A 118,337-nucleotide genomic window follows, 5' to 3' on the forward strand; every position below is an offset into this window, starting at 1 on the left:
GTGACAAAGTTTGTGGTGATTAATACAGGTGAGGGTTCGAAACCGGGCTACCAGACACAACAGAGGTAATCAAAGCTGGAGTCAAAGTCACAGGCAAGAGTTTGTAAACCGGCAAGCAGTCAAATCGGGCAGAGGTACAAAACAAATTCCAAAAGGCAACAAACAAAAGTCCAATCCAAACCCGAAAACAGCCGTTCTAACACAGATAGAAGGGAAATCCAGAAGAGGTGGTCAGGTTAAACGAAACTGGTCAATACACAGGTAAGTCAGATGGAAAAACCGCTGGAATGAATAAACGAAGCAGACAGAAGTGGGTTTAAATAGGCAGATTACAAGGTGTTATGACTAACAGGTGGGTAACATAGAATCAGGAAACAATGAACCGGTGAAACGAATAATGACAGAAAACAACTACGGTAAGCAAAGTGGATTACAGAAGGCAAAAACGCAGGGAGCCGTCACGGAAATGAAAGCGCATGATTGTAAATCTTGATTTGTGCTTTTATTATTCCATTAATTCATATGTTATTTTGATTTAGAGTGGTAAAAGCCAACTGAATGTTATAATCATTCATATAATATAGGCGCATTAGTTAGGCACATCACTTTATGTTTCTCCACCAGGACAATCAGCTGAAAAATCAAATCATCACAACATTTTCTCATCATTTCTCGGTCATTTCTTTAAATTGCCTGAAATTAATTTAATTAGTCCTTATAAGGTATTTTAGGGGTTCGGAGTTTACATGTTCTCTCTGTGTGCGTGTGGGTTTCCTTCGGGTACTCCGGTTTCCTCCCACAGTCCAAAGACATGCAGGTTAGGCTGATTGGAGAGACTAAATTGCCCGTAGGTATGAGTGTGTGAGGGAATGGTGTGTGTGCCCTGTGATGCACTGGCGACCTGTCCAGGGTGTATTCCTGCCTTTCGGCCAATGTATGCTGGGATAGGCTCCAGCCCCCCTGCAACCCTGTTCAGAATAAGCAGGTTAAGATAATGGAAGGATGGATGGTATTCATCAACATACACATGTCTACTCCTGTTTGATAAATCCGGTGGAATTTGTTAGTTTGTTCATACATTTGCACATGGAGTCACGAAAATATTGATAAATGATGAATTCATGAATTAGCTTGTTTTGCAAATAATTCCATCCAGACATATTTATGGAACCAAATATCCCACCTGGTTATGAAACTACGACTGTTTTCTGACTAACTTTGAAGTTTATTTTATAATCCGTTCAGCCATTTTCGGGAAAACAATATTTTTGCCAGGACTATACCAAAGCGAAGGCTGTCTTTACATTACATTACATTACTTGGCATTTAGCAGACGCTCTTATCCAGAGCGACGTACAACAAAGTGCAAAGTCTTAGAACTACTTCTTATTGCTATTGCATTGGTAGGTCATTTCAGTAGCAATCTAATGTAAAACATGGTAAGCTTGTTGTATCCTACCCTTTCCAACAAGGTATAATGTGTCATATTGAGGCGACAGTTTAGGAATATTGCTACATTCACATAGCAGAATGAATATACAGACTTGAGTAATTATAGGATTTGGAGTTGCTATAGATAAGTCTGTAATTGTACTGGTTTACCTAATTTTGAAATAATGTTACATATTAAATATGATGCCGGTTGGTTATAAAGCATTATGGTGAGTAATCATTTTTGTAAAGCTGTTTTAACACTTTGGGCATGCTTTATAAAAATATACACTCATAAATGTGCATTGTACTGTACCTTGATTGAATACAGCTGTTTCTGTTTAAAAATATATTCCAATATGGACCGGAAGTAAAATGTTCATCTTCTGTTTGTAATTGTCTCAATATAAATATAATATTTGACAGTGAAGCCCTATTGAAGTCTGCATAAGGCAATTAGGAGTGAGAGTATTTACAGATACAGTATATTGGAAATTTGATATTAGGCTATCCCAAGAAGCATTTAAATCTGTACCGCAGCAACTGATTTGATGTTTTGTTGAATATTAAGATTCATTGAAGGTAGTATATCAAAGTTATTTTAAAAAGAAAACTAATTTAGATTTTAGAACTGGTTCTATAATTTTGTGTCACATATTGGCAATGTTGGTTTTAATCAAGGCTGTGATTATGATTTTCACTTGCTCAATGATACTGATCAATACAAAAGCACAAAAAGACTCCATAGTAGTAATTTAACTCTTCACAACTGCAATTGTACTTTATTTAATTTTTGGATAATACATTTTTTATTTTTTTTAGGATGGCTTTTCAATGTATAGTCAACAACATAACTGGATATAATAGTCTACCCCATTTGACAGGTGCAGGGAATGCAGAAAAGTGATTATGTGTCCAATATAAAGCCAAAAGAGAAAGTTGAGAAGACCTTGCTTTGAAGTCGTTTCGACAATAACATTTCAACCCCATTTCTGTCACGATTCTGGCTGCCTGCTTCAGCTATTTTCCGGGGAATTACCTCTTGGAGTCGCTAGAGGGCCATTTTGGTAATCAGTTTCACTTTGGCCATCAGTGGCACTCAGGTAATAAGTACCCTCGTGCTGACGGTTGACTCCAATTGTCTTCCGGGTGTGGTCTGTTGGTTGTTGTTTACGTTCCTTGTTTCCTTGACTCGGGGCTTTGACTCATGGCTTTCAGTTTCATCTGTGCACATATGTGACGCAACGCCATGAATAGCGTATCTTTGCGTAGCTCTCTTTTTTCTTTTTTTAATTTGATGTGAGACCAGAAGATCAGAGCTACCAAATTAGGTATCATTTGTCTGGATTACATTACATTACATTACATTACATTACATTATTGGCATTTGGCAGACGCTCTTATCCAGAGCGACGTACAACAAAGTGCATACCCATAACCAGGGATAAGTTAGCTGAAAGACCCTACAGGGAAGTATAATTTCAACTGCTAACTGTACAACAAAGATAAGGACGAGGGCCAATTTCTTTTTCTTTTCTTTTTTTCTTTTTTTGAACAAAGAAACAAACAGAGCAAAAGTGACCAAAGTTAACTATCCAAACACTGCTTACCTAGCCAACTAAAAATACCGATACACAAAGCAAGTCACAGAGACAACAATTAAGGTTCACAGTGTTGGGAGACAGACAAATTTGTGTATTGGACCACTTCACATATACATGGTAATGACCCCTATCAGTTTCAAGGTTCCCCCTCTGGGGATTTTCCATTGGACTCCAGGGGGGAGCGGGGCAAGGCCTCGCAACCATTAAGGATTTGAATGGCCCAATCCGAGGTGCTCGGGATAGGCGCAATGCCTTACCACCAATCAGAGGTTACACTTGGATTTGTAGACATATTTGAATATATGCAAATGTAATCCTTTAAAACATCCCAAACACCATTGCTCTTTGGAACATTTTCCTGATTGTAATAAACTTTCCTGTTTTCTAATGACGAACATCGGATCTGCTTCTTCCTGTGACAACGGTCATCTTACTGGTTCCTGCTAAAACTTTGTTTTACTAACAACAGGGAGGTAGGGAGGGATGGGGAGAGGTACTGCTTGAAGAGGTGTGTCTTCAGCTTGCGCTTGAAGGTGGGGAGAGATTCTACAGTTCTGACCTCAACGGGGAGTTCGTTCCACCACCGTGGAGCCAGAACAGAGGTGGAGGTTCGGAGAGGGGGGGGTGCCAAGCGGCCTGTGGAGGCTGAACAAAGAGGTCTGGCAGGGGTGTAGGGTCTGATGATTTTTTTGTAGATAAGCTGGGGAAGACCCCTTAACTGCTTGGAAGGCTAGCACCAATGTTTTGAATTTGATGCGAGCCATGACAGGCAGCCAATGGAGGGAAGTAAGCAGGGGGGTGACGTGTGAGTATTTGGGAAGGTTGAAGACCAGACGAGCTGCTGCATTCTGCATAAGTTGGAGGGGTCTGATGGCGGACGCTGGGAGGCCAGCCAAGAGGGAATTGCAGTAGTCCAGGCGGGACAGAACCATTGCTTGGACCAGGAGCTGGGTCGAGTAGGGGGTGAGAAAGGGGTGGATTCTCCGTATGTTGTAGTCAACTCATTTGGAGATATGGCTTATTAAAGTAGGTAGACACACTTCTGTGTGTCTGACAAATAATCAGCCTTTGTCACGGTTTCTGTAACCTAGGTGTAAAAACTGGCCCATCGGTCACTGCTTTGGAGGGTCTGGAGAGACTGGGGCCAGGCCATAGGTCTGGGGGTGTGATAATGTAGACATGAGCTTTAGATGGGAGGCGTAACACTTGAAAGGCAGCGTTTTTAAATAATAATCATAAGCTTTATTTATATTGCACCTTTATATAGCACATTTCATGCATAAAATATAGCTCAGTGCTTTAAATTCAGCACTGTGATCACAACTTTCTGGTTTCTGCACACATAACGACCTATAACAAAGATCATGAAATTGTAGGCAATGCTACATTCTCATTTCTAAAGTGTTGAGTTTTTGTTATAGACTAATTAAGGGACAGAAGCGGAATTTGTGGGGGTGCTGTGGGTTATTTGTCTAACATATGCATTTTAGCAATAGTGCATTGTTCGCTTGTTGTCCATGAATGACTGTAGGCCTATAGCAGCTCAATGTAGTTTGATTTACTGTTGCCTGCAGTAAACTGTAAAATTTGAAATCATCCCAACCCATTTTAAAGTAAAAGAAGCGCTCTACCTAGCTAGCATATTAATTCACATTGGTTGGTTCTGTAGCTTATCGGTGAGAATGATTCGCTAGGTTTTAGCCCGTTTTGAATAAACGGCAGTGGCCTAGATTTTCTGACAAAATTAACTCCGTATGAAACAGTTTTTGGGCTAGGTGAAGGAGGAGCCACTTTTTTCCCTAAAAATTGGGACAATTTGAAAGTCCAATCACGGCTGGAAAACTCATAGCCTGAAAAAGGGAGTGAAAATGAAGAAAACTTCAAATAAGATATTTTTTATCCGTTTAAATACCGAAATGGAACATTATGTTTTGGGTCAATTTTGGGATGGAAATTTGGCTAGATCTGGCAACCCTGGGAGCCCCTCTTCATATATATATATTTATTTTTTTCTTAATATTTTCTCATTGTGATACGTAACGAATGATAGACTAGTATTTGAAGATTCTAATTCTGTGCTTATCTCATTTTTGACCAATATCGAATCTGACCAGTTTAAGTATTCTGTAAAATTCCAAACTGCGCGATGTTACCCCCTTTATTGTGCGGCGTCACAAATATCAGGTGTGCTACTGCCGATACTCACTTACCTGTCATGGGAGCTGAACATGCAGCAACCAATAACTATCTGGGGGAAGTGAGGACAGTCTGTCACACCTTCAAATTTTCTTTGTGTACATATGTCAGGCATATGACAGATGGAAGACTACATTCTTCTTGGAATTGAGAGCTATTCCGGAACTTCCTTTAGTTTATGCCAAGCGTGAATCGTTATTCCACTCTACCATTACCATACTTTCGGACGGTACTGTTGGATTTCCATGTTGTGGGCAGTGGCCATAGACTGTAGAAGACATATGGACCCAAGTGCCTGTTATGTGACCCACTGACTATCCATGGGCTTCTGAAAAGCGTTTTGAAACCACAGAACTCATGTTTATGGGGGCCACCATGTCGCACAATTTGGTGCCACATTAGGGAAGCCAAGTGCGGCTCCTCCACTAAGTGCGTAATATACTGTAAAGTGATTAATCTGTGCCTGATTCATCCACAAAGTATTGCTAACTTTCCTAATAACACAATAACAATCAGCACATGGGGAGAAATCAAAATGTATTTTTAACTTGCGTGATATACTTTACCATTGTTATTCGTTCAAGGTCACAATTTATAACTTCATATACACTCAGCGAGCACCTTATTAGGTATTTATTAGACTTACCTTTTAGACTTCTACTGCTGTAGCCTATCCACTTAGAGTTATGATGTGTTGTGTGTTCAGAGATGCTCTTCTGCATACCACTGTTGTAATGTGTGGTTATTTGTGTTACTGTCACCTTCCTGTCAGCTTTGACCAGTCTCGCCATGTCTCTGATGTCTGTTTTTGCACCATTCTTTGCAAACTCTAGAGACTAGTGTGTGTGTGTGTGTGTGTGTGTGAAAATCCTAGGAGATCAGTAGTTTCTGAGATACTCCAGCCACCCTGTCTGCCACCAACAGCCATTCCACGGTCAAAGTCACTTTTTTCCCCCATTCTGATAGTTGATGTGAACATTTGCTGAAGCTCCTGACCCATATCTACATGATTGTATGCATTGCACTGCTGCCACACAATGGCTGATTACATAGTTGCATGAATAAGTAGGTGTAATAAAGTAAAAATGTTCCTAATAAAGTGGACATCATTCAAACCTAAAAACTTTGTCTTTATCTGTCAGAGAGGGCACACTATTCAAATAATTTCTGTTTCATTTCTTTAAGTTCAAGTTCCAGGAAGGTGTGAGAGATTTGTAGAATGCCAGGTGTGAGACGGGTGCGTGGGGGTTGGACCCAAAATGCACGACTCAGAAACAATAGTTAGATAAAGTCCCGTCAGGGCTTTATTCGGGACGAATCCCAGGAGCGTAGTCAAAACAAGCAAAGTCCATACACGTAGATCCAGCCAAACAAACAATAAACAAACAAAAAGCACGGTGCTGAGGGAAGAGGCAAACTCGTAGTCGGTAGACGTGCAGGGAGGTCCGGTAGCAGGTGAGCTGTCAGCGGGGCAGAAGTACAGGCGGACTGCAGGCAGGGTCGTAGTCGAGGGCGATGCGGAAGTCGAAACCATAAAACAATCAGCGAGGCAAAGGTACAGAAACGGTAGGCGAGGACGTGGTCAAAAAACAAACGATGGTCAACGAAACAGAAATCAATAAACAATGGTCGGTAGGCAGGCTTGGATCTTAACGAGTAATCAATGACAGTAATGCTCAAGAGTTGCTTTGACGTACAAGAGGCAGACAATTTCGCGAAGAACAGAAGTGCGACTGGGCTATAAATGCAGGTGTAGACAGGTGTAGACAGGTGTAGACAATTAGTTAGAGATCAGCAAGGGAATGGAAAACAGGTGCGATGGATGACAAGTTTAACGAGGTAATTAGTAATCGTAATAAACCTATCCTGCCCTAGCATTAGAAAATTAGTAAATGACATGCACGAGAAACGTAAGGTAACATGAACACATGATTAGTTTGTTAGTTCTACCCAATCCTGATCTAGCGTTAGTAGTTTTAGTAAATAGACAAATAGAAACAATTAGGGTGTGAATGACAGAAAGAGAGAGAGAGAAAGGCGGAATGCAAGGTTTGCGGAAAGACATGTAAAAGTGTATGTTTAAACAGTGACCGGTCTGCGTAACAATAAACATAAATCCAAACATAACACTAAACGAACTAAGACGATAACCACTCAACATAACAAGGTAAAATAATCGTAAGGAAACATAACTAGACATGACAAGAAAATAAATCAAGAAACAAACTAAACAACATGACGAACCTAGACTAACATAATACATGATAAGACAATACATGACTAAGACAAAATGAATAAACATAAAACATGGCAAGACAGACCTGAAACGTGACAAGGTGTTTTCCATAAACATGTCATCCATGAACAATTTTTGTCTCCTTTTTGTGAATCAAAATCTATTTTTAACCGCACTCCCGCATTATCTACCATTGTTATTGGTTCAAGATCTACATTTTATACTTCACATACATTATTTAAACATACCCATTTTACATAATTTATTAAAATATTTCAAAATCCATGAGTAAATATTATGTGCATCTGAATAAATGTTTTGACTTCAATTTAACTAGTCTTAACTTACTTTGCATTCATAATAACAGTGAGCAGCATTAGTCATTGGACAGTGACACAAGTTTTATTATTTTGACTCTGTACACTGCACTTTGAGTTTGAAAGGATACAATGACAATGAGGTTGCAGACTGTCAGTTTTAATTTGAGGGTATTTTCATCCATTTTGGATTAACTGTTTAGAAATTATAGAAGCTCTCGTTCATAGTTCCTCCCCCTATTCGGGCATAAAAAAATATTGGACAGTTTAACATGCAGTATGTTCGGGTCATTGTGTTGTTGCATGATGAAGTGCCGTCCAATAAGTTTGGAGGCATTTGGTTTTATCTGCATAGATACAATTTTCTGTAGACTTCAGAAGTCATTGTTCTATTTCTGTCTGCAGTCACATCATTAATGAAGACAATGAGAACAATAGATGAGTGTTAGAGGAGAGTGGAAGAGAAAAACAGATGAAGGAATGTTCAGATCATTGGAGTTTTGTTACAGAGAGGTTGGAGGGTAAGGTCAAAAGAAAAAAGGAGGGAGAGAAAGATGGACTAGGTGGAGTTGAGATTGAAGTCACCCAGAAGGATCACTACATATTTGCAGTTTTTGTGTGAATATTTTCTTTATAATACACTTGTCTTCCTTACGAGCTTAAGGCTCTTTTTGTCAAATCTAAATTTAAAATAACCCAGCACGTCTTTCAGGACACACAACACATCACACTTCCCTTTGCTCATCCCACATTGTATTAGAAGTAACACATTCCCATGCAGTAAGCAGGCAATGGTATAATGACTCAGCAAGGCTGCAATACAAACATGAAAAGCATTTAGAGAAGGCACAGGGTTCATTCTGTTCTTTTCTTTTAAATTGAGAGATTCAGTTTCGTGTCCTATGGTCTAAAGGCTGGAGTTTGCATTTAGGTTGGGTGTATAGTAAATCACTGGAATGCAATCTGGTTATCCTGGTAGTGGTTCTCAAAACTTATCTCAGCTTGCCCAGTGGCTTCTCAACAAGTCTCAACATGTTGTACACTAACAAAGTGAAAGATAAACAGCCAATCAGCAACAACAATATCAACAAAAAAAGAAAATAACACACTAAATTAAGGGTGGTTGGACCAGTAAAACCAGACATGGCAGGCCACAGGAGAGTGAAAAAACCTTATGATATAGAAAGTATAAATTGTACCGCTTAACAAAGAGGAAGCGACCAAATAGGTGTGTGGACATTTGGTCCGTTTAGTTTTATCAACTGCAGGAGGAGTTGCGTCCATAATAAGAATAAGAGTAATAAGTACCTGCAATAATAGAAATAAATAGAAATATACTGTCAATTATTTTAATAATAATGAAAAAGACAAGTTGAAAGATAAAACAAAAGCTAAGAATTTAACTGATTTTCAGACATGTATTGTTGTAAAAACATTCATTAAATGAATTAGGCATAACAACACTGAACAATACATTCAGTGTGTTGTGCTTTTCCTCTGATACTGACACATCAGTAGCCTATAGGCCTAAGCTTTAGTTATGTAAACATCCCAACTATGGTTAGTTGATTTGTTGACATTGATTCTCTGACCATCCACGTTGGTTCATTCTTCTAACTTATACAAATGCTCTAAAGTATCACAAACGATGTAGCCTGTCCAGATGTCCATGGTGCCGTGTGTTTGTGTGCGTGCGTGTGTGTGCATGTGTGCGTAGGTTACATGTGCTTGCGTGTGCGTGCCTGCGTCTTAAGATGAGGAAGGGCCCACAAAAAACTTGCACCGGGGCCCATCCTAACTAGCTGCTGCCACTGGCTTTCGGCCACCTGGGTGCTGTTAAGATCACTGTCAAGCTCTGCTCCCTGCACTCTGGCTAGAGTGGCCCAGGACGTGGGGGACTGCCCAATTCCGTAACGTCCACCCCGCATGACGTCTAGCTCGGTTCAGCCAATCCCGTAATGGCGGGAGAAATAAACTCACCCCGTATAAGAGCAAAGATGTTCTTGGGATTCTACCCTTCTTCCCATTTCTTCGACGCACCCCCTTGGGCCATTTTCTTCACCTCTTCTGCTCCGATACTCGGACAGAGGCTGAATTCTACCCGTCGCATTACCAGCCCTACGGACACACCTAGTTTCCTCGCGGTAACTTAGTGGCCTATAGCGAGTGGAAACTGGTGTATGTGGAACGCTATATCAGTTTACCCCTGCAAAGCTCACCAACGAACAACAGCAACAAACGTTTCCTCCCAGAAAAAGGACCAGCCAACATCTTTTCAGCAATCGAACGGACCTCTCCAGGACAGCATTCAGTGCACCATCGTGGCTCCTACAAGGACTGCATGTCTTTTTGATCCAGAAATGCATTTGGACTCAGTAAGACAACAAACATTCAGGCATAGCCAGTGTTTAGTTTAGTCTTAGCTGATATGGTAAATCTGTGTATCTATATTTGCTGTCTTATTGTTTGAATGTATTTTGTTAGCTATATACATATACGTGAATTGATTTGCTGTCTTTTGCGCATATATAAACTATGCAAATGGTCTCTTCTCACAGCTAACAGTAACACTAACAACGCCCACTTTTACCTTTCCTTTGTTCAAGGGACACACACATTCCTACCCTACTAACTTCCCTTAGTTCAACCCGATATCTGTTATGTGTTTGTACGTTTGTTTAATAAATATATTTTATTAAACCCGGTGTCTGTTTTGGCGTCACATAGACATGAGAGCTGAGTTAAAGCAGTCTTTCAAAGAACTTCCAACCTTCAGGTTATCGGTATGTTTAATCATTGATATTGGTTATTTTAATTATTATACTACATTTGTGGTTTCTGATAACAGTAATTAGGAGACTGATTACTTTTTGCAGTTATACTGCTACACTATATTAATTGGCGCCCCGGTTTCGTAGAGGGTAAAATCCCTATGTTATTTGGCGGCCCGTGCGAGGACCTCTCCAGGTCCCCTTGGCTGGAGTGACTTTGAGTGTGAAGCCGTGCAGGCAGAAAACATGTAGAAACAACAGAAACAACAGTTCAGCAGTCTCTTTGGAAACTTGGGGAGAGCAATGAAGTGGGCAAATTTTCCAAATGATCCACAATGGAGAGGATAATGGTAAAGCCTTTGGAGGCAGGTGACGAATGTCCAGTGCCACATGAGACCAGGGGCGATGGCGAGAGGCAGTAACCACCCCTGTGGACGCTGGCTGCTGGATTTCCCCCGGGCACACTCAGCTGGAGCATTAACCAATCCGAACGGCATCGCAACACCCTAGGGGTGTTGAAGGCCGTATTCCACTCATCCCCTTCTCGGATACGGACCAGGCTGTTCTGGAGTGAGGAGAAGGCGGAGTCGATGATTGGGATGGGGTAGCGGTTTTTCATGGTAATGTCGTTGAGGCCCTGTTAGTTAATACAGGATCAGAGGGACTTATCCTTCTTCTCTACGAACAAGAACCTGGCCCTGGCTGGTGAAGAAGAGGGTCAGATGAGGCCAGCGGCTAATGACTCACTAATGGCTTTGTTTTCAGGTACACACTATGAGAACCGATGACCCCTGGTGGGTGTGGTGGTGGTGCGGAGGAAGAGAGCAGGCTCGGGACTTGCAGAACACTTGATGGAGGTTGTGGTAGAGTGACGGCACGTTGCACAGATCAGCGGGCGTCCCCTCGGCGGGTAGATCCCGAATGGACAGACCGGACGCGGAGTGAAGGCAGTGCAGATCCCAGCTAGTAATCGACCCTTTGATCCAGTCAATTTGCGGGTTACGCTGCATGGGCCGACTGAACACCCCGGGAATACAAGGTGACATTGAAGCACAGCTCCCGAGACCAGGATCATCACAGGAGTGGTGACATGGTTGACTTCCGCCAGGGGTGCGCCATTGAAGGCTATGGCCAGCAGGGATGTGGGAATCTTGAGTCGGCTGACCAAGGTAGGGCACATGAAGTTGGCGTCAGTGCCCGAGTCGATAAGAATGCGCACAGGTTTTGATTCCCCTTCCAGGAAATTACTGCGTGCAGGATGGAGTGAGAGTTTGAAGGGGTACAGTTCAAGGAGGCGCCTGTCAGAACCCCCTTGCTTACTGACGGGCGCTCTCTTTTACAGGACAACAGGCTACGGTATGTCCAGGACCGCCACAGTACACACAGCTGTGCCCATAGGGGGAGGCTTAAATAAGACTCCATGTCCATGTCAAACTCCATGTCCATCCACTAGTCCAAAACTGTTGTAAAAAATATTTGTCTTCTTTTTTTTCTTCTGGCTGTTTAATTTTGTGGCAGCAAAATCTCATAAACAGCACAGCCCTGGAACTAGTCCTTGTACGTTAGAGATGTATGTTTACTCAAGTTGTGCAACATCTTATTTGTTTTGTGACCTTGACCTACTTTTCCAAGATCACTCTACCAGACAAAGACACATTTCTGATGATAACTCGAGAAGTACATATCAGATCAGGACAAACAAAGTTGAAGCTTGACTTAGGGAACATATTTCCGAAATGACAACAAAAAAAAGAGAAAAAGAGGTGTGAAAAAAATTGCATTTGTTTGGCCTACAATTGTCTATACTGTATATCATTGTTCATTGTTTTGTGACCTTAACCCACTCATGGTCTGCAATATAAAATGGACTTATATTGAAATTGGAATTGCAGTGCATTGGGAAGAAAAACAAACCAAGGCAGTGGAAGGGCAGGTGGCGGGACTTGTTTCCTGATCACTCAGCGATCAGAATTTCTAGTTTCATGTAATTTTTTTCATTCACTTTTTAACATTTTCGCCAATTAGGTGTCATTATCTGTATTTATGTTTATTTTATTTAGAGTGGCAAAATTATTTTTGGCCAATTGGATATTACAATTATTTATATCATAGAAAAAAGGATTGGACATTAAAATGGGTGATGTTTCATCCTCATTAATTAAAGCTTAAGTGGAGTTCAATATAAATTCCATAAACCACGTATAGGGCATGGCATAGCCTACTATGCTTACGAAACAACGAACTATAACGGTGAATTCAAGTTACACCATGGTAGTAACATCATGGTAGGCTACAGAAGTGGCATGACATGTGGAGTTTAGTTTTTTGTCTCGCGTTTAATGTCTGAGGTTGACGTGAACTGATTCGTTCATTCTAATATGACGTGAACGCAGCATTAGGCTCCGTTGCTACGGTTTTACATGACATTTACAGCTTTATTAGAAGAAGCATGGCCACATGATCACTTTGTTTGAGGCTTGTGACACCTCCCTCTGGCTCTCTGCAAGGACAGGGAAAACGTAGCTATATTGCTGTCACCCACCGATGGGATTCCAGATAACGAGGTATAATGCATTCCTCCAGCTCAATGTATATTCCCTCAGTGAAGCCTGGCAGCAGCTTGTCGAAATTGTAAAGTAATCGCGATGGGTTTAGCAAACTAGCTAGTTCAGTAACATAAGTACAGATACATTTCATAAAAATACATTAAAGAAAAGTTGCTAGCGAAGTAATGATATGTAGGCCTACACATAATCTATGGTTGGCGGAGCTGAAACGGCTGCCTTGCAGACATCAGTGTGGGAAGGAAAGTGCCAAATGTGAAACCAGCTAGGCTATATTGCCAGGCTTTGGTCTTCCACAGCTCTGATAATTAACTGCTTACACTACGGGAATAAAATAGATCGATCAGCCAACCACCTGCTTAAATTATTAAAAATGCTTTAAACTGTATACATTTACCTATAAACACTTAATATTTAATTAGGCTATATGATATACGTACTTATATAAGCAGATAATCCTAAGTGAATTGCATTCAAATGTTTAATTTTTAAATGAAAATGGAAGTCTAGTAAGCTTACTCGGAGGAGGGTGGGGGGCATTGTTTAAATATATTGGTACGTACTGGTGTTCACGATGACGTCTATCTTAACAGATGCTCCGGGACCTGTATAATTTTTCATATTTAACAAGAAGGCCATATTTAAATCATACATCAGTTTCACCCTTCTGCCCTCCGTTGGAATTACATGGTACTGCATTTGGTGAAATTTATGTCGGAATAGATCTCATGCATTTTTTTATATGCCGTAATTCAATACGTCTTCATTTTTTGAAAATATTGAATTATGTAGGTCCTGGAGCACTACGTTAAGATAGACGTGTTCGTGAACACCAAGATATTTAAATAACAAAAAATGCACTATTGAGTGTTTATAGACAAACTTGAGCAGTTTAAATCATTTCTGGAAAAAAAAAAGAAGGTTTAAGCAGGTGGTTTTAATGTTATGGCTGATCGGTGTATATTTTTGGCTTGTTGTACTTCCATCAACAGAACTTCAATCTCCGCTTCAGAGAAGCTTTTTTTCTTTTTTCGCCTATCTCTTTAAAAAGCCGAAATTGCGTTTGTGGTGTTTAGGGGAGTCAATTTATGCTAATGACAAATTTTGTGCACGCGCCTCTGATTTACGATTACTTGGTATTTCTCAGGCGGCACGGGTGGTGCAGTGGGTAGCACTGCCGCCTCACAGCAAGGAGGTCCTGGGTTCGAATCCCCGTTGGCCGGGGCCTCTCTGTGCGGAGTTTGCATGTTCTCCCCGTGTCTGTGTGGGTTTCCTCCGGGTACTCCGGTTTCCTCCCACAGTCCAAAGACATGCATGTTAGGCTGATTGGAGAGACTAAATTGCCCATAGGTATGAGTGTGTGAGTGAATGGTGTGTGTGCCCTGCGATGGACTGGCGACCTGTCCAGGGTGTATTCCTGCCTTTCGCCCAATGTATGCTGGGATAGGCTCCAGCCCCCCTGCGACCCTGTTCAGGATAAGCGGGTTCAGATAATGGATGGATGGATGGATGGATGGTATTTCTCAACATGCACACGTGGATACGAAAAAAAGCTGTGTCTACGCCTCTTTCATGAAAAAGAAATGTGCAAATGTATGTGTGTGCAAATGCATGCGCCTCGTTTTGCGCACGATTTCCGAAAATATTGATGTAAATGAATTCAATAGAGTCTTTCTTGAATTAGCATTTGCTAGTTTTATTCACTCAACGGCACTCAATTTAACATCCGTCACCTCCCGGACTAGCCTACCATAGTTCTTCTAGTATGTGCGTAGGCGCATTCGAATATGACAATTGATAAACGAGGCCCAATGTGGCTGACATAATCTTTCTAATCATGAAGCACCAAAAGCAAGCAAAATTAACTGCTTCTGAGATTGCAATTATGGCTGGAACAAAAACCATCATACAGGACGAACCACTGTTCTAGGGTGTGGAGCTAATAGGCAGCCTTTCTAAATGAATCTTGCTGATGCTTTTTAGTTCATATACTTGAAATAAATACTTTGTTGGTTTCGCGTTCTATTTCTGAGGCAGAGAAATGGGGTGTGTCCCAATACCACAAAAATATATCATCTTTTCCTTCACTCATCTCATCGCCAATAATTCCGGGTAGGAGGAGTTGAGTGGAGGAAAATAGGATACATTTGTTCGGGTATTGGGATACAACTATGGTGTCGATTGCATCATTTCCAGAATGTGGCTTAAAATTAAGACCTAATTGCCTTTTACAACACACTATCTGAGCATGCTTTATGCTGTATAGCCTCTGATCTTTTAAAATGATTATATGCCCGTGTGTCCTACAGCTACTTTGCGAGCGTTAAAATGTATATTAAAACGTATTTAGGAGTTGAAAAATATGCTATTTGTAACGCCATCAGCATCATTGTTGGAATTGTGATAAGTAGTCGATTTCAAGTAACATCTTAACATAGTTCGCTGCTAGTTAGCCTACTTTTGTTAATATAGGCGACATAAACTATGTATGCGTAACATGGCTGGAATTCAAATAAACGGAGCCGCTGTAAAATGTGGTGTGGCATCCTCGGTGCAGCATACATACCAGACCTGTCCTGGGTACGGAGTAAAATGGGGGTAAGCAGTGCAATGTCAGGGCCGGGGAAGATATTGGTGTTGTACACTCTTTCTCGAGTTCCACTTACTATGGAACATCCATCCATCCATCCATCCATTATCTGAACCCGCTTATCCCGATCAGGGTCGCAGGGGGGCTGGAGCCTATCCCAGCATACATTGGGCGAAAGGCAGGAATACACCCTGGACAGGTCGCCAGTCCATCACAGGGCACACACACCATTCACTCACACACTCATACCTATGGGCAATTTAGACTCTCCAATCAGCCTAACCTGCATGTCTTTGGACTGTGGGAGGAAACCGGAGCAGATAAAACAAAAATGGTTTGACTTTAAACTGGAAGAAAATAACATTATAGGAGAGACATTGTCTGGAATTACCCAGGAGGGCAATAGCGACGTGTTTTCACTGTCCTGTGCCAGTCCCCAATAAGCCGATCACGGAAAGCACCTGAAAATGGTCTGGAATTGGACAGGAATGGCGAGTGGATCTTATGAGTTCTGGCTCCAGTGTGTTGCACACACTCAGAAGGAGTTTTCTAGGCAGTCGGAACTACTTTTATATACGGTCTATGGTCGGAACTGACTTGTGAGCCTCACCAAAGAAATTGTCTAAGAATATGCGCTCTCTCCGAAGTAAGTCATTCGCGAAATCTTCTAATAAAGCAGTAAATGCAATGCAAAGAGAGGTCAGCCATAGCAACAAAGGTATATGACTTGTACGCCATATTTATAGTAAACTTTGTTTATGTCATTGATGGAATCTATATTCCAATTAAGCATTAGCTAATGAATCAGGATTAACCGAATTAAACCTTTAATGTTGAATCCAGTTGCGTTTTTTATATGATATGAATAATTATAATGAATAATTATGGCTTATTAAAATATGAATTAATTGAATATCTAATAACAGCACAAAACAAGCTTTACAACACTGCTTTCATTTATTTATTAGCTAGTATGCATCAAAACATTGTTTTCAAAACCAGATTGGTGAAATTACCACACATTCTTTTTTTTGATGTTTCAGGCCACACTAGGGCACATATGCTCAAAGCTACACACATTTCCCTTGACAGCATATTTGTCATGATGCTTTCAGTGGTGAGGCATATGACTTAATGTCAGTTGTCTTACAATGTGAGCAGCAGGTCACGTGCTTCATTTACATGGTTACTGTTGCACAGTGTCAAACCTAAAGCGTGGGCTTTGGACATTGTGCTGTATGAGCTCATCAATTGACAATACGCATAGCCCAGCTTTAGTCCCTATGATACACTGAGTGTCTTGTCAATTGATGACAACTCATACTGCACATACAGCTTACTAAAAACAGAAGACATGCTGCAATAGAGATCTTTTGAGTTGGTATTAGCAATATTGATGGTCAATCATGCTTTGGGCCATGTACAAAGCAACCTCCCAAATGCATCAGCTGAAGCTATATTATATTTTCCCCTTTCATGTCTGGGGGCCTCAGTCCTGGAATGGCTTGATTTGGCTTCAATTGATAATTTGTTGGTTGTAAGGTATTTATAAAATGTATTGACTTTTTATTGTCTGTGATTAAAATGATCTGCTGGTTGTACCCACAGACTGCTTAAGACAGCAGATGACTGTTTCCTTGTTACAGTGTGCCTTCAAATATCCTCCCAGAGACTCCCGAGGACTCTTCAAAGGTCTGGATAATGGGAATGTATGGGGGGGGGGGGGGGGGGGGGGACATTGATCTGAGCCCAAGGGTAGTGAATAAACAAAGAAATTAACAAAACAAAGCAAACTGGAGTGGCCACAAGAACAAAGGAGATCTAGAAACATGGGAGACCATGAGAGGCAGGCAAGCATCCAACACAAATTTAACGGGACAAGTGCACTTTTTACTTCATTTTTATTAAGTGTGCCAATAATGCTGGAGCCAATATTGTTTATGTTCCTTGTATATATTACAGAGTGCATGCTGAGTGAAGGAAAAGCTGCCTGCATGCCATGTTGGAATGGTTGTATTTGTACTATTTGTATAGTTTTTATTAGCAGATCATTAGCAATGTCATTTCATATCAACGCAGATCATCGTATGACATTTTCAAATGCCTGTAGCCCCATATTGTATTACATCTCTTCATTTTAGATGCTTTTCATTGTGAAAACAATATTTTGGAAGACAAAATGAAAGTTAACCATTCACATATGCACATATACAAAAACAGATTCAATGCATCAATGGTTTAACAATAATTCTGATGAAGCTACTATTATGGCATGCATTTAGAATCCATCATACTGTCCATTATGCTGGGGTCTCTGGCTGACTGCTTTCAAAATTATGATGAAGAGTCCATTGGGGGTAAGTTTAAACACACCATTGTACAATATAAAAGGCAGCAACAATTTGATTTTGTGGGATGAAAGCTTTGAAAGAGGATTTGTTGGTGACCTTTTGGCAATGTCATTTTAATGTATTGCAGGTATTCAATCACTATGTGAACATACATCTGCATAGTTCAGTTGTCACAGCGGAATATTATACATTAGCAGCAGTAGCAGGTTATGACTTCAACAGTTTTGACTAATCTGGGAGCTGCTGTAATGGCCATCATGTTTACTTGACACTGATGTGATCCAAACTGTCACAAAAGCTTTGCGCGGCTTGACAATTTGCCAGTATATACTAAGTAAGTCTAGATTACATTTATTGAAAAATCATAAAAGAAAGAAAGCAGTTATGAATATGAAGATGACAACTATTAAAATTAATCTTGAATCCAAATATCTTTTTGTGTCTTATTTTGGGTTTAGTGTATTTTGTTTATTCAGATATTCTGACCTGAAATGCAATGATTGAATTATGCTGACTGTATTGCTTACAATATAAATGGTAACAAATAAGTGGTAAAAAGTCTGACGCCACATGAAATGGTTGAGTTTCTTGGTCCATTAGTTCTTGTTTTTAACAGTCATAGCTAATTCTGTCACATCTGTGCCCTTAGTTTTGTCCCCTAGTTTTTTTCCCTTTTGTCTGTGTGTCTGCTTCTCTCCATGTTTCTCTCTGTATTTTTAAGTTTCTAAGTTCCCTAGGTTTTGTCTTTCGTATCCAATTTTGCTTTCCATAGTTATGTTTCTGTTCAACATCAGTTTCACCTGTCCTCTATTTAGTGTCTCTGTCTCTGTATTTCCTTCCTGTCATTACCCCGGTTCTAGCCTATATTTTCCAACCCCTTATCTCTATCTGTTTTTCTGTGCATTTTTTGGATTTCCTGATTTGATCTTTGCTTTGCTTTGGACTCACTGTGTTTTTGGATCTCGTATTTGTACTTTCGCTTGATTGGTCCGTCTTGTTTTTCTGATTATGCTCTGCTTACCCTGTAGGTACCTGTCTGCCTGGATAACGATCATTGCCTGTCTCTTGATTATGTTTTTGGATCTACCCCCTGTTATTAAAGCATGCCTTTTTCACGTTATCCCTGAGTCTGCGCATGGTTCTTCTGTCCCGCACCATGACAAATTCTGTTATTGGAGAAGCTGACCAGTCCTCTCTCCCTTACTTGGAGGGAGGAGGCTGCGGAGAGGATGGTCTGCCTTGTGCATGTCCTTGATCACTGTAACAATAGCCTGCTCTCTCTGTGACTGTAGATCAGGGTGCTGCAATAAGATGCCCATCAACTGGTGATTGTTTTCACAGCCCTTTCCTGAACCCTGTCCATGGAGGCTTGTTGTTTCTTTGAACAGCCCACAAACAGTATGGGCCTGTACTCCAGACATGTTGAGGGAACATTTGAGAAAGTATTGGACCTCCTGGTGGAAGAAAATCTCAAGAGTTGTTTCCCAATATCTTTGCAGACTGGATATTCAACATATACACTGAGAGGTTGATGTCACATTTCTCCCCAGACATCAGAGACTACTTTCAACATCCAGGTATAATCAGTGAAGTAAAGATTTTTAAATCTTTAAAACCTTGAAGCTGTTTGGAAAAATGAAGATGCCATAACCTTGACAAGAAGAACAATAAAGAATTTTGTTAAATGTTTTTGAGATATTTGTATATTTTTCAGTGATATCTGAAATCCATAACATTTTACTTTATAACATTGCAGAATATGTCGCTTGCTGGGCAAGAATAATGCTGCATGGCTTTGAAGAGTGTTCAGATCGCCTTGGAGACAGGCCAACTCGTTCATTTGGTAATTTTTTCAGTGACTTTTGCGCCTCACCAAATCAATGAACAATATTGTATTAATGTCACTGAGAGCACATGATTAGCAATAAGTGAAATGTTGTGGGATACTGCCCTCTAAAAACTTGACTTGTCCCCACAGGTACTGCTTACAAACATTACCATGAGGGTACGTATGCTTTGGTCTTTAAATATTAGTGGTGTAGCAGAGCTGCTTATACACACCAGGGGGCGCAAGTGAAACAAATGCGTCAGTGTTAGTTAGTCCCACCCATGTATTAACTGAGTCACATCTCAGTAAATCTTACAAAGAACAGACAAATAAATAAATAGATAAATAAATCTTCTGTCATGGCAGATTTCTCTCTCTCAAGCTGTGTACCATTGTTTTCTGATTTTAGAGTACACCGTTTGCATCCTGGGAGTCAGCATAAGTGCCACTATGATCTGTTAAGCTCTATTCACAAAGAAACTGCCGGTGCACATTTCCCCAGACTTTACCATCGTTTTGATTTTATATTATTTTTAACAATGCCTTTAAATGACCGACAGTTTCACTTCACACCTGCTTTTATACCACATTACCTTGTCACTTTTGCATTCTCTTTCTTTTCATGTAACCAGCCACACTATTTGGGCGAAATTGTGATAATTCCAAGTTCATTGTGCAAATGTTATATTGGTTATATTGAGTTGATTCCTAATTGTACATAGAGAAAATAAACATCCATTGGGAAGACAATATGATTTTGGCTCGGACTTGTGTGCTTGTTAATATGAATCATGGCCATCATAGACGTAACCTCCTGGCTGGTGTGTAGTATTTCATGCATTCAGTAAAAGTAACACACTTTTCATATTTAATTTCAATTACATGTTGAAGGGATAATGTACTAGTTCTTTTGAAATTAATTACAATTTCAGAATGGATCAGACTTATTAGACTTATCACTATCCTCTTTTCAAGTGTGCTGGGTGCAACCACCCTTTAATTTAACTTGTACATTTATTTGACAAGGTCAATGCATGTTAATAAGTGAGACAGGGGGGCTGATTTTGATCTGTTTACCTTGGGCTGCATGTCTTTTGATTGTGGGAGGAAATGAGAGTGCCCAGAGGAAACCCATGGGAATATGCAAGCTCCACGTAGAGGATCCAGGCCAGCTGGGACAAAACCATTGTGGCCCCGTACTGCTCCACACACGGTGGGCTGTAATTTTGAGACTGCAGTAGTTATTAAAAGTAGCATTTTGTGTTGAATGTGGATAAAAACCCTTGTAATATTTTGTAATATTATGTTTCATTGAACTACTTAAACAGTTCTTGTGTAATTTGTTTATTGCAAACAGCTGAGAAATTGTATATTTTGCCAATAAACCTAATGTGCAATGGGGGTTGAATAATTTTGATTGCAACTGTATATGCAGCCTTTTTATGTTTTATTAAGGGTGCCAATAATTCTGGAGCCCACTGTACATACACTCAGTGAGCAATCTATTTGGTAGACCTGTACACTAGCTTGTTAATTTAATCAGCCAATCATGTGGCAGCAACTAAATGCTTACATGGTCAAGAAGTTCAGCTGTTGTTCAGACCAAATTTTATAATGGGGAAGAAATATAATCTAAGTGAGTTTGACCATGATATGATTGTTGGTGCCAGACAGGGTGGTTTGAGTATCTCAGAAATTGCTGATCTCCTGTGATTTTCACACACAATAGTCTCTAGGGTTTGCAGAGAATGGTGAAAAAAAACACCGAACAGCAACACTACACATAGACCAACACTGAACACTGGATACATATACTAGAAGCAATTAATTAATAATCTCACAGCTATAAACAATAAACTAAACTAAGCACACGAAGTATAAAGCACAAGCACAGAACAGAAACACAAGACAAAATCTGGCGGCGTCTGGCAGTTAAATTTAATTTGGCTAAAAGACACCACTTGACAGCTATTTTTTTAAAAGACACTAAATAAGTACTTTCGGGCCCTGGTTGACTACACCGCCCTCCAGGTAACCATCTGGGAACAGGTGGGACAGAAGCTGCAAGAAGAGCTTGCGAGAGCTTTCCTTTGCAGCAGTCAGTCGCCTATGCTCAGCAGCTCCTGGATTCCTGCTGGAACCCGGGGGCAACCCAATACCCGTTTCCCTAAAGGCCACCCCTGTCCTACCCGGCCCTTTGGCCCCACCGTTAACTCCCCAGGTTTCAGGTCAGCTGAGTACGGCAGAGACATCAGGGCAGGGTTGCATTCATTGTGTAAGTGTGAAGGGGGATACAATCTAGGTGTTGTTGAATTTGGGTTGCTACTGTACCCTTGTACACCAACACCTGGTTCTACCAGAGGCTATTGATAGACTCATGGTGGTGGGCATCCGGTGTGTGCATGGGGATGTTCATTATTATCCAACTGCATGGATTGAATGTTCAATTGTGGGGGAAAAAGCATAGCATAGTGGCTAGTGCCAGCACCCATCTTCTGCTGATTCTGGGACATGATTGGCCACGGTTTAGGGAAATGGCAAGGGTGACGCTGGCGGAAGGGGGGTGTGTTTGTCATTTTTCTGGATTAAGGGCCAGAAGCTGCGGGCCCTCCCCTACTCTCTGGAGCATTCTTGGTGAGTTGAATGATCAAGACTGATGGGAGGGTACTCGGCGAGCAGAGGGCAGTGTCATACCCCTATGGTATAAGTCCTGGTATAGCTCCTATCGTCACCATCCTAATTACTCTGCAAGTGGCAAGGACCTTTTACACAATGGATAGGGGATGTAGACTATGAGGTGGAAAGTTCCAATCTGAACAAAACTCATCCAGTCCCTCTTGGCAGCCATCTGGCTCCAGAGCAGCAGGCAGAGGTAGCCCGGTTGCAGCAAGTCCAAAAAACAAGTGAGATCATTCTTGGGGCTAGACCAACAGACCTCACTCGAAAGGAAACCTCAGATCCAGTCCAGTGGACAGAGCAGTGCCAGGTGGTGTTTCTGAAGATTAAAGAGTGCTTATATGGTGGTCTTCTCTTGATCAGCCCTGACTTCTCCAAACCTTTTCTCCTGCAGTCCGATGCCTTGGTTAAAGGACTGGGGGCGGTTTTGTCCCAGGAGGTGACCGTTGATGTGCCTTCATATCAGTGGTTACTGTTGGTTTGAATTTTTGGTGAAGAAAGCCCCCCATCACCCCTGGTGATAATGATACTTGCACTTTACCTGATGACCTAGGCCATTTTGAGGTGATAGAAACTGACCACATCACACACACCACTATAGGCAGGTGAATAAATAGGTTTGAATTGATCACTATGGTCCTGCCATTCAAAGTGAACTGCCTTCTCTTAAAAGATCAACACAAAAAAATAATGCAATGACAAGTAGGCAGATTCCGACATTTCACTATCCATCACCTATGCCTATTCAACAGATAAACAAAATAATATTTTAATCGGTTTTGTTATATTTTTATACATAACAGCTGCTCCATCATATGTTTGCCCAGGTTTCTACCTGTAGTCGTAACTAGTCATCTCAAGATCCACAAAATTAGAAACCGAAGCTGCATCCCTGCCTGATGACATATTGTAGAACCCAATGAAACATTCTGAAATTATTCCAACATCTGAAATTGCATCAATCAACCTCCTGAGAATTACACGCGTTTTCACCTCCATTTCATTATACTTTACCAATTGGATACTAGCACCTTCATCAATTAAATGCTCAATTTGCACATTTTCCAACATGCTCAATTGCATGGTTGCACTTACACATGAATGTAGTCTTAACAGACCTGTCAAAACTACATAAATGATCAAACCCATCTCCTGCAGCAACGCATTTAAATAACACACATGACCAGCAATACATGCAGATCATTTGCAAGTTAGCTACCTGTCCACTTTTTTCATACCATGATGATTTGAAACGCTGACTTCTCAAAGCCACTTGTTGAATCAAGTTCATTTTTGGCCTGGGTCTGCCCTCATTCGCAACCTTTCCTCATAGCTCATGGATGTAAAATACATGATATGCAGAAGATAAGTCTAATAAATCCCTAATAAAGTGTACATCTTGTGGAGATCAACCATAGACAGTCTTGGTGCTTGCTGATTCTGCAGTACTGTTATGTAGCTCTCATACTACAGCCTGGATTACATAATGATGCATTAAAGAAATACAAATGAAAGTAATCAATCTTCATTCAGCTGAAATGTGAGCATTTACAAATTACTAGTTATTTTACTACACATGGGAAGGAGTGCTTTTACTCTGGCAAAGTGGAAATAAAACAGTGCATAAAACATATTAATAAGGAAACCTTACAGAGGCACAAGGCATTCATCTTAAAATAATAATGATAAATAACTAAGCAGGTTGGAATCATACATTAAAGAATAAAACATGGGCAATTTTCTCTGAAAAGCACAGGTTATTAACCACAGCTTGCAGGACTGTATCGATAATATGGGGTTGTACTGTAAATACAATACAGTATTCCAAAATGGCTTACAAACTTTGGCACTGAATCATTTCCCATTTTCCTTCCCGCCAGTGAACAATCCCTCCCCATGTTAAACATGATTGGTTAAACTACTCCCGCCATTTTAAATGATTGGTGGAATTACTTCCTTCTTTTATGCATGTCTCCTTTTTAGTCCCCTTTTTATCTGTATGTGAGAGTATCTGTATGTGCAGTTGGTGGAGTTCTCTTTTGTATATCTTCATAATTTCCTCAGTGTTAGGATCTACTATTATACAGAGTATTCTGCATCTTTGATGCATTTAAGATGTTGATATTGTTGCCACAATAGAACTAGCAGATTGGATCAGATGTAGATTTTCCTACATTTCATCAAGTGCAAGTTCCAACAAGTGGCTTGTGCAGGCAGCAGTCGGATAAGGTCCACAGTTGAGCAGGATTATAAAGTTTGTTGTTTGCTTTTATGGATCAGAATGTGTGCATGTGTTTGTCTGATAAGTATTTTGGTTGTATTTTGCTATGAACAGCGTTTTTGCACATTTCTTTTTATAGCCGAGCACTGCTTCCCCTTTCGACAAAGTGCAGGAAAATGGAAGTTCCGCCAGAAATCTGTGAGGTAAACACATTTAAATTGATAATCTCAGTTATTTTTATAAATGTGGCTTGGCAGTTCAATGGAGTTTGGTCAGTTGCAAAGTGATTTTTAAGTACTGCAAAGGGAATAAATCATGCGTTATACATATATATGTATCACCATAACAATGAACTTGATTGCATAACTGCGGGCAATATGCTCTGCTGAAAAATGTTAGCTACCATAGATTAGCAATGAAAACATCTTTGAAGTCATATTTTCATTTTGTCATCTATACATCTACGGTACGGTGTGTGCAAACATGTGGCTAAGTGTGGGACTGGCTACAGTAAACTCTTCCCTTTATGAACTTTTAACTTTACAGCTTGGTCAACACTGAGTGCTTTATAAGAACAGAATGGATTGTCAGTGTTAGTAATATAATATAGGAAAGGCAGATGAATTGCACAGTGAAAATATATATTTTTATATGAATATACAGTTTATGAATATATAGTAATGTGTTCACACAAAATATTGAGATAAAATCAAAATGCTGAAGTGTGTATTCATTATGCACAATACCAATAAAAACAAAAACTGAAATAGCTTAAAAATATGGCTTTATACACTAAGTTTTATGATATTTCTAATTTCTTGTAGAAACCATCAACTTTGAGGCATCCAGCGACAAAACAGACAAGGATTACGCAATACTTAAAGGTGACTCATGTTCACATGCTCTTTCCAATTACTGAGCCATGTTTAAAACAAACATATTCAGAATTGTCTTGATGTTTATTTTGTTTGTCACAGTTTTACACTGTTTTCTATTGCAGAAAGTGAAATCTCGGAGAATAAAAGTGAATAAATTGGTAAAATTCTTCCTTCAAATTCCTTGTAATTGTAGAAGAAGGCCTAGTGGTAGTAACTGCAATAATAATAATAATAATAATAATAATAATAATAATAATAATAGCATGAGTATTGTTATTATGTACAGTGGTTTCAGAAAGTATTCAGACCCCTTCACTTTTTCCTTAATGTAAATTTATTAAAAATCAAAAACTGAAACTCTCATTTACATAAGTATTCAGACCCTTTGGTGTACCTCTCCAAATTGTGGTCAGGTGTTCGCTTTAATTATCCTTGCGATGTGTCTAGAACTTCATTGGAGTCCATTTGTGGTATTGATTGATTCAACATAATTTTGAAAGGCACACACCTGTGTATATAACGTCCCACCATTCACATTGCATGTCAGAGCTGTGATGTCCAAGGAACTGTCTCTTGATAAAATTGTGGTGAGGCAATCGGGGCAAGGGTATTAAACCATTTCTAAAGTTTTGAGTGTTCCCAGAGGCCTCAATAATTGTGAAATGGAAGAAGTTTGGAACCACCAGGACTCTTTGGCCGTGAAGCCAAACCGGGTAACTGGGCAAGAAGGGCCTCGGTCAGGGAGCTGACTAATCACCCAACATTCACTCAAACAGAGGAAATCCTCTGCAGAGATGGGAGAACCTGCCAGAATGATGACCATCTCAGCAGCACTCCATCAATCAAGGGCTTTATGGTAGAGTGGCTAGACGGATGTCACTCTTGAGCCCTCTGGAGTCTGTGAGCATGAGGAAAAAGATTCTCGTGTCTGATGACACAAAAATGTAACTCCTGCTAACTGCTTATTACCTGGTTAATACCATCCCTATGGTGAAGCATGGCGGTGGCAGCATCATGCTATGAGGGTGCTTTTCAGTGGCAGGGACAGGGAGACTGGTCAGAATTGAGGGAAGGATGAATGCTACCAAATACAGAGAGGTCCTTTAAGAAAACCTGCTCCAGAGAGCGTGACCTCAGACTGGGGCTATGGTTCACCTTTCAGCACGACAATGACCTGAAGGATCTGCCTGGAAGAATGGGATAAACTGGTGTGCAAAGCTTGTAGAGACTTTCCCAAGAAGACTCAAAGCTATAATTGCAAGTACTGAATCAAGTACTGAATTAAGGATCTGAAAACTTATATAAATGAGAGATTCCAGTAAATGTTTAATACATTTACAAAATTTTCTAAAAACATCTTTTTACTTTGTCATGGGTTATTGAATATAGATTAGTGGGCACAAATGGCAATTTTATCAATTTAAAATGAAATCTACAACACAATAAAGTGTGCAAAAAGTGAAGTGGGCCTGAATACTTTCTGAAGCCACATATTGTTATCAGGAAACTAAGGACCAATATTGTATTCCTCTTACGTATGTTTCTTTTGTCACAGAAACAGAATACTTGGAGACCTTCAAAATGTCAAGGTGGAAGAATGGTAAAGTGGTAAAATTCTTATTCTTTTAAATATGCATTTTTGAAATGTAACAAACTTATAAAGGTTCAAGGAAATCTCTCTTCTTGTGAAAATTTAAAAACTCTGAAGCGAAGGGAAAGGGAAAAAACTATAACTTAAGCATCTTGCCATTTACTTACAGTATTATATTATTAGGTGATAACTTGGAGTATAGTATAACACTGATTAGCATGGCCCTGTGGATTACAGGGGATGTACTGGTACAAAGAATATCTCCCCTTTCCCACTATTAGAGCTAATTAGAGCACAAGCTATTTGGACTAATGGACTATTTGCCCTTGACATTTAGTTTTTCAGAACTTGGTGGTACTACAAGTGGATTAAACCTTGATTTGCCAATTTTACCCAGAATAACATTCTGGAGTCAACACTATAAACTAATGGCCTTGATTTCAATTAATTGATAGAAATAAAGGCACTAAATATATTAAAAATACAGTTAAACAGTATATAGAACATAGAATATGTTATAGAATAGTATAGTATATAGTATATAGAATAGTGTAGTTACTATAGACCTACCGTTGTTCCTCAAACTATAAAAGGAATTGTTTGACATCACTTGCATTGGTGTCTTGATTGCATAGCAGAAATCTAAAAGGTCACACACAAGCACCAGAACTGGGACCCTGATTAAATTAATCTTGCTGAGTCAGGTACATGGATGATGATTCCTTTATACATACAATCTGTTTCATTACAATGCAAGAGGTGTGCACTCAAGGCCCTAGTAGATTTAGATCGAAATAGCCTCTTGAGGGCTTGAGGATAAACATTGGCACACAGGGATTGTTTTCAATGGAATCAAGAGAGTCAGGCATAATATTTTTTCAACAGTCAGTGCGTTTGCTAGCAGAGTTGTGAGAAGCTAGAAATATCTATCTTGAAAAGTGAAATAGCAGAAACAAAGCTCAAGCCATATTCCTTTTAATAAGCACAAAAGTAATTTTGTACACCGAGCCAGGAGTGCAGTGCATACAATATGTCATTGCAATATATGCATTTAAATTTCTTTCAAATTAAATAAAGCCAGTGAATACAAATAATAAGATCATGGGTTAACAGGAAAAGGAAGAATGTGGAATTAGGAAGACAAATAGAAAGATAAATTAAAGATGCACAAAAAATGAAGGTACTTTTCCTCTGTTTTTTCAGTCTACCGAGATGAAGGAAGTAATGACGCCGATTATTCAAACGCCCTCTGTCAACGTGAAGGAAGCAACTACAGGACCACAGGTGAGGAGCATGACACCTGATCTAATTCATGGGAAGGTGACAAAAGACAATGAGCAGTTTTAATCAAATCTCTCCTTAAATAAAAAAAATTAAGATCTGATCCTTTCTTCTAGGTTCACAATGTGATGAAGATACAAAATGGAAAGGACTTCCAGAACTTTGGGAAAATCACACATGCAATAGAAATGACAAAAATGAAAACTTTGTTGAAACTGGGTGAATCAGTTTGTAAGGTGTGCGTTAACGGTAGAGTCTGTGGCATAGGGTTCCTTCTATTTCAGCGATTCATTCTAACAAATGCTCATGTTGTCTTGCATATCTTAAATGACAACATGCAACAGCTTTCACAGCTTTTTACAGTCACTTTTGATGAGCTGCCTGACAGGAAAATTCCTGTTGAGGTAACTGCATATCGATATGGTCATGACAGTTCATACCGTCCACTGAACTATGCTTTACTGCAGCTGGTGGGCTCAGAGGAAAACGTGCCTCCAAACCTTCTGCCACCAGCACTTCTTAGCAAGTGCAGCCATTCTCCACAGGAGGGTAAAATCTTTATCATCGGTCATGCAGAGGGGGATGAGAAAAAAATGTGTATTACTTTCATCACTGAATTTGAAAAGCGACCCATGGCTTTTTGCAGGTATTTTTCAGAGAACCGTGGACACCTTGCAGAAATAATGGAGTCTTTGTGGAAGGAAAAATGGGACTTTGAATTAATGGACAATCCCCATGTAATGACTTATGATGCAAGTTTTTTGCACGGGACTTCTGGCTCTCCGGTATTCCAGGACAGCTGTCAGCTAGTTTCTTTGCACACTGGTGGATACAGCTATACAAAGGATGGTAAAAGTTACAGCATCATGGAACATGCCTTTCCCATTATGGCTATAGTACAGGATATTCTGTATAAATTATTACACAACAAGGTTATGCAAAATCAGCATAAACTTGATTATTTGGCAGGGTTCAGCAGAGAAGCTTTGAGAGGGACACAGGACATGATATGTATGATGGCAGAGTTTATAACTGAGGTTGTATTGAAGCTTGGAGAGGACCAGCTCTACCCATCAGCTCTGCAGGTGCTTCTGAATGCAACGAAGGGGACCACACAACGTGTTAAAACACAGTTGCGTAAAGCACTGGGAGTTGCAATAAATACAAAGCCATCATTTAAGGACATTTCTCAGGAGGGCATGTTAACAATGGCAAATACAGGAGAAGAAAACTCAGGCATGAAAACTCTTTGCCGTTTCCTGTTTGAAGAAGAGAGAAGGGCATTGAAAGACATCCATTTAAATGTACTGGGAGAGGATAAACAGCAAATGAAAAACAGGGGGAAGGCAAAAGGCAGACCAGGAAGAGAGGGAAATATGCAGAGCAAGGCATTGATGAGATTCTGAAATTGACAGTAGATTTAAAGAGCGCTTGTATTATGTTTTGAACTCATAACACCACATTCGTATAAAAGGAATCCTATTGCTCCTGTCATTTCCAACTAACTTAAGACTGAATTCTGTGTGAAGCACATAGAAACACTGAATATGCCTTTCTCTCTGTGTGTTAGTATACCTGAATAAATGATGCAGTTATATCATTTGAATCAATCTGACCACTCAAAATGTGATTGATCAGGTGTTTATGATTGGCTGGTTTATTACTGAGGTTTTTATGAGATATACACGATAGTTCTGCATGGGCTTCTGTGTATCTGTGTGGGAAGATAGACTTGAAGATATCTTGGCTAAACGGTATTCCCCCAAGAATCATTAGTCAGTTGGTGCCAACAACATATTTTGTTTATCTAAACTGCCCAGGGAGCTGAAGTCCATTGCTTACAGTAGTTGAACCAGATGATATCTCTGAAGAAAGTACAGGGCCAGTGCCCCCTTGATGTTATTTTGTTTTACTGTGTTATGTTTTTCCTTTTTTGTTCTGGAAGGGTCATTTCAGTGTATAATATTTTAATTTAAAATGGGGGAAGTCTGCCCTTTAATCTTGTATTTGTTGTTTAATTTCAAATCCAGTGTGCTGAAGTGCAGAACCAAAATAACAAAAGTTGCATTAGTGTTACCTGTATATGAGGTAGAGGGGTAATGTAATATTTTGTTTGATATAAGCCACATGTTGTAAGATAATTTAAAAAGGTGGCTTTCCCTTTGATCAGTGATATGAGGGCAATGTTGGATCTGTCTATATAGACACTTCATTCATGGTTGACTGAATCTAGAAAAATGTAAAAATGACTGTACTATTAATTTGTATTGTTTCACAGCAGACAATGTCAAGTCATAAATGTGTCATGTTGGGGACAATAATATGTGCAATTTCTGTTTTGGGTTAACTTTTTGCACCATTGCTTTTCCTTTATTTATTTGACAGACATTTTACGTTAAAATGTACGGGAAACCTTTATACTTTTAATTCAATCCATTTACTTTCATGTTTCAATGTTTTTATTTTAGTAATCACATTTTTTCTGACATCCACAGTTATCCAAAATTATCGGCACCCCTAACAGTCAAACATTACAGCAGGTTAATGATTAACTAATGAGTACAAGACTGATTTTGTTTCAGCCATTTTTTAATGCAGGATTTAAAACTTTTAAAAGTACTGCTGATAGTCTCTGATACTAGTCGGCAATTCCACAACACGGCTGCTTTAACTGAAAAAGCTGTCCTGCTGAACTTTGTGACCCGGCGTTTGATGTAACAGTCCCCTGCTGCTGGGGATCTTGTTGTCATTGTGGGAGTTTTACAATGTGCTACAAATTGTTTAAAGGAGTAACATGGTGGTTGGTCACACTTTATAGGTCTTTATATGCAATTTGCATATTGAATATCCTATTTTCAACCGGTTAGGAATGTTGTAGTGCATCACCCAAGGATAACCCTCCCCTATAACTTGTGACCCACAAGCTTGCGCTGCTGGTCGACAGGAAAGTGAAGGGTAAATGATAGGCATTTATATAGCTGTACAATTGATGCTTCTCTTTCACACTCACACACCAATGGTGATTGGCTGCCATGCAAGCCACCAACCAGATCGTCGGGAGCATTTGGGGGTTAGGTGTCTTGCTCAGGGACACTTCGACACACCCAGTGCAGGGGATCGAACTGGCAACCCTCCAACTGCCAGGCGACTGCTCTTACCGCCTGAGCCAATGTCGCCCCATTCATAACTAATTGACAGTCTCACGTCATAGCTAATTGATAGTTTTCATTGCCATGCCCAGACAGTTTGGGTGAACCTTTATAGTGGGAAATGTAGGATGACATGTTTTTGAATGCATCTAAAAGACTGAATAATAAAAAAACTTGTACACATTTGTTTAATTGTCAAGTGGCAAGTGTCCCATTCAACCACTATTTTACTCCTTGAAGTGGTGGTGGGGCAAGGCCATGAGAAATTGCATACAGCAAACAGATGTTAGCCTTGAAAAGGAAATGTTCAAATGTCAAAAGACATATTAATAATATTACAATGGTGGTGGAAGTTTTTATTTTATTGTATCCAGTATTCATCAATGTCTGTTTATAAAATAGATGAAGCTAGCCTGAGACAAAGTTGTAAGATACGACAGTATCATAAAGTGTATAATCTGTATACTGTATAATCTTGCTGCATCAGTAAAAATAAATAAACTTAACTAAGCTAAATTGCGTTAATGGCCCCTGACATGAGCAGCCCCAGTTATGATGGACAGATTGACCCATTTTAAACTATTAGTAAAAAGAGGATGGACACTTTTGGAGATATATTTCATAGCCAGTACTAAACCAGTGTAAATGCGATTCTTTTATTTGGAGTTCTACTCTGTATTTGTTTTTTGCCTATGTGATGTCTTTGAATAAAAATTTAAATTTTTTTGTAATGCCAGTTAAAAATCTTTCAATGTTCATGACCTATCAACATTACCAGAGTCTGGATATCTTATTTTCAGGTGGATCTCTATAGGAATTGGGAGGTGGGACTAAATTCAGCCCCATAACAACAACTAACATGGGTTATCAGTTCAGTCTTTATTGACCCTGCCAAGTTCTTTCTATCCTCTTGAAATTTGGAAGTGAGGTTGGAGACTGTCAATTAAGTGTGTGCTGCAACATCCGTTATTTTAAAGATTATATAGTAGGCGACATCTCAACTTTTGCAAGAAGCTTTTTGTTGCTAATTTAATCCACAACCAGATTTGAAACACCAGCAGTTGAGTCAGCAGTACTTTTCAATTGAAAGTCTCAAAATATTTGTGTGTGAGTGTGAAAGAGAGGCATCAATTGTACAGCTATATAAATGCCTATCATTTACCCTCCACTTTCCTGTCGGCCAGCAGCGCAAGCTTGTGGGTCACAAGTTATAGGGGAGGGTTATCCTTGGGGGATGCACTACAACATTCCTAACCGGTTGAAAATAGGATATTCAATATGCAAATTGCATATAAAGACCTATAAAGTGTGACCAACCACCAGGTTACTCCTTTAAACAATTTGTAGCACATTGTAAAACTCCCACAATGATGTGAACATAGTATTTGTGGGATCGTTTTACTTCTTTCTGGCACAGTAATAACCGTATGGTTGCATGATATGATATGACTTCCAAGGACAGGAAACAATCATAATATGATTAAAAGCAATTTGTAAGGGCAGCATATTAAGTCGGAGTGCTTTGCTCTCCGGAAAAAAATTACTTATATGGCATGCACCAAATCTTTCTGCATGTTCATAGTAGTATTTAATTTATTATGCTAAATACGGTTGCTTTTCCAGTCTGCAATGTCCGACTGCTTCCAAACTGGAGTGTTTCCCCATTAAGCTCCAAATCCAGCAAAACCCTGGGTTATGTCCTATGAACTTGAACTGACCACTGGCTGGTTATGGTGTCTCATCTCCCTGGGTTTCTGTTGTCTGGCTTATGACAGTTAACCAGCTTGTTCCTTTTCATTTTGATCAAAGCACCGCTGAGGAATCACATAGCTATATCCTTTTGCACATCACTTGTCAGAGAGCCAGCATTAGGTATTTATGTAAAAGTGTAATTAGTACTTGTGCAAGTGTTTCCATTTCATGCTATCAAATTCTGTAGTGATGGGCAGATTGTGCAGCAATTTAAGTGTCTTCCTCATTGTGCCAGAAAAGATGAACAGTGACATCTGGTGGTTTGCAGAGATTCTAGCAGTCATTAACTCGAGACAGCGAGGAAAGCATACAGCGCTTTGTTTCATTGTTTCAATCCAGTAAGTGAATAATAAAAGTATACATGTGTTTAATTGTTCTTCTGAAAATCAGGTTTACTTACAAAATTGCTGTAATGTTCACCGATGAGCCAAAACATTATGACCACCTGCCTAATATGCATGGACTCTGAAGACAAGACCTCTGAAGATGCCCCGTGGTATCTGGCACCAAGATGTTAGCAGCTGATCCTTTAAGTCCTGTAATTTGCACGGTGGAGGTGCCATGGATCGGTCGATCCAGGACATCCCACAGATGATCGATTGGATTGAGATCTGGGGAATTTGGAGGCTGGGGCAACACTCTTCATGTTCCTCAAACCATGCCCAAACAATTCGTGCTGTGTGGCAGGGTGCATTATCCTACTGCTATCTGGGAAAACCATGCCATGAAGGGATGTACCTGGTCCGCAACAATGTTTAGGTAGGCAGCACGTGTCAAATTGAAATCCACATGCATGCACGCTTTCCCGATAGAACATTTCCCAGAGCATCACACTCCCTGTACCATCTTCTTCCCACAGTGCATCCTGGTGCCATCTCTTCCTTAAGTAAATGGTGAACATGTGCCCGGCCGTCCCTATAATGTAAAAGAAAATGGGACTCATCGAACCAGGTGACCATTGGGGCAAGGTCCAGTTCTGACACTCGTATGCCCATTGTAGGCGCTTTCGACAGTGGGTTAGCATGGGCACTCTGACCGGTCTGTGGGTATGCAGCACCATATGCAGCAGGGTGCAATGCACTGGGGTCATCATTAGAAATTTCTGCAGCATGTGCCACAGTAGGCCTTCTGTCAGTTCGGACCAGATGACATAGCCTTTGTTGCCCTCGCGCAAGATGAGCCTTGGGCCCCCAAACATCCTGTCGCCGGTTTGTGTGTAGGTACCGCTGCGGACCGGGATCACCCTAAAAGCCTTGCCGTTTCGGGCGTCTAGCCATAATGATTTGGCCCTTGTTAAAGTTTCTCAGGTCTTTATACCTGCCCATTTCTCCCTCATCCAACACTTTGACTACGAGTGCCTGTTTGCTTACCATCTAATATATCCCAGACCTTGACATGTGCCTTTGTTATGAGATAATCAGTGTTATTAGCTTCATCTGTGATTGGTCATAATGTTTGTCTCATCGGTGTACATATTATGTGCATTAATATTCTCCAAATAGCTGGTGAAAATATGTTACAATGTCGGCAAGCAGTATTAGCGGTATAAGTGATTGATACTGTAGACTACATATAAATATTTACACAGCCTACTGCCTATAGTGGTTTTTAACCATGATTTTGATTTACATGGTATTTCATGTGAGGGGAGCAATAGAAAACATTTTTATTTTATTGTGAACTAAAGTGACAAAAGAGTATTTAATTATTTGTGCTCCTCAAACTTGCATACTCCATTTTCTCTCAGTTGTTCATCAAACGCATGAGTGGGTCACATTGCCTTTTATAGCTTGTCAGTTACGGGATAGCGCCAAAACTTTCGAAACAGCCAACCCCCTTCTGATGTTTCAGTAACGTTAGAAGCTCTGGACATCATCAATCACGCGGTAATGTGTAGTTTATACAAGCTTCGGTTTCCTTTCTGTTTTGTGAATGCTTTTTCATTACATCATGAAACAGCTGTATGACAGTATAGGCCAATTAAAAATCTTAATCTTCATCAAGAGCAGGTCCACACATGCAGGTAGAGGAAGAACAACACTTGAGTTTAAGCATAAGGCTGGGGAGTTGAGTTGAGTTGAGGGGGGTTTATATATTGCAGGGCAGAACAGGGTGGGCCTGCATACTGGGGCCTCGTCTGGCCCTCACGAGCTGGGTCCCTGAAAGGGGCCGTCTTGCATTGCATTGCCTCCACCCAAAACACAAACGCACTCCTCTGGATAACCACCACTGTGGGTGCAAATGCAGCAGTTCTCTGAATGCTGTCAGGCCCTCTCAGTCGTAGCATACCACTCAACCTTGTACTGCTCACAATATATTATTCAAACTGGAGTGGCTCTTTGTACAGTGAGCACCTCCACCAGCCTCAGCAGCTATGTGGATAAAGTACAGGACTCTTCCTAAAGAAACCTCGATTTCATTTTTGTGTTAACGCAGATCCTGTTCCTGACATTTTACATCATGCTTCTTAGCATGACTTATGAATGTCTTCCAACACTGGTTTGCTGTGTTGTCGGCAGCAATATTTGTCTTTGGCTTGTTTTTCAAATGTCCAAATTCAGCACATTTACATTGGCATAGTAGTAGGCATATTACAATTGCCAAGTGCAACTGCAAGCACTTTCCTTTAATATACACCAAATATTTGGAAATCTGTGAAATGTCTGAAGCAGAATCAGCCTACACATTTTACATTTTACATTTTAGTCATTTGGCAGACGCTTTTAATCCAAAGCGACTTACAAGTGCATAGGTTCTACCATAAGTCAGAGCATCACATCCAGAAACTAGCAAAATACACAGGAAATGCTGTTCTAAACATAGTTGTCATCAAAAAAATTTTTTATTTTTTTTGGGGGGTGGGGTTAGACAAGGATAGGGATATCAGAAAGGAGGGGCAGGGGAAATCAGGAGGGAGGACTAAGGTAGAGTTTGAAAAGGTGGGTTTTGAGTCTGCGTCGAAATAGGGGGAGGGATTCTGCTGTTCTGACAGTGGTAGGCAGGTCATTCCACCACTGAGGAACCAGAACGGAAAACAGGCGTGAACGTGCAGCTTGACCGCCAGGTGCACGTAAAGAGGGAACCGTAAGGCGACCAGAGCTGGCAGACCGGAGTGGTCTAGCTGGGGAGTAGGGAGTGATCAGGGATTGTATGTAAGGTGGGGCAGTCCCCTTAGCAGCCTGAAATGCCAACACTAGGGCCTTGAAACGGATGTGTGCGGCAATAGGAAGCCAGTGGAGGCCAATGAGAAGCGGGGTGACATGAGCCGACCTGGGCTGACTGGTGATCAGGCGGGCTGCAGCATTCTGGACCAGCTGGAGGGGCTTGATGGCACACGCTGGGAGACCGGCTAGGAGGGAGTTGCAGTAATCCAGGCGGGAAATGACGAGCGCCTGGACTAGGAGCTGGGTGGCTTTCTCAGTCAGGAGATGACGGATACGGCGTATATTATACAGAAAGAACCTGCAGGTTCTGGCAGTGGAGGATACTTGTGGAGCCAGGGTGAGGCAGTTATCAAGAGTCACCCCAAGATTCTTCGCCGTACGGGAGGAGGAAACTACAAAGTCCTCAACAGTCAATGAGAGGTCGATTGACGGAGAGGACTTAGCAGGGATGTAGAGAAGCTCAGTTTTGGCAAGGTTGAGCTTCAGGTGATGGGAAGTCATCCACGCAGAGATATCAGCCAAGCAGGCAGAGATCCGTGTGGTGATTTGGGTGTCGGGGGGGAAGGAAATGAAGAGTTGGGTGTCATCAGCGTAGGAGTGATAAGAAAAGCCGTGGGAAGAGATAACAGAACCAAGAGACATGGTGTATAGCGAGAAGAGGAGAGGCCCAAGAACCGAGCCCTGCGGGACTCCAGTTCGTAGGGGTTGAGGGTCGGAGACTGCGCCCCTCCAAGTCACCTGGTTTACACTTTAAAACTTGGCCTGTTTTCAGTTTTTGGCATTTTCTGCTATTTTAGTGAGAGGCAGGAGACTCCGGCCTGTAGATCACCCACAGTAATACCACAGAAAGAAACATGCAGTAGAGTAGTGCTGTCACGATTGTACAGTGATCGAGATTAATTAAGCCAACCGCAATCAATTTTCATTAATCGTTTGACTCATTAATCGAGTGCCTCGCATAAATAAATTTAAGTGACTTTGTGTATTAATGAACTGCCTTCCACACCATTTTACCATGCTCTGTATAATCTACAAGTGTTTTGGCTTCATTTGAAATATATACCTTATGTGCAGTAAGAGAGCAGAGAAATTAAAGAGATTGTTTCAGTGTGTGCATGCTCCATGAAGTTGGAGGTGATTTGTTGCTTTTGCAATGAAACAATAGCAGTAAAAAGTGCTAACACCACGACCCTGAGGAACCACTACCCTATTCACCAACAGCAGTCACTTCATGTCCATTCTGGCAATTTTGCCTTGCAGAAACCTATGTGCATATTCCTTTGATGTCAGGTTGGTTCAAAGAAATGTACTGATGGTCCAAAACATACAAGCTCATCTGTGAAGTACGGTGAAGGCTTGGACTTGCATGGCTGCTTCTGGAGTGGGCTCACTAATCTTTATTGATGATGTAACTCATGATGGTAGCAGCAGGATGAATTCAGAAGTCTACAAAAACATTGTCAGCCAACATAGACAACTTAGAAATTTGTCCAAACTAATTGGGAGGAACTTCATCATGAAGCAAGACAATGACCCAAAACACACTGCCAACACAACAAAGGACTTCATTAGGGTGAGAAAGTGGAAGGTGGCCAAGTCAATCACCAGACCTTAATACAATTGAGCATGCATTTGACCTCATGAAGATGAGATCAAAGGGAAAAAATGAACAACTGAAAGAGGCAGTAAAAGCCTGGAAAAGTATTGGGTGATCTACAGTTATTGCCAGCAAGGAATATGCAACAAAATTAAGCAGTATTTACTTTCATTGACTTAAATAATCTCTGTTCCAATACTTCTGCTCACCTAAAAATCGGGTGGTGCTATGGTCTAAGTAGTTTAACACATCTAGGTGTAAATACCAGGAAATAAAAGCTGAAATTCTGAACTCTTGTCTCTTGTTCATCTTTTTATCTCAACCCAAAATGTATTGAGTGTATAGCAAAAACAAAGGAATTGACCTTGCTGTTCCAATACTTTTTGAAGGGACTGTATGTATAGCATTGTAGAAAATATAACTTCATAACATTGATTAAAACATTTTCAAAAACAAGAATCCCTTTACCTGTAAGCACAATTATTTCCACAATTTTATTATAAAAGTATAAATCAAACCTTATCAAAAACAGCTTGTCTGAATATGTACAGAGAACAATATACTGGCAAAACGTTGAAAACGCCCACCAGAGACAGCAAATTCAGTTTCACTTAAAACATAAGCAAAGTTAAGCATCATTTGTTGCAGACAAATTTGACTATTTTAAATGTTTCAGAAAAATGCCTAATTAAAATTTTCTGCTTTTGTACTTAGTAGAAGTATTAGAAGTAGTAAGCAATTGCCAAATACTGGCAGCTAGATGCCAGACATATACTGGGTATTTTTGGAAAGCTCAAATGTACCTGTAGGCCCATTCCAATGCTGCAATATCCTCTGTGACTAAGACATACATCCTCCAGTAATATAGACTTGAATATAACCAGTCAGAAAATGATTGACTTCCACACTGTAATCCTTATACAAACTTATGCTAGCATCAGTCTCAGGAAGACCACTGGTGCTAGATTTAAAAGAGCTGTGGAGCCATGAGAACTAGAATACCTTGAAAACAAAAAAAAAACTTCCCTCCTGAGGTGATGCTGTCAGCAATATTGATGGCTGGTGCTAGCATGACTTTTACTCGACCAGTAGTGCATCACTACACGACAAGTGCTGTAGCCGGTCGTGCCATTTGGGAGCCTGAGGTGGATGTGTTTTCTATTAATGACAGGAATGCCCTTTGCTGTATGTCCGTAACTCATTTCAAGTTCAAATGTAATGACAAAATATGCAATGGTGCACCATCTAGCATTTTTTGCTCAACACATTTGTAATATCCCATTTAATATATCTGAAAGACATAATCTAATTAACTCCCACATCTTTATATCTTGGCCTAAAAATGACTATCTGGCTATACGATTAGCAAATAATGGATCAGAACCATTATGTGTTTTTCAATGTGAGAAAAAGGGGCATATGCACTTCAGACCAAATTAGTCTCTGGCATACAACACTTGCACTGTTTGACAGCCTACTTTTAATGCATCAGTGTGCATTTTTGCAGTGCAGAGAATAGCAGTCCATGTACCATGTACTTATTAGTTTTTCCAGACGTTTTTCAGTAGGCACTTGGCAGACAATCATTCAATATAATAATTCAGTTAATATAATACATGCAATCTTTAAGATAATTCAAGTCTTTAACAGCTATAATATAGCCATTGTAATAATGAATACATTATTCAATAGATTTTAAAAAAAGAATACGTTTTTCACAGATATAGCTTTAAAAGTAATATCACAGACAAAATGTGTACAATAAACACCAAAATCCTATGATGTAAATAAAGCAAAGCAGTGGTATTGTGATATTGGATTATTTTTTCCAGGGCTTATAAAACTGAAAAGATGGGTAAATCTTCTGCCACTGATCTAAAATTCTCAAGAGCTTCTTAGAACACCGCATGCGATCTCATTAAAACACACAAAGTTCCTCTTTCTTGACGTGAACACACAATTCAATTAATAAGACAAACTTGTGCTATACAGTACTGTGCAAATGTTTTAGGCAGGTGTGAAAAAATTCTGTAAAATAAGAATGCTTTCAAAAAAAGAAATGTTAATAGTTTCTTTTTATCAATTAACAAAATGCATGAACAGAAGAAGTGAATGAACAGAAGAAAAATCTAAATCAAATCAATATTTGGTGTGACCACCCTTTGCCTTCAAAACAGCATCAATTCTTCTAGGTATACTTGCACACAGTCTTTGAAGGAACTTGGCAGGTAGGTTGTTCCAAACATCTTGGAGAACTAGCCACAGCTCTTGTGGATTTAGGCAGCCTCAAATGCTTCTGTCTCTTCATGTAATCCTAGACAGACTCAATGATGTTGAGATCAGGACTCTGTGGGGGCCATACCATCACTTCCAGGACTCCTTGTTCTTCTTCACGCTGAAGATACTTCTTAATGACATTGGCTGTATGTTTGGGGTCGTTGCCCTGCTGCAGAATAAATTTGGGGCCAGTCAGATGCCTCCCTGATGGTATTGCATGATGGACAAGTATCTGCTTGTACTTCTCAGCATTGAGAAGACCATTAAATCTGACAAAATCCCCAACTCCATTTGCAGAAATGCAGCCCCAAACTTGCAAGAAACCTCCACCATACCAATATTTTGACTCATCAGTCCAGAGAACCTGCTGCCATTTTTCCTGTGTTTTAGTACATAGTTGAGTCACTTGGCCTTGTTTCCACGTCAGAGGTATGGCTTTTTGGCCACAATTCATCCATGAGGACCACTTCTGACCAGACTTCTCTGCATAGTAGATGGATGTACCTGGGTCCCACTGGTTTCTACCAACTCTGAGCTGATGGCACTGCTGGACATCTTCCGATTGTGAAGGGAAGTAAGCATGATGTGTCTTTCATCTGCTGCACTAAGTTTCCTTGGCTGACCACTGCGTCTTCAATGTTTCCTGTTTCTTTGTGCTTCTTCAACAGAGCTTGGACAGCACATCTGGAAACCCCTGTCTGCCTTGAAATTTCTGCCTGGGAGAGACCTTGTTGATGCAGTATAACTACCATGTGTCTTGTTGGTGTGCTCAGTCTTGCCATGGTGTATGACTTCTGACATTAAACTGTCTTCAGCGACCTCACCTTGGAAGGAGTTTGGCTGTTCCTCACCCAGTTTTAACCCTCCTACACAGCTGTTTCTGTTTCAGTTAATGATTGTGTTTCAACCTACATATTAAATAGATGATCATTAGCTCCTGTTTGGTATAATTGGTTAATCACACACCTGACTATATGCCTGCAGAATCCCTGACTTTGTGCTGGTTTGAAGGCAAAGGGTGGTCACACCAAATATTGATTTGATTTAGATTTTTCTTCTGTTCGTTCACTTCTTCTGTTCATGCATTTTGTTCATTGATAAAAATAAACTATTAACATTTCATTTTTTTTGAAAGGATTCTTATTTTACAGCATTTTTTTCACACCTGCCTAAAACCTTTGCACAGTACTGTATATTTTTACAATATATTCAATTTCTTGAAGGAAATTGTTGTGATGCAGGAAAAATATTAGCTTCTTAAAATAAAACCTGAGATGTTTTCCTGTTTCACATAATTCCAAGTTGATGTACATGTACTTCTCAAAGCAAAGGGCCATCTTACCTGGATTGAATACATAGAAATAAAGTTTGTGCGCTTTCAGGGAAGAGACATGAAAAGACGATCCTGTGATCATGTGCTTCTGTAAAATTATACAATTCTTAGTGCCAGCTGCTAGCTCCAGATATGGGGAAGGTTTCCCATGGAAAGGAGGATTATGTGCACCCACAATGTGTCTTTCCCAGGACAAATGGGTGTTATACCTCCCCTTGTATCAACAAACTGCACCCCACTCAACCTGTGTTGGGGGTGAACAAATGTCCCCCAAACCACTGAGATTGTCACAACTGCTGTCTCCCCCCACCTTTAAGTTTAATTAAGTCCTTCACAGTCATCAGCTGAAAGAGGGATGGGCCTGAGGTAGAGAGATAAAGAGAGAGAGAATTAGAGTACATCAGTTGCTGTTATTGCTCTCACTCTACGAAAAATGAAAAAGCAGTATTCTTTCACATTAGTCACATTTCTCTCGAAAAAGAGAGTTGAGAGTTATAATTGACACTGTTAACTGACTGCAAAGGACAAGCGACACATCAAGTCACAAATGAGTAAGGGTATTATGTCCCATCTCAACACCCAATAAAAACATTTGAGACATGCACTAAAATATGGAGGTGATATGACATGATCAATAAAATCAAATCACAGTTGATACTGCTGAACTTTTTCAAGGAAACATGTTACTTATCAAAATGCATAATCATATGAAAGAAGAGTTTTGTTCTGAAGATTTCTTTTAAAACTGCCCTTTCACAACAGCAGGAACTGTACTGGTGTCTCAAGCATTAAAAGGGCAGTTCACCCAGAAATGAAAGTATGTTTCCATTTACCCAGTCCTATCTATCCATCCATATAGTTTCACTGAGATGTGACAAATCTTCTAGATTTGATTACTTTTAGATGCATTTCACTTGATGTAATGGACCTCTATGGACCTGGTAATGAATCCACTGAAAATGTACATCCGTAAAACTCAATAGCAATGTCTCTTTCCAAATATAATGCCACAGTTACTCGCAAGTGCATAAATTAACTTTTTTATTGGGAACTATTTCTTCTACTGTGGGAATTCTGAAACTCTGTCCAGCAGAAGTTTCTACCTAAGCACTCCAGTACTTTCGGTTAAATTGTCATTTCATGTCGATTGCTTCAATGAATCAAAACTCCTGATGAGCTGATGCAGGCTGGAGAAGGGACTGACCAGAACAGAACTATAACTGAGCAGCTTGAAGCCTAGTGGCTAAGGTACATGACTGGGATCCAAAAGGTTGGTGGTTCAAGCCCCAGTGTAGCCTCAATAAGATCCACACAGCTTTTGGGCCCTTAGCCTCACATTACTCCAGGGAGAATTGTGCTCTGCTTTGTCTAATCAACTGTAAGTTGCTTTTGGATAAAAACTAAATAACAAATTATTTATTTTCACATCCATGAATTGACCATTACGTCAGTTTCTCATTTGAGGAAGTGCTGCCTTGTCGATTTCCCGTCCGTAGCTTGGAGTCAGTCAAGCCCATCCAGGGGAAACCCCTGTGCCCTCTCAGTATAACAACAAAACCACTGTGGTGGATTGCGACCGTGACCACAGACATGACCGCAGCCAGCCTTTTGGTCACTCCCTTGCGGATTTGAGGGGATGCCCCAAAACATGGGCTTGCGATTGAACACTAATGCCATCTGTAGGGGCCATCTGAGGCTAATGGGTTGTGGACTGCAGGTTTCTAGAAAAATACCTGGGATGTGACATCACAGTGAACTTAGCCTTTGGAGTAAAAAAACAAAACAAAACAAAAAGATTCTTGTTTTTCCATGAAAAGAATACCTCCATTCACTTCAAGCAAAACAATAAAACAGTCTTCCTATTGTAGCCCCACGGTTTGCTTGAGAACTCCAGAGGGGCCCAGTGCATTCTGGTGTTTGTGTCTGCTTCAGCTCTATCGCTAAACCAGACCATATACTGAGAGCTGGCCCTGTCACCTTGCTTGGACAGGGCCCCTCCATGTAGACACAAAAGTGATGGCACTCGGTTTGCTCACCAATTGTTGACAATTGTTGACAATCTGTTATTACGTAGAAATATCCAGAATAAATAACTTGGTAACATCTCAACTCAAAATGATTGAGAATGGATGCTGCCATGCAATGCCGGTCATTTCAGTTTTGTATAAAGTGCTCTGGGATGTCTGCAAGAAGAGCTCATTGTACTTTAATGCCTTTACCTTGAGGGTTTGTTGTGGTGATGCTGTTTTCACACTGCCACTGTTCCCCATTCTGCATCTCATAAGCCTCAGGGTGAGAAGAATACAAAATGTCAACATCAAGGAAATCAGCATTAAAATACTAAAATGGAGGAACAAATTCCTGCGACCATAAGACAGGAGAAGACTTAGGCAGCCCCAATGGAGCAAGATTCAATAATGCACATAAACTTATGTCAGAAAGGAAATGCTAATGAAGTAAACATGTTTTGAACATTTCACGTCATTGACATGCAGGTCACACATGCAAATAAGGGACAGGGTTTTTTTGTTTTGTTACTGGTGAACGGGCCTGAAACTTTAGTCAGAGTGCCAAATGACTAGAACTTTCTAGGTGGAGCAGGGAGCAGTGTCAAGGGGTACTCACCATGTTTAATTGGGCGACCCCTGTGTGGACTCCTTCATCTTCACTGTTACGCTCAAGCTTACAGCAGTTCCTCTGGGAGGCTACAGACAGATAGTAGAACAGTGGAGGGCAGAGAGAGTAAAGAAAAAGAGAAGAGAAAAGAGAAGGACAGTATATAGATGGCAAGTACACAAAGAAAATGGGAGAAAGGAGGAAAGAGTGTTTCTCATCACAAAGCAGGTGTGATTCATAAAGTGTGATTCATCATTAGTCACTTCAGCTTGTTTCATCAATGGGGGCTAGTCATTCAATAGGGATTTTCCCACTAGAAACTGGCCAATCAGAGCAGTTGATTGTACCAAAAGAGTGAACTCCTTTCATCTGAAACTGACTTTCATTTCAAAAACACTTACTGGCTTCAATTTCTGTGAATAACCTGATATCTGCTATGTATAAAAGGGGAATTCTGCCCAAAGCAAAATTAATCTTAAAAACAAGTGAGTGGGATGTATTCCATATGATAGATGTAACACTAATCCATGATACATGGTCTGCTTACTGTATGCATTTTGGAGTGTATTATGTGATCCTGATGGCCTCTCACGAGACAACATATTTATTTGTATTTATTAACTGATTCTGAAAGTAGAAGTTAACTGCACCTGTTCACTACAACAATCGCATTGGCTAACTCCCTCTGACAGTACAAGTGCTAAAAAGGGAGACAGGCATAGACATTTATCCTGTGTATAATGCCACTTTTTTTTTTTTTTTTTCAGTGCTCATTCACATATTATCACAAAATATGCCTGCAAGAAATATAATTATTTCCACGTAGGCACAGCCGCGTAGTTTTGGGCGTGCATGGATCGACGAGAGACAGCTGTGAAGACCCTTGGGCAGGGGCGTGTTTGCTGATGTGACATAATTTTGACCATGTGGACCCTCTCGACCCTCGCAGATGCGTCAAGCATGAATCAAGCTTAACCCTTCTTTTGGAGCCCCCGCCTTTCCTCAAGGCCACAGCTCCGCCTGTCGTGTCAGCACACAGTGATGGCCATCGCATCACTGCCCACCACAGTGTCCTCGCCACCGGAGAAACTGCCTCAGGAGATGAGGCATATGCCACTTCAAAGCACCAGGTGAGGCCAGCTCTACAGCTCTACACTCAAAAAAAATATACGGCAGGGATCAGCAACTCACGGTCCTCGAGGGCCAAGAACTGCTGCTTTTCCACTCTCCCTTTACCTGGTCATGTGTGAAGACTAGGAATCTGTGCAATCAGTAGCACGCCCAGGAGACAAGCTGGATTTGGATTCAATGGCCATAGTTTATGATCCCTGCACTACAGAGTGGCAGTGTGGCATAATTGTTAAGGAACTATGCCTGAATTGATTCCAGCTGTGTAAGTGGATATAGCACTTAAATGTGGGCCTGTGTACGTTACTCTGGATAAGAGTCTGCTACAATAGCAATACCTGCTTTGGGCCTGATTTTCAGTTCAATGACATTGTCTGGAAATACTAACATGCTAAGGTTCCCTATCATCGGCTTTTTATGTTGTCCTGTCCAGTTATGATCTTGTTATGCGCTGCTATGATTTGCATCATCCAGTTCATGCACTTATTATTGTTCTTTGCTTCAGCCTCCTGATACTTTTCACTGAGAGCTCTGACATTATGACAGCAGCCTCTGTATGTAGTAAAGATAAATACAAAACAAACAGACTGTACACATTAAATACAACTTTTCAAGTTTATACATTTCTACCCACCTACTCACTTCTTAGACCACAGGAAGTAGTTTCAAATACAGAGCAATTATCACTGTACCCAATCATATCTGTATGTGGCTTTATGCAAATTCTCTGAGATATTCTCTGAAGAGTGTAGAATAAAAATGAAACTGTCATGAGACAGTGCTTTCACTTACCATGCTTCATGCCAACGACAGCTCCAACCCCACCTCCATTGGTGCCATGGGAAAAATAGTCATTTCCATAATTGTTGTAAGTGGAAAAGTTCTGGTAGAAGGATGAACCTGCAAGACAAACATCATAGTTGTAGAAATACAGCATACTAAGCCAATATTTATTCCCTTAACCACTTAAGTGTCAACCCTTTCTTAACACAAGCTTGAGAGAAATTAGAGTCCTCCAAAGGAAGTCCTCTATTTAGACGTAGACATGGTAAAATATATTTTTTGTTGTAAAAATGTTTTTACGGAATCGAAACAATCTCATTGTGCGTTTTGAAAATGCCACGGTTTTCTTATGCAGGCAAGAAAATGCTGTGCTGTTTTATGCGAGCCTAACAAACTATTCACCCTTGGAAACATAATGATATTAGTCAAAATGCTTCTCAGTTGTTACTTCAATACCATACCACTAGCCAGTTCTAGGCTGAGCTCAATTTATACTGTATTTTTTGCTCATGGATGGGGATCACGCCTTTACTGTGCAACTGGATTACCGATACTGGTCAGAGAAGCTTGTATGTGGACTCATCGTGTTCCAGAGAGCCTATACAAAACATAGATCATAGCATTCCTATGTACAAGTACTTTTGTAGAAGTATGCAATGGTGAAACGGACAACAATTATTATTCTGAATGAAGCAGGGCAATCTCAGGACCACGCCTACAGGTTAAGTCGGCACACACCTGGACTACGTTGTGAATTAGTCCAAGCTTTTAAAATGTGTGCTATTTCCGCAGTAGGCGTCTGAGACTGGGGAACCACGTATGAGAGGGCTGTGTACAATAGAGCTGGAAAGCGACAAAGTGAACAGTTTGGTTTAATTTCGTATGCCTTTATTATTTTTTATCGTATGCCTTTATTATTATCTCTCCCTTCCCCGTAACTGACTGAATAATGCCAGTGCAATCCAGACTTTCCATATCTCCCTATATCCAGCTTGTCTATCCTCTCAGGGGTGTCACGGCGTGTGATATTCCTCCAGAGAAATTCGAAGTAAACAATGGACATTCTATCGATGTTTCAGTAAGGTACTACTGTCGCTAAAGTAATGGCATCTTAAAATAGGTTATAGGGATAGAACCGTGAGTTTTGACACTTTATACAGTATATCCTGTTGCCATAGTGATTGAAAATTGCAGAAAATTGAGACTTAAGGGGTTAAATGTATTTGAGACTAATGTCAAAAATGTTTGATCTAACATACTAAACACTAACCAACCAGGTTTGTATGTGCAATTTACCTATTGTGTGCCCTTCATATGAATGGAATTACAGGCATAGTATTCACAAAAGATTTGAAAAAACTGTATCTTTACAGTCTACCATAGTTTTTTGGTAATGCTGGTGATTGATGAGTGGTAATGACACTGGGGACTGATGTTTAAGTCTGAACCCCAAACACACCTCCTCCAGTACCAGGACCTCCTCCTGCTGCAGGACCAGCCCCGCCTCCTCTGTACATGCCCCCGCCTCCTCCTGTTGTAGGGAGGCCAATGTCCTGAAAGTTGGGCAGGGTCTTCTGCCTCTTCCTCTGTACCTCCTCTTTGTCTGAAGAAGAACAGGTGAGCAGTGTCAGTGATGTTAGGGCAGACAGAATTTGGTGGGGTTAGTAGTTAAGGGGAAGGGACGATTAGGGGTGGAGGTAGGATCACAGAGCATGCAAGCAAGTTGTGACCTTAAAATTATATGGTTCTATCTGCAGAGTAGTTTTGAGATATTGAGCTTCAAAGCTTTCACATCCTAACACAGCAAAACTCAAATAAAGTTCTTCATAGATCAAAATGACAAATACTATACCCTAAAAGTACTTGGAATCTACAATGTCAAAATCCTATCAAATATATTTATTTACCAACTCATTTTTGTCAAAAATATCAGTTAGAATCGAATAATTCTAAGGTCTCAAAGTACGAGTTATTGTTAGGGTAAAGGGAGCGTTGAAGGGTGAGGCTCACCAATAACCTGTGGGTGATAGGTGAAGGGTTTTGGTTCACTGGTCTCATTGTCTGACTTTCTCTTGAGTTGCACAAACACAGAGGTGGGCTTCTGAAGTTGGAGATCTTGATATTTGGGGGTCTTGAAAACGATGGCAAACTGCGTGGAACAAAGATACAACTTAATTGCAGGGCAGAGCAAGCCATTTCAAAGCATGTATAACTGTCTAATCTATACAGCCTCATTGAAGTTGCAGCATTTAGTGAATAAGTCTTCCTAGAAACAGAAAATACAGGATAGCCATATCCAGAAATTCATCAGGGTGTGAGAATAATAATGCATGTACATGAAGAAATACATTTTCTTTACACAAACTTGTTAATTCCATTCATATGACTGCACTTTGGCTCTAATGATGTATTGATTGCAAGAATAACATAGTTTGGTATGGATGCGTTTTGCATTAGCAGGTTGCACCATAATGGCAAAATAATGTTGCTACGATGTTGAAATATTGCCGACCTGCCGGTGGACATCTGTCGGGGAGAAGTCACCAAATGCCTCCCACGTCAGCCCAGACTCGTCTTCTTTGTAGAAACGCACCTTTATGTCATCTATTGGGGATGAGGACACAACACCAATGGGAACAACCTCTATGAGTGCTCAAGTCCACATAGTCCACATTCAATCAGTGGAGTCAATTGAACATTCAACTCAACTTGCAGTCTAACAAGCTCCTCGCGTTGCCGTTCCATTCACTTTTCAAGAGCGGTTTTAATGACAGAGGCATGGCTGCCAGTGGTGCTGTGCAGGTTATAGGGTGTTGTATCTATAATCTCGAAACACCCTAGGGACACCTTAGGACAGCAGTCCTGGAGGGCTGCAGTGTCTGCTGGCTTTTTGTGATTTCCTTTCAATCAGCAGTGTGCACTCAGTTAGACTCTTTAGCCAATCAATGTCTTAAATTCACTACTTAAATGTACAATATATAAGATTTTTGTGTAAAAACATTGTTACAAGACCATTGTAAATCCCTTCCTATAATTGAAAAAGGCGCACTGTGTTTATAGTCCTTAAATTTGGGTTTCAAAATATACAGTTGATGGCCCGACACCAAAACATTGGATAGTAACTGTACAATAATTCAAGCTCATTGGTTGAAAATTGGTTCTAATTGCCACAGCCAACTACAGGAAAAATAATCAAAAGCATTTATCCCTCTGTAAGATACTTATAAGATTATATTTTTTAAAATACTTAGTTTGCAAATATGTAATTTAATTTGCAGGAAAGATACCTGCTACTATCTATTGAGCTAGCTAACTGCCAGCATGACACCTCCTTACTATCTTGGATAGTAAAGCCGGAGGGATCATTTCATTGCTCATCATTATTTTCCAATCATATTCTTACATATGCTGCACATTATGATTTGCGAGGGTGATGATATTTAAAAGATCACATTAATCATAAATAAGATTAGACTGCTGTAGGGGCTCCAGAAGACAACATGTGACTGTAAGTTAGCTATTTAGCCAGGTCAAACACCTGTCATTTCCCTCCTCAGTGATTCTGTAGGGGAATTCCCTCCAAACAAAAACTTCCCTCGCTGAGTCAGCTGGGACAAATTTGTCATTGTTTTGGATTCAGACTTTTCTGCACTCAATTGATGTTGCCCGGTGCAATTGAGCCACTAGGACCAGAAGGTTTTCATTTTTGACTATTTCATAGGTTCCAATACAGCAGACAAGCTCAGTAAAGCCTAGAAAAGTATTTGAATGTATTTGAACCAGGTCTGCTATGAGTACACTTCACTCTGTCGCTAGTCCAAGCAGTCAATGAACACACAACTGTTGCACAACAGTTGCCCTCTGACAGATTTGTGTTTATGTTTGTACACCTAGCTGTGTGTGCATGTGTGTACACAAACAGTACAGTATGTGTCTGCATGTGTCTGTTCATATGTGTCTTTCTGCAAATATGTACATGTGTGGGCATAGTTGTGTGTGGTGAGAACACAATTTCCTAGCAATATTGGTGGAAAAATGTTGGCAAATGTTTTCGTCAGCAAGCTCAGATTCTTGCAGTCTTTTTAACAACCCACTTGTTAGTCTTGTTCCTTGCTCACCAAGTAGGAGAACCAGTGGCTTCTCCAAGCAGCCTCCATCCTTGATCTAACAGCTGCATTTCACAAGCTGAGCTTCTAAGGCCAAGGCATCATGAATTCTCCTACCTTTCTGGACCTTGTCACAGAGGAGGTAGACCTCCTCACCCCCCGTGACACACCCTGCAGTCCGGTCCATCCTCACAATCTTCAGGTTGGAAGCGTTGGGGGCCTCTGTAGTAGATCGGAAGAGAGGGGAAGGGGAAGCATTAATTTGCCCCTTGCTGTTCAAAACACTGCGTATGTATTCATCACTCACATTAACGCTGGTTAGCAAACCAGTAGCAGAAGAATCTCAACCTCCTGTAACTATTTATCAATCAATCTTAGCAGTATCAATACAGTGAGATGGTCCACTTGGGCAATAATAAGAGTCTATATGTATGTATTCAGGGTCTCCTTGTTTTTGTTTACCATGGATAATTAGCATTAGCACATTTGGGGTGATGTACAGATTTGCTGGTATGAGAGTGGTGTTAGTCACATCTGACACTGTTCCTCTTTTAAATCAGGCAAATGAACTAGTGTTGCACTGGATAAGAGCCTGTGCTAGAGCCCAGTTTCACTCTTGTGTGGGACTTCTGGGGTGAGGAAATTACACACGGAGGCGTTTCTCTGACTCGAGGCAGGGAACCGAAACCGGGGACAGGAACCTACGCGATGTTTGCTTTCCTGCCTCTTACACACAGCCAGCCGCCTGCTGTATTGTCTTCAATAATTACAGCTTCGGAACAGCAGAGATAACTAGTATTATGGCAGTTATGTTAACTGGCCTCTTTTCGTCTATTTCATAATGCAGTCCGTAAGTATTTGGACAGTGGTACAATTTCTGTTCTTTTGGCTCTGTAGTCCAGCACATTGGATTTGAAATGAAACAATAAATGGCCCCCCATTTTAGAGGGTCAAAAGTAATTGGACAATTGGATTTTCAGCTGCTTCTGAATAGTCGGATGTATTCAATCGCTTCCTTAGTGCAGGTATAAGAAATCTTCAGTATCTAGTCAATTCTAGGCTTTTGATTGCACTGGAGTCTATCATGGGCGTTTGTCAACATGAGGCCCAGAGTTGTGCTTATGAACACAGTCTAGGAAACCATTATGAGAAATAAGAAAAAAACAGGCATCTTTTAACCATTAAATTAAATGGTAAATGTCTGCATTTATATAGCGCCTTTATCCAAAGCGCTGTACAATTCATGCTTCTTATTCACCCGTCGGAGGGTTTGCCGGTTCGATCCCGCGCTGGGTGTGTTGAAGTGTCCCTGAGCAAGACACCTAACCCCCAATTGCTCCTGACGAGCTGGTTGGTGTCTTGCATGGCAGCCAATCGCCGTTGGTGTGTGAGTGTGTGTATGAATGGGTGAATGAGAAGCATCGATTGTACAGCACTTTGCTTTGGATTGAGCGTGCAGATTTTGAACTGGGAACAGTGCCGTCATAGATTACTCGTAGATGTGAGGCTATGCATTTTGGAGGGTATATGTGGGGTTTGGAAATGGGATAAAATTCAGGCGTGTTCCATGCTCACTGCTGTCATAGATGGGGTCAGAGATGACGGGGTCCAGCCGTCGGGTGAAGGCCCCATTACTGTCGGGTAGGAAGGCGGTGAACATGAGGTGAACCAAACTGAGGTCCATCACCTTAGAGTAGGTCAGAGCCGCACAGGCAATCATATCCCTCTGGTGGTCTGTGAAACACACAAAGTAATAAATATATTGTACCCCACTCATTTGAATGTACATGCATGCCAGACCTGGGTCTAATACGTAATAGTTTTGGATTCAAAAACTTCTCAACGCTATACTGAGCTTCTCTGGTGTACTGGAACCTATGAAATACACTCAAGAGAGTGCTAACCCCACCTTCTGCATCAGGCAAGATCAGTCGAGCACAGGAAAGTATTTGAAAACAATTACGCATTTGACCCAGGCATAAAGAAATGCATACAGTATGTATGCGCATAAACACACACGCGCACACACCTGTGATTTCTCTGGGGAAGCCTGTATCTCCGTGCAGCACGTCAATGTCTGGGTGGATGGCCACACCCTGGTTGTAGCCCATGCGAACGGCCTCGACCATTCGCTCCTCCAGAGTTTTGCTCACGTTCTTCCTCGTTACATGGAGGATTCCCAAATTTGGGAAACTGGAGTGATTTCACACAGCAGCAGTCAGTTTGTGGCACACTGCAGCCAGCACATAGCCAAATTTTAAACCGAAAATAAATGCGTATGATTGTGTATGATACTGAAACGACCAGACCTGGGGGTCAAATACGTAATTGTCCCGGATTCAAATTATTTTCTGTGCTCAGTTGATCTTGCCTGGTGTAATGGAACCAAAAACGAGGACCAGAAGGTGGGGTTTGCACTTTTTGATAGCATTTCATAGATTCCAATACACCAGACAAGCTCAGTAAAGCATAGAAAAGTTTCTGAATCCAAAACGATTAGGTATTTGACCCAGGTTTAGAAATCAGATGAATCTAGCCCACCCCCATTCTGCGAGGTGCTCACCTGATGCTGGTGTCTTTGGCCTGTAGGTCGGTGATGCAGATGCCTTTCTCGCACTGCTTACCCACAAGGCTGTGCGCGTGGAGATGAACGTCCTTTGTGGAGGTGACCAGCTGTACCACAATGCGTGCCGGGCCCTGGTAGTTACAAACCTGGCACAGAGTAGGATGCCATTAAAACATCCTCCTGCTGCCATTACATCACTCAAATACACTTGACATCTACCAACATTCTGTATATTGGTAACAGCCAAAATATGGAAGTGAGCTTCACTAAATTAAATCTATGCCATCTTAAATCTCTAAATAACTAATTTAGACAATGTGTACTCATTTCATTTCTGAGACTTAAAAGTTTCTCAGAAAGTAAAACGTTTGTGTTGACCAGCAGGCCACAAGAGTGTCAACGCCATTAAAGAACTGAATGAACTGAGGTTTTAAATTACTTCCCTTGTTTTCAAGGTTTTTAATTTTTAATGTAAATTAGCATTTTCTTTCATGCATTTTTGGGCTGTGATGATCTGTTGCATCCAATGAGGCCAGTGTATACCAGGTGATGATCCACGGAAAATGCGCAGTTTAAGGAGCCACAAAAAAGGCTTTTAAGTGAAAGTATGATTATACCCCACAGAAGTCTTTATCATGGCACAATTTTTCCCTCGATGACCAAGATTTTGTCAAAAGAAACTTTAAAGTGCCCCACTTATGCACTGCCATTCACAGTTTTACAGTTTGTTTTCCCTCCAGTTCAATATGCCCTGGTATTTGATACTGCTTTAAATGGTTTTTCGTTTACTGTTTAAGCAGCTGTTCTTCACAAATCAGTTAATTGGTTCATCGTTCACATCAATGGTTCTACATGTAGGTGTGCTCTCATTCATTACTTTTTGAATTTGTCATGGGAATGAGCATCTCTTAAATTGAGATGAAAGAAAGGACTTAAAAAATGAACATACAGACCCCCAGGAAAACTAGCTGATTGCCATTGTTTACAAAACCACATTAGACATCCCAAACATCTCTACCTGTTCACCAATTTAGATTAGATTGACTGCAGAAATGTTGTGCAGTGGTGATTATGAGCTACCATTTTCTTCTGGACTGTATCTGAATGTAGGTTTCGGTTTGGTCTGGTGGTTTCTGGTTTCAGTTCAGTTTCAAGTTGAGCAGAAATTCAGGAGAAAATCATTTGTGGGTGGGAAGTTCTTATACAAACATGCTACACTCTCTGAGCTTACCAAGTATGTCTCCACACTGCTGAAAAACAAAAGTAGAATGTGCAAGTGAAATCTAATGAATGTAAATAAAACTGGAACAGCATCAAAATGCATCCATTTGCTTCACTTATCATGGCTTGATAAGTATGCCTTTTCCTTAATGTCAGCTGACTGTGAAGACATTTAAGAATGCATTTTTGCCACATTGTCTGGTTATGCTCAGGCCCTCCATCCTTATAACTGTTTGACAGTGATACGCCACCAAAAACTGGAATCATACTGGTGACTCATTCCTGTAGCAGTGAGGTAGGCTGACATTAATTTTTGCTTTCGTAGTTAAACTCACATGGTTTAAGATGATACTTTCGCTTGGACAAAATGAATCATTGTTTGCTTCGGCATCAAAAAAGAGACAAAAACGTTAGTTACTGTACCTAATAAGTATTTCTTTCTACCGGCTGAATGCAAGTAAAATAAATCATAAACCGAATGTCCAATGTTTTGATGGAAAAGTCAATTTACAATAAGCAGAGCAAATGCAAACTCTGCTGTGTTCATGGTTTATCTGAAAAACAGCCTCAAGAAACAACTGCCTCAAAAGCTCCAAAAATGATCACTGGGCCACTGCCACAATGTACTGTCCTGAAATAAAACAACAATATGCAATGAATATGGCTAAATTCATGTTTATAGTATTATCATTTTACACATTCTGTCAATTACTGCATGCACTGTATTAAATGCACACATAATGAATGTAAAGAATACGTTTTATTTCATGTTTCAACATTTGTGTTTGGGTGTGTTGTGCATATGCATACTGAAAGGGCTGTGGCATCTCTGAGCAGATGTCTGAGGACTCTTTGGTCCTCTTCAGAGGAAAGCACATATCAGATTCGCAGAAACTGTGACTAACACTGTATACCTATAAGGTCAACAATGTTTATTAGGTTTGGGACATACAGAAAAAGAAAACAGCAGCACTACAATCTACACAGTGGAATATCGGAAATCCCCAGATTTACCAAAGTAAAAAAGAGCTGGTTGATTTCTCGTAGTGCGAATTTGAGCGAACGTGAGTCACCTGCTCGACAGACACATTGTGGTATCCATCTATTGGCTTGCATTCGATACCCTCTATGTTCCTAGCTGACAAGCAGCATTCTAATTGGTAACTGTAATATTGTGAAAGCTGTACTTTCGCATCGATAAAACCTCAAGCCACTGTTGTGAGAAGGTTAAACAGAAGGTTATTATGGCCCGATTGCAAAACTAACACTGTATTATGGGTGAGTAGGCCTACTGTACTATAATTTGTATGTCTATACTATAATTGACTTGTGATATGGCGCCTTTTAAAAACAATGTTTTTTTTTGAAAGATTTTGCTAATTTTCTAAGAATTTCCCACTTTACCAATTTGACATGGTTCAAAAAACCTTAGGTTTGCTTAGGGCCTCTTAAAATGCAAACACCTAACAGAATATTTCACTGTAATTCTTTGAATATTATAATGAGAATAAGAATGTACTATGGTTTTTAATGTGAATAGAAAACAAGGTCAACTTGGTTACAGGCAAGGGTTGACACCCTGCATCAAACCTGAAAAGTGTCTTCCACATGTCTGCATGAGAGAGGGAGGGCCTTTGCCACTTCCTGTTTGCTGAGTCGGTGGCACAGCATTGGAAAATGGGGGTTGCTTTAGTAGAAGCTTCAAGGAAGCCAGCACCTTTAACAGCCTTTCAAAGCTGACTCCAGATATAAGGACTCAAACTCCCAAGGATGTCAGAATCAAGATGGTTCATTTCCACCAAGAAGGAGAAGGGTACAAAAATACCTCTCAACATTTAAAACTACCTATTTCTACCGTCAGAAACATAAATAGAAAATGGAAGATAAATGGAACATTTGAAGTCAAGGCAAGGTCTGGAAGACCATGAAAGATTTCAGATAGAATGATTATCAGACACAGGTCTACCTGTTCACAGGACAACAATACAACGTATTTTTAACAACAGCGACCATGCCAGAAAGAATGACATGAACACAAAATTAAGCTTCTGAAGCCTTTTGGAACAATGTACTTTGGACTGACTCTACAACACCTTGCCAATTGTTAAGCATAGAGGTGGATCCATTATGCTTTGGGGCTGTGTGTCAGCTGGGGGCAAAGGAAATACTGTGCAAGTGGATGGAAGAATGGACTCCACCAAATATCAAGAATTCTAGAGACTAATGTCGAAAGGCCAGTCCAGACATTGAAGTTGAAGAGAGGTTGGGTATTCCAGCAAGACAATGATCCAGAGCGTACCTCGATATCAACCATGAAGTACCTCCAAGAAAGACAAATGAAGGTTTTGGAATGGTCACCACAGTCCCAGGACTGTTTAACTTTGTACCATTTAGAAGGCAGGTTCGCTTCTGTTCATTTAGATATTAATTGTAAAAAGCTTTTTGACCAGGGGTGCCCAAGCTTTTGCACACCACTTTATGGTATCTTGCCTCAAAAGACGTTTTCTGTTCATGTTACTACTTTTCTTGGACTGTTGGCAGTTTGAGCTTGCTTTCAGTATATGAGCACTGTGACTGAGGCTGATAGCACTACCCTCTTGTTTGCACCCCATCTGGCTGACCCACCTTCACTTGAGGGTAGGATTTCCTGTTCTTTTCGCTGGATGCCCCTGGAAGCCCACCATGGGATGGGCCCTCGCAGCCATAGCGAAACCGGAACCCCCTCTGGAAGAAACCACAGTCTTAATTATACTGCACGTTATTACATCACCATTCAATCTATTTATCAACTGCAAGTAATATAGCACACAAATAGGAGGTGCAGTGTTTCTGGGCAGATGGCTCCACCCAAACAGTGGGGTTGAACATAGTTGCAGGAATATGATAGCGTTTAGTGTTTGCATGGCAGCCTAGGGAAGTTAGAGAATAGGTACCTGTTTGGGCTGTTCTGTTATTTGGAGGTAAGGCCCATCAGCTGTAATCAAGAAATAAATGATGAATACTATGTTGCCAACAGGAAAAGACCAGCTAGTACTTACAATAATGTTAGATAAATTGGCATTAACTAATGTAGCTGTTGAAGGTACAATAGGTAAGATTTTTGTGTTAAAAAATTGTTACAAGACCATTCCTTCGTATCATGGAAAAAGGCTCACTGACATGTTGACTCACCCTCTGCCTGTGTTTATAGTCCTTAAATTAGTGAAATACAGTTGACAGCCCGACACTCTGTACCAAAACATTGTATAACTGTACAATAAATCAAGCTCATTGGTTGAAAATTGGTTCTATTGGCCACAGCCAATGGCGTTTCAATGTCAGCGCATTTACAGAGAAAGGGGAGGGATAAACAGTGTTGTGATTTGAAGGTGTTGCTGCTATTCCTCTCTTGACCGAAATGTCCGAAATTACCTATTGTACCTTTAACTAACTGAGAAGTTCATACAGCTTTGTTGGTACAGAATTATTTCATCTTAATAACGTTAGTTCATGCCAATTTATATTTTCATAGAAAACAGTTCATTCATTTGATAATTGTTAACTAATTACACGTTTACCCTGTAGTTTGTTATGTAAAATATTCATGGAACTAATACACTAGTTAGTTCGGAAATACCCTAACTAATGACTTAATTTCATTCTTATGATGTAACTGCACGTCATTCATTCATTATAAAGAACTACTGTACATTAGTTAATGCCAATTCATGTAAGCTCAATGTCTACTTCAAACTGATACAGTGCAGTCCGTAAGTATTTCTACAGTGGCAAATGTTGTTTTTGCTCTGTACTCTAGCAAACAGTTGTAGAAAAAATATCACTATGTGGTTAGTGATAAAGTGCAGGCTTTCAAATTTAATCAGAGGGTTTTTACATTCGTATTGTATATTGTACAATTCATAGGAATTACAGCCCTTTTTATACATACTATACATACTTATACATACTAAGCAAGAACATTACATTAATGGCATTTGGCAGACGCTCTTATCCAGAGCGACATACAACAAAGTGCAAAAGGCATACCCATAACATTTACCCATAAGAGCATACTGATGAGCTCAGCAATGTCCAAGGTAGACCACAGAAGACAAGTGTATGGCCAAGTCAATCACCTGACCTCAATCCAATTGAGCATGAATTTCACTCGCTGAAGACCAGACTGAAGGTAAAAAGTCCTGAAACAAGCAGAAGCTGAAGAGGGCTGCATTACAAGCCTGGCAGAGCATCACCAGGGAAAATACCCAGCATCTGGTGATGTCAATGGGTTGTAGACTTCAGCCAGTCATTGTTTGCAAAGGATTTGCAATTAAATATTGAATATGATGACTTTATTTCACTTTGTGTTAATTAGTGGTCTCCTGAAATTGGGGGTACTATGTGTATAAAAGGGCTGTAATTCCTACACGGTCCACCCAGTATGGATGAGAAAACCCTCAAATTAAAGCTGAAAGTCTGCACTTTAACCACATAATGATAATAATGCTTTATTTCAACTGCTTGTTTGCTGAAGTACAGAGCAAAAACTAAAATTGTGTCACTGTCCAAATACAGACTGCACTGCACAGCTATTAGAGTGTTCACTGTTGACATTCATTTTTCATTATCTGTGCCTCAGAGGAATGTATCTTACTGAGGACATAAACCTCCTGCAGTGGCAATCAAATTAACTCTGGGTTTAAAGTAATCTGTACCCCATCAGGGTAAAACCACTGTCATACTCATCCAGCCACTGTCATATTCATATGCCAATCACTGACTGAGCTTTGTATGATGTCAAGTAATAATCATAATCTTAAATACATACAAAAACTAGAAGGAGCTCCATGGATGGTTGTAACAGTAGAATTTACAGTATGTTTAACATTGCTTGTCTGCAGATGACTGGACTTCAGAAAGAAATTCCCTGTCTGACAGCAGTGGAAGTTCCTACAGCCTGAACCCTTCTATGGCAAAGTTAAAGGTGAAAGGCGATAGATTAGGTCATGACTGTGGAAGTCCCTGAAAGACCATTTAATACAATTAATACAAAGTACTGTGCACAAAATTGTTGTCTGTTGATTAGAGACATATTGCTGTAAGCTCTTGGCTGCTTGCAAAAACGGCTTGCAAAGTTCCCAGTGGAAAACCTTATTCTGAACAATCATCAAAGAGCTTTTAAAAAAAAATTAACTAATAGAACCGAGTAGCTAGAAAGTTAATCTTTTTGTATGAATGACAGCAACTGAGAGTCAGTAAGCATGTAATCTAGCTAGTTAACCAGTTTCTCTGATCAATGGTGTGATTCTTAGTTTATGAAGAAACCGTGTAGATAGGTGATTCAATAGACACAATATTTATTGTGTAAAAGTTCTTAACATTGGCATGGTTCCTTTAATAATCCTTCTACATTTTCAACTTACTTAAAAAACCTTTAACTTGGAGGTGTCCACCTACTTGTGGCTAAAGACCCTCCCATTTAGAGGTCTCTGGTCTGCATGAATATATATATACTTGCCTAGATTGGCCAGGTGTGCAAAGAAAAACCCACATATCACTGCAAAGGTTTAGCACTGGTCCACTATGCAGTTTCTCACACAAAAATTATATGAATGGTAGAGTTGTCAGAAGGAAACCATTCCTGAAGTATGCAGCACAACACTTTGGAACAGAGACTCTTTGGAGCAACGTTCCGTGGACTGATGAAACAAAAATGTAACTATGTGGCTACAACCATGAAAGATAAATTTAGATAAAAATGGGAAGCATTTAACAAAAAGAACCGACCAACCGTTAAGCATGGGGGCAGATCTATTATGGTTTGGGGTTGTGTGGCAGCCAGTGGCACAGGAAATTGACCAGGTGGAAGAAAGAATGGTATAGAAAGAACTATATATCAACTAAATATAAGCAAATCAGAGAAAGGAATGTTGTCCCAGAATCAGAGAAGAAATTGAAGGTGAGATGCTGTTTTGGGCTGTGAGAGGGAAGGGAAGTAAGAATGGCAAAGAGAAAGAAGGCCTGCAACCCTGCAACCCACCCCCCATCTCGCCCATCTGCGTCCTCTCCCCACATCCTGTGACATCACCTTTGCTTTTTTAGAGCAACTTTTTATTTCTTTTACCAATGTGAAACAGCCTAAAATGATGCAGTTAAAGGGTGGGATTCACTAAATAAAATGAAAATGAAAATGTACACAACATCTGACACACTGTGTCATGTAGTAGAAGTTAACTCTTAAATGATATCACAGAAATAAAAACCAACATGATTTTAACGAAAAAGCACATTGTCCAACCCTTTGGGAATGCAGGAGATAATATGCTAGGTACTACTGATACTGAATCCTAACTAGTTATACTACGTTATTTGCTATTGAACAGCAACTTGATAAGTTGGGTCAAGCCATATACAAGGACCTCAACTAAAAGGACAAGAAATAACACACGGCCTCAATTTAAGACCCCGTCTAGCTCAAAAACAACCATTATTGTTTGTTATTTCATATGTCCTACAAACTGATTCCATGATAAAATGAAAGTATCTGGGAGGAGGAGAAATATTTTAGTAATAGAGAACCTGTCAGGTAAAGCAAATTTTAAATTAAAGAATTTGTGAGGAGGGAAAAGCTGAAAAATGTAATAACAGAGAACCTGTTAATTTTCAAATGCCAAAATATGTTAATACCGAAGCATATAAATATATAATTTAACCATCTCACATGGGGTTAGACTTCTTTAACTACATTTGGATGGATAATTATCTGGTTGAGCCAGCAGTTAGTAGAACCATTTTTAATTTTTAAACTCTACAGCTAAAGATTAGTCTCTAAAAATTAAAAATTAAAATTAAAAATTAAAAACTAAGTTTCTTAGAGTTATAAAGCAGTTAACACAAACACAAAAATCATAATCAGTATACAGTATAGAAGTTTCAAAGTAAGAGGGACCAATTGTGATGTACTGTTTAGTTGACAGGCCTGGTCCTGATTCATGCATTTACAGAAACATGACAGGAGCTCTTTAAGATTGCTCTTGTCAGTTGTTCAGAGACTGCTGCAAGAGGTGCTTACCTATCTTCAGTGAACTGTTTGTATGAGGCACAGGGGAGAAATTCAGATTGTCCATTCCCATCCACTGAAGTGAGTCCATGTCAAGATACTGTAGGATAAATGGACAGGAAGAAAAAGAAGAGTCATATACGGTCAAGCACAAAGTAGCCAGTCTGCCTTGGTTTACTACATTGACATCTTGCCTTCAATTACATTCTGTTTCGGGTGTTCAGCCAAATCCTTCTCCAATCGCACACTTGAGCATAGCTCTACTTTATGTGTTGCATAACCCAGTTTTGACCAAACACTGCATGGGGTAATTGGCATAAAATAAGTCATTATTGGTTCCTAAACAAGTGTGACTATGACTACAGAATACAAATTTGGCTGAAACTGTGTGAGAGTGATTCTGGGGAAGACCTGGGTGAAATACGTAATTGTTTCTGGATTCAAATACTTTTCTATGCTTTACTGACTGTCTGGTTTATTGAAACCTATGAAATGTTCTCAAAAAAGTGCAAACCCAAGCTTCTGGTCCTCATGGTTGGCTCAACTGCACCAGGCAAGATCAATCGAGCACAAAAAAGTTTTTGAATCCAAAACAATTACGCATTTGACTCATTCATTGTCTGTGAATCAAAACAGTGTACCACTGAAGAAGAGATTTATCAGAGGAGTGTAAAAAAAATAGCACTATCACAGTTTGGAGTTGCTCTAAAATAATGTAAGTATGAGGAGCAGCTCCCATTCTGTTCCTACTAATTCCAAAATACTGGATTTATGTTTTCACCGGGATCTCCAATTCACTTTGTGTCATATGAATACTTCAAGTGCATTACTTCACAACACTCACAACAGTATAGTTATAAAGTAGAAAATACTTGTATAATTCATTATTTGTAATTTTTGTAAGCACAATGTTTCCTCAAAGTTCATGAGCTTGTCTCCCTTGCAACAACTTTTCAGAAATGAAACCTATTGTTTCGCACTGATAAAACCCTTACATTGGTTAAAGTAACAGCCCATCCACATGCACAATCTTCCCAAAATATATGTGCTGTCAACAGCAAATGTTACAGAACTTGCACAGACATAATTGGTACTTACTTGTGCTTGGGCAGGAAGGTATGGATCCTGCTCATTCATAGTGTCTGTATCAAAAGGTAAAGACCAGTCATCTCACAAAGTCAATTTCCTTGACATTACACATAATTCACACGCTGCAAAGGTTCAGGTTTGTGTTCATACAACTAAAGAACTGCTGAAGCAGGTCAGTATAAGACCCTTCTTTAAGGGTTCATCGATCGTGGCTGTAAGTGGGCTTCCATGTTATGTCCTGGAAATGCAGTAAAAGCCCAAGTCTCTAACTTGCACTTTCGTGCAATTACGCCGTCAACTCTGTCCAAAGTTATGGTCGGTCTGCTGTTAGTACTAGGCCTGCATGTACCTTAGTCTAGCAACATATTTCTGTCAACAACAATAAGTAGTCACCTGGAAAATGTAAATACGTTGATTAGATGTAAACTATTGACGCTTCCATAGTTTCGAATAGCTCAATTGTGAGGAGACCGGCTCTGGCACTGAAATGCGCGCACCATTTGTTGGAAATAGCAGGAAGCGTGGCTAATGTCAAGGCACGTTGTACAATGTGAATGGTTGACTGACTGGACGAATAAAAAGGTGTCTTTTCAAAGCTAAAAGTAACTGACACACAATGTCTTACACCAACGCCACCCAATTCTGATGGTGATAAACTGAAGTCACTTTCACACGAAGGCAATATGCGCTGTCCAAGTCACTTACTTAAAGTTAAGAGAACTTTATCAATTTGTTTTAAAATATTACTGACAGAAATATGTTTATCTTACTTTTTCCGAATCCAACAGCATCCAGGTTTGCGTTCAAAGGAATGGCACGATACCTGACGGAAGGAAAGACCTGAAAATGATTGCACCATGTGTACCCAAACAACTCTCACAAAATTTCTGTTTGTTCGCTTCTCACTTACCTATCGCTGTAGCTAAAATGACGATAGGACTTCCTTACGGGAAATTCCCCGTGACGTAAATTGCAGCCTATTTTGTGTTTGCCGTCCTCTGGCGGCTATTAGTGAAACAGCGTTGCCTTTCGTCGTTTCCTGGATAGGCTACAGTGGATATCATCATTTCGCACTTTGAGCAGAAAATTAATTAATAGATGGGTAATGTAAATTAACTGGGGACAGTAGCTATTCAGCCATCAACGTGATTGTCAAAACCGCTATCATAATTATTGTTAACACGTAATTATCGCCCATTAGCAGGCTTGGTCCTCAAATTCTGTATCATTATCCATTGCATAATTTTGTTTAAACCTCGAGAAGGAAATCTACGATTGATTACAGCATTATGAATGTTGAGTTTACATTTACCTATTCTAATAATAAAATACATGTGTATTCTTAATTTGCTCTCATAACTTGGTCCTTACATTACATTACATTAAGAATTAAAGATATTCTTTAAAATATAATTTGCTGCCAACAAATGCAGTTATATTGTAAGCTACTGAACTACAGGTTTTCACAGGATAAGGCTTAGCCTCAAGCATCACTTCTTGCAAGCTACTTTAAACTTGAAATAGTTAAGCCCTGTTATTAAACTGAGATCAATTGGCAATTACCTCTTTTCAGATCATAAGCCATACTTCTGTACAAAATAAACTATATTTTAATGGCAACTGAGCAATTTGTTTGGTTATTTTGAACAACACAATATGGGGAGTTTTAGATGGAAATCTCTGGTCAATGTCCAGACTTGATTAAGCAGAAGACCAAAGGGACACAAAGTGAGGACCAGTGCTTGAGTACCAGTTGTACAAGAACTGGTAGAAGTATAGCTGCATTGTCTCCAAAAGGCCATATCCATCCATCATTATCCACCCTGCTTCATGCTGGGTGCTGGAGCCTCTCAGCACGGTTTGGTCTGGACATAATGTAATACATGGGTATGCTGTAGACCAGGGGTGCCCAAACATGTTCCACAGAGAGCCGAGAATATGCAGTTCATATTTTTACATTTACCATTTTAAGGGTTAATAAACGGCAATAACTCAGGTAACCACTGGAATTTGCAAGTTTCAGGGGGAATGTCAACCCCTGGATATGACTGTCAGTCATTTGTTACTTTTGCACAGGAAAAAATGTTGGAACAGCCACTTGGCTGAGGGAAAGGGCCAAACATAATTAAAAAAATATTGTAAAGCCAAATGTGACAAAAACAGGTATTTTGGGGAGACTACACACTTCCTTAAGTGCAATGCAGAAAGTTTGATATCCATGTAATGTAGGAGGCTTGGCTGACAATGACAAATAGCAATTTTGAAAATATTTATATCTTCGTCTTGATTTTTTGAGGAGATACGAGTGTGCCGCCATTGCGTTATGGAAGTGACACGTCTGAAATGCATTATTTGACGATCTACTTCCCTATCAAATTTTATGACAACACATTTGTTGTCAACTGAAATGGTTCTCAATGTCAGTTTTCGCATTGAGAAACCATCTGAAATGGTTTTGATGGTCGCCAAATAGCATTGATTTCAATGGTAAGGAGACTAATACAAGAAACTACGTTTATTTTTTCATGCTCAGGTTGACATTACAGTGGAATTGCCCATATGCATGGCAGTGTCCCACTCCTTGCGGTACTTCTACATGGCAACTATGTATTCCAGACATTCTCTTACCACTGATGGCATCTCGAGGGATTCCCAAGCAGGAGTTGGAAAGGAAGGCAGTGAACCTTAAATACTGACAGAAGCACAGACTTAAAAAAACCCTTTCAAACTAATTACATTATTGTTGAGATGCAACACCTTACATTTCAGAATGAAGTGCTTACCAGAAGCCAGCTCACACAAAACACCTACAATGTGTGAAAGGTTATGTTTGCCTTAGGAATTAAACACATTTGTCCATGCTCTTCATATTGTCACAGACTTCTAGCACTTTGAAGTGTAAAAATGTCAAGTGGCACAACTCTCCTTAGGTGAATTCAAACAAATTAGCTGTCATGAAAAAGGTAGACATCCTTACCTCTGGCCTGGGTAGAGGGCTACAAAACAGACAGCATGTAGCCATTTGTTCATTTCTTGAAACTGCATTTATTTTTCATTGAATCAAAGTCAGTCAGCAAAACCAGTAAGGAAACACCATTTGGGACTGATGATAAATCACGTGACAGGACCTGATCAAATACAGACCCCTGGGAAAGACCCCATATCTAGGCTGAATGTTTTGTTAATGTCATTAATATATGTTCGGTTTCAAAACCAGGGCATGCTGTAGAAATAAATCCATGTCATTCCAGGGTGTTACCTGTGAATGCACAGTAACATCTAATTTTAAAACCTTAAATTTAGTATAAATGTTGTCTATACAAATTCTGAGGTCATCTGGACATGGTTAGCAATAACTGGAAGCTAAATCTGTTCACACAAAGAAATTAATTTGGTGAAACGATTAACTCAAGATTAGAGTTGCACCTATTCATAAGTCGTTTAGTTACTGTTTTAATATCATTATTAATATGTGTGTACATAAGTGGTATACATTTAAGTTATGAATGCATAGGCAACACTTAAATGAACACACAATTTTTAATTCCAGGTAATTAGCTGAACAAATAGCGCCACTGATTGGCCAGACTGTCTTCACACCTGGGTAGAAGATTAGCAGTTCTCAGCCCTCAAGGATAACATGGCAGTAGATCATGGCACAGTAAATTCAGCTGCATAGCCTACACTGCTGGCAACAACTGATAAACCTTTGACCTTTGGAGCCACAAACAATTACTGAACAGAAAATAATGTTAAAAAGAAGAGCCAACACAATACTAAAAAGTCCCACATATATTTAATTTTGTTGCTGGACACATAAGTTTGTAATATCTATATATATATATATATATATATATATATATATATATATATATATATATATATATATATAAATATATAGTTATATACTTTAACATTTATGTTACACAAAATGTACACTTAAAAGCATTTGTAAAACATTACAGTCAGTGCAAATGTCTTTACATTTCAAATTAAAAACAGCTGGTCTCTTCAAAAATATACATATTTGTTAAAACAGGGAACTCGTAACATGGTTAGACACACTAGCACGGACTAGAAAATAATGGTCATAAACCTTTTATTAAACAAAATCAACAGAAGTCAGAGGCACATTAGCTCACGTCAGTCGAGAGACCTTGAACTTTGACAAAAGATACTCACTGCACCAACGGAACAAACAGAGCACACATCATTAAGAACAGGTAAATACCACAACATTATAGAAGCACTTTAAGAGGCACTACATGGAATTCAAGCCCACAGACGACACAAAGAACAGCACTCGCCGGAAGTTTTTGCTAAGTGCGACAGGCATGGTGGACAGGAAGCGGCACAAGTATTGGCGACGTTAAACATGAAACCGTACCCATACATTGTGCTTCTGTAGCTTACGCCCCCGTCGGAGTATAAGACTTCTTGCGTTTGAGCCATAGTAGGGCAATGCAGGTAAGCGGCTGGAAAGTGCACATTGAAAAGCAAAAATAAATAGTTTACAGAGCATTCTCAAAATGTTGCCGTCATGTTGTGAAAAAACGTTAATGTAAGTGTGTCACTGGAAATAGGGAATGGGATGGCAACCGGCTAGAACTGTTGGAAAACACAACTTAATATCAGGACCGCGACCCCCCTCCCAAAAAACAAAACAAAAAAAAAACCAGCTCACCTAGCTTTACCCAATCCTTTTGAGACATTTTGTTTTTCCCCATTGGACTGACTAAATGTATAACCCTGAGTCATTTTTGTCACTGCGAATCACTTTGGCCAAACCCCCAGTTTCCTTGGTCTATTGAGGATACATTTTTGAAGCCTACAAGGAGCAGTGAAGAGTTTTGATGGAGTTGAATAACCAAAGTGAAGATTTGGTAACACAGGGCACGGAGGCATAGGACTATTCAAAAAGCAACATCAATCAATCAAAGCTTAGTCTCTTGGCACTAAAACAAGGTCAACCATATAGACCAGAGTACTCTACTTAGAGTGCTCTACTACACCAAGCACAAATTAACAGTTCAGTTTCAATTGATGCATATAACCCTCACTAAATGTTACTTTAAAGTTGTCTGGGGTCTTGACAGCTCATGCATCACCTACAGTACAACAAAGAATCATATATTAAATTCTCTAGGGCCGAGTATGTCAGTCCTATCTCTGTGTCTGAAAATAACATTCGACTTCAAGCACAGCAAAAACACATTCTTACATTTATGAATATCTTGTCCAAATAATAATAATAATATTTTAGCTTATGAGTGTTAAGGAACATTTTTAAGTAACCAGAGAACATGAGAATGACTATATTCATATTTTTGCATAAACATATTTCCTCTTCAAACAAGGATAAAAAAATCTTTTGTTGAACCAAAATAAAACAGATTTTTTTTTTCTCCAAAGGAAATGTTGAAGAAATCTATTTTCAGTGAGAACACCTAAAGAAACTGACGATTTGAAAATGTATTGAAGGACAAACAGACAAAACATTCTTTTGTTATTTCATAACACTTGCATGGCCAAATCTGCATGTTGTTTCACCTATGGCAGGTATGGCCACTCCTGAGAGCCACAAGGCCTGGGGCTTTTGTGGTTAACCCCTAGTCCTATTCATTTTATGGTTCCAAAAGTGTTGATTTTGGGGTGAAAACAAAACCTAGCTGCCATTTGGCTCTCAAAGCTCAAAGCTAGAGGTGCCTAGCTTCAAGTCTTAAAATACTAGGAAGCCCCTATGCTCAACCTTGAAGTCTTCAGATAAACATGGAAATTCCAGGGGGAACCGGATGACTCACATGTGGTCCATCATTTATAAGACACTTACAGGATTCACAATACACACAGCACTTAACACACTGGCACCAGACAATAGAACAAATTCATATCACGTTACTGTACAAAGGCAACATGCTCTTCTGGCTACTTTGACGCATGAAGAGGACTGTTCAAAAACAGGCGAAATCGGCACAGCTTTTACTTTTTAGACTCAACTGGAAGCCTGATTATCACAAAAGTAGTGAGATTCTATAATCTTAAGAGTCCCACCTTCTACAGCATGTAATATGGTCCGCACATCCCAAAATACATTTCATGAGAACATTTCAGCATTTTTTCCCCAAAAGCAAGAAAATCTGCCCCAAATATTTCATCCTGAGCAAAATTTTCTCTTCAGTCAGAACCATCCACAAACAAGACATGGAAATGTTCACATACTCTAGCTTTTCATTTATATATTTTCAGAAGGGTCCACCAAGGCCCACGAATATGCACATTGAAATACTGAAGTGTATGCTAAATTTGACCCCGTTTATATATATTTATGTTATTATTGACAACCCTGCTTAACAGCAAGCTTTCGACACAATAACAGCAATTGGCAGGTGCAATGAAAACTTTTTATACCTCTACGGGATCTCATCAGCAGACTGGCAGGGAAAGCAGAACTCTGCTCAAAAGTTCAGTACAGAATTGCAGAAATAAGCAGCTGGATGAACACCAAAAAGGAGAACAATAAAACGCCTGCACGCCTATTGTCAGTAAATGTGCCCTTGATTTGTCTAGTTTTGATTTCAGAATTGCTTCCTAGGTACTCAAGAGATACCAGGTAACCTATATAAGTAATGGATGTGTTTGTTGCCCCTTCAGCAGAAGGTGCTAGAAGAGAGAATTTGACATGAGGCATTGTTTCATGAACTTTTCAGAGAAACTGAACTGTCAACTGTCACTTCTGTCCAAACTCTGAACATGAGAATTTATCATTTCACCCACTTTCAGAACAGTAGTATGAAATTCTGAGGGCTGGTCATAATCGCTATGCTTAGCAGTAGCCATTTTTCCAATGGTGATGTGTTCATTGTAGAAATTATTATTGACTTGCACAAAATTTTAGAGACCCGCTTGCAGCATTAGGAAACAGCTCATCATACAATTTAGTTCATACATTGCTAAGTAGGTAAAAAAGTGGTAAGATTTGCTGTATTGTATCAAGCAATTCAAAAAATAAATACATTAAGACAATTGGAACTAAATTAATAAAGATTCATAATAATTTTAAATGAAAAGAGAAAATAGGTGAATATGAAGTGATTTATATTTCCAGAATTGTCTTGGCCCTATTCAATTTGAAAATGAGCTCGTAGCATATGTTGGATCGATATCCGCGAGCGCTTTTGTTTATTTATTTATTTATTTTCAGAAAACATTTTGCCCTTTCACATTTAAGAAGCTCTAAAAACCCATAAAGTTTATTGTCAGAATTTGGCGAACAAAACGGCTTTTTTACGCACTGAAATGCACAAAGCGTAATAATTGAAGCAAAGAGAAGCTTAACGTCTGGCCAGCATGTGATTGCAAATGTATTCTTACCTGCATTTATAGACCAGAGTGCAATGGCAAATGGAAGTTCAAGTAATGTGGAGCTTTTTATATATATATATATATATATATATATATATATATATATATATATATATATATATATATATATATATAAATAAAACAAAAAAACAATAACAATCGTTCAGGTCCTACCTAGCGCTTTCGATTCAACTGAGGCCTAAGTGCTGATTGGCCGGTAAAGGGACATATGGAAATGTGGGGTGGCAGCACCCGCCCCCTCGTGTCTGTTGCTCCAAGAACAACCTCTGCTGCCAGTGACAGAGGTCACCCCATTCGGAGGCGTTTCCGAGGCAGACTCCGCTTCTGTGAGGTCTGAGGAGGGCTGCACAGAGCCCCCACCTGCACCCCCGTGAGAGGGGTCCGAGTCAGTGGCCCCCGTTGCTAGGCGGGGGGGTCTCGCTCCTCGTCTCCTTCAAGCTTCCGGACTGTTTCTTCTGCTTGGTCTTTGACTTCCTCAGCATGCGCACCTGTTCACAGTTTAGTTTGCAGTTAATTTTAAAAAAAATTAACCCTGAACGAAAAATTCTAAAGCCCTCATAATAAAAATTATGCGCTTTATTGTAGTGAAAAATGATCCCTGATCCCTGACACTTTCCTGGCCTCTGTGTTCGACTTTCGCGTCTAACCTTTGGTCCAGCGGCAGAGATGATAATTTGCCCGGGCGCCTGGATCCAGGGTTCCCCGTCTACCTGCACGGGGATGGGCTTCATCACCGTGATGCGGATGTAGTTCCCCTGTGCCACACGAATCCCAGAGCGCAGCCCGCTCTGCACCTGACCCTGAGAGATATACGCAGACACACACATACACACACACACACACACACACACACACACACACACACACACAGACAGACACACGCACACAGACAGAGACACACACACAGACAGACACACAGAGACACACATGAGAGACACACACAAGAGACACGAATGATCACTCCTTTTACAGCAAAGTTGGGCAACAAGGGCTGCATCCGTTTCTGGTTTTCATGCCATCTTCTGGCCTTCATTACTGAATTAGCTCTAATGTTTTACTCCATCTAATATTTTAGCTACATTTCTTGAGAAGTGCATGAATGACAGTCAAAGACTGTTCTTGTGCGCCTTACTGTGATCTAATCAATGAGTCGTGGTCTATAGAGTCAATTACCCAGAATCGGAATCGCCCATTCCCGTTTTAAAGTATGGGTGAGAAATTATGGTCCTGGAGGTAGCCGGCTTTGACCACTAGGGGGTGTTGTGGGCATTCGCAATGGAGAGCGAGATGCAGGGAATGGGGGAACGGGAGGGATGAGGAGCGGATGGTTTTCACTCACCATGTGCACCACCCCGGTCACCCCCACCACCTCCAGCATGCCATCATCGATGCGGGGCTTCCCGAAGCGTGAGTCACTGTCTGAGCCCCACAGGTCCGCCCCAGAGCCCCAGCTGCACGGAGGAAACTGATCAACGGGGCCCTGCTGCGGTTTCACAACCAGAAACCTCTGTCCACAAACGCGAACAAACACGCACCCCTACACGTGTGAATGCACGCGTGCACATGCTCACAGACAGTGGGGTCCGTAAGTATTTGGACAGTGGTTCGGTTTTCTGTTCTTTTGGCTCTGTACTCCAGCACATTGGATCTGAAATGAAACACTGGATAAGATGGTAAAAGTGCAGACTGTCACCTTTACTTTGAGGGTACTAACATCCATATTGGGTGATCTGTGCAGGAATTACATCCCCTTATATACATAGTCCCTCCATTTTAGGGGACCAAAGGTAATTGGACGGTTGACTTCTCAGCTTCTTCTGAATAGTCAGGTGTACTCATTGTATTGGAGTGATTGCAGGAGCAAAGTGTGGAGGCAAAGAAAGAAAAAAAAAAGAAGAAAAAAAGAACTAAGAATCAAAGCACACCTTTCTTATGTGTGAAAGATGGTGGTGGGGGTATTATAGTTTGGGCATGTATGGGTGCCACAGGTGTTGGCTCACTTGCCTTCACTGATAATTTTACTGCTGATAGCAGCAGCGGAATTCATTCTGAAGTGTACCAAAGGATCTTATCTGCTCACATTCAATCAAATGCCTCCAAATTCACTGGATAGCCTTTCATCCCACAGCAAGGCATTGATCCCAAACACACACCAGTGCACTCTTCTTCATGATATTAATCAGTTTGTTTCAGTAAGCCTATTGTTTGTCCTACATCTCTGTATGTCTTGGCAAATCTTACACGGATCACCTGTTACGGATGTAAATACTAGAAAATTAAATCTTTAACCCAATATTTATTGTTTAATTTCAATATATGCTGGAGTACGGAGCCAAAAGAGCAGAAATTGTTCCACTCTCCAAATAATGTGTGAGTTGTGCGTGTGTTTGAATTTGCGAATAACCTGGGTATGTTGCATAAAAAAATGAAGCTTTTGATGCTGGGTAGCGCCACTTCCTATTTGTTCTCCTGCAGCTACAGGTTTCATGAAGGTTGTGGGTATGCTGTGTGTGTGTGTATTTTGTCTGTGCATTTGGGTTTGCTAATAACCTGGGGATGTTGAGGAAGATGAGGCCTTCAATGTTGGGTAGCTCGACTTCCTGTTTGTCCACCTGCAGTTTCAGGTCTTTATGAAGATTGCGGGTGTGGCTCAGCTTCTGCAGGCCCACCTTCACGTACACGCCTTTGTTATGAAACCTGCGAGGGACCCATTAAAATGTAACACTGCACCAAGACACTGGTGCACAGTACAAAAACCTACATCCTCATGCCATTTTAACAGAGCTACTGCCAAGTCTCTCAATCGTGTACAAAGAAGGTTCTCAAGCACAGGAAGTATGTCGTGTACATTGGAGGAAGTGGAACAGTATCACTCAGAACACTTTTCAGCATGTTCAAGAAATTCAGTGTGGTTGCTGTGTTCCGTTATGTCATTGGTTTGTGGCATGTGACTGGCCCTTTTTTTATGTTTGTGATACCTGCTGTTGAACTTGCCGGGCTCCTCTTCGCGGGCGTGGTGGAAGTCCAGGCTGAGCTCGGCGTCGATACCCAGGCCACAGTAGTTGCTCATCTGAACAATCTGTTGGGGAGGGAGAGAGGAAGTGCATGCAAGACTGCCCAATCACGATAACCTGGGATCCAACCAACAACATCTTGCCAATAGGGCCCAACCTTCAATTGCGGCAGCTTCCTTTATTACAGTACAGTACAGTACTTACAGTATTCACAGCTAATAGCAGGAGATTACATTACATTAAATGATTATTCCATTTGGGGGAAAGGCAGGTCACAAGAAACAATGAAACGTGAAACAGAATAGACAAAACGGGGGATGAAGACAAAAAAATTACAAGACAGGACAAGGCACTTTGTAATTAACTCTAACTGTAATACTGGTTGGGTCAGGGATCAGCAACTCATGGTCCTCAAAGGTGGACAGCTGCTGGTTTTCCATCCTCCCTTTACCTGGGAGTCAGGTGTGAAGACAGTGTGGCCAATCAGTAGCACTTATTACCCAGGAGTAAAGAAAACCAGGGCTGGATTTGGATTTGAGGGTCACAGTTGCTGATCCCTGGGTTAAGTGGTTGAGATCATGGTAAAGTGGGCAGGGAGTGGAAAGGCATATAGAGAGGCTCTCAAGGCATTGCAGAAAGGAAGGTGTCATCGAACGACTGAATGTTCTCAGAGTTCCTGTAACTTTTTCTAGGGTTGAGTGTTCTGTAAATCCTTTCAGTCCAAAGCCCAATATGAAGTGGCAGCAGCCAACTCGAAAGGGGTTTTGCCTTTTGTTGAAAAAATTTAGTCGATTAGATTTAATTTAATAGAGCTTACAACAATAGTACAGCAGTCATTTTGATTGGTTGAAAAGGTATACGGCTATATGGCACCCTGCGCTTGAGTGCCACATCGCACTCTCAGGACTGAAAGGGTTTATGTATGTTCTCGATGCTCAGGCGGCTGGCTGGGGGTTACCTTGGGGGGCTCCAGGATTCCGTTCTCCTTGCCGTCCTCCAGCACCTCTTGGGCGTCCAGCAGGATGGTCCAGCGGTCCATCAGCACCTCCTCCGCCTCGTCCACCGACAGCAGGACATTGAAGGGGTCCTCCCCGCTGTACCCCGCACCCCATCGCAGCACTCGAGCCAGGTCATTGCCTGAGAACGGGGAGGGGGTGGGGTGTGAATTCTGTTCCTTATCGTTTCCGTTGCCCATTGACGTGGCGGTCGCGTGAAGCGAGTTACCTGTACTCGACTGTAATCATCCTCACCTGTGCCCAGCGGCACGATGCCGATGGCGGGCTCGGCACACGAAAGCTTGTGCCGCACCTCCTCCAGGACCCCCAGCACCCAGCCCACAGTCCCGTCGCCACCGCACACCAGGATCCGGAAGTGCGGAACGTCTCGGAAAGTGTGCAGTCTGGGGAGGGAGGGAGGAGCAGGAGACCACAGAAGAATTAGAGAAACAGATCAAAGCAAATGAGGAAAGAGGGAGCAGAGCTGGGCCAAATATGTAATCGTCTTGGAATCAAATGCTTTTACGTGCAGGACTGATCTTGCCTAGAGCAATTGAGCCAACCAAGAGGAGCAGAAGGCAGGGTTTACACTTTTTGAGAGTGTTCTGTAGGCTCCAATACACCAGACAAGGTCAGTGAAGCGTAGAAAAGAATGACGTATTTGACCCAGGTCTGATACGGAGGCAGAGTCAGAGAAAACGACAGCACTGCTGAGAAACAAGGATTAGTCAATATCTCTGATCTGTTACAGTAATATTAGTCAATATCTTCCTCAAGACTGCAACACACACAGCTCTAAATGCCAAAGTTCACAAATCCCTCAAACTTTTACTTAGCTGAGATGAAACAACCTGAGATGAAACAATCTTTTTTTTCACAAAGAATGCCAGAGCAGGATTTACTGCATTATGAAACTGAAAAACTCTGTTCAGCCATAGTTGTCGACTCAAGAAACATTAACAAGTAGTTTCCCGTTTGAACTAGCTAATGTTTGGTCTAATTTGCGGCCTGACCAGAAATTAAGCAAATCTGAAGGGAACGGCGTCGCACTGAACCAGACCTTGGACAAATATGTAATCATTCTGGATTCAAATACTTTTCTGTGCTTGGCTAATTTTGCCTGGTGCAATTGAGTCAACCAAGTGGACCACAAGACAGCGGTTTGCACTTCTTGAGAGTATTAGGTTCCAATACACCAGGCAAGCTCGGTAAAGGTAGAAAAGGAATTTAATCCAAAACCATTCTGAAACTGCTCTGAATGCTTGCAACAGGGCCTTGTATACAAACTGGATTTAGGGAAGCTATCAGGGTCCAGCTCTTACCCCGCTAAAGGTCCCCCGCTGGTCAGCTCAAACACTTGATGTGGGTTCAGAAGCTTCCGGAAGCTGTAGAGGATCTCGCGGCCCTTCAGGCCACCGCTCTTAGGGTTGACATAGACCAGGAGCGGACTGCAGCCCCTAGGGAGTTTCTCGTGCTGAAAGGAGAGGATGCGGAGATAGAGAAGGTGCCTTTACTTCCATTCATTCCAAAAAATTATCACCAAAAGCCCAAACCATGAGACTACTGCTACTAGCAAATTAACTAACATTCTGAACCTGGAGACAAAATAATTAATTTATTAAAATGGGTGAATTCTTTTGGAAAATGTACCCAATGACAGATTTAAAACAGTTAATCTGAAGGTGCCAGTTGTAGTGGTTACTTTTGACCTCGTTGAAGACGAGAAGAAGACCTGTTGAGTGCTGCGTTTTTACCATGATCTCAGGGATGACCAGTGAGTACAGAGCCTTCCCGTCGATTGCTGTGTCTTTGGCCAGCATGTAGACCCGTTCAGCCTCGGAGAAACACGAGATTTCCAACACCACCACACCTGAGAAAGAATAGTGAGGGAAGAGCATGCAATTGTGAACATATGCACGTACACACACAGCGTCGGTAATCACTGTGTCTCCTCAAGGTAAACCAGTTGTTAACCCATCTGGGTCTCAGCAAATGATTAATCATTAGTTCAGGGCTACCCAACACTGTGCCTGGAGAGGTACCGACCTGAAAGTTATATATTGTATCATATATTGTTGTGCGGACAATTTTCATTGTGTTCGTGCTGAGTGGACTCACCTTGCCCAGCGTAAATGTGAGTGATAGTGACCAGGTGACCTGCATCAAAGTAGAAGAGAGAGCGGTAAAACAAGAGAAGCAATCCGTTGAGTTCACCTTGATCAAAATCAGTGCGTATATAGTTTACAACTGAGGTGACTGGCCGAATGTTTTAACCCAAAGGTGAATCGTACATAAGCAAACACTAAGCAAAATTACAATACAATTCAGCAGTTGTAATTCAGTGATGCCAACGAGACCTTGTGAAAGGAAGAGACTCACTCTTGATGGCCAGGTGTTCCTGAAGGAGGTCTGCGTACTCCTCCCTGCCGAGCTGCGTGGGAAACCCCCCCACCATCAGGGAGACCTGAACCACACTGTTCCTGCGCTCCACCACGTACAGCCGTGTCTGGTTCATCTGCCGCAGGGACGTCTGCGCAGCGTGTGACAAAAGCAGGCACACACACACACACACACACACACACAAATAAGCACAAACGCGTGTATTGTATGTGCAGACCAGAACAAAAGCAAAGAAACACACACGTGGATGCAGAAACGCAGACACCCAAATATGCACACGCAAAGATACAGACACAAATACAAATAGAAAGATACCCAAGCGCACGCACATGACAGAGAGAGACACAAACGCACACAGAGACACACACAGACACACAGGACACAGAGTTCATTGCCATTTGCTTCCCATTCCTGAACTGTAACATTGGGTCTGTTCATTCAGAGCAGGTTCCTCACACCTTTCTGATCTCCTGCAGCTTGTCCAACACGAGCTCCTGGCCTGACAGCACCTGCCGCAGGACTGAAGGGAGATCAGGAAGAGTGTTAGAAATGACATACACCAACCAATGAAGTACACCAACACAGCTCACAGCCCTGTTACAGTAATGGTCTTCAATGCTGATACAGTAATGCTCTTTAGCCCTGTTACAGTAATGGTCTTCAACCCTGATACAGTAATGCTCTTTAGCCCTGTTACAGTAATGGTCTTCAACCCTGATACAGTAATGCCCTTTAGCCCTGATACAGTAATACTCCTCAGTGCTGATACAGTAATGCTCTTTAGCCCTGTTACAGTAATACTGTTCAATGATGATACAGTAATGCTCTTTAGCCCTGTTACAGTAATACTCCTCAGTGCTGATACAGTAATGCTCTTTAGTCCTGTTACAGTAGGGCCAAATTCTTGAGAAGGACCAAGTCTCACCTTGTTTACTACTCATGGACACCTCCACCAGATTGTATCCCACAGGGTTTTCATCCTGATGACACACACGCACACATTAGAGACACTGTTAGTCAGGTTGATAGTAGACAATTTATACGGCTGAATTTCACACCAATACCAGAGTCATCCAGTACCTGCTTGCCCAGCTGTTTCAAGACTTCCTGGACCACAGAGTCTGCCGTGCTGTTCCTGGAGACGGAGATGGAGATGTATGCCACGCCCACTCTGTCGACAACGGATGGCATGAATTAAAGGACAGCACGACAGTGGAGTTTAGAATTTAATTTCTTCAGCCTAGAACATTACTCCCATTTTGGCTTCTATACCCATTTTGGACTCTTCCAGTGCACAACAGATTTTTATTGTCATTTAGCTGCCTTCTGTCACTAGTGGGCGGGATCAAGCTTTTAAATCGGCCATTGCTGACAAGCAATTCTAGTTGCATGTTTAAATCATTCAAAATGAAGATGCCTGCTCATACTGTCTAACCGAATGGAGGATAGTTCCAACCATGATAACGCTGGTTGCAGCGTTACTGCAATTCTTGGAGTACAAACCTGGGTAAAATATGTCATTGTTTTGGATTCAGACGGCGGGGACAGTATTTTGTAGGTTCCAATACACCAGACAAGCTCAGTAAAGCGTGGAAAAGTATTTGAATCCAAAACAATGTATTTGACCCAGGTCTGTTGGGGGGGGGTCGAAGCCCCCGGGTGCAATCGCCAGTCAAACTGCGGAGCCACAGCGAGCAGCTGTTGGCCCTCGTTTTGAAGGAAGCGAGCAGTGGCGACCATCCTCCAGGAGTGAAAGACAATACCGCCCCGAGTGGACGGACCTGCAGTGGAGAACTGGCCTTCCGAATAAAAAGTAGCGTGAAGCGGGCGCCATACACAGGCCATTAATAATAAATAACTGGCTTCATTAGCCTGAGCTAGGCCTCGCGCAGGCTTGCTTTGCCTCAAAATGGATTCCGGAGTCTGGCGCTGGCACCAAAGAAGCTTTTGCTTCGGTGCATAATGTTGTATACAGAGCAGACATCTGTATATTACACTCCACACCCTGCTACCGCATGCAGATAAAAGCCTTCGGCTAAACAATGCGAGAGGGCAACTGCAATAAAGTGCAGCAGGAAATGCGATTTGGACTGCTGGGCACCGCCACAAGTGGGCTAATCGAATAATGTGGTTTCCACTCGCAAATCAGATCTGACTTCTCCACATGCTTTTCCAGGAAACTGTGACCGTTCAGAGGACCGCTCCCGTTGTGGAAGCCGTGAATGCTGACCACAGTACACTACGGTCATTAAAAAAAGTGTGCTCCAAGGCTGCTTATTCAATGAGTGAATGGGTAAGCGCTGTCGTTCGAACCTGGGGACAGGGTAAACCCGGTAATGCACAACCTGCCTACACGATGAAGCCAGTACGATGACATGATAAACGCTAGAGATATGCTAACCATTCCGAATTTGGTTAAGCCCTGACAGCGTTTATAGATATACCTCCTGGAAAATGAAAGATCATATTTTAATAATAATAATAATAAACGTAGATTGTTTATTATTTCATGCCCTTCGAGAGGGTTGAAAGTGACGAAATTCAAGCCACATTAGTTGAAGCTGAATTGAGCTGTGAGCATTCACAGTGCAGGAGGGCCTCCTTCAGTGCTAATGTATACCTACAGGCTTAGCCGAAACAACAGATAATTGAGGGAGAGAGGGAGGGAAGGTGGATAAGAGAGAAAGACTTTTATACAATTATTTTGCTGAGCCAAAACTTGTGTGCAGGTGAATAAATGGACTATAAAGGTAGCAAAGCTGTTTCAGGCAGGGACTCACAACTCACTTAGATGCCACACCAACCTGTATGTTCTCCAACTGATCTGAATTTTAAGCTGTATATTGTATTTAATTGGTACATGCCCTAACTGACATTCACGAAAACTGTTCGTTCCTTCATCAGTGCTACAAAGACTGCCTTCTGGCTACAACTGCACACTGCCACCACCATATTGTTCTCATCTTGGAACCATAAGGTATAAGCTCTACAGGGCACTCAAATCGAAAGCACAAGGCAAAATATACAACTGAATGGAGTTCAGAATTAATGTTAATGTATTAATGTAATTAGGTTCTATGGAGAAAGACTGACCATCGTTTGTCGACCCAAAGGTCAAACCAAGATAACCATTTGTTCCCTTCAGGGAGTTTTTCCTCACCACCATTTCAGGCTTCCCCCCCTCCTTTCTTTTACTCCGCAAAGCTTCTTTGTGACAGTCTTCTGTGAAAAGCACTATACAAATAAAACCAAATTTAAATGAACTATCCATGGGTTGTATTTATTTTCAGAAATTGCCTGTTCCATCCTTTTCACATGTTGAGGAAAAGGTGGTTTACATGTGGTTTGGGTTCCTGACTGGAATTCCATACAGTAATGAACGAAGTTGGGTCATTCCATCAGACATGAATAGGGGTGCATAGCGCTTGCTCCGATTCCCTCCCCGTAGCACTCACTTGAGCCAGCCCGGATAGATCTTGACAACCTCCGAATCACTCGGTTTTGCTCTCAGGATCCAGGCTTCCGGAGCACTATCCCTGAACACGGACTTGTTGTCGGGTTTGTTGTCAGGGGCGCCGTTGCGGTTGATGATGTCATCGCTGAGCAGGGCCTGTTGGCCGTACACCTGGAGCTCATAGTCCTGTGGCTCGTCTGGGATATAGAATGCCCTCAGTGCGGCTTCCTGTAGAAACGGGCGCACACAGTCACAAACACATGCAAAACATTACATTAAATGTTATTTGGCAGACTCTTTTATCCAAAGCGACTAAGTTGGTTAGACTAATAGGAGACAATCACCCCTGGAGCAAGGTGGGATTAAGGGCCTTACTCAAGGGCCCAACAGCTGTGCGGATCTTATCGTGGCAACCCCGGGAATCGAATGTGTGTGGGAATGTGCACTTTGTTGCACATCGCTCTGGATAGGGAGGAGGGAGGATTCTCACCACAACTTCCTCATTCTTAGTAATACGGGGAATGGAGACCTGCCGGAACTGGTTGCGTCTGACCGCATCGTCCCCGTCAAACACCTTGAGAGTCTGTTTGCCTGCATACAAATGGAGAAAAGAACACATTAGCATTTTTACCATTTTCTGGGAGTGGCACGGCTCTGCTAAAGCAAAGACGCCGACAGCCAAGTTTCTTCCAGTCTGGCAACCATGCCATCTGTCCTTGTACCTACCTGAGTCTGGTGACGACGAAGGCTGGTTCTCTTTTGAAGCAGCTGGAGGTGGAGTGTCGACGTCGTCTGAATGATCTGGTCCGAGAAATAAATCAGGTGAGAAAAAGGTGCAAACTTTTCTGAAGAACTGTCATCATTTTCTATCTGCATAGGGCCTGGGCTACTGATAGAGTAAGGAAGTGGACCCAAAGCAAACTGCTACCATCTGGAATCAATAAAAGTTGCTAGGATGGGCAATTCTGAAACTCCACAGAGGAAAACCCTGGGAAAGTGTCCGTCTGGTTGTACCAAGACCTATCAATCTGGTGAAATTCATTCAAAACAGCATAGCTTTGCCTACGAGAAAGGTTAATGTGGAGTAAACACAAGTAAGGACAAAACTGAGATACAAGTAAAAATGTGAACAGGTGAAAATGGCTCCAATAATAGTCCCAGTTTAAAGGAATACACAAACGTTCTGGGGAAAAAAAGACTTAGATCTCAGTTCAATTTCATTTTCATGTATTCACTGGGTCTGTTTCCATGTTAGCATAACCTGTTTGCTTACCATAAAGACTTGAAGCCTATAGGAGTCAGTAGCCTACTTCCTTCAAAGTGAATGAACACACCTTACAGCAATTCCGAAGCGGTCTTATTTACACAAGGTATCATGTGTATTTGAAAAACAAAAAAATTGTTTCAAATACAAGTGCAAATAAGACAGCTTCGGAGCACTCCATTGCCACTCTACTTTAACTCCATTGCCGACTCAGATGCTTCTTCTGCTGGGGATGCTTCCTGAAGACAGCACTAAGAAAGACCACGCCTGTGGACCACGCCAGGAATCCTGGCCAAGGATCTAACGCAGTAATGCTTGTGAGGGATGGGGATGAGGGCAAAGGGAGCTTTACCAAGCTCGGTCTGGGAGCTCTCGGAGATGCGGAAGCAGTGCAGTTTGCTGAAGTTGCGGGAAGAGAGGCGAACGCAGCCCGGGGAAAGGATCATTTTCCTCAGGCGCCCCAGCCCGCAGTCCGGGGGCACGATGACGAAACACGAGGCGTGCGTCTGCAAATAAGCACGGCTCAGTGTAAATGTAAAAGCAACAAAGTAGTCCACAAACACAGTGGAACAACAAGATCAATAACAGTACGGGCACAGCAACAGGTGTCAAGAAAAACAAGGACAGCACTAAGGCTCCAGAGCAGGGGTGTCAAACTCCAGTCCAGGAGGGCCACAGTGTGTACAGGTATTTATGGTTTTCCCTTCCATCAGCAGCCAATTAAGGCCTTGAATAATGTGTGCCAATCAGAATAATTGAATAATTAGCCAATCAAATACTTAAATTAATCACTTGTATGGAAACACACCGAAAAGCAGAAGACATTAGACCCTCCAGGACACAGCAGTAAGACTCAGAACAGTTGGGCCCAATCGCGTGCCTTGGAGGTCCGAGACGGGTTTTCCTTCCAACCTATCCCTTTACCTGTTGAGTTCTCCAATTAGTTTGATCCTCTCAAGTTGAAGATGTCTTAATTCATTAAATCAGCCAGTCTAGTGATTGGTTTGACTGAAAACATAGTCTTTGCGTGCCATGTCACGTGTTTGATCACCGCATGCTATGACAAGGGCACAGCGGCTTATAACAGTTTATTACAACAAAAACATGGCAATAACAACCTATACCAAGAACACAGTAACTAGACGTGGAAATAAGGTCTACAACATCAAGGACATCCATAACCTTATGACAACAAAGACATGGAAATATGTCTATAGCGACAAGGGCAGAGGAATGAGAGTGTATTAAAAGGACATACTGTTGTAATGAGCATTTCTCACAAAGGCACAGAAAAAAAAGTCTATTACCCTGTTCCTGAAATCACAGTCAGAGGGTGTTCTCACACCCTATCAGGTGTGAGTTTGGCCAATCAGCAGCACTATTTGTTCAATTAATTACTTGGGAGAAGGGAAAACCAGGACTGGTTCTGGGTTTGAGGATCCCTGGTCTATAAGAAGGGCACAGGAATATTGGCAATAAGAGTCGATAACCACAAGGTCATAGGAATGAGAGTCTATAAAAGAAAGGGATGAGAGTGTATAAACAGGGCATAGTAATGAGTGTCTTCTACAGGAGCAAAAAGACACTATAAACACAAAGACAATAAGAGTCCAACAGAGGCACAGGAGTATAACAGCCCAGCGACTACGGGACTGCAACATCCGTGGACATTTTCAAAATAAATCTTGACACACCTAAGGGGCGTCTTAGCGTGAAATTTTTTCATGGGGTTAGACCTGGCTCAGGTGCCTTGGAAAGGAAAGGTTGAACCAGTCTCTGGGGTTGGACCTTGTTATTTTCGACAATGAGAGTCGGACCACTTATAATCTTAATCATTTTGTTTTGTTTTTATTTTTATTCTGTTTTATTTAGTTTATTTCTGTTTATTTTATTTTATCTGCATGTACAGCACATTGTGTTGCAGGCGTGTATAAAATGTGCTATGGAATAATGTTTGGCTTGCTTGCTTGCATGTACACCTGCAGCAGTGAAAACACGGAGCCGCTTCAGTTGGTGCTGACATCGAGCTAAAAGAAAACTGGTGACTGTGTGGAAAATATGAAGCCATGGCTACAGAACAGCGTGTACTGCCACAAATGGGACCATGGAGAGCAATCGCTGTCCACACAGTGGAAAGTGGAATTATCAAGCTACATGACCAGACACAAACAGACTCAAATATGTTTCTATGCTTTACTGAGCTTGGCTGGTGTACCTATGAAATACTCTTAAAAAGTGGAAGCCCACCTTCTGGTCCTCTTGCTAGGCTCAATTACACCAGGCAAGATGAAATTGAGCAGGTATTTGTTACCAAGTATGAGGACAACGCTTTGTTAGTTAGCTAGTTATTTAGCAAGCATTCAAAATTAATTATGGAGCAATGGCTTCAGCACTCATTGATATGCCCAGTGGGGTAAGTATCTGTACAAAGCAAATCTATCAAGTTATCCCCCCTCCTCACTGATGCCCCGCAGCTCTTCGGCGCCCCCTGGTTGCGTACCGTGATGCCGCACCACTCACACCTCATCCCCGACAGGACCTCGGAGGATCCGCAGGTGCGTCTACACATCTCGCAGCGTGCTCCCGATGACATATTTCCCTCCCTCCAGTGATGGTGGTATGTGTCCTGAGAATGAAAAGGAAAAAAAAAAGGGGGGGGTCATAGGTCACTAAGTACAATGCACTCGGCACACACACCAGTGATTTTACATGTCTCTAATGTCCAGAAAGTGCCTAAAATAGTCGAGACGCAGCACGAAATGGTTCATGCACGCTCGCGTTGAGACCACAGCAGTGCTGGAAGTTGACCCAACATCAACAATATGGTCACCACAGCACAATGCACACAAAGCCATGCTGGTTTAGCATATATGCTGCGTGGTAGCAGCAGCCATTAGATACACCAAAGTATGGGCAGATTAAGAGCATGCCTCTGTGATTGTGATTGGACCGCATGTCCTAACATGACCTGAGAGGTCCTGTTCCTGTCAGACTGAAACAAAACTGGCAACTGTATGGTTCCGACTATGCCTTGGACCAATCGTTGAAAGGTTTAATGCAAGGCTTTACACGGCAACGTTTTTGGGGAACACGGTCAATCAGTAGGACAGGCTTAAATACATTGGCACTGCTCGAAAGAGGTAGAAACACCCCTGATAAGCATGTCCATCAATGCTTACAATATTTGGCTGGGTGAGGTGCAGAGGGCTACAGAAACAGAAAACATTGGCAAAAAGAAAACATTTATCTGTGGGTAGGGCAGTTCCACTCACGTAGTCCTGGTTACCATCCTGGTGGCAGAATCGGCAGTCGCTGCAGCTGAAGGGCGCGCAGTCAGCATGGACATGCAGCTCGCAAACTGAAACACGCACATCGCATTACATCAACAAGCTGCTCTTCTGCAGAGCCGCTAGCAGAGCAAAGAAAGGCTAAAATTAGATTAGGTTTGACTTCTCCTATTCAGCTTATTATACACGTTTGACAAGTCAAAATATATACCCATATACATGCAGTCGATAAGTATTTGGACAGTGGTATAATTTCTGTTCGTTTGGCTCTCACTGCGGCACATTGGATTTGAAATTAGGTTAAATTGCAGTGTAGGAATTCCACCTCTTTTATAGTCTCCCCATTTTAGGGAACCAAAAGTAATCGGGACAGTTCTCAGCAGTTTCTGATTAGTCAGGTGTATTCAATCGCTTCCTTAATACAGATGAGAAAGCTTTCAGTATCTAGTCTTGATTGTAAGCTATTGATTATCTGAGTCTGTTATAGATATTTGCCAACATGAGGATGAGAATTGTGCCAATAACAGTCAAGGATGCCATTATGAGGTTGAGAAAAAAGGAAAAAACAGTCAGAGACATATGCCAAACAATAGGCTTTTACCAAAATAAAAGAAGACTTCACAAACAGATCTACAGAGACAACACTGCAAGACACAAACCACTAGTTAGCTGAAGAACAGGATGGCCAGGTTGCACTTTGCCAAAAAGAGTACCTAAAAGAGCCAACAAAGTTCTGGAAAAAAGTCTTGTGGACAGATGAAACCAAGATTGAGATCATCATAAGATTGATGAGTGATGGCAAGAGAAAAGAGTGGAGGCAAAAAGAAACTGCCCAAGAACTAAATAACCCATCTGTGAAACATGGTAGTGGGGATGTTATAGTTTGAGCGTGTATGGCCACAGGTGCTGGATCACTAGCCATTGATAAAGTAACTGGTACTGGCAGCAGCAGAATTAATTCTGAAGTGTACAGAAGCATCTTATCTGCTTTTAATCAAAATGTCTCTAAACTCATTGGATGGTGATTCATCCCACAGCAAAAAATGATCCCAAACATACACCAGTGCTCCATTTCTTCTTAATGATGAAATAGAGTGGTTTGAAACTTAACAGTTTGTTTTGGTAAGCCTCTTGTTTGGCTTATGTCTCTGAAAGTTTTTTTATTTCTCATAATGGCTTCCTTGATTTTCATTGACGCAACTCTGGTCCTCATGTTGACAAACACCAATAACTGATTCAAAAGACAATCAAAACCCTAGAATCAAGACTAGATACTGAAACACTACCTGCACTAAGTTTGTGATTGAATAAACCCAACCAATCAGAAACAGCAGAGAAGCAAAATGTCCAATTACTTTTGGTTCCCATAAAATGGGGGGACTATATATAAAAAACAATGTAATCGCAGAACACATGATATGGATATAATTGCAGACCAGTCAGAAACCAAACAGTCAATAAGGAAGGCTTCAAGATGTGTCACTACAGGGATATTTATTCACTAACAAAATAGTGTCTCTAAAACAAGCATGAAGCTGATGCCTACGGATGGCTGGGCCTGCTGTTTGTGTGCATCTTAGGATTTGCTGGTAGTGATTTGTGTAAACAATTCCACAAGCAGATGCTAAATCGGCAGAACATAACTGGAGAGCTGTGAGACGGTTGCATTGTTTGCTGAGCTTGAATATCCAAACGACGGAAGCTAATTGGTACACTAAAATAAGTACAGGAACACATAAGGTTGAAAGTTGCATTTCGGGCAGGAGTGGGAGGGGCCAGGCGGAAGGGGCAGGACCTCACCTTCACAGCGCAGAGCGGGGCTTCCCTCCAGGTGCTTGCGACACACGCAGCAGAACCTCTTTTTCTGGCCTGCTGGGCCGAAGCAGTGGGCCACTGGTACCTGAAGAGGGGAGGGGGGATTATATTCCGTCAACTCTTCTGATAAAACACGTCTCTAATGTGTTTAGCAATACGACCCCCCCTCCCCCAGCCCCATGCGTGGCACATGCCAGCGTGTACAAGGAATCCCGGGGAGTGTGCCGCAGACTGGAGGGTGGGGAATTCCTCTGTCTCACGCTCCATTATGCTCCATTACGCTCCTTCAGCTCCGTTAGAGCACTGCTGACCTTGGGATAGTAGCGGCTGGTACAACCGCTCCCCCGGAACTGAGGCACATTGCCAACGCACATACACACACACACACACATGCAGGGAAAGGAAATTGCTCTCGCCCATGTGTGAGCGCGCACACAAGGAAATTACTCTAGCCCATATGCACACACACACACGCACACACGCAAGCACACGCACAAACACAGCAACCACACAGGAGCATACACACACACACAGTCAGAGAGAAACAAGGAAGTCACCACTGTCATTATGTATCAAGCGGAGCCCGACAGTATGCGTAAACTGTGTATGAAGGAAGTCGTAACTTCAGCGCATAGTATACTTCCCTCGCTGTGGTCGTGCCCGTACCAATTTTGGGTGAGGAGCAGAGCCTTCTCGTGCGGAGTGCAGAGAGGAGGCCGAGAAATGCGCCCTATAGACCTTTTGTTCTTGGCTGAAGAAGGCTCTTGGACGCGGGGAATGTGATGTTGAGGGCGTTAGACAGAGGGTAAAGGTGGAAGAAAGCCATTGCAGATGTTGAGGAGGCCAGTAGCCTTTTCTGCCGGCCACCGCAATGAACAAAAAAAAAAAAAAAGTTTTGTTATTGCACAAAAAAAATAAAAAAAAATAAAAAAAATAAAATAAGACTGTGGCTAGGCAATACCATCCACAGTCTGAAATGTCTTCAAAAGGTTTGGCTTGGTGCGGCCAATTGAAAACTTTCCTAGGTTACAAACTTGCTCTAATGAGCACCAAGCTGTTCCAGGGAACTTCATTAAAAATGATAGGCACAGGAACAGACGCAATGGCTGGGTAATCTACAGGAAGCACATTGTTCTCACGTTGTTCTACTAAAGACCCACCACCGCTTAGCACAAATATAGATTGTAGGCTACTTGCAACCCAATGAAAAATGATAACGTTCTTGCATAGACCTGGGTCAAACTCAATCGTTTTGGTTTCAAATACTGTCCTAGGCTTTGTTGAGCTCGTCTGGTGTATTGGAACAAATTAAATATTTTCAAAAAGTCAGAATCCCGCTGTCTGGTCCTCTTGGTTGACTCAATTGCACCAGACAAGCTCAATTGAACTCAGAACCGTATTTGAATCTGAAACAATTACGTACATATTTTACCCAGGTCTGATTTATGCGTCTGGAAATTTGTGCATGTACCCCATGTGATTATGTGTTTGCCGATGCCGTGCACATGCATGGATACACATGCCTGTGTGATGGGGAGGAGACCTATGAACTAGCCTCTCAGATGGAGGTCACATGTTGGCTTTGGGAAAAGGAGACTAATGCCCAGCAATTAAAGGTCTGCTACAACGTTTCTGTTGGCTCTATGGTACCAAGATGCCAAACAGCTGACATTTACATTTACTAGCCAGTTTTCCATCTCGCTGTCCAATCAACAGAGTATGACTGTGTCTGCAACATTACAAAATTCTACAGGTGTGCGACACTGACGAAAAATTATGCAACAAAGGGTATGCAACAAAGCATAAATCAGGCTTTACAGAAAGCCCTGGTTACCACGGTCATGTCCTGACGCCATCGCGCCCCGCATCATGCTAAGCGGACTACTTCTTGGAAGCTCAAAACAGCTCAATTGAAAGAGTAACCAAAACTAAATTCTATAGTCAACTGACATTAAACGAAAGAGGCGAGACCGCATGAGAACATATATGAATCATAAAAACAGTACGTGACGATCACGTCAATGCCTGTGTTCTGTGAGAAACGGCACTTCTGGCATTTGTTTTGCAAAATATGGATAATCAAACCAAGACTGGGTGACCAGTTATACGTTTTGAATTCATTTAAAAATCTGCACCGCTTCATCAAGTCGGAACGGCATGCAAAATAAATACCGTCAGTCTCCCAGAATTTGAAACTGCTTCCCGATACCTGCGAGTGGACAGTAATCATCCACAAATCAGCACCACAGGCAGAAGTGTGCTTTATACTGCAGCGAACTGATGAACAGTCACAAATTATGAACAGAAAGATGTCGGAATCCCCCCGCAGGTTTTGTAGTGGGGAACCCCCACTCCATGGTCAAAGTTACCTAGTTCACATTTCATCCACGTTCTGATGTTTGATCTGAACAACGACTGGACCTCTTGACCATATATGCATGCTTTTATGCATCGAGTTGCTGCCACAAACATTTACATCAACAAGCTGGTGTATAGGTGTACCTAATAAAGTGGTCCTAACTGAGTGTCTAATTCTGCTGCCTTCAGGCTTTGGCGTCCGTTTGCAAATATTGTGAGACACAACACATGTTCTCCTTCCTGCAACTTGCTAGTTTGAAATGTAGACCATCTGTACAGTGTCTTAATGAGTAATGTGGACATAATTGACCAAAAACATGCAACTTGCATCAAAGTACATGCAGCAGAATCCTTCTCAAACTAGAACAGCTGTGTTGGTTGTTTGTGGAGGTTTTCAGCTCAAACAGAGCATAATTATTGTATTCTGATTTTGTATATTTTTAGCCACAGTCACTTCTGTGAATTGCAGTTTTTTTGGGTTCTTGCTTGGTGGAAGTGTTAAAGTGGACAGCAACAAATAGATAATAACGCCCCACCCCCCCCGCTCCCCCGCCCCATCCTGCTCCCTCCCCTCCACCCTCTCTCCCCCGGCTGCCCACAACAATACGCTTCCTCCCCAAAAACATCCACCCGTCCTGGGGTCTGCATTTGCCATTTCTGAGCGCTGGCCACAGTTCCTGTGTCCGAGGGGGTGCTCAATATCGGGAAGCCAGAACAAGAGGTCGATGGCTTCCTTCCTGTTGGGGACTGGAGGGGACAGGGGGGAACCGCAGTGATGCTTGGGAGAGCCTGTGCTTAAAATAGATACCCCCAACACCCGGTTAACTCGTCTGCTTGCCATTCTCAGCCTTTGTCTGGAACTTGGTGGGAAGAGGTGCTCTCTGATCCAGAGTCTCTGGTAGAGTCACACCTCCGGCAGGTGCCCCCGGTTCAGAGTGGTACCTGGTATCTGCATTTCGGATCCCACAGCGATTTGGGGACCTTTTCGGGTGTAAAACCTGATTAAGGTAGTGTGGAGGACAGCAAAACAAATATCAGTGTGCTTAGTGTTCCATCAACAAGTTTACTGCAAAGCCTGCTGCAAATCTCCCAGGGCTATCATTATTTTGGTAATGGAAGCTTCTAGAATATACAGGCAGTCTTAGGCAGCCTATTTTTTTTGGTCTGATGTTTGTTTTCTGGATTAGTTTGTCAATACAAAAAAATATATTTTTGTATTTCGTTAAATAAATATTAAGTAATACACCACTTTTCAGATAAACACTTGATCAAGGCTGTCTGTGATTAACTAGACAGCCAGAAGTAAGTAAGGCAGCCAAAGTCTGCAGCTGAATATTTTATAAAACTGCAGGACAGTGTATTGAGGAGAATTACATGACATTATTGGCATTTGGTAGACACTCTTATCCAGAGCCATGTACACAGTGCAAAGTGCATACCCATGACGGGTATAGTGTGTTAAAAGTCCCTATAGGAAAGTAAAAAAATGCATATGTCCATTTCACATATATAGTCAGTAAGCACTTTTAGGTAGACCTATACATCAGCTTGTTAATGCAAATACTTCATCAGCCAATCACGTGGCAGCAACCAAATGCATAAAAGCATGCAGACAATGGTCAAGAGGTGTGGCTGTTTTTCAGACCAAATGTCAGAATGGGGAAGAAATGTGATGCAAGTGGCTTTGACCGTGGAATGATTATTGGTGCCAGACAGGGTGGTTTGAGTATCTCAGAAACCGCTGATCTCCTGGGATTTTCATGCACAACAGTCTCTAGAGATTGCAGAGAATGGTGCGAAAAACATCCAGTGAGCAGCAGTTCTGTGGGAAAAAACGTGTTAATGAGAGAGGTGAGAGGAGAAGGACCAGACTGGTGTAACCTCACAGAAAAGTGACAGTGAAGCAAATAACCATGGTATGCAGAAAAGAATCTCTGAACACACGAGGCGTCAAACCTCTCAGTGGGTAGGCTACAGCAGCAGGGAAAGAAAGAAAGAAATTAAATGCCTAATAAAGTGCTCAGTATGTGTACCTGACAAAAATACTTCTTGAAGACCTGCACTAAAACTGTGAGCTCGCATATGCACTCCCTCTCCATGTGTGACAAGGGAGAGCATTTTCCCAGCAGAATAAAGCTCAGCCAAGCTTACACTCCTCCCCTTTCATCCACTCTCATCTGTTGGCAATTTGGCACCGGAGCCATCTCACCGCCAAGGCCGCTCGCCCGTTAATTAATCCCGTCCCTGAGGCAGACCACATTGACCGCGTTCCGCATCTGAGTTCCCTTGTTGCAAGCGCCGGGGTTCCCGCAAAGTTTTCCGTTTCCAGTCCATCTGGGATGGAGACGGCGACAGACACGGAAAGGACAAGAAAGAATTACAACACCCGGGAATTACGAAACCCTGTGGTACGTGCGCTGTTGCCCAGCTCATACAATTTCTATTTGGAAAATTTTTACAAATTGTTGCACACGTCATTCAGCTTAGGCTACGTGCCATTACAATTCATGTAAACAATGTTGTGCAAACATGCCGTACCGTACGGTTTAATAATGCTATAAAAAAAGCGAAAGCTAGAAGCATAAAAGACTCAATGTAAACTACCACCCAACACGTTCAAAAGTTTCTGGGTGTCACATGGGAACTAGTGTCTTGCTATGGTATGCGCAAATTACATAAATGGAACACTTTTAACCAATGGTTAATTGGTTAATTGGCCTAACCATCACTGAAAAGAAACTCTGAAAAGCTTATTCATGGCTGAACTGCTGCTGCCTCATCTGTGCCAACTCGGCAAAGAAGTGCATGAACCACGTATGGACAATACCATCTTGTGTACCCTGCTGTTTTTTTTACTCCGAACACCGCAATACTTATGCATAATTGCTGAACTTGGCGGAATTTTTCCTTTTTGTTTACCACACTGTATTTCATTGAAAGCCATGGGTGGGAGATGACTTGCTCCAACATTAGGATGTTAAGTTTATGGGGTGCTGTTGAGCGAGCCAACTAATTTAGATGATGGCAAATTTTATGGCTGGCAAAAGCCAGAATCATTACATCACAGCATTTAACAGACGTTCTTATCCGGAGGAACCCTTTGCTCTGATTACAGTATTTTTGTTTACATGGCAACCCCTTCTAGTAGTATATACTGTATAATGCAGCAATGCAGGTTAAGCACCTTGCTCAAGATTATGACAGCAGTGTCCTACCTGGGAATGGAACTAGCCACCTTTCGGTTACAAGGCGAGTTCCTTAAGCGTTACACTACAGTACCCCCTGGGTAAACACAACCATGGGCCAACTCCTCTACACCTCTCCATTTGCCAAAAGTCCTGGAACACAGGGCACACAAGTACATGTTTGGGGGTTCAAGCCACGATAAGATCTGCACAGCCCATGAGCAAGGCCCTCAAGCCAATGGTGGCTGCCCATTGCTCCTAAGTAACTTGGATGGGTCAAAGTTAATGTCTGTTCAATGGTAATTTTTCCTCGAGGAATGTGAATTGGATCAGTAATTATAGAGAAAATGACAAATAATTGCACAACATCACTGTGTTTAGAAGACTGTGTTAGCTCACGATGGTCCGAACACTGCCATGTAAGCCTGTGCGGTTCGTAGTCTCTCGTTAGCAACAGCTTCCCCACCACAATGTCACAGTGGAGCACTATTATCATGTCACAGTATGCTGAAATGGATCGCGGAGGTGACTCGTACCAAGTTTTTATGAAAAAGGAAGGAATTACTTTACACACACACAAAAACCGAAAGCGCCAGAGCGCTCGCATTGCGTCTACTGCACAAGCTGCCGCTCCGTCCACCACTCCTGCTACTAACGCTCGGGGTTTGCCCGGTTTCACGAAACAAGCACCGATACGAAAAGCTTGGTGCCCATTTAAACTGAACCCCTTGTGGAAGGCTGCAAAAGGTTCCCCTCGACGCCAAAGCAAACACACAGATGCCGCAAATGACCTTTCTTGAGCCCTCTGACCAATTTCTGCTCTCACTCTCAACCTTGAACAACCCCGCTATGTTTTGGACATGACTGTAGGAAAAGCTGCGTTTACAAAAATTGTTCTTATGATGCTCTGTCACTTGACGGCAGCTCAGTGTGTGCTTCACGTCCTATTTAGTACAACAAGCTGCTTTGGAGTTTGACAGAGCATTTTCTTGTTTTAGACCACAAGCCCCCAAATGACCCTATATCAGCCATTATAAAGCCAGCAAATCCTCTACAACAAAATATCTACAATACCCTTGTCAATATCGCACACAAAAATTATATAAAACCCATGAATTAAATGGTATCAAAAAAAACCCAGCAAATTAACTGTGGAAATTAAATATTAAATATTAAATATGAAAGCTATAAATAAAATTTAAAAAACTGACAAATTGCACAATACACGTCACCCCCAAAAATGGATGGGAACTACGAGTAACTGCTCCCTTGGCAGCATCGGCCAGCAGAACAAGCCATCGTTTAATAATGAGTGAACCCCACTGACAACTGAAGCAAAACAGAGCAACTGTTAAAAAGCCTTCCGCAGAAGCCCCCCACACCAAGCCCTATTAAAAAACAAGCTGGGGGAAGCCAGGAGGGACTAATCATTCCACACGATGGATTGAGGGTCTTTGAGAAGGACAAAATGGACATGAGACAAGAACAGAATGTTTTGGCCACAAGTTGAAGTGTTGTTTGGGTGATGGAGGAGGGGTGACAGGGGTCAGAGGTTATGGAGAGGGAGTGTTCTTTTGGGTCTGTCCACAGGGAATTATTCCCGGCTCAGGTAGCCCGATGCAAGAAATGGACAGCAGTGTCTACAGGCACTTTGGACCAGCACAAACCTCATAGAAGCCATCTACAAAAAGAGAACCATGCCTTTCCTCCTCAGGGAACTATGTCACTGTTTGGACTAAAATACTATTCTGAGCTTTAGAGAGCTTGTGGTCCTCTTGGTTGGCTCAATTGCACCAGGCAAGATCAATTGAGCACAGAAAATGATTTGAAACCAAAACAATTACGTATTCGACCCAAGCCTGCTCAGGGCAGTCAAACTGAAGATTATGGATTGATGTAATATACCCTGACTGAGTTGTGCTTGGCCATATATTATATGGACCAATCAGTGTCATTTTATGCATTGCATGATTTGAAGGACTGGCAGCATTTTAATTCAGAGATGATAACATACTTCTTAATCACACACTAAGCTTTACTTAGTCTAGCTCTTCTGCTTTTGCACACGCTGGTGCAAGGCAACAGGGTAATACTCAAAGACGTGTCCATTAAGGTACTTACAACATGTCATGTCCATATCATGTAATTAAAGTAAGTAATGGCAATTAAATAACTATTGTCATGATTCTGTGGTATAGTAATGTCAAGTTGTGAGCAGCAATCAGCAAATCTGGACCTCAAATCCAAATCTGACCCTGGTTTTCTTTTCTCCCAGGTAATTTGCTGAACAATTGGTGCCACTAATTGGGCAGACTATCTTCACATCCTGACTCCCAGCTAAAGGATGGAAAACCAGCAGGTCTCGGGACCTTGAGGACCGTTATTTGATGATCCCTGGTTGTGAGAATAGCCTGTGTCTACGCCTATTTTTAAATGGACCCCAAATTTCCTTTGTTTCTAAGGCAGCCGTATCTCCGGGCCATAACCCTCTCCCCTGCTCGCTTTGGATGGGGCATGACCTTGAACAGCAGCCCAGACCTCCCCCCTGCTACAGCACCACTTCCTCTGCAGAGAGGAGACACTTCCTGTCAAGCTCCCGCCCTCCCAGAGGTCCTTACCATAGCAGGCTGGAGGCATCCATCAGGAAGACTTCATTTCCTGTCTCCTGCTCTCTCTCCCTCTCGTGCTCTTTCCCCTCAATCCCTCTCCCCCGTTCCCATTGCTGTACCTCTGTCACACTACTCCTACTTCGTGTACCTCTCTATCGCTGTCTATTTTCCCTCCCATTCTCTCATTCTTTCCCCATCTCCTCCTCAGAGACTGGTTAAACAGCACAAACAGTAGTGTGCCGAAAATGTGGGCACCCCTGGTCAAAAAGCCTTTTAAAATTAATATCCAAGTGAACAGAAGCTTATCTGACCTCTACATCTCTAGGAGACAAAGGTGTCACCCTTTTTTATTCAAACATACCTTATTTGGTGGTGGCCAAAAAGTTACATTTTGGTTTTGTCAGTCCAAAGCACATTGCTCCAAAAGGCTTCAGGCTTGTCACTGTTTTTTTGAGACTTCAGATGCTTAATTTTGTGTTGAGGTTGTTCTTTCAGGCAACTCTGCCATGTAGGTCTTTGTTGTTTGAAGTATGTTGTATTGTCGTCCTGTGAACAGCTAGACCTGTGTTTGCTACTCTTCTTTGCAGCTCTTTTGCAGTGATGTGTGGGATCTTCTGAGCAGGTCACCAGGTCTCGGGCCATTCTATATGAAATCTGGGTAAATAATCTTTTTAAAAAGTTACAAAGAATAATCCAAAAGGGTTCCCATTTTTGCACAAGGCCCTTTTCCTTTCTTATATATAATTTATAAACAGTAAGAAATGAAAATACAAAGCAATCTGGCTTTAAAATTTGCACAAAGGTCTCATGTTTAAAGTTCAGGTTTGCTTTTGATCACATACAGATTAATTGTAACAGACAACATCAGGGAAAGTTAAGTTATACCATAAAGTTGGGGTCCTCAATCTTATCCAGAACAGGTCGGTGTGAATGCAGACTTTCGTTACAACCAAGCAGTTACACACTTGATTCTACTAATCAAAGTCCTTAGCACAGGCAGTGGTTGTAGAATCAGGTGTGTTATTGCTCACTTGGAATGAAAGCTTGCACCCACACTGGCCCTATCTGGAAAAGGTTGAGGACATGAGCCATAAAGCATTAAAGTGACACAGATCTTCATTGCAAGTGCCACATACTTATACAGTTAATTTGTATTCAATTAGCATTTGCCCTGAACTTTCTTGACTTGAACATAAAAGTAAGGGTAAACATTCCACTTACAACTGCAAGCGTTACAGTTGGTCAAGTACCAGCTTCCAGTGCTTAACTCGCTGCACTGTGTTTATGAAGAAAAAAAATGTCGGCATCAATTGAAGTAAAAGTTAATGGTAAAGTGAATGCTGATTGAATACCAGCCTTAGCCTGAGCAATCAAGCGAGAAGCTCATTGTTCCGATTTCACAAATCCCCTTTCCTCCTGGTGAGAAAGCAGAAGACTAAGCCACCAAAACCAACTGCAAACACAGAAGACCTTTAAAAGGAGAATTGGATGGTACATTTGTGCTCAGAGTAGGCGCTACTCAGCAGGAAAATACATCATTTTTCAGTTTTCACCCCCACCGTTAGCAATATTAGCGCAAAGCTACTAAAGACTAAAACAGCAATTCCTACAGCAAAAGGAGGCTGGGATTTGGTTCTGCGAATGACTCATTCCCTCACACGTGGTAAACAAACAATCCCATTTTTTATAAATACAGCTTATATTTAGAAAGGGAAGCCAAGCAGGAATTTGCAGGAACTCTGTTTATATCGCGGCTTGTTAATCATAATATGGCATTTTCTTTGAACAGGAATCCAGAATTCCTCATTTATATTCCTGTTTGTTAGTGGACAGGTCCACTGGAAAATAGAGGTGAAATAATTAATATTAATTGTGGAGCACGCAATTCACTTGAATTGACACACCTCATTTGATGCCAATGGCTTTTACTCCATTTTTTGAGTTGTTTTATAGATTACATTGATCCTATTTTTCAAAAAATGAATCTAATTAAGCCGCGCCACACATTTTCTGCAAAAAACAGCAACTCTGACTGAAAAGGTTAGTTTGAGCCACGCCCTAAATCCCTGACCTGGAGCCAGGTTGAAAACCTGCATGAAAGTAAGAAAATTACTCCCCAGCTTCACCCCTCTTGGTGATTAATGGGTAGGATTATAGATCAAGTCCGCAAGAGCAGACACGCCCCCAAAAGAACTTCATAATCTCTACAGGCACACCCACCGAGGGGGAAAGTCTAGCGGTGTTTCCAAAATAAATGAACAAGGTTACAAGTCTTTACATGAGTGCAAAATGTAGTTCTATATTAAAATCATACCGATTGTAAAAACACCAGAAAGCAATAAGATTAATTCATCTTATTTTTCCATTCACTTGTGGCCAACCCCCCCTTGTTCCAAATCGCATCTTTTAAAAATTGTGCGACTGGGCAAAAGCTGGGGTTTCATTACCCTTTAATATGCCATTAAATCCAGTGTCTGCCGTACCAAATAATACATTACGGTCACAAGTCTTCACGGTCTTCACAAATGCTCCTGACGAGCTGGTCGGCGCCTTGAATGGCAGCCAATCGCTGTCAGTGTGTGAGTGTGTGTATGAATGGGTGAATGAGAAGCATCAATTGTACAGCACTTTGGATAAAGGCGCTATATAAATGCCAACAATTTACCATTTTTACCACAAGCATCCCCCTTTAGGCGAGTATAGGACAGCTGATGGACAGCTGCCCTCAGCCTATGGGAGGCATTGGACAGGATGATGGAAGTGTGGGCGGCGAATCATGATTAGACTCACATTAAGGAATCAACAAATGGGTGTCCCCTCTGTCAGGGACAGTGGCTGCCCTTGTATGGACAGACAGGACCATAAATCTGCAGTCCCCTGAAGACCTCTTTATAGAGTGTTACCAAAGTCACATCCTCTTGTCCCCTTCACCCACACACACAGAAACACACACAAACTACATTCGCAAGCAATCTTGCATGATTCTGGCCTACACCAGACTTACTAAAAGCCTGTATTTGGGATAATTAATTTTTGTACTCCATTTCATTTCATTGTGACACATGCATGCACTAACACAAAAGGCTCTTGTGGGAAATGTTAGCTCACTTGAGTGCTGAACTTGTGAAAGAAAACCATATTTTTCAAGGGACTGACTGCATTAACCTTTATTTATATTGTTACTGATGCCCATTTAATTTCTATGAGGTACCAAAACCTAGGGAATATGCTTGATTGGACATAAAAAGCAGCATTAACAAGCATTAAGCAGCCAAATTCCAGGAACTGGTATTGGTACATACAACTGGGGCTCACGTACTTTCCAGCACATACATTTTTACAGATAATATCAACATAAATACAAAAGGGCATTGAAAAATCGTTGCAAGATCATGTTGGAACTTATCCTATGCCAATTAGCCAGCTGGCCTAATGGCCAGCACTTTGTCCACAGAAAGGTTTGGACTCAAAAGCTCTGCTGTACCTGCGCACCTCACAGAATGGTCACAACAGTCATCTTCACACCTCAACAATAACCTACACAATAAGAACATTATCTAGTTCTACAGCCTCATCAAATTGCTCCATGGCAAAATAACACTCACACGCACCAAAACAACTGGAAATTGAAATCATGAAATAATGCACGCCCACACCCACACCAACTTCCTCGGTTAATGAACTAATGAAAAGTCAAGTACAGTTCCATAATGTACCATAATGCAGGCCTACTCACATTTAGGGTCACATTTGAGGTCAATAAGGTTTCAATTCAGCTCATTTGGGAAATGGGATAGTAATTAAATTCATACATTGAAAAATGATCATAATAAGTTGACGATTTTTCAATTAATGGATTGAAAGTTCAGTTAATTTCCTGATTTGACTGAACTGAAGGAGAATTGATCCCATTCCAAATGCCTCCTCTTGTAATGTGTCTGGCAACTGAGGAGCAATATGCCGAAATTGCATTACAGTAATTTAATTACTGCACATCATTAAGCATATGCCGCTTTAAGCAGAGAGACCGGTTTGTTTCCTGGGAGTGCTCTTAATGCTGCCAGCCTGTTTCTCAGGGAGAACACTCAACAGTCTCAATGTACATACTATACGCACTGTGGCATAGACTACCAATATGTGAAAAACCACTTTGCACTGTGGCATTGTGAGTAGTGGTTCTTAACCTTTTGGTCCCAATGGCCCTGCCATGTGCATAGGAAAAAACCCTTGCATAACTTCCGGAGGCATTAATTGTTGAAACTGTTGTTTTTACATTTTTGGATCCACTCATGAATGTATTTACCTACAGAAGAATAAGACTACAGAATGCAGAAGTTTGCATTGAATCTGTAGCGCATGCCTGTTACATGGATAAAATCAGATATGAAATGTACAACAGAAGAACACATCGATGCTAAGGATGAAACCGGCTATAAACCTGCAGTGTAACAATCAGCATGTGTGAACACACACAGGGGAGTAATGTCAAATCACGTACACCTTATCTGAAAATTTCATGGTCCTGCTCTCAACCGCGCCTCTCATACGGCATCTTTTAGATCCATGTGGAGCAATGTCAATATTGAAAGAGTCGCACCTAGCGTTCTTATCGCCGGCTGGGCTGCAGTTCAATGGGTCATCAGCATATTGTTCAAAGTGCATTTCACGGGAGCAAACAATATATCATGACTACTGAAGGTCAAATACTACTGTAGTGTAGAACATTGTCAGGCAAGGTTTTGCCAGGATTCAAAAAGCAAACATTCCTTCATTCACTTAGCAGGTGATCTTATCCAGAGTTCAGGACCTTGTAAAAGTGTAAAACATTAGTGTTACTCCCAGGGACAGAACTGTACAAATGCACAAATTCACACAGAGTCAGAATTGCTCTAAATATTACTAAAACAAAGTTACAGAAGCGGAAGCTGTGTATTTATTTTCCTCACCAAAATTATTTTTAAGATATTTTTTAGGCCTTTTACAGCTTTATTGGACAGTATATAGTATAGAGAGACAGGAAGAATGGGAGCGAGAGAGAGGGGAAGACATGCGACAAATGTCGGACGGTCGGATTCGAACCGCCGACGTCGCGGCTCGCAATGAGCATGCGGTCAGTGCTCTACAGGCTGCGCCACCGAGACACCCCACCAAAATTATTTTCTGTGTTTGAGCGGATACAGATCCTTGTTGGTGTGCCTGGTGGGCTTAGAAAAACAATTTGTCCACAGCCACAACACTGGACAAATCCTCTTTCAAATTTAATGACAGAAATCACCAACAATTCTGCATTCAGCATTGCCTTTTGTAATAATTCCAAGCTTTGTTTATAATGCATCATATAAGGCACATAAAAAATGCACATTCCCTTTGTGTTCATTCTCTTTCAGCAGTAATGTCAAGACATCCTTAAAGGATAGGTGATGACTTTATGGAAAAGGCCATTTCTGTTTTTGTAGGCAATTCCAAAGACAACAGTGACACCGATTGGCGGAACTCTTCTGGCAGATTCCGTAAAAAAACTAAACTAATAATAATAATAATAATAATAATAATATCATTCGCAATAATATCATTCACAATCCATGTTGTTTATTTAAGTTTAACCAGATATTTTAATCACAGTACTTGAAGAGAAAATGCAATGTTCGGTTACCCAGCTCATATATAGCACCAACATCAAGAACCGCTGCTGCTGGAAAACTGAAACGATGTTACATAACTGGATCCGGGGAGTAACATCTTGGTCCTGGTGTATGCATCAGTCGATTAATAATTCACTTGCCCCCCTGGTGTTCTCAGTAATTGCAATAATAAAATTTAGTGTATATTGATACACACTGCATATTAACCCTTTCTGTCCCAATCATCACTCAAGTGTAAGTACCGTAAGGTAGTGCTATATGGTGACATTATACCTTTACAGGCTATCAAAATGACTGCTATACTATTGTTTCGAGCCCCTATTAAATCCCTACAAAATTTTCTAAACTGGGGGATTTGGATGGAGCCACTTCATATTGGAGGACAAACTGGAGATGCTCTGGGTACTCACCCGCACAAGCGTTGGAGCCACACAGGAACACACAGTCTTGACGTGCTTCAAACACTTCTCATGGGACATGAAGTTACACACTGTGAGAGGGTAAACAGACAAAACGGCAGTCCTTTAATCCTGGATTTTAAAAACATGCCATATTCCATAAAACTGTTCGTGTTAAGAACCTGTAGCCACCTTCTGTGAAAGGATAGCTATAATGCCAAAGTACTGGGACAGCGACACGTATTTTGTTGTTTTGGCTCTGTCCTCCAGAACATTGGATTTGAAATAAAACAAAGGGTTAATGTGCACACTGCCAACTTTCATTTAAGGATTTGTACATCCATATCGGGTGAACTTTTTAAGGGGAGCAAAAATAATGGGTGAAATCAATATAATCGGAAATAAAGTTGTTAAACCTGACAGTCTTGCACATTCACCCGATTCATCATTTTATTTCAAACCATTTTTTTTTTTGCTGGAGCAGAGCCAAAACAATAACAAAAAAAAAAAGTGTCTAATACTTTTGTATTTAAGTGCATATCGAGGCACTCGGCCTTGACAACAGATTGACCAACCGACCTCAAACAGCTGGTGCGCTGCTCTGCCACATCCTGACCTGTACACACAGAAATGGGTACCAGCGCTGCAGCTAGTCTGAGAAATTATGAACAAAAGGGTACATTTCAAAGCAGGTCCGTTATCAGGTCTGTCTGGCTTAAGCTGATGCAGGCAGCGGAAACGTTCCGCTGAAGAGGACTGAGAGGTTTAAAGCATCTTTGGAGCTTTGGACCGGATGAACCGTGTCAGCTTTCCTCAGTCCAAGGCCCCACTGAGCAGGAATTGTTCGGTGTTCCTTTCCCAGCGTTTTCCATTCAAAAACAGCAGGCCTTTCACGCACTCGCTCAATAGCCATTCAAACCATTTAAAATTCCGATAGTGATTTGCCAGGAGAATAAGGCAGCTTTTTCTTCCGGAGCATTTACAAAAAATGTTTAAAATGCACGTCTTGTAATCACCAATTTGCCCATTTAGCGGGCCCTTTTTAGCTAAAGGGACTCACAGAGGGTGCTTTAAACAGGGTTGCAAAACCACAAGAACAAGAGAGAGCAAAGCTCACAGTTTTAGCACTGTGGTCTGACCCATACGCCAAAATTGCAACCACGTAATGAAATAATGAAATGATTAAGCCACGGATGGGGTTGTTCTATTGAGATAAACCCCGTGATCTTTGCACTTGTGTCTGCAGGTTTCTCCGGAAGAGAGCATCTTCTGAATGGTCGTAAATCAGAGGATGAATGAAATCTTTCAGGCAGCCTTGTTAGGCCTGCAGACTTTCTGCAGGTTGAGCACTCCAACCAAACCCAGGGGTTAACTATCAAATGCTTGGTTTCCTTTTCCCAGTAATGGTTCTCATCAATTTCAAGCTCCAATTAGAGATCTTGAACAATAGTCATACTGTAAATGCACCGCAAACAAAATACTGGTCTTCCCCCCCCCCAGAAAGTCCCCTCAGTTACAGGGCGGCCTGTAGCGTAGTGGTTAAGGTAAATGACTGGGACACGCAAGGTCAGTGGTTCTAATCCTGGTATAGCCACAATAAGATCTGCACAGCCATTGGACCCTTGAGCAAGGCCCTTAACCCTGCATTGCTCCAGGGGAGGATTGCCTCCTGCTTAGTCTAATCAACTGTACGTCGCTCTGGATAACAGCGTCTGCCAAATGCCAATAATGTAATGTAATGCGAGTGTCTTGGCGCCCCTTAAATAAATCATTGTTGAGGAAATGCCCAAAGTCCCATAGCCTTCCATGCCCACCACTCTACTTGAACTACAAGGGATGCCTAGGGATTTGCCAAGATTAACTAATTCCACCATTCCTGTAAAAGTCTTACATTGTTTTGACATAATATATACAGACTATTATTTCATATATTTCTGAGTTCAGGCCAAACCTTACAAAAACTTTCCCGAAATTGTAGTTTATGCTGCCATATCAGACATTCACTGGATCGAACTGGCCTTCTTTGACAAGCACAGCCTATACACAGCGAGCGTCCATAAGGTAGGGCATGTGAGTTGGGTGTTTGCGATTTAGCAGCTACAGCAGGAAGTGGTCGGCCTGGCCTCCCAGCAGCCGGAATTCTGTGGGTGGTTCTGAGAATCTTTCAGTCAGCACATCTCCTCTGTACAGCCCAACGCCAATCACAAAATCACACACCTGAGACTCGCGAGAGGTACCAGTGGCCCCCTTCCCATCTGAATTTTTTTTTTATTGTTTTATTTCCCACCACCACTACCCCCTCTTGGGAGATCAACTTTATTTGTAATTACAATTGGAAGGGAACAATGAAAGAACAAATAGTAAAACTGTAATGAAACGAGACAACTGATAGTTACAAAATAGAGCAAATTGATATTCGACATTGTAGTAGGATATTGCATTGAGACAAAAACAAAACAAAGGAAGTAAAAAGAAAAAAGAAAAAAAGAAAAAAAGAAAAAAAGAATGGTGCAAAAAAGTAATAAGACATCAAAGAACGGGTACATGAGAACGGTTTATCACCAGCTTTATTGGGCTTGTGAGAGTAAGTTGGTGGGATGTGGGATGTATGTACGTGTGTGTACTGCCTTGTCTGAACTCCAGTGGCTCTCAAAAGTAAATAGCAGGTGATGAGCACCACATGGTTGGTGCATAGGAAGGTACGTTTCCATGAAAAGCGAGCGTCAACTCGGTAGGAGACTCAATACATTTGTGAGTTTTCTGAAGAAGCACAAAGTGTGATTTCGTGAAAAAATGACTCGGCCAAGTTTTTGGATTAGATGCACCGAACCTTTAATGAGTCTTATGAATGGGCCACTGGCAGGGAGTGTGCATCTTCCCTGCTTTTCATTGCTCACTGGGTGTTGGCATATGACCAAATGTGCACTTACACTGAAATTGGAACATTCCGGCACAACACACTCTAAAACCGGACACTCACTGGTTACGTCCCTCAACTTGAAACTCTTTCCTCCACTACCACATCCTCTCCTCCTTTGTCCTCCCTCCACTGTCCCAATATGACCAGTGAAACAGCTCCAAACAGAGCTCTAGACTCCTCCAGGCGAAGGACACATCAGTGTACGCTACCATGGAAGTCTTTACACATTTCAGGATGACATCATACTCACCCCCACAAAGTTTGAAAGGCCATCCCACAGAATCTGGCACTATTCAAACTTGGCTTGGCAAAGCGAGATGGCAGAGAACATTAATTCCCCCAATTATGAAAGATATTTAGCCAATTTTTTGTGCTGTTCAAATTGTGTGCTGTTATTATCACACATAGTGTCTTATCCGTAGGCTGGATTCCTTACAACAGATAGCAAAATGTCAGTTCATTTATGTGGCTCATATCCTAGACAAATTCAGCAAATTAGGGCCAGGAAGCAGGTTTGTTTGTATATTAAACAAACATGACTCTAAACATAAATTAGAACATTACATTAGCATGGCAGCTGCCATTATTGCAGCATGTGAACATGCATTAATTCATTTATTCAACCAACTGTTTCCAAAGTATGCATTTATGAACAATAGATTTGATTTCAGATTTTTAATGTGAACACTCACATAATATGAAGCAACATATCCTATTCACCAATCTATAGAAAATGGTTTCTGAATTAGCCTATGTGAGATGCAATGAACTGACTGCATTTCTTACAGGTGTTCAGACATCAGCAACATCTGGGATGACAGCAAATTGTTGCGTTTGTAGAGATGTTTATTCCAATATGTAACCAACACCATTAAATCAAATAGTGTCTTAGTATTGAACATTTAAACACAGAACACTCACTGTTATGGAACATTTCAACACAGAACACTCACTGCAATGGAACATTTCAATAGAGAACACTCACTGCAATGGAACATTTCAACACCGAACACTCACTGCAATGGAACATTTCAACACAGAACACTCACTGCAATGGAACATTTCAACTCAAGACTCAAAAAAGGAACACTCGCTGATAAGGGCAAGATTTCAGTGAAAAGTGGTGTATTCATTAATGTTTTAATTATAGAAAATCAAACGTGTTTTCAAGACAGCAAACATTAGCTAACACTAGCTAATGTTCGCCAACATTTTTCTGTTCCCTATGAATGTTCACTAACAGTTTGAAAAGGTAGTGCAGCTTACATTTGTAATGACCAATGTAATATTGGAGAGAGAGAGAGAGAGAGAGAGAGAGAGAGAGAGAGAGAGAGAGAGAGAGAGAGAGAGAGAGAGAGAGAGAGAGAGAGAGAGAGAGAGAGAGAGAGAGAGAGAGAGAGAGAGAGAGAGAGAGAGAGAGAGAGAGAGAGAGAGAGAGACTGGCATCCAATCCCCTCTTTCCAGTGGACTTGCTGTTGCTATGCCGACTGGAGGAGTCAATCACGACTTTGCTGCAGCAGATTACACAACAGAGGCTCCCCCTCTGCCTGGCAACACCAGAACCAGTCAGTCACATGCTCCGTATGCACTCATACGCCGCGTCCACACACTCCAGACAGTCAACACTACATCCATACAGACTACACTCCTACATCTCATACACACTAACACAATAGCAAAAGGTTCCTGGTGAACAACACTACATCTACACACAATACACACAGAGGGAATATGTGATTTTCACATATTTACATTTTAATCATTTGGCAGACGCTTTTAATCCAAAGCGACAAGTGCATTGGTTCTTCCACAAGTTACAGCAGTACATCCACAACTAGTAAAGTACATACTATTTTTTGAAACAAAAAATTGTCAATGTAAGTGCAAAATATTAATAATTATTATAATTATTATTTTTGGGTTAGATAAGAAGGATATCGGGGGGGGGGGGGGGGGGGGGGATTCTATACTATACTATATGCACGACAACCACTACGTCCCACTCCCTGCAGATCACACTGCCACAATCACTTCCAAACACATACAAAATTTACTGCACCGATTCATTCGGTTTGTCAGCACCCCACTCCCATACTCCAGATTTCACACAAACATTCACACCTTTCCTCACTCTGGCTTAGTTGAGCTGTCTATCTTTACTTAATGATTATTCATTTACAAAATCACCATTCCTCAATTAGTGGGATAACCACAACTAAATAACCATTATGGGACAACCGATATGAAATAATATTTCTCCTAATGTGAAAATATGGTTGACTAAGTGCAACGGATGAGTGACGTTCATCCCACTTGACCTTCTCCACCTCATGGTAAACAGAGGAGGACTGAGGAGGTGCAACACTTTAACGCACGCCAGATTAAAGCCCTCATGAAGGGGCCTGAACTTCAGAAGCAGAGCCGACCTGGGTCAAATGCGCAATCACTTTGGATTCAAATACTTCTCTGCTCGATTGATCTTGCCTGATGAGAGGCCCAGAAGGCGGGTTTTCACTTGCACTTTTTGAGAGTATTTCATAGGTTCCCATACCCTGGACAAGCTCAGTAAAGCAAACAAAAGGATTTGAATCCAACATTATTAGGTATTTGACCTAGGTCCGGAGCAGAGTGTATCTGTGCCCCGCCGGGGAGGAGGTTGGCCGTTGCTGCATCGAGGCCTCTGTGTGAGGCGACCCTCTGCTCCCACAAACGAAAAAACAAAGCAAACATTCCCATGCAGCTACGCTACCACTGGGGAGTCCTGCTGACACGGAACAGCTCTACACCCAGGAGAGAAAATGAGCTTACCGCCGATTGCTTTACTGAGGATGAAGACACTAACTATTGTACGTGGGAGAAAAAAATGTACAGATAGCACAATGATCCAGAACAGTGCATACTCGACTGTTAATCAGAAAATCTAGTATGGATTAACTGGTATAGACTGAATCTAGCAAAGGTTGACTGGTACAGTCAACAGGACAATTGAAGCACAACTTGACAACTTTACAGTGTGTACACGTCCTATAGTGCGGGCAGAAGTTCCTGCACTTCAACGACAGGCAGTCCAGCAGGGACTTATTTTCTGTCATCGGGGCAAACTCTCCAGGTGCGCTGGGGGGGGGGTTGGTAAAGCGTCCCCAATCTCACCGGACCTTTAAAAGGTATGTTGGAGGGTGCCAACGCAATGGCGAAACATATGGCCATGGTTGAACCGTGACCAGGCATCTGTGTGCGATGAGTTACCTCAACTAGGGCTGCGCGCTTTCGCTACGGCGGTACGTCAAATAGTTTTTTTAGTGCAATACGACCCATCTCTGGCGGTAAAAAACGTTCCTCGTTTTCATCTTTAATCATACTTCACACCTTAACACATCTCCAAACTACAGTGAAATGCTTCCGGGGGAGAAAAAAAAAAAAAAAAAAAACTTTGCTTGTATCGATTCAATGTTGATTACCTTGCCTATTAGTTTTGAAAAGCACATCGTTTACGTTTTTGCTCTTCATCCTTGTGTGAAACAGCATAACCCCAACCCCAACCGTTCTGGCTAGGTTGACAACATGTTAGGCACATTAGCACTCAGATAGAAAGATTCGGTCTAATGAGAGCAATTCAGAAAGGGAAAGGGGGGGGCAGTGTCAAGATTGATGCAGGATGGGGCCTAAGCTGTGCCAAGTCCGATTTGTTTCTAATTGATTAGTTACGTGTACAGTAACAACAAAACCAGCAGATGCTGCTTTCAACTGTGCTGGTGGTGTGTGGATCTTTGATTCAGTGCATCACTGCATTCCCCCCAACTGCTTGTACACACAATGACAGGAACTTTTTGCACTGTCTATCTTCCAATACCTTTCAGTTGCAACCACTAGAAGCACAAATGGACCCACTTACGAATGCACAACACATTTCCAATGAACTACACAAGAACACTCAAACATTTGTTAATGAACTCATTGATTGTCTCACTCACTCACCGACCGACACCCCAGGCTCAAGCTTACTCTTGTTTCGTTCACACTGATAATTCTCCAATACTACTGACTTCACATTCACACGCTTAATCACTCGAGCTTGGCTAAAGGTGTTTTGGTATGCTCTGCCTAATAATTTACATCCATCCACTATCCTGAACAGGGTCGCAGGGTGGTTGGAGCCTATCCCAGCATACATTGGGCGAAAGGCAGGAATACACCCTGGACAGGTCGCCAGTCCATCGCAGGGCACACACACCATTCACTTACACACTCATACCCAAGGGCAATTTAGACTCTCCAATCAGCCTAACCTGTATGTCTTTGGACTGTGGGAAGAACCCAGAGTACCTGGAGGAAACCCACGCAAACACGGGGAGAACATGCAAACCTCCTTGCTGTGAGGCGGCAGTGATACCCACTGCACCATCCGTGCCGCCCTAATAATTTGTTTTAAATTATTCACTTCACAAAATAGGCTTTGCTAATTAACCATTTCTCACTTAATAAGTAGTACAGGGGGTATACACAATAATGTTCACTCTGCTTAGTCGCAAAGCCATCACACACACAGACACTCCATACCTGGTTAAAATACACAATGGTTTTGGATTCAAATACTCACCTACACTTTACTGAGAAAAAGTGCAAACTCTGGTCCTCTTGGTTAGCTCAATTGCACCAGACAAGATCAATCAATCACAGAAAGGTATTTGAATCCAAAACAATTATGTACTGGACCAAAGTCTCTCACTCACACTCACACACACACACACACACACATGCGGGCACAAGCAGTTGCTCCACATCAGACTACCGCCAGTTCCCTCGTTCCCTCCCTGAAATTCACCCTCTTCTTTTCTCAGCCTCTCCTTCTTCCTCTACCTTTTTCTGCTACACACATCAAATTATGAGTCATCACATAGTGCATTAGCCCTTAGGCTATTGCGGAACACTCCCCTTTAATACTGGATGACTGGGGAAGGCACGGAAATGATTTGCTATTCTGAAGCACCAAAGTAGTAACCTGAACCAGGAGATCTTATTAAAACAGATTCGGGGGCCAATTCAAACATCAAAATAGCCAATAGTTATTTTGTTTATTGAATAAATTTAATTCAAACATGAGAGCTTTAAAAAGAAGACTAAAATCATACATTATGTGTTATATGTCTGCTTTTGAATGTCAAATTAAAGGTACAATAGGTAGTTTTGGCCTTCTAACGAGGAGGAACTGCAGCAACAAACACCCCTCAAACTACAACACTGTTTATCCCTCCCCCTTCTCTGCGAACGTGGTGATGTTGAACCCCCCCCCCCCCCCCCCCCATGCCATTGGCTGTGCTAGGAAGGGCTTCACAATGTTTAAACACAAAAATCTTACCTATTGTACCTTTAAGTCGCATTCTGTACATTTTGTGTGCACAAATGGGAGGGACATCGAAAGAGAGTGATGTATGCAGTTGCTCACACATTAACGTATCGTTTAAAGAACAGCTCAAAATGTATAGGTTGTGACTTCTACATGTTTAATAGCTTAACGTTAACAAAATTGCTAAACGTTCAGGAAAATCTTCACTATCAGATTTCTTTGGCATTTTTTTTGAAGCGCCAATGTTAGTAAAATTATGTACAACCATTTCCTTTTATAGTGTGCTATTCTCACTGACGGGATGGGTTGTAGGCTTGTGTTTAAAAGTATTAGTGCTGATCTGGTGTTGGTTTTGAGAACTAGTGAGTGAGGTTGTGATATGGACATGGGGGGGAAATGGGGGGAAAATCCTTGCTCAGCTCTCAAGCAACAATGTAGGCTTCTAATCATGCACATGAGAAAATAAAACCAACATTCCTCAAAATTATTTGCAAAGAACAGAAGAAGAAAAAGTGCCATTTGGTCTCATTTTCAGCAGACTTCAGAGATAAGACAAATAAAAACTTTTCGAGTGCAACACTAAGCTACAACAGCTCTGGAATCGTGCAAGACAAAAACAGTCAATAGTGAAAGTGACAAGTCATGTAGCAGCCACACATTCGGGAGCCTGGCGCCATTTCACAGCAAATATCAATGAGCTTGTGTGACAAAAACTAGGCAAGAAAATGTCACCAACGGCGTTCCAGTTCTTATTAAAGGAAAGCTTTCTTGACTTTTTCTTTGCTTAAAGCATATTCAGGCAATATTTTGCCGTTTTTTTAGTAGCATAGTCTATGGGCGGCACAGTGGTGCAGTAGGCAGCGCGGTTGCCTCACAGCAAGAAGGCCCTGCGTACGATTCCCTGGAGTTTGCATGTCTCCCCTGTGTCTGTGTGGGTATATAGTCCAAAGATATGGAGATTAGGCTAAAGAACAGTCTAAATTGCCCCTAAGAAGGAGCGTGTGAGTGTGTCTGCCCAGCAACGGGTGGGTTCCTGCCTTTTGCCCAGTGCTTGCAGGGGTAAGCTCCAGCAACCCCTGTGACCCTGACCAGGAATAAGCAGGTTAAATAATGGATGGATGAGGGGCGGCCTGTAGCGTAGTGGTGAAGGAGACATGCAAGGTCGGTGGTTCGATCCCCGGTGTAGCCGCAATAAGATCCGCACAGCCGTTGGGCCCTTGAGTAAGGCCCTTAGCCCTGCATTGCTCCAGAGGAGGACTGTCTCCTGCTTAGTCTAATCAACTGTATGTCACTCTGGATAAGAGCATCAGCCAAATGCCGTAAATGTAAAAATGTAATGGATGGATATCTATTACTCTACTACGATAATCCATCTGTTTTACTCGGTAAACACTGTCAATGCATTTAAAGCTGTCCACTCTATAGCCTAATACTTTTCTTACCTCATTAAGTGCTCGGTGAGTGAATAATGAGTGTCCTATTCATATGCATGCTCTAGTACAGTGGTCACCACCCCTGTTTCTGGTGATCTACCATCTTGTAGGCTTTCATTGGAACCCGAATTTGGCCCACCTGACTCTACTAACTAGTGGCACAACAGGATCTCTAGCAGATGAATGAGGTGTGCTGTTCTATGGTTGGAGTGAACCCCTACAGGATGGTAGATCTCCAGGAACAGGGTTGGTTACCACAGCTCAAATATCATGAGATCTCTGAACAATGATCTGTCACATAAGCCTACACAGGTCAAAATGAAGCCGATACCTTCTGAAAATACCTTACAGAAATACTACTGGAAATTCTGTCAGTTCTTCACACAACATCAGTGATGCCATTTGCAATTTTTACAGAATCCCTTCTAAAGATACCGATGTAGAAGTATAACCGGGTCACCGTAGCAACTGTGCACTCTTGGACGGTTACTCATTTTCTCTCAGCTCAGCTCCTAGTGTGTGTGAAATGTGCAAAAGCAAAGGATGTTGTGGTCACCAAAGCTTTCCGTCAAAGACAAAGCAAAACTATTTTTAGGCTGGTGTGATCTTGATTCAAGAAGGTGCCATCTACACTCAGAGAGCACTTTATTAGGTATATTACTTATTTTTTGCTGCTGTAGCCTATCCACTTCGAGGTTTGGCAGGTTGTGTGTTCAGAGATGCTCTTCTGCATATAACTGCTGTATTGTGTGGTTATTTACATTACTGTCATCTTCCAGTCAGCTTCAACCAATCTGACCCTTCTCCGCTGACCTTGCTCAGCAACAAAAAGATTTTGCTCACAGAACTGCTGCTCACTGCATGTTTTTGTTTTTTTGCACCATTCTGAGGAAACTCTAGAGACTGTGTGTGAAAACCCCAGGAGATCACCAGTTACAGAAATACTCAAACCAACCCGTGTAGCACCAACAATCATTCCTCGGTTGAAGTCACTGAGATCACATTTTTTCCCTGATTCTGATGGTTGATGTGAACATTAACTGAAGCTCCTGACCCGTATTTACATGATTTTATGCATTGCACTGCTGCCACATGCTTGGCTGATTAGATAATCGCATGAATAATTAGGTGTACAGGTGTTCCGAATAAAGTGCTGAGTGTATATATGAAAGATACAGAAAGTTTCCCCTGACCACCCTGCCTTTACAATATAGAAATGATAAAATGACAGTAGTGATCTCATTCGGCAACTGCATTTCCAGCCAAAGGCCCCAGAAGTTGGTTCCATTAAAACAGGGGTGCACAACAAGGCGCTGATCCGTTTCAGGATTTTGTTCTGTTCTTAATTATTTAATTGACTCAATCATATCTTACCTGAGGGCGGCACGGATGGTGCAGTGGATAGCACTGCCGCCTCAACAGCAAAGAGGTCCTGGGTTTGAATCCCCGTCGGCCGGGGCCTCTCTGTGTGGAGTTTGCATGTTCCCCCCGTGTTTGCGTGGGTTTCCTTCGGGTACTCCGGTTTCCTCCCACAGTCCAAAGACATGCAGGTTAGGCTGATTGGAGAGTCTAAATTGCCCGTAGGTATGAGTGTGTGAGTGAATGGTGTGTGCCCTGCGATGGACTGGGGACCTGTCCAGGGTGTATTCCTGCCTTTCACCCAATGTATGCTGGGATAGGCTCCAGCCCCCCTGCGACCCTGTTCAGGATAAGCGGGTTAAGATAATGGATGGATGCATGGATATCTTATCTGACAGGTGTATGAGTACCAGCTACAGCTGCAGACTGCAAGTGTATCCTAATGATTTTCCTGTGCTCAAGTACAGACTTGGACCAGGATAATTTATAGAGCTGTCAGCAAATTAAAAACAAGGCAATTGGTGGGAACAAAAACCAGTACGCAGACCGGCCCTCGAGGACAAGAGCACCCCTGCAGTAGAAGAATGTGTTTGCCAATTGAACTGCATATTCAAATTTGTAATCTAGTGTAATCTTATATTCTCATGTTTCTGTTTTTTACTTTTATACGTACCTGCTAAAAATTGCCAGACTGCACTGGAGTTCTGCAACCAAGAATTACACTCATATTTTACACTTGTGTGAACTATGATGTGACAATAAAATCGATTGATCGATTGAGGTGCAATTGTTTCTTTCACCTGAAACAGTGAAATAGTGAAGACTATTTTGTAACTGCAGAGGAAGCCTTGGCCAAAGACCATCCAGTGTCAATGACCGATTACCTATGCTGCATTGCACACATTGTCATAGACTGCGAAAGACAAACCAAAGAGAGAGAAGAGAGCACTTACAGCACTCAAGAGGAGCAATTTGAAAGGAATGGTCTGATCAAACACCTAGGCCAAACCAGTCACATCGGATATACCTGACAGCAAATACAGAGTGTCTCATCCTGGGTGAGGGGAAGGAGTTCTGACAGTAAGCAATGCTTTCAGATTTGCTTTCAGATGAACTTCCCAAAATTCAGCCAATGACCATGCCAGGTTTCAGCCCTGTTTCAAACTTACGAAAAGGTCCATATTCATCGGTGTCACACCGATACTTGTGATGTAGTCATCTCTGGCTGCGTCCACTTGTTTTTGAGGTTACACTCATTTTCGGTTCCACCTCCAGAAAAAATAACCGCCATTGCACAGACTGAAGAGACTTAGGCAGCGTTCTTGCAGCCTGAGCACAAAAGGTCAAAAGGACCAGGCTAACAATGATCTGGCCTCGACCCGAAATGGGTGACCATAATTCTCTAGGGGAGGCTGTAGCCTTGTGGTTAAAGTAAATGACAGGGACCCAGAAGGCTGGTGGTCCAAGCCTCAATAGCTAAGATCTGCACACGCTTGAGCAAGGCTCTTAACCCCACATTGCTCCAGGAGGGGGGGATTGTCCCCCACTTAATCTAGCTAATCAACTGTAATAACTTATGTAATGTAGTCAAAGGGTTCACAGAGCAAAATATGTCAAATGGCGCAGCAGCATGTTTGATGGCTCTTTTTGCAATGTTTATAGCAAACTGGGGAGTGAGGCATAACTATTTTGGTCAAGATGATGCTTGGATTAATGCAGATAAATAGAGGCAGGGTTTGAAGGCACTGCAGCAATTTTGGGTGCAGGGCTGTGCAGCTTTTAGACAAAATGGTAAATACCCATCAGGCTCAGACATGACAGCCAAACCATGATCTCCCTCACTCATAGAGAAACCACATGTAAACACTGACACGTGTCCACCATGTAACATGGTTTGTTTGTGTAATCCACTGGTCCTTAAACTCAGTCTCCGGATCCCTGCCAACGCTGGTTTTCTCTTGGTCATTTAAGGTTGTTGGCCGCATGCGTTCGAGTTCTTTCATAATTTGTCCATTGAGCTAAATAACACAACGTAGATTTGATTTATTTGCTTTATCTTTGAAATTGTATCTTATAAATGGTTCATTTTTGGTGCCCACACTTTCACAATTACAAGCCAATAACTGTTTACAATATAGTGCAATAAGCACAATGGATAGCTTATATTTAGCATGATGTAAGGGGGTAATCCTTCAACACATGAAAAGCATCCGACTAAGAAAAATTAACATTTTGAAAATTGTCTAAATCTGGGATTGCAATAGTGGTTGAGATAAGAGCGTCCGCCAAATGCCAATAATGTAATGTAATGTAATGGTTGGCATGAAAACCCACCTACACAGAGGTCTCCAGGACCAAGTTTGAGAACCACTGATGTAATCTATATCCAAGTAAATTATTAAAACTGTGCAGACCCACAAAACGACACAAACAATCCCTTCCACAATTTCGCTTTCGCTGCAACTCTGCATCAGCTGGTCTTCGTTTTTACACTGAGATCTTATCCTACCCAACAGCGAATTCTGCGCAACAACTTCACAGCCAGCTTCCAAAGACTAGCCTAGGTCACTGCCATTTGAGCAATATAAATCACTTGCATGACACATTGACCAGAAGAAAAATGATGTAAGCAAAATATATTTAAAAAGAATTCTGCTCATACTAGAATCGCTATAGGCCTATATTCCAGATAGTGGGTCGCGGGAGATACCGAGTACAAGGTCAAACTCTGGCATCCAGCTGATCGGAGGACATCAGTGCCTTCATAACCGAGCACAAGAGATCAGCATACACACTGTCGTCAGCTACGAACTGTGAGAAACTTGCTAATCCCCAGGACCAGGAGAGCACACAACCTTGTCCAGTGACGGAGAAACATGCATTAACCGCTTAAAGCGTTATTCCGTTTAACCCAGAGATCATTGTGGTTTCCAATAGTCTCACAAGCTATAAAGCAAATATTGTGATGTATGCAACCTGCATGGAGTTATGTTACTTGCATGAGACAAAAAAATTAACAGAACTGAAAGCATACACTATCTACCACTACATAAACACGTTAGTCCCTCAAAACCCCTATCTTCATTCTCAAAGGTAATTTAACGGGGGAAATGCACCGTTAGTTGACCACACGATACTGCACATTTGTTGAGAACTGGCAACATGCGTGGATCTTCAACGCACCCTGACCCTTTTCAGCTCAGATACTTTTTACAAAACGTACAAATAGCTACAATACACAAATTATTATTCTATATGATATGTACAGGTTATAGGCTACATAAGAAAATTCAACAAAATGCATCAATCGAAGTAAGAGTAGTCTCATTTTCGGCCAGCCTGCTCCGAGGTAAAATCACAATGATAAAAACACAACAACCAACATCAGTTTTACAGCATCTCACCTTCACAAAGGAAGCCAACCAGTCCCCATATGAAATCGCTACAGTGATGGCAGAATGTCGGCTTGGTTAGAGTCACTTTCCTGAAGCCGTGTCCCGGAGCCCCGACCTGGTACTTGGTTCGAGAACCCGGGGATTGCTGTGCCTTCTTCCGCCCAGAGAAAGGGCTAGCGCTGGGACTGTCTGTGCTGGAGTTCCCATGTTTAATTCGACTACTGTCTGCCATGCCACAACGATTACGGCTTTAAAACGTATTTTTACTAGGCTTGTATAATAACGTGAAAAGCGAAGCACACTATCTCTATAGTTTATCTTTAATCGTTCTCATCACCGCTTCTTTCCTTTCCGCCAGAGTCATCGTGACTGCACTGAGAATCTGAATCGTGAACGTAAACTGGTCGCTAGCGGGTTATGTTACCACCGAATTGAGTCTTCAACACCCATTCACGTACGTTATTTACAATCTGGCATTCAATTATCACACGCTTTACGATTAAATGGTAGACTATACTCTACTAATGAAACATCTGAAATATGGATACCGAGATTTAGTTCAACTATTGCAGCAACAATGTCCTTGTTTGCGACGATTATCTACATTTTAAAATATTGTTTCTGACTAGCTACTCATTGAAACTTGTTCGCCAGCGAATTCTGAAAAGGGTACATTTTCAGAACGAGAAATATCGATCTTAAACACTTGTATGAATCAAAGTCAACCACAGGCTATCGCTAGGAAACTAGATGAGGCTACTTTTAAGACTCCTGGATTGGCATTAACAATAACAGCTAAAAGGAAACCGGTACTCAACTTGTTGCTATGTTTTACAAATAGCTAGGATGCCAATTAAATTCAAGTTATATTCGACATCAATACTTCGGGGAAGCGGCTAGCTAAATTAGGTAGAACAGGCTGTCCCGACATTCACGAAATCTGCAAGCTAGCTCGCGACAACCTAGCTAATTTAGCTCTGCAATCAAATTTGGTCAACCGCATTAGTTAAGAAAATGGCTAGCTGTCGAATCAGTAATGACAATAAGAATATGATACAAATATATTCCCTTGAGTGAGGCGCCGAGTTGACACACTTGCATTCTGCCCGTTTTCTTTACATAGATCAGAGTTGTAAAAGAGCAATCACAAGCTACAACTTCCGCCTCCAGCTTTTTTCGGCTGCTTTCCTCGTCATTAGCTTTGCAGCCGCCGCGGTCTCCCAGTTGCGACGTGTGTGCCGCGCTAACGAGCTAGCGTTTTACTATATTCTGTGCACGTCTCCGGATAGTTTTTCACTGCGGAATGGATTTGCGTTTTGACACCGATACCTGCTGTTCGTTCTGTGTGGCCGCCCTCCCCAGACCTGCGTAAAACGAGCAGATGCAGGGGTTCCAGCTCAACACACGCACACCTCGCAATTCGGTAATCAAACAGTATTCGAATACCCACTGGCGCCCGAAACGCCGTGGATGGGATTTAAAAAGACAGGACAATTTGCATAGTTTTCTCTCACCGTTAATCCTTCCGTGGATTATATGGAAAATAAATTGGGCCGTTTTCAATCAAAACGCCTGATACAGGAAGAGAGTTGAAAGCCACAATTCATGGCTCGAGGCTGCATTTTGCAAAGCTTCATTATTCAGATATAGATACTGAGAACTATTCAAATTTAATTTATATTACATTGCTATAGATGAGACTTCCTGGCCTTGTTAAAACCCTGGAATTAACGTTGAAAGCAGTGGTACCGTAGGTATGAAGCACCGTAGGCCTACGTGAAAGCAAAAACCAGTAGGCTGTGTGTTCATCAACGGACATTCAGACAATAGGAAAATCGGTCTAAAAAGAACTCACTCGAAAGTTTAAAACAAACGTTGTCTTGCCATAACGTGTTCTCAGATTAAGCTTTTGATTCGTACTTATTTTAATGTATTATTATTTTGGTAAGGTCACAAATAGGTCCTTGTTTTTTAATTCGAGAAATTATCATCTCCTGTCTGATTCCCCCTCAGCAGTTTATGAGTTACGGTCAGAGGGAAAACACCGTGCCATTAGGTTAAATGGGTAATTAACTTTGGAGTTTAAATATTTCAGTTTATGTGTATGCTTTGTTTGGTTAAGGTAAATGACTGAGACACGCAAGGTCAGTGGTTCTAATCCCAGTGTAGCCACAACATGATCCGCACAGCTGTTGGGCCCTTGAGCAAGGCCCTTAACCCTGCATTGCTCCAAGGGATGATTGTCTCCTGCTTAGTCAAATCAACTGTACGTCACTCTGGATAAGAGCGTCTGCCAAATGCCAATATTGTAATGTAATATTGATGTTTCTGATCTGTAGTGACATCAGGCCAATTATACAATTGCATGGGTGTCTATTACCCAATTACTCCTACCATTACTATTTTGAGGAGTCCCGCTTCCACCTATTAAGTATCAAGGTGGTGCCCATATGTTCTTCTGACCATGTGTCTGAACATGAAATACTGTAATAGAAAATATTTATCCAGAGACTTGTGGCTTCATACTTTCAATATTTTCTATCTGTACTGCAGTCATTTGTATTCGTTTTCATTTTTTCTCTTTATACACTTCATCAGTCTTCTATAGTCATCTAAATAATAGATAAGGTATAATGGGTGTCTATTGAGCAAATATATTTTCCCCTGTTCCTGTTCCTGAGGTCATTGTAATCTTGTTCAGGCACCACCTAGTGGCTCTGTAGAATCACAACAAGCCATTGAGAGGATTTATGCTAAACCCATCAGCGAAAGGGCAATGATGTATCTGTCAGAAAAATCATTTCCGGACAAATGGACTGCAGTAAGATGAAGTGGTTAGTAAGGTCAGAGCGGCATTCCATCAAAAATCAATCACTTTCTGACCTCACCTTTTAGATGTTAAATAAGGTTAACCTGACCAAAACATGGAAAGGCATTGCAGTGTCAACTCCATTTTTGTACATAAGTAGGCTTATGAAACCTTTTGAAGAACCTAAAGTTTAATTTGAGAAACCTTCCATCTGGTAACACTTTTTGGTCATTTTCTGGCCAGACTAAAAAAAGTATTGAGAAAGCAAGGTAAATTCCTTTGTTTCCTTTGCTATACACTGGAGGCAATTACGTTTGAGGTCAAAAGATGTACATGAGATGACGATTCAAATTTATGCTTTTATTTCCAGGTATTTTTATCTAGTTTCTTGTTGCCTTGGATTTTGCCTCTGCATTTGAGTTAGCAAAGATAAACGAACATGAAGACCAGAGAGCTGTCTTTGGGAGAAAAGCAAGCCATTTTGAAGTTTAGAAAAGAGGAGAAATCTTGGAATGTCCTGAAAAAGAAAGAAACCGCTAGCATACTGAGCAACAGACATCAAACAGGTCGACCACGAAAATAACAGCAGTTGATGACAGAAACATTGTGAGAGCTGTGAAGAGAAACCCCGAAACATCAGTCAGTGACATCACAAACAATCTTCACAGGGCTGGGGTGAAGGTATCTCAATCAACTTTTCGAAGAACACTTAAGTGAGCAGCAATATAGAGGCTATACCACAAGATACAAACCTTAGCCTTTTGTATTGGCTAATATTGGGAAATGTACTTGTCAGGGAACTAAGATTGGGATAAAACATCTAGTACACTACAGCACTACACTTTGAAATGCCCTCAAACCCAAGGTAGAATGCTACCACTTAGCTAATTAAATGCACAATGCAAACTCACTCTTAAT

General features: G+C 41.5%; 3 protein-coding genes across 6 annotated transcripts; 1 reads left to right on the forward strand and 2 right to left on the reverse strand.

The window, feature by feature from the left end:
- The first annotated feature begins 24,570 nt into the window (after window positions 1-24,570).
- Window positions 24,571-32,415, forward strand: LOC133134621 (serine protease FAM111A-like). Of its 3 annotated transcripts, XM_061250849.1 has the most exons (7): window positions 24,571-24,818; window positions 24,925-24,988; window positions 25,610-25,669; window positions 25,786-25,821; window positions 27,219-27,263; window positions 28,458-28,538; window positions 28,652-32,415. In XM_061250849.1, exons 2-7 carry the CDS (start codon window positions 24,962-24,964, stop codon window positions 29,939-29,941), a joined length of 1,539 nt encoding a protein of 512 aa, XP_061106833.1. In that variant the 5' UTR covers window positions 24,571-24,818; window positions 24,925-24,961; the 3' UTR covers window positions 29,942-32,415. The 3 variants fall into 3 exon arrangements, with proteins under 3 accessions (XP_061106833.1, XP_061106832.1, XP_061106834.1); XM_061250848.1 differs by having other exon boundaries at window positions 24,571-24,988; XM_061250850.1 differs by having other exon boundaries at window positions 24,571-24,988; window positions 25,786-25,809.
- Window positions 32,416-41,613: 9,198 nt separating this feature from the next.
- On the reverse strand, window positions 41,614-63,326 carry LOC133135357 (nuclear factor NF-kappa-B p105 subunit-like). Of its 2 annotated transcripts, XM_061252289.1 has the most exons (17): window positions 63,266-63,326; window positions 63,126-63,195; window positions 62,365-62,408; window positions 61,279-61,366; window positions 57,161-57,201; window positions 56,853-56,951; window positions 53,004-53,152; window positions 52,470-52,633; window positions 52,016-52,174; window positions 50,558-50,662; window positions 48,847-48,938; window positions 48,345-48,483; window positions 47,794-47,937; window positions 46,344-46,451; window positions 44,433-44,512; window positions 44,027-44,093; window positions 41,614-42,168 (listed from the first exon to the last, which is right to left on the reverse strand). In XM_061252289.1, exons 3-17 carry the CDS (start codon window positions 62,401-62,403, stop codon window positions 42,095-42,097), a joined length of 1,548 nt encoding a protein of 515 aa, XP_061108273.1. In that variant the 5' UTR covers window positions 62,404-62,408; window positions 63,126-63,195; window positions 63,266-63,326; the 3' UTR covers window positions 41,614-42,094. The 2 variants fall into 2 exon arrangements, with proteins under 2 accessions (XP_061108273.1, XP_061108272.1); XM_061252288.1 differs by having other exon boundaries at window positions 63,126-63,266.
- Window positions 63,327-69,884: 6,558 nt separating this feature from the next.
- On the reverse strand, window positions 69,885-115,723 carry LOC133135453 (diacylglycerol kinase theta). The gene is made up of 23 exons (XM_061252465.1): window positions 114,620-115,723; window positions 100,172-100,251; window positions 85,953-86,052; window positions 84,138-84,223; window positions 83,366-83,491; window positions 81,218-81,371; window positions 80,328-80,402; window positions 80,092-80,192; window positions 79,603-79,829; window positions 77,228-77,318; window positions 77,073-77,127; window positions 76,606-76,667; window positions 76,127-76,277; window positions 75,866-75,904; window positions 75,502-75,617; window positions 75,070-75,221; window positions 74,003-74,151; window positions 73,711-73,889; window positions 72,717-72,817; window positions 72,289-72,435; window positions 71,078-71,189; window positions 70,386-70,538; window positions 69,885-70,226 (listed from the first exon to the last, which is right to left on the reverse strand). The coding sequence occupies exons 1-23, from the start codon at window positions 114,840-114,842 to the stop codon at window positions 70,125-70,127; spliced, it is 2,781 nt and encodes a 926-aa protein (XP_061108449.1). The 5' UTR covers window positions 114,843-115,723; the 3' UTR covers window positions 69,885-70,124.
- Between the last annotated feature and the right edge of the window lie 2,614 nt (window positions 115,724-118,337).

This window comes from Conger conger, chromosome 8 (assembly GCF_963514075.1).
Source record: "Conger conger chromosome 8, fConCon1.1, whole genome shotgun sequence".
Taxonomy (NCBI): Eukaryota; Metazoa; Chordata; class Actinopteri; order Anguilliformes; family Congridae; genus Conger; species Conger conger.

Excerpts from the sequence above, each read along its gene's own strand:
- LOC133135357 (XM_061252289.1), bottom strand. The coding sequence starts at position 62,403 with ATGAATGAGCAGGATCCATACCTTCCTGCCCAAGCACAA. Across the intron at positions 48,484-48,846 it reads CGACAGATGTCCACCGGCAG|TTTGCCATCGTTTTCAAGAC; the intron begins GTCGGCAATATT and ends TGTTCCACGCAG. Across the intron at positions 47,938-48,344 it reads CTATCACCCACAGGTTATTG|ACAAAGAGGAGGTACAGAGG; the intron begins GTGAGCCTCACC and ends GTTCTTCTTCAG.
- LOC133134621 (XM_061250848.1), top strand. The coding sequence starts at position 24,962 with ATGGAAGTTCCGCCAGAAATCTGTGAG. Across the intron at positions 25,670-25,785 it reads GGATTACGCAATACTTAAAG|AAAGTGAAATCTCGGAGAAT; the intron begins GTGACTCATGTT and ends TTTCTATTGCAG. Across the intron at positions 28,539-28,651 it reads AAGCAACTACAGGACCACAG|GTTCACAATGTGATGAAGAT; the intron begins GTGAGGAGCATG and ends CCTTTCTTCTAG.
- LOC133135453 (XM_061252465.1), bottom strand. The coding sequence starts at position 114,842 with ATGGCAGACAGTAGTCGAATTAAACATGGGAACTCCAGCACAGACAGT. Across the intron at positions 75,618-75,865 it reads TCACATTTACGCTGGGCAAG|GTGTGGTGGTGTTGGAAATC; the intron begins GTGAGTCCACTC and ends ATTCTTTCTCAG. Across the intron at positions 70,227-70,385 it reads TCTCTGCCGCTGGACCAAAG|GTGCGCATGCTGAGGAAGTC; the intron begins GTTAGACGCGAA and ends AACTGTGAACAG.